We start from the raw sequence: 121,896 nt of genomic DNA, 5'->3' as shown, positions 1-121,896 counted from the left end.
TTACCTCTATATAGGCTTTTTTGAGACATTCAAAATAAAATGTTTATTAATTTATTTCTGTTATATTACCTCTTTATTTTTTATATATCCTTTTATAATGAATAAAACTTTTTTTATAATAAATAAAAAAATCAAAAAAAATAAGAGATATCCAAAACAACACTTAAAAACCATGGTCAAAATCCTTCACTCCCTACAAATACCCATTACTTCTCAACTCTCACTCTATATATCTCAACCCTCTCTCTCTCTCTCTCTCAAATCTTCTTCTACTAAGATGGTGCAACTAATAGAACTGAAGAAGAAGAACAACCAGTCAAATGTAGCAGACGATAAAGAGAAGAGACCCAAGTTTTGCATCAACGACCACTTAGACATCCTCATCGAGATCCTCAAGCGCCTCGACGGCCGCTCCCTCGGCTCCGCCGCCTGCGTCTGCCGCTTGTGGCGCTCCATTGCCCGCAACGACTGGCTCTGGGAGCACCTCTGCTTCCGCCACGTGTCTCCGCCGCCTGCCGGAGTGAGGCCGGTGGTGGCCGCCCTGGGCGGCTACCGGAGGCTCTACATGGTGTGTCTGCGTCCGGTTCTCAGCCGCCTCTCCAGGATGAAGAAACTCCGCCTCGGCGGCGGATTTGGTGGCGGTGACTGGGAGGTGGTGAGGAGGGTGTGGACTCGGCACGAGGTGGAGCTGTCGCTGTCACTGTTTTGCATTGACTATTACGAGCGGTTGGGCGGTGGTGGTGGGAGGCACGGCGGTGACTCGTCAGCATCGTCGCTCATGTTCCTATGCAAGCCCGTGAACGTCTGATTGTTTGACTCTTTTGTGTTTTGACCGATCGTAAGGCATTGAATGGGTTGTTTTTGTTCTGGTCTACTCTATATACTTTAAACTAAACGTAGCAGAAAAATTCTTTCTTCTTCTTCTTCTTCTTCTTCTTTTTTTTTTTTTTTTAATTTATGTTTTTATTTCTATTATTATTATTTGGTCAGTGGATGTATTAATTAAGAAAAAGAAATGCTAATGGGTATTGCTTTTTGTTGTTTTATAATAACATTAATTTGAAATATATAGTTCATTTTTTTTTTTTTGGTAAAATATATATTTGATTTACTCTTAACAAAAGTTGCATACCATTTGGTATGAAATCTATATATCAACTAAAACCATGAAAAATAAATAAAAATTTAAATCAATCAAAAATTTATAAGGTAGGCATATTCATTTTAGATATGAGTGCTTCAGGGGTATGTGTTAAAGAAATGTAAAATAGTTGTAGGTGTTTTTATAAAGAGAAATATTTAGCATGTTTGATTTGAATTTTTAAGATTTATTTTTTAGAAAATTAATTTTTTTTATTTTTCATATTTTTTTTTTGTTTTTACTGAGTTTTTTAAATATTCTTAGCAAAAAAATTTAAAAATAACTTTTAGATACACCTAATATAAATACACTTTAAAAATATAATATTTGTGAAAAAAATCTATAGAAAATTCATTAAATATCAAAAATATTTTTTTAAAAAATAAAAATTTAATATATTTTTCGTATTCTTGTATATTTATTGATTTTTAATATTTTTTTATAAATATTTTGCTTTTCATATACATCTAATTAATGTACATCTAAAAAAGTAAAAAAATTACTTGAATTTTAAAAATATTTACTTTTTAGACTCCCAATTTTGAACTCCCAATTTTGAACCCTCAATGACATGGCAAGCACTCATTAGAGAATTTTTATATTTTAGTGAGATTTCTCAATGATGTAGCTTATGAGACATCACTTAAGATTGATTTGAGGGTCTAAAATTAGAGTTCTAGAACATTTTCTAATTTTAAGAAAGTTTTGATGGTTTCAAATATTTTTCTTTTGTAAGCGCATGTCATAAAAACTTACAATAATTTACAGCATTATTCTTAAAACACTCATTAATAATATTTTAATTCATATTATAGATATTTGTTTGGGTAAATTACACTAACACCTCCTGAAGTTTCTATTTAATAAAAATCCTCTCTCATATTTGAAAAATTACGCTTACCCCATGTCAGAATAAAATGACATATTTGCCCCTTACCCTTTATATATATAAAATAATAAAATAATATAGATATTTTGTTTATGTTATTTCAAAGAAAATAATAGTCATCTTCTTTAATTTAACTCACACAAAAAATTGAATTTTTTTATTTTTCATTTTTTTATAATTTTTACTGAATTTTTTAAATATTTTAACCAATTTTTTTTAGTTTTTAGATACACTTAATCTAGATATACTTAAGAAGTATAATATTTTGTTATTTTTTTTAATTCACCAAATTCAAAAAAACATGCAAAAACACAAAAATTCAATACATTATCTTATTTTGTTGTATTCAATGAATTTTTTTAGAATTTTTTGTACAAATTTCATACTTTTTAAATATATCTAGATTAAATTGATCTAATCTAGATATAATGGTGGAAACAAAAATGAAAAATTATATTAATATATAAAAATTTATACAAAACTATCATAAGATGTTATGATAGTGATATTGTTGTAAATATAAATCATGTTTATCGATATTTTGTTTTAAAGTGAAAGATTATCATTAAACTATAGAGTGGTGCTATTAGCACACCATATATTATTTTGGATCCCTCATTTTTTTGGACCCTTATTTATAAATTTTGAAACTTTTAAATTTTTTTCTCCTCCCAAATAATATCAAAATTATCTTTGTGAAAACATTCCACTCATTCAATTAAATGCACACCCCCCACACCCCAAGAAAACTTCTCTTCCAAAAACCCTAACAAAACCCATGAAAAAGAAGAAGAGCTAAGTGTGATTGTTGTCCCTACTCTCTCTTTTTCTCTCTTTGTTGCCTTATCATTTGCTTCAGTGCTTAATGTTTGGTTACTGATTCCCAAACAAATAAACAATATTCGAGCCTGTATTCCCGAATTTTGGTCATATGTTCGGGAGTACAATCCTAAAAAAATGACGAATAGATTTTATTTTTTTTGCCATTTTTTTTAAGAAACTTACCCTTAGAAGGCGAATCTCCTCTAAGCTAAGAACATCATTGAAGCTATGAATTTCCTCTGAACTTTTATTGTTGTACTCATCTCGTCTCATGGAGTTGTGGTTGTCGAAAAAACTTTCACTCATTATCATTGCCGGAGAAATATAGGTAATTAAATGGTTGTTATCGTTATCGCCGGAACATTACTGCCAAAGAGTTTTGAAGGTTTTGAGGGTGGGTAAGTTTTGAAGGTGAGATTTGGGAAAGATGGATGGGTTGTGATGGAGGTGAGTACTTTCATAAATCCTAATTCATGAAGTAGTGGTGTGTGGGTTTAATTGTGAGATGAGATGTCCCAAAATTAATGATGTCCTTTTTAATAATTTTATTTGAGGTTATTATTGTAATAAAAAAAAGGGCTAAAAATTGAGGAGTCCAAAATAATTCATAGGGTGCTGATAGCAGCACTCTAAACTATATCATTGTATTTGAAAATTTTATATAAAATTTATGTTTGTATATCATCACTCAATAAGAATATATGTAGGCGGACTTTAATGATGGAAAATTATTGAATGTAGTTATGATGATAGGACTAATAAATGGTTAAAAAAAAAGTAAGATACTCATTTAAAAAATTTTATGGTATGACATCAACAATTCAGTGGATAAATTGTTATGAGATTACAAATCTAAGGGAGGATAATGTAATTTTTCAAATATGAAGAAAAAAATATGTATTAAATAGAAATATCAAGGGGTGTTAGTGTAATTTACCCTTTTTATTTTTTTATTATATAATATTTTTTGTAAATCAATTAATAAACCAGTGATACATATCAAATTTTGGAAATTCGCCAAACCTTTTTATTTATTTATTATATTATTGGAATATATAGAGTAAATTGAAAAGCTTAAAAAGGGATGAATTATTGAAGAAAAAGAAAGAAAGAATATGGAAATGAAAAGATATGTAGTTGAGGAAGGGGACAAGTAGAGTAGAGTCAACAAGTGATTCTGAAGCTATAGCTAAAATGGAACGTTGGAGCAAGCAAGCTGGCTGAACCCTGGCTATGATAGCGAAGTTTCATAGCTGAATTCATATCTTTTTTCTCTTTTCTTTTCTTTTGTTTGTTATAGTAGTGGCAAATCCTTCTTGTCTTTACATAAGGCAAAATGGGTTCTACCAAAAAAAAAAAATTGTTTAGTTATTATTTGGGATTCTTGATTATGTTGTTTTATGCCACACCAATCGTAAAAAATTGCTGTTTCTATTACTAATAATTGAAATTGAATCTTTTGTTCCACTTCCTTGTTCAAACTCACTGTTTATCACTTGATCAATATCGTTTAAGACAAGAATATAAGAGGATAAAACAGAAAATCTTTTGCCTTAAAAACTGACCTTACTAAAATAGGGTGTGAAATTGTGTGAATGGCAATAGAGCAAAGACAAGTGTTGTACTTAGAACAAAACATTTCTTTCTAAAGGGTACTTCCCATACTTTATTATGCTTTTACCCAAATAAAATAAAATAAAATCTTAATTCAATTTTTTTATTTACTTTTTGAACTTTATTTGGGAGGATGCAGGGTTAGTTTAAATAAAAAATAAAAGATGAGCAAACTTTGAAACTAATGAATGCAATTAGGCAAATTCTCCAGAATTGTGTTTTGAATCATGAATTTATATAAAATTTTGAAAAGAAAAATAAAAAAGGTGTGTGAAATATAAGTAATATGTAATTATATTTCTTTTATTTTTTTCTTTTTTTGTGCTCAAAAACACAAAGCAGAGTTTTTTTGTTGAGAAAAAATAATTGTATCATTGTCCCAATTTTTAATGTCATCTTCTAACTTTTAATTTTTTTAAAATTTTTTTAACACAAAAAAAGGGCTCTGTGGTGTCATCATGACCCTGTTGGGCTCTAGTCCCGGGATAACCGGTTGCCAGTTAGGAATTAACCACTACCAAGTGAGGGATCCACCACCAGGGCACCAATGGAGGGCAACCACACGCCGCAGCAGAGGACAGGGTTCGAGGGAAGTATGAGCGTGTTCTCAAAAGAGATTTCAAACTCCCCTCTCAAGAATCGACCCTGGCTCTCAGCTAGGGAATGTGCCGCATCCTCCACCAGGCCACCAACCCTGGTGGTTAATTCTTTTTTATTTGATCCCTCCAACTTTTATAATTAAATTGGTGCAATCCATCCCACAAATCAAGGTGAGGAAAATTATGTTATTACGATATGTTTCTTCCTTGGGTTTACACAAAAGATATGTTAATTTTATAGTTTATGCAAATAAGATTATTAATATATATATATATATATATATATATTTATACACAAGTTCTAATTTATTAACTTATATGCCATTAAGTCCTAACTAAGATTTTTTAAACCTTATAGTCCCATTAAATTTTTAATAGTCAAAATTGCCCTTCAAATAATGATTGTTCATCATTTATGATTATCTATAAAGGAACATGATGATTTGACATTTATTTTTATTTTCAAAACTTTAAAACAATTTTCAAATAAAAAAAAATTATGTGCAAAATATATATATATATATATATATATATTGTGTTTTGAAAAAATTGAATTATTTTTTTTGTGCAAAAGTGAAAAATTTTGTGTGTATAAAGGAGTACGGTGATGAAATATTGATATGCAAAATTGAAAAAAAAAATTAAAAATGAAAAATTGATAATGTTTTCAGTTTTAAAATTAAAAAAAATTGATAATATCCTCGGTTTTATTGGATAGTTGAATTAAACCAATAAGTAAAAGAGCAAAAACGTTTAATCTCTTATTCTTTGTTTTTTTTTCATCAGTTAGTGAAAAAATTATTTTGAATATTACTATGCAAAATTGATAATGTTCTTAATTTTAAAAATTGAAAAAAATCAATAATATTATCAATTTTACTAAATATAACTTATTAATTAAAAAAATCTTAAATAAAATCTAAATTATCATAATATTTATAAATAGAACTTTTAAATAATTAACTATAAAAACAAATTGTAAACAAAAGAAACATAGATGTAGAGAGGAATCTATATATACATTAAAAAATGTATACTTTCTCGTTTCGTAGCACAAAGGAAAGGAATGAACCATTTTTCAAATTTCCTTGACAATAATCATGTATTTCTTTCCAAACAACCCAAGTTACTTTAATGGGATATTTGGCAATTGGTTAAGTCATAATTAAAAAGTTAAAAAATCAATACAAAAAATTAATTCATCCTCTTTATTGTTTTAACAGTTTTTATGGGTGAAAAGTCAAAAAAAATTACTAAAAAATTCAATTCTTAAACAAACCTTAAGGGTGTGTTTGGTAACGTTTACGTTTTCAGTTTATATTTACAAAAATTTTATAAACTAGTTTTTGTTTATTTTTTGTTTATTTTTAGAAAAACAAAAACTACAAATGCGTTTGGTAATTGACAAAATGTTTTAAAATTTTAAAAATATAAAAAAGAGTAAGAAATGACAAATGGTGGCAAGTGACGGTGGAAGACGGTGGTAGAAAATGGTGACGGTGGATGGTGGGTAGCTGGTGGCGGTGGGTGGTGGCGGGCGGGTGGATGGGTGGGTGACGGTGGCGGGTGGTGAGTGGTAGCGAGTGGGTGGTGGTGGTGGTGGTGGTGGTGGTGGTGGCGGGTGGTAGTGGCAAGTGGGTGGCGGATTGCGGGTGGTGATGGGTGGATGGGTAACGGTAGCTGGTGGTGGATGGTGGCGGGTGGTAGATGATGGGTGGTGGGTGGTGGTGGTAGGTGGGTGGCGAATGGCGGGCGGTGGTGGGAGGTGGCGAGTAGGTGGTGATGGTGGATGGGTGGGTGATGGTGATGGTGGCAGTGCCGGTGGCGGGTGGTGGTAGTGGTGGCGGGTAGTGGGCGGGTGGTGGCAGGTGGGTGACGGATGGCGGGTGGTGGCGGGTGGTGGTGGTGATGGGTGGATGGTGACAGTGACGAGTGATAGGTGGTAACGAGTGGGCGGTGGTCGGTGGTGGTGATCGGTGGTGGTGGTAGGTGGATGGTGAGTGGGTGGTGGGTGATGGTAGTGGTGGTGGTGGTGGTGGTGGTGGTATTGGTGGGTAGTGGGTGGTGAATGGTGGTGGCGGGTGGGTGGCAAGTGGTTGGTGGTGGCAGGTGGTGGCAGGTGGTGGATGGTGGTGACAGGTGGGTGGTAAGTGATGGTGGCAAGTAGGTAGCGGGTGGTGGTGGCGGGCGGTAGATGGTAGTGGCGGGTGGTGGGTGGTGGCGGTCGTGGTGGTGGCGATGGATGGATGGTGATGACGAGTGAGTGGTGGTGGTGAGGGGTGAGTGGTGATGGCGAGTGGGTAGCGGGTAGGTGGTGGCAGGTGGGTGGTTGGTGGTGGCAGGTGGGTGGTGAGTGGTGGTGGCAGGTGGTAGTGGCAGGTGGGTTGTGGTGGCGGAAAACGGTGGTGGAAAATGATGGCTAGTGTTGGGTGGTAAAAAAAAAAAAAAAAAAAACTCAAAATTCAAAACGAAAACACATTTTTTGGCCAAATTTATAAACTGAGACCACTAATTTATAAATCAAAAATTTTACCAAATAAATTTTTATTTAAATTTTTAAAATTTTTATAAATATAAGTAGAAAATTAAAAACGTAAGTGTTATCCAACGACACCTAACTAATATCACAGTATTCAGCTTAATGAGACTTCCTTTGGCAACTTCATTGTTAGGTTAAAAATTGAAAGAAAAAAAAAAGGTTCAAAAAAATAATTAAAAAATAAGTCGAACACACTAGTTATTTACATTTTTCATACAATTAAAAAAGTTATTTACAAACACTAATTTTTTTTAATCTCATAAAAATGTAAGGAAAAAAAAAACTATAAAAAAAAAAGCTAAATACCAAATGACCCCTCCTCACCAAACCAATAACTAAAATTTCTCAAAATTAATTCATCAAATAAATTTTATATTTCAAAAAAAAAAAAAAAATACATCTAACAATTGTAGTATTATATGAAAATGACATGAATTTAGAAATAATTTAACAAGGTCTATCTTTCTCCACAACCAAACACAGCCATTGAGGTGGGAGAAAAAACATAATAAAGAAAAAAGAAAATAAATTATAAAAACATTTTTTAAAATTTGATTAAAATACGAATCATTTCTTATAATTCTAGAAATTACATTCCACCTCTTGAAATTTTTAATTTCATAAGAAATCGTTCATTTTATTAATAAATTATCAAGTCAATTAACAGTTTTTAGCCTCTGTTTGGCAAGATGGTTTTCAGGCTTTTTTGGCTATTTTAGCCACAAAAAACAAAATAGGCTATTTTAGCCATAACAAACAAAACATCACATCCAACCCATAATCATTACATTCTTCTCTCACAAAAAAAGCCAAAAAAGCCAAAAAGCCAAAAAGCCCTTCCCAAACCAAGCTTTTTAGCCCAGGCTAAAATAGCCAAAAAAAGTCAAAAAGCCAAAAAGCCAACCCACTTCCCAAACGGAGGCTGATGTTAGAAATATGTTTCAACTAATAATTTAGGTAATTTTATTATTATATAGGAAAGTAATTATAAATTTTATTTTTTAAGTTAATTTTGTTAAATAAAAAATTTTAATAAAAAGTATTTGTAATTTTTTAAATTATAAGAATAATTTATATTTTAAATAAACTTCATAGGTGTATTTGTAATTAATTTTTTTTTTTTTTTTAAAAGGAGTATGCGCATCGCGCACAGCTGCGTACCGTTAGATTCCTCCGTATTGAATACTATTATTAACTGCACTTACTTTCACTCGCTAATCATTACATTATCCCTATTTATTTATTTTTTTAACTATTCCTCTCTCTCGTCGGCGCTCGTCGGACTCCTCCGCCTCCCGCCGCCGTGAGCCGCCGGAATCTGACCCACACGCAACCCCCACCCCCAATTCAGTGACTTTCCATAACAACCCTAATCTATCCCCCTTTTTTGGTACTCTTGTTTAATTTTCTATAAAAGTTTCCGTATTCACGAGTGTGTCTGTCTTTTGTGTACTTTCACTTCAGATGTATACCTAACGGGTCGTGTTGATTTTCTTGAGATCTGGAGCGATCGACGAGGTTTTTGGAGATCTGGGTCGTGTTCAATCGTCTCTTTGGTTTCAATCTCGGTAAGTTTCAGTTGAGTTCTTTGTTTTTTTTTTTGGTGCTTGGGATTATTGAGAAATGAAATGAGATAATTTTGAGTTTTAGGGTTTGGGATTCAACGATGGGTTTTAGTTGGTTGCGATCTTTCTAATTATCACTCTTTTAGTTGAGTTTTGCTGTTTTTGGGGTAATTTAATCAACTGGGTTGTTGATTTTAGTTTCGAATTTGGAATTGGGTCTCAATTTTTTGATCCGAAATTGAAATTTCACATCTTTCTTTCTTTATGATTTTTTTTTGGTTGAATTGTTCTGAAATTGGGTGTGTTTATGAACTGAGTTATCACAGGTTTAGCTCTAGATTCAAAGGTTAGGTTTTGGATAGTTTTTGGCTTAAATTCAGGTGTTTATTTTTTTATTTACTTTGTAGTTGAATATTCGTAATCTGCATACTGTTATGAACTGTTGCACCAATTTCAAAACTATATTTAAAGTTGTAAGATTGAAATTATATGGTTGGAAATGAATTCATTAAAAATGGTTGATGCATTTGTCATTTTTTAGTTGGTTTGATCTTGTTGAGAAACAGTTGATTTGTCTATTGCCCTTTTACTTAGCATTGAGTTGGAGTACATTGAAATTTGATTTTGATTAATTAATATTTTTCTGAAACTTGAAATCCATACCAACTTAAATATTCTGGACAAATGTTTGCAGAAATGTGGCATGGTTATGCATTGCAGTTTGATTTCAATGATTAAGAACTTTGGGCGTACCACGGTTTTCCTTTTGAGAGTTGGGCTTTGAATTTTTTGGAGTTTCGGATTTCTTCATGGAACCAAACAAAGTGGAGGCTCTTAGAGCTAAACAGAATGCCGAGAAGCGATTTGCTGAGAAAGACTTTACGGGTGCAAAGAATTATGCTTTAAAGGCTCAAGCCCTTTTCCCAGAACTTGAGGGTATAACTCAAATGGTGGCTACATTTGAAGTGTACATAGCTTCTCGGGTTAATGTTAATGGAGAAATTGATTTCTATGCAATTCTTGGATCAGATCCGTCAGCAGACAAGGCTAAGTTGAAGAAACAGTATAAGAATATGGCTGTGTTGCTCCACCCTGATAAGAACAAAACTGTGGGAGCTGATGGGGCATTCAGACTTGTATCTGAAGCGTGGACTCTGTTGTCTGATAATAAAAAGCGAAGCTCTTATGATCTCAGGCGAAATAGGCCAGTGCCCTCTGGGGATGTCCAGACAAATTCATCTTCGCTCTCTCATGGACTCGACACTTTCTGGACTGTGTGCACCTCCTGTCAAGTTCAGTACGAGTATCTGCGCAAATACTTGAACAAGAGACTTTCCTGTAAGAATTGCCGTGGAGTTTTCATCGCTGTGGAAACAGGAACAGCCCCGATAAATGGTTCGTTTCCTTATTGTCCTTGGTCATATATGCCTGATAATGGGTATGGAAGTCATGGTTATAATGGTGTTGCATATGTCCCAACCACTGCTGTATATTTTACAGGAAATGGGGTCTCGGGATTTCATTCTGGGCATGGGTCTGAGTATGTTTCTAATGTGTCATTTCAGTGGAGTTCGTCGCCTGGAGCTTCGGTTGGGGTTGTGGGTCCTAATGGATTAAATACTAAATCAGCCAATGTTATTCATCAAGCCAATGGAATCAGTAATGGTGCAAGATCCAATGGAAAGCCCTATATAAAAAATCATGCTGCTGATATGAGTTCCAAGGCCTGCAGACCCCATAAGATAAGGAAGGTCGACATTGGAAGTGTTTCTAGAAATGGGAATGAAGAATTGGCTTCAAAGACTACTTCAGAAGTGAGAGCGGTTAATGGAAATGGAAATACCAAACATAATTCTAAAATTATCACTCCAAATGAGATTCCAACTAGACGTTGCTCTGCTGCCCCTGCGTTTGATGCGAGAAAGTTATTGATGGACAAAGCAAGAGCAGAAATCTGTAAAAAACTGGAAGAACTAAGGGTGGCTTCAGCTGCAGCTGCTGAGAAGAATGCAAAGACGTGTGATGAAGTTGGTAAATCTGGAGAGACTTCTAACAAAACAGACTTGGCCCTTTCTGTTCATCAACCAGAGCTGAAGAAAACTGTGTCAATGCCAATAACAGTCCCCGACTCAGACTTCCATGATTTTGACGAGGATAGATCAGAGGAATGCTTCAAGCCAAAGCAAATATGGGCTATATATGATGAAGAAGATGGAATGCCTCGATTGTACTGTCTGATCCGCGAGATCATTTCGGTGAAACCATTTAAAATTCACATAAGTTACTTGAACTCAAAATCTGATGATGAGTTTGGGTCTGCAAACTGGGTGGATTCTGGGTTTTCCAAATCCTGTGGAGATTTCAGGGCAGGAAACTATGAAGTTGTTGACCAAGTCAATATATTTTCTCATCTTCTGAGCAGGGAAAAGGCTGGCCGGGGCGGTTGTGTTAGAATCTACCCTAAAAGTGGAGACATTTGGGCCGTATATCGAAATTGGTCACCGGATTGGGACAGAACAACCCCGGACAAGGTGAGGCACCAGTATGATATGGTGGAAGTTCTTGACGATTACTCTGAAGAGCTTGGAGTCTGCGTTACACCCCTGATTAAATTAGATGGATTCAAGACGGTTTATCAGAGGAACAAGAACAAGAATGCCATTCGGCTGATTCCAAGGAAAGAGATGTTACGGTTTTCACACCAAGTGCCTTCTTGGATACTTCAAGTAGAAGGCGTCAAATTACCTGATGGGTGTTGGGATCTGGACCCAGCTGCTACTCCAGATGAGCTTCTCGTGGCTGCAAGCGAAGGGAAGACTGAAGACAAGCCTTGATTGATTTTTTTATCTGTTCTTGACAGTCTTGAGATTTAAAATGTACAGATTTAAACACAGTCTGAGGGGTTAATTCTCATAGAATTAGATAGATTGGAGGATCACAAGGTGAGCCACGGCATTAGACCCTGGATTGTTTTAGAGGTTTCCACTTTTTATTCAGCTAAACTTGTAACTGGAATCCCACATCTATTAACTTCTTGTTTACTGAAATTGATATTGGCTTCTTTCATTAGTCTTATGGTGGAGGCTGCATCAACTGCTTATTCGGATCAAGAATAGTTTTATGTTTGAATCCCCAAACTCTCGTACGAAAGTTTTGGAAAGGTGCCATTGAGCTAGAAACTCTAGACGTTAAAGAAAGAGATGACGGCTAGGTTTGGTTTGTTTTTTAGAAAAAATTTTGAGAAAAATTCTCTACAAACAAATTTTCAAGAGTAATCAAACCAAACAAATTTTTTCAAAAAAAAATTTAAAATTTTGTTTGGTTACTTGCTTTTCAAAATGACTCTCTCTCATACATATCAAATCAATTATTTTTTTTAAAACTCTCTTTTCAAAATAATTTTTCAAAATCATTTTTAAAAAAAGACAAACCAAACAAATTTTCATACTTTTTATCTTAAAAATTACTCTACAAATATAAACCAAACACACCTCTTAAAAAAAACAAACAAAAGATAATGAGTAAAAATACAGTAACGGGTTAGATTTAAAAAAATGAATGAGATGTTGGTAATGATTTATCATGGTCACTTTAGCCTCTCATAATCAATACTCTTTCCAAAATCACCACTTGATAACTAATACCATTTTATATTGTTACCAACAACATCATCTATCCTCGTGACCAGAACCGCTTCGAATTGTTAGAACACATCACTCTAGAATTGACCTGCAAGTATATATTGTAACAATTTCATCTCACACCAAAAAAATTGATAAATAATCTTGAATATATGAATAGGAACAATCAATTCAAATGTTGACTAGTTTTTTTTTTTTTGATGAGTTCTAATGGTTTACTTGTTATCAGACTCAACCTGCCCTTAATCACACTTTGCCTTTGAACTTAATTTATTTATATCTTGTCCACTTTTTAGGTTAGTCACACTTTGCCCATGAACCATTAATATCTAAAAATTATTATTTACGTTTTCATAATTTTGCCCCCAATTAATGACAGTCAGTAGTGTCAGGGTGATAGTTGAGAGGGCAAAATAGTACAGATATAATGGAAAATTTTATTTATACAATAATTTTGTATCTTTATATTTATTTTCTCATTTTAACATTGAGAAGTAATTGAAATTCTCTTTACACATTTTATAATACAAAAACTAATCTTAAATTAAATTCTTTTAAAATGTGTACAGATTTTTCTTTATACTTTTTATAATACCAAAACTAATCATAAATTAAATCATTTTAAATCTCTACAGATTTTTCTCATTACACATATTTTTTTTGAATCATTCCAGTGCTATTTTATCAAATAAATTATATTTGTCCAATCATCTGTTACCGCACATTTACAGATTTACTTTCTTTAAAATATCATTTTTTTCCCCTAAATTTATAATGGGCTTGTTTGGTTATATATTGTCAAACAATTTGGATTATTCCAGTGTCATGTTGCGAAACAAATTAGATTTGTCCACCCATCTGTTACTGCATGTTTACAAATTCATTTTCTTTAAAACATCAAGCATCCATAAAAATATGAAGTGTAAAAACATTCATAAAAATATTCATAAAATGTGTCAAAAACAAATATTTTCAAATTTGTTAATACAAGTATGTGTAAAACACATACTAAGATGTTATTACAATACATCTATGTTGATAGTTTTGGTAGTTACTATATTAGTATATGTTTTCTCTCATCCATTAACACATGAGTGATGAAAACGAATCAAATTACTTGCTTTCGGAAGTACTGGATGACCATGAAGCAGATAAATTTAACAAACTATTAAAAATACACTACAAGCCTTACTGCAATGAATAGAAGCATAATCCCTTAAAGATTAAAAAAAAAAATGTCAAAAAAAAAAAATTGAAAATGTTTCGCAATGATTAGTTACCGAGCATGTATTTTTTGTCCGGTAGTAAGTTACTGAATAAGTATTTTTTGTTCGGTAGTGGATTACTGGATATGTATTTTTTTATTCGGTAGTGTGATTTTGAACTATTTGATTTTATTCGGTTCTGAAACACTGAACAAAAGTTGAACAATCCTTTTCAAAAAACAAACGAAAAAAAAAAACTCACAATTTCACTTTTTTACTGGTCTTTCATCACTATTGATTCGTCCATTGCTTTCTTTTATAATCAAAACACATAATTTTCACTTTTTGAAAGTAGATATATAGTAGAGAAGAATAAGAAAGAAAAAAAAAAAGAAAGTAGAAATTGAAGTAGAATGGGTTTAAAGTGGTAATCAAATCTATTTTAATTTTTATTTTTTATCCTTAAAAGATAATTTAACACATAGGTAAAATTGAAAAAACAAAATATATCTCAAATGAAAAGTCTGAAAAGGTAAATATGTTCCGTAAGTAGAATTTTCCCAAATAACATAAGCATGATAATTAAGGGGCCAAAATATAAATTTACCATCGGCTTGGTAGCCATTATGATTTATTTTGACAACATGATTAAAAACCAACTTCTCATTATTATTATTATTTTTTTTTATAGTGTCATACTTTTATTTTTCTTATAAATTTTGAAAATAATAATAATAATAATAATAATAATAGATACCCTAAAGTTTTATTAAAATCAACATTTGGTAGAACTTGGAAATGTCTAAGCAATTTTTATCACAAAAAAAAAAAAAGCAAGAAAACAACAACTTTTTAACATACTTCCAAAATACGCTCTGGGTTCTGGTCTCCACTTCAGAAAACTTCGAAATCGAGAAGGCGAAGAAAAATGAATCCTCCTCTCTGGCACAAAATTGCTGGTCTTTCTGGTATGCTAGCCCTCTCTCTCTCTCACTCTCTCTTTCTCTCTATATATATAGATATATAAATATATACACACACACTCACATATACTCATATAATTGTAAGCATGTATTTATGTATAGATATACACATATATACACATATCTGCTTTTGAGGTTTGTGTTGATGACGAAGTCCCTTTTGGAAACAGGGGTAGTAGCACTTGGGTTGGGGACATATGGTGCCCATGGCTTCAAACCCCAAAACCCCACTTATAAAGAGGTATATTTTTTTTTTTTAAGTTCTATTCTTGTTTAATTTCTTCATCCACCACCTGTTTGTTGTTAATCCCAAGAGAAACCCAACTTGATATTGTACCACTTTTTGGTGGTAATGTAATTGAAGGTTTGGCACACTGCATCTCTCTACCATTTGGTTCACACAGCTGCCCTGGTGGCTGCTCCTGTCACCAGACACCCCAACATTGTGAGTCCCCCTCTACTTAATTTATTATTCCCAAGAAACTCAATATTTTCATAATGTATATGTAAAATCATATCATATGCTATAAATTTAGTTTATTTATTTGTTTGTTCTTGTATTTGGTTGTAGTTTGGAGGCCTCTTGACTACTGGAATTTTGGCATTCTCTGGAACGTAAGTGTTGCTTTGCTTTCATAAATGTAATTGTAATGTTAAATATGTTTTCTAAGATGTTGCATAGATCAAATTGATACTTCTTTGTTTGTATATCTAGTGAGAGTATACTTCTTGTTAACCTTTGTTGTTATTAAAGTTTCTTGTATGTGTAGTAAGGTATCTTTCATTTAGTGAGGAGGCTGCTCACTTTAAAGTTTCTTGTATGTGTAGTAAGGTATCTTTCATGCACCCTAGACAAGGGTTTACTATGCCATCCTTTGTGTGATAGTTCCGCGGTTAATAAACAATATTTAAGTATTAAAAAACTTGTTTTAAACAGAGAGGTAAAGCTAAAAAAACTTTTAACACCTAGTTTGGTTCACTAGAATAATTTTAGGTAGGAATGGAATGGAATGTGATAGGAATAGTCATTCCCATTTCAATGTTTGGTGACAAAATGGGAATCAATCTAAGAATTGAATTGTTATTCTGATTCCTATGTTTGCTATGCTACAATGATGATTGGAATGAAATGAAATTTACTTGAAACTGGATTTTTTTTTTTGTGTGTGTGTGTGTGTGTGTGTGTACAAGCTGGAGCTTTGTTTTCCCTCTTTAGTCTGATTTAGTAGATACAATAGGTTGTATATCCTGCTGAGATTTTAATGGAAACCAACAGAGAACTAGGTTCTTCTTCGTGGGACTTCCATATCAACAATAGCTGCAGTTGAACTTTGATAGTCTGTTTACGACAGTAACTAATAGAGCTTATACTAGGGGGGCATAATGGAGTTCTGCATTAGTGAAAACTGAGTGCTTAACTATTTATATAGTCAAACAACATTTCTAGGCAACCACCTTAGTGTCAACGAACTTTTCACCAGAGGCATTCGAGCAACATTCAGAAATTGAATTTTGGAAGACCTCATCTTCTAATGCAAACTGCTAAATTCTTCTTGCCTTACATTTGTTATCTGAGTATCCTAAATGCAAGACATTTGTTGTACTATGTTGTGGTACTGGTACCCATCCTCCATTTAGTTAGAATGCTGGAATTTTTTATGTTGTGTTTGGTTGGGGGATTTGGAGAGGGATTTGGAAAGGGAAATGGAAAACGTAGGTGAAATGTGAATAAATCATGCCTATATTTCACATAGTTTCACACACCTTTTCCCTTTCTCTTTCCAAATCCCTCTCCAAATCCCCCAACCAAACACACCATTAAGCTTTGCTCTAAATTACAATGTTTTTTGAGCTATGAAACTGTGGCTGGAAGAAAATGGGGACCACTATGATGCACTGAAATTTAAGCAGAAGATCTAATTGCACATGTATACCTTATATTCAGTTGTCCTTATTATCCCAATGGCTTGGATTGTTGGAGTTACCTTCAAGGTAGCCTTTAATGTGTAGAAACCTTATTGGGTCTGTTTCTTGGGTTTTATTGATTTTTGTGTGAAATCATTCATAATAGATATTTTTACTTGTGGCTGAGAGCAAATGTGATATTGCCTATAGTGTGAAATGCTGTCTCTTTGCAATTACAATGCCCTGATTGAATGCACTTTTGTCATTTTCTATGTTGTTTGTCTAGCTTTGTTGAAATTACCATCCAACAATTTGTTAATATTGAAGACACTTGTCATTTTTTTTTTTATTATATGATAATGTCAAAGTTGAAAGCAATTATGGGATTTTGCAGGTGTTATGCTGTGGCATTTCTTGAAGACAGAAAGTACTCTACCTTAGCTCCATTTGGTGGCTTTGCATTTATTGCTGCTTGGGCAAGCTTACTTTTCTGATACTTCAAATTGGAGAGTTGAGTAAGTTCTATTTGCTACACTCGTGAAGTCGTATTGTTGAGATTTTGGACAATGGAACCCAGATATTACCCTTTTTATCTTTGAGTTTGGCCAGTTACTAATATAATTTCTTAGTTTAGAATTATTCCAATATGTTCGTTTAATGGTTTTTGCTGTAAATCTAAAAAATGCTTATGGATGTTGGAATTTTATAAATTGCTAATTACGAATAAATCAAACTTTATAAACTGATGGGATCAACACACCATATCAGTCTCATTTTGGTCATCCTCAAATGTTATTCCCATCTATTAATAGAAGGCGAAGATGAGGAATTAGCAACCCCTCTACTCATCCAAGTAATTTCCTCATAAAAAATAAGAGGGTGACCTTATTCTCGAAATTCATGATATGCATCAGTTATGGTTTCTATCCAATTCACCAAATTGAGCAAAAAAATGAGAACATCTTTTAAAAATACAATCAAATTGTTCTCGTTCATCACATTGCATGCTTGAAATCAGCAATGCAAGGTCCAACAATGCTTTGTCATAATGATAAGTCTCACCCAAAACCATTAATTCATAGGTAAGTTTTGCATCCCTGCATTTCTCTTTTTGAAGAAACATAACATAGTACGATTTTGCTTCGTTTTTGTTGGATTTTATGTTCGATTCCAACAAGAATTCAATCTCATTGCAATAAAAATTACACAAGAAACCTGGGAAGAAACTCAAAGTGGCAACTGACAACCATTGTGACCTGTAGGCAGATATTTTAGATTTTAGAAGAAGGTTTCTTCATATGGACAGGAAATAGTAAACAAGGAAAAGAAAAGAAAAGAAAAATTATGGCAAAAAGTAAAAAAAGGTGGATTGTAAACAAAGTCTGATTCAAAGTGGTGACTCGTGTTGTTGAATAAGAAATTCCTATAAATTAGTAAAATTTGAAATCAAAACCGAACATGGTTTTGTGGATCTCAAAAACTAGAGGTAACAATATCTAGTTTGTACTTGTATGAATGTGGGTATCAGTCCAATTAAGGCTGCCAACGTGAACAACTGTTTGAAACAAATCAGGCATCCCTTGAAACATAAGTTTCTTGTATGCTCCACTGTTTGGATCATAAGAAACTAAAACTCCACCTTCGTACTCCATCAAAATATTGCCATTTTCAAAGAGGCATAGAGCTTGAGCAAATCTCTGATTCAAAGCAGTCTTCCAAATCCTATATGATTGCCGCGATTCTGGAACTGTGAAGCACAATCTTCAATGTTGATTTTTTTCATCCATGACTCTTTCAAATTGTATTCTTTCATCACGCAAATCTCGAATGTTACATATTCGTAGCAAACAACTGTAGAAAGACACCCTCCTAAACTGTCAGATGATAATTAGTCCTATTAAGGTCACCGCATTCTGGTCTCGGGACCTCTTGAAACTGCTCATCTGCTAGGTCAAAAGAAACAATGCTTCTGCTATGATGATTCTGAGTCCCTAGACATTGAGTCAACCAATGCAGTCTTCCATTCACCAAAGCTTCCGATGCTCACCGTTCAAGCTTGTGAGGACTTTTCCTACACTTCTCCAATTGTTGCTGCCAAGACTATATACGTGAACCTCTGATCTTGGTGTACAAGAACGCGGGAACACAGTATATTGATTCCAGTAAAGGGTTATCTTAACTACCTTGTACTTATTAGTCACTGGATGGAACCCAAATCCAAACACCGCCTCTTGATCATCAAACTGCCTTGATTTGGGCAGCTCTTTGTATACCCTAGGAAAAGGATTGTATATACAGACTGGATCATCATATAAAGAGTCAGATAAGCATAACAAGCCATTACATGAGGCTATTACATTAAACTCATGCATCGCATCATGAAAAGGTGTTTGAATTCTTCTCACAATCTCATTGTCCATCTGATCAGACAATTTGACAAAACAAAGCTGATTTCTGATAGGATAGTCGCAATGAAAAATTAGGCATGTATTGTTCTCGGCTGTCCGGGAGAAGTGCAGGGCGGCAAGATGTGGGTCATATGATAACATATACCAGAATCGGCTTACAAAACAGAATTGTAGAAGAGATGCTATGGGAAGCCTTGAAAATATGTCGAGGGTGATGTCAGGTTGTATACTTTCCATCCCACTTCTTGGTTGATCATCTTCTAGCTTGCACTTTCTTTTCTTACTATGTTTCTTACTGGCCAAATCCATGATTCAGTAGAAAATTAGAAGTCACAATGACAAATTAAGAAGGTTTTGAGATGAAGAAAGAACAACTTTGGAGCAGATGAAAATGGGTAACTTTGACGACATCAGAGTAATTAATATCATTAGAGATAAAGAAAACACGAAAACAATGTCTTGTGGGATCCACTATTGAGTGTGATTTCTTGGAAAATGTTGTAAAAAAAGCCTTCTCTTTCATTTGAGGGAAAAAAAGCATGAGGGACACGACAAATCTAGACTGTCCGACCACAAAGTAGGCACGGAATGAAGAGTCTGTCAATCTATTTTGATGCCCCTAGTGATGGTGACCAAGGAACACTATTACTAATAAGAACAAAACTGTCCCTCTTGAACTATTTTCACCTGAAGGTAGCTGCCTTGGATGCATTCTACAAAGGTTGATTCAGTCAGTCAGGTGTTAGAGAAAATTCTGATGAACATTTTCTAGGAGAAACTCATAAATTTTTAATCCCAGGACGACGAAATTTTAGAAAACCTATAACATTTCAAAGTAAAAAACAAAAGAAAAAGAACTTCATATCATGACCACATAAAAAGTTTGAAATTATTATTTCTAGCTATTGATAAAAGAATCACATCTGTATCCAGAAATCCCATGTGTTTCAAGATCTCAACAATCCAGTTTCCTTCGGTCTCCTGTCAGTACCTCAAATTAGATTATGGGTTTGTCAAAATTTCGTATAAGTCTTGAGAAAGTTGTTGCAAATGTAAGTCAATTTTGCAAACATGGAGTTTTAGTTGGTGAACTGAGAGGTAATATGGTGATGCAAATGCAGTTTGCACATGTAAACATGGTTGTTAAAATTGTACTATTCATGATTTGATACGAATTTCATCTAAACGATTCAAGTTGAGTTGTTGAATCTTAAATTGTGTCGTACAATTCAATTTCAGAAAATTGAGGGGGGCATGTGACCCCCGGTCCCATTGTGCCTCATCCCAAACCAACCCCATGAATCTGTAGGTAAGTTTTGCACCCTTGCATTTACTTTTTGGAGAAACATAACATCGTATGATTTTGGCCTTGTTTTTGTTTGATTTTAGGTTTGATTCCAAGAAGAATTCAATCTCATTATAGTAAAAATTACATGAGAAACCTGGTAAGAAACTGAAAGTGGCAACTGGCAATCACTGTGATATGCAGGCAGACATTTTACATTTTAGAAGGTTTCTTCATATGGACAGGAAATAGTAAACAAGGAAAATAAAAGAAATATTATGGCAAAAAGACACAACTGGTGGACTGTAAACAAAAGTTTGATTCAAAGTGGTGACTCCTATTGTCGAATAAGAAATTCCTATATATTAATAAAATTTGAAATTTAAAACCAAAGATGGTTTAGAGGATCTCATAAACTAGAGGTAACAATATCTAGTTTGTACTTGTATGAATGGGGGTATCAATCCAATTAAGGCTGCCGACATGAACAACTGTTTGAAACAAATCAGGCATCCCTTGAAACATTAGTTTCTTGTATGTTCCACTGTTTGGATCACGAGAAACTAAATTTCCACATTCGTACTCTATCAAAATATTGCCATTTTCAAGAAGGCATAGAACTCGAGGAATTATCTGATTCAAAGCAATCTTCCAAATCCTATATGGTTGAGGCAATTCTTGTTTCAAGAACTGTGAGGAGCAATATTCAATGTTGAATTTTTTCACCCATGATTCTTTCGAATTGTATTCTTTCATCACCCAAATCTCAAATCTTTTATAACGGTGGAAAACAACAGCAGAAAGACACCCTCCTTAAACTGCCAGATTATAAAAAAAAATTATTCAGGCCGCCACATTCCGGTCTCGGGACACCTCGAAACTGCTCGTCCGCTAGGTCAAAAGAAACAATGCTTCTGCTACTATACTGACTTCGACATGGAGTCAACCAATGTAGTCTTCCATTCACCAAAACTTCCGATTCTTGTCATTCAAGCCGGCTGGATACTTTTCCTATAGTCCTCCAATTAGTGCTGCCAAGAGTAAATACTTGAACCTCTGGTCTCCCTCTTTGATTCTGGAAAAGGGTTATCTTAACTATCTTGTATTCATTAGTCACTGGATGGAACCCAAATCCAAACACCAGTTCTTGATCATCAAACTGCCCAGATTTGGGCAGCTCTTTTTATACCCTAGTAAAAGGGTTGTATATATAGACTGGATCATCGTAAAAAGAGTTAGATAAGCATAACAAGCCATTACATGAGGCTATTACTTTAAACTAAGGCATCGTATCACAAAAAGGTGTTTGAATTCTTCTCACAATCTCATTGTCCATCTGATCAGACAATTTGACAAAACAAAGTTGATTTCTGATAGGATAGTCGCAATGAAAAATTAGGCATGGATTATTCTTGGTTGTTTGGGAGAAGTGCTGTGCAGCAAGATGTGGGTCATATGATAACATGTGGCAGGCTCGGCTTACAAACCTGAATTGCAGAAGAGATGTTATGGGAAGCCTTGAAAGTACATCTAGGGCAATGTCAGGTGGTAGACTCTCCATCCCAATTCTTCATTGATCATCTTCTAGCTTGCCCTTTCTTTTCTTGCTATGTTTCTCACTAGCCAAATCCATTACTCAGTAGAGAATCAGAAGTCACAATGACAAAGTAAGAAGGCTTTGAGATGAAGAAAGAACAACTTTGGAGTAGATGAACATGGAGAACTTTGAAAACATCGGATTAATTAATGTCATTAGAGACAAAAGAAAAACACAAAAACAATGTCTTGTTGTGCGGTTTACTATTGAGTGTGATTTCTTGGAAAAAAATAATGTAAAAAATTCTTTCTCTTTCATTTGAGGGAAAAGCATGAGGGGCACGACAAATCTAGACCATCCAACCACAAAGAAAAATAAAGAAGTATGTCATTCTATTTTCATGTATTGGATTGATGCCCTAGTGATGGTGACCAAACAACACTATTACTAATAAGAGCAAAACTGTCTCCCTCTTGAACCATTCCCACCTAAAAATAGGCGCCTCGGATGTATGCATTCATATAAGGGTTGATTCAATTAGTAAGGTGTAAGAGACAATTCTGATGAAAATTTTCTAGGAGAAACACGCATAATTAAAAAACAGCTTAGGAATATGAAATTTTAGAAAACCTATAACATTTCAAAGTAAATAACATAATCAAAACAACATCATAACATGACTACATAAGAAGTTTGAAATGATTATTTCTAGCTATTGATACGGAAATGCTACAGACCCCCAGTGGGGTGACCCCCACTAACAACCCCCAGTGACGTGTCGCACTGGGGTTGGCCGAAAATCAAAAAAAAAAAAAAAAAAAAACAGTTTTTTTGTCCAATAGGAGCCGACCCCCAGCACCCCCAGCTGGGGGTCTAAGTCATTTTTCCTATTGATAATAGAATCACATTTGCATCCAGAAATCCTAGATATTGCCACAGAATTTTATGTCCCACGTGTTTGAAGAACCCATGGTGTGTTCCAAGATCTCAACTATCCATCCAGTCTTCAGTCTTCTGTCAGTACCTCAAATTTGATCACAGGTTTATCAAAATTCATACCAGTCTCGAGAAAGTTGTTGCAAATATAAGTCACTTTTGCAAACATGGAGTTTTTAGTTGGTGAGCTGAGAGGCAATATGGTGATGCAAGTGCAATGCATACATGTAAACATGATTGTTAACGCTATTCATGATTTGATACAATTTTGTGCTAAAACGATTCAAGTCGTGTTGTTGAATCTTAAATTGTGTGAAGCCTACAATTCAATTTCGATTCTCTATGATTCATTGTAATTTAGTTATGCGTATAATGCATGAAATTGATGTCGTTTTGCAAAATAAGAAAAGAGATCAAATATTGATAACTATGGATTTAGATGTATTTATACATATATACCAAAGTTTGAAGTTGTGTTCAAGTTTGGCTAAGAAATAGAGCAATCCGTTCTCTTCGATAGTACACAGGTTTATTTATATTTCCATAGTTTCCAAGCAACGAGGATTGCATACTATGGAGCACAGATAGGGAATATGGATACGATACAAATACAGCCATGTGATAAAACCATAAAAAATATAATATGGGTATGGTCGGGATACATTCGTAAAAAAATATTTATAATTTGTAGTATTGTATTAAAAATAAAATCAACGAATGGTGAGAAATCAATTCTTAGTAATTAAGTATTAATAGCTAGTTTATTCTTTCTATAGGTCCTATAAGAATTTCATTTTAATCTTACAAGTGTTGTATGCAAAAGTATCGTATGTAAATTTAGTTCTTTAATTGTTGAAATCTGATTTTAGAATCATTATATATATTTTTTGTTTATCCTTACTTTCCATAAAGTATATGGGCAACATGTATGACACAAGAAGGATACACCTATTCAATAAATTATGAAAAAAAAAATTGTACTATTGTAATTATTTTCTTCTTCTCTAAGAAGTAAACAAAATATTAGAAAACTATTCTTGTATTCATTCTAACAATTAAGCTCTAGTGCTATGCAAAAATTATTATAATCTTAATTTCATAATAGTTTGGATACGTGACCTAAAATATCTTAAAAGTATCCGATACTTTTCAAAAGTAAAGAAAAATAATTTCAAATATGAACACATTCAAGAAGTATCAAACATGTGTCCACTAGTATCCAAGGAGTATTGTATCTGATATGGATACAACTTTCTTTTTAAAAACATCAGTGTTTTAAAGATTACATACAACTTATACAAAGCAATGCAGATTGTCTATTTTATTGAAGAGCAAGGTAGAGGTGAGAATATCTAGTTTGTACTTGAATGAATGGGTTTACCAATCCAGTTAAGGCTGCCAACATGAACAACCGTTTGAAACAAGTCACGCATCCCCTCAAACATTAGTTTCTTATATGTTCCACTGTTTGGATTACGAGAAACTAAAACTCCACCTCCGTACTACATCAAAATATTGCCATTTTCAAAAATGCACAGAACTCGAGCAATTCTTTGATTCAATACATTCTTCCAAATCCCATATGGTCGCTGGAATTCTGGTTTCATAAACTGCCGGATGCAATCTTTAATGTTGTATTTTTTCAGCCACGACTCTTTCACACTGTATTCTTCCATCACCCAAATCTCATATCTATCATAAAGGTAGCAAGCAACTGCAGAAAGACACCCTCCTAAAACTGTTAGTTGATAATTAGCCATAATCAGGTTGCCACAATCCGGTCTCGGGACCTCTTGAAACTGCTCATCCGCTAGGTCAAAAGAAACTATGGCTACATCACGATGAATCCGAGTCCCTCGACATATTCGCAGTTGAGCCAACCAATGAAGTCTTCCACACACCAAAGCTTCTGATGCTCGCTGTTCAAGTCGGTAAGGTACTTTTCCTATACTTCTCCAATTGGTGTTGCCAAGACTACATACTTGCACTTCTGATCGTGTATGATCATGAATTCTATGCCCACGAGGACGCTGACGTGGAAACACGTTATACTGATTCCAGTATAGGACTATCTTAACTACCTTGTACTCATTAGTCACCGGATGGAACCCAAATCCAAACACCACTTCTTGATCATCAAACTGCCTGGATTTGGGCAGCTCTTTGTGTTTCCTAGTAAAAGGATTGTATATATATAGTGGATCACTGTATAGAGAGTCAGATAAGCATAATAAGCCCTTACATGAGGCTATTACATTAAACTCAGGCATCGTATCACTAAAAGGTGTTTGAATTCTTCTCGCAATCTCATTGTCCATCTCATCAGACAATTCAACAAAAAAAAGTTGATTTCTGATAGGATAGTCGCAATGAAAAATTAGGCATGGATTATTCTTCGCTGTCCGGGAGAAGTGCAGGGAAGCAAGATGTGGGTCATATTGCAACATCTGCCAGGATCGGTTTACAGAACTGAACTGCAGAAGAGATGTTATGGGAAGCCTTGAACATATGTCGAGGGCAATGTCAGGTTGTAGACTCTCCATCCCGTTTCTTGGTTCATCATCATCTAGCTTGCACTTTATTTTCTTGATATGTTTATCACTAGCCAAATCCATGACTCAGTAGAGAATCATAAGAGACATTGAGAAAGTAAGTAGGCTTAGAGATGTAGAAAGAAGAACTTTGGAGCAGATGCGCATGGAGAGAACCTTGACAACAACATATTAGTTAATATCATTACTTGTGGGATCCACTATTGAGTGTGATTTCTGGGGAAAATAATGTAAAAAAGTCTCTATCTTTCATTTAAGGGAAAATTCGTGAGGGACACGACATGAAAAATCTAGAACGTCCGACCACAAAGTTATGCACGAAATGAAGAACATTATAAAAGTCCTCTTTCATGTAATGGATTGATGCCTCTAGTGATGGTCACCAAGCAACACTATTACTAATAAGAACAGAACTGTCTCCCTCTTGAACCATTCCCATCTGCCTTGGAAGTATGCATTCATACAAGGGTTGGTTCAATGTTGGTTCAATCAGTCAGGTGTTAGAGATAATTCTGACGAAAATTTTCTGGGAGAAACTCATAATGGAAAAGAAAAAAAAAAAAAAACAAAAAAAACAAAAGACAGCCTAGGACAACAAAATTTTAGAAAACCTATAACATTTCAAAATAAATAACATGAGCAAAATAACATCATGACATGGCTACATAAGATGTTTGAAATGATTATTTGTAGCTGTTGATAATAGAATCACATATGTATCCTGAAATCCTAGGTTGCACCTCAGAATTTGTTGTCCTTCATGTTGATGTTTGTATCTCAAATTAGATCCCAAGTTTATCGAAATTTGAACAAGGCTCGAGAAAGTTGTCACAAATGCAAGTCAATTTTGCAAACATGGGGTTTTTAGTTGGTGGGCTGAGAGTCAATATGGTGGTGCAAATGCAATGCATACATGTAAACTTGGTTGTTTGAATCGTGCTATTCATTTAGGATTTGATTCGTACAATTTGATATGGTTTTATGCATACAACACTTTTACTTGTTTAAAGTGTTATATGCCCAAGTGTTGTGCATAAATTTACTTGTTTAATTGGTGAAATCCAATTTTAGCATCATTATATTTTCTTATCTGTCCTTACTTTTGATAAATAAAGTATAGACATGAATATGGGATACATCTATGACAGATTATAAATTCTGAAAATTATGGTACTACTGTAACTATTTTCTTCTTCTCTAAGAAGTAACCAAAGTATTGAAAAACTATTCTTATATTTATCCTAATAATTATACTCTAACGCTATGCAAAAATTATTACAATATTAAACTCCTAGTAGTTCGGATACATGACATAAAATATCCGAAAAGTATTATAAAGTATCTAACACTTCTAAAAATTAAAGAAAATTAAATTGTACTATCGAATACATTTAAGAAGTACCAAATATGGTATCCATGGATATCCGTAGACTGTTAGTATCAGACTCTTTTCCAGAGAACAAGTGTTTCATAAATTACATACAACTTGTACAAAGCAATTCAAAACCAATTTTATTGAAGAGCAATGTAGAGATAACATTATCTAGTTTGTACTTGTATGAATAGGGGTATCAATCCAATTAAGACTTCCAAAATGAACAAATGTTTGGAACAAATCAGGCATCCCCTGAAACACTAGTTTCTTGTATGTTCCACTGTTCGGATCATGAGAAACTAAAACTCCACCTTTGTACTCCATCAAAATATTGCCATTTTCAAAAAGGCATAGAACTCGAGCAAATCTCTGATTCAAAACATTCTTCCAAATTCCATAAGGTCGTCGCCGGAATCCTGGTTTCAAGAACTGCCGGGACCAATCTTCAATGTTGAATTTTTTCGTCCACGACTCCTTCACACTGTATTCTTCCATCACCCAAATCTCAAATCTTTGATACCAAACAACTGCTGAAAGACACCCTCCTAGAACTGCCAGATGATAATTAGTCCTATTCAGGCTGCCACATTCCGGTCTCGGGACCTCTCGAAACTGCTCATCCGCTAGGTCAAAAGAAACTATGCTTCTGCTACGATGAATCCGAGCTCCTAGATATAACCGCGGGTGAGTCAACCAGTGTAGTCTTCCATCTACCAAGGCTTCTGATGCTCGCTGTTCAAGCAGGTAAGGTACTTTTCCTATACTCCTCCAATTGGTGCTTCCAAGACTATATACTTGAACTTCTGATCCTGTGTGATCATCAATTCTGAGTCTACGATGACGAGGATGAGGACGTGGACGTGGATGCGGCAACATATTATACTGATTCCAGAATAGGACCGTCTTAACTACCTTGTACTCATTAGTCACTGGATGGAACCCAAATCCAAACACCACTTCTTGATCATCATACTGCCTGGATTTGGGCAGCTCTTTGTATTCCCTAGTAAAAGGATTGTACATATATAGTGGATCGCCATATAGAGAGTCAGATAAGCATAACAAGCCGTTACATGAAGCTATTACTTTAAACTCAGGCATCGTATCATGAAAAGGCGTTTGAATTCTTCTCACAATCTCATTGTCCGTTTGATCAGACAATTCGGCAAAACAAAGTTGATTTCTGATCGGATAGTCGCAATGAAAAATTAGGTATGGATTAGTCTTGGCTGTCCGGGAGAAGTGCAGGGCAGCAAGATGTGGGTCATATGATAACATCTGCCAGAATCGGCTTACAAAACTGAATTGTAGAAGAGATGTTATGGGAAGCCTTGAAAATATGTCGAGGGCGAGATCGTGTTGTATACTCTCCATCCCACTTCTTGGTTGATCATCTTCCATCTTGCACTTGCTTTTCTTGCTTAGTTTCTCGCTAGCCAAACTCATGACTAGAAAATTAGAAGATAGAGTGGTGAGTCAGAAGGCTTAGAGATGAAGAAAGAACTTTGGAGCAGATTAACATGGGGAACTTTGGTAACAACGGTTTAATTAATGTCATCAGAGACAATGACCATAAAAACAATGTCTTGTGGGATCCACTATTGAGTGTAATTTCTTGGAAATTAGTGTAAAAAGTCTTCTCTTTCGTTTGAGAGAAAAACACGAGGGACACGACAAATCTAGACCGCCCACAGTTCAGCATATACAAGCACAAAGTTATGCAGGAAATTATTCAATACTCTTGGAGTAGCACATAGTCATATTTCAAGGCAATCACTAATTATTTAGCCTCATGTTGTTCCTTATCCCAACATAAATTGTGGGTCTTTACGCCTCTCCATCAATCAAAACCTTATGGAGTACCATGTGTCCATATTCCAGGTGTACCGAATAATCACCCAAGTTATGCCCGAAGTGAAGAGTATGTGATTCTAGATTCGTGTAATGGATTGATGCCCCTCGTGACGTGATGAAGCAACATTCTAACACTTAAGAATAGGCTAAATTACAAATACATTCCCTAAGGTTTGATTAAAATACAAATCACCCTCTATGATTTTGAAAATTACATTCCACCCCTGAGGATTCTAATTTCATAACAAATCGTCCATTTTATTAATAAAGAATTAAGTCAATTAACAATTTTTAATAATGTTATAAATATGTTTCGATTAATAATTTAGGTAATTTTATTATTATTTAGGAGAGCAATTATGAATTTTTTTTTTAGTTAATTATGTTAAATAAAAAAATTTAACAATGGAGTATTTATAATTTTTCAAACTACAGGGACAATCTGTATTTTAAGTAAATTTCAGGGGGTATATTTGTAATTTACCCTTAAGAATAAAATTCCGTTTTTGTACTCTTCTCCTAGTCTTCAGAGAATTCAAATCAACCTCCAACCTTGAGCATTCTGCCTAATGCCGATCGATCAATACCCATCTAGATTTGCTCTAATGTTGAATTCCCTAATCCAATTGATTCCATATCGGAATGTACAATCATCTGCAAACTATTTTCTAAACTAATCTACAGCCCTATTGCTGCAGTCTGGTTTTTCTTGAATTCAAACTAGGAGTACGATTTTGAGTTCTTTAATAAAATTTAAGATCTGATTGTCTACCAGAACAGAACAAAGTTAAGATTTGGAGCTCGAGTGACCACATCCAAAGTATAACATATGAAAGCAATCCATATCAAGTATTTTAAAAACATGACAACGTTCCAGAGTTTGAATTTCTCTGTTAATATTCAACAACAAAACCAAAAAAAAAAAACACACAACAAAAAACGACTTCCTAGCAACAGATCATGTTCAAAGAGTTAAAATTTACAAACATGGATGCCTATATATGTAGTTGTACACAATCAATTCAACACTAATCGTACAAAAGAATACAGAACTGTGCCTATATCAGTAAGAGTGAAGGTACAGGTAAAAAGTATCTAGTTTGTGGTTGTAATGAGGTGGGTATCGATCCAATTAAGGCTGCCAACATGAACAACAGTATGAAACAAACCGGGCATTCCCTGAAACACTAGCTTCTTAAAGGTTCCACTGATTGGATCATGAGAGACTAAAATTCCACCTTTGTATTCAATCAAAATATTTCCATTCTCCAAAATACACAGAACTTGCGCAATCCTTCGCCTGAAACTATGCTTCCAAATCCCATATGGTCGCCTTAACTGTGGTTTCATGAACTGCAGTGAATAATCTTTGATCTTAAACTCTTTGATCCAAGACTCTTTCACATCGTAATCTTTCATAACCCAAATCTCAAATTTCTCATAATGACAACACACGATTGCAGAGAGACACCCTCCTAGAACTGCCAGATGATAATTAGTCCTATTCAGGCTTCCACAATCCGGCCTCGGGATCTCCCTAAACTGCTCGTCCGCTAGATCAAAAGAAACTATACCGCGGCTATGACGAACACCTGGGCATCTCCGCGGCTGAGTCAACCAATGAAGCCTTCCATTCACCAGAGCCTCTGCTGATCTTGGGTCAAGCGGGTATGGCACTTTCCCAATACTTCTCCAATTGTTTGTGTTGAGACTCAACACTTGAACCTCTGATTGTGTATGATCACGAAATCTGAATCTCCGGTACCCATTCCAGTAATGGATAATCTTAACCACCTTATACTCATTGGTGACTGGATGAAACCCAAATCCAAACACCACCTCTTGATCATCAAATTGCCTGGACTTGGGGAGCTCTCTGTTTTCCCTCGTAAAAGGGTTGTACACATATATTGGGTCAATATATAATGAATCAGATAAGCATAACAACCCATTACATGAAGCTATTACATTGAACTCTGGCATCACAGAACAAAAGGGTGTTTGGATTTTCCTCACAATCCCATTTTCCTGATCTTGATCAGAAAATTCCACAAAGTGAAGCTGGTTTCTGAGAGGATACTCACAGTGGAAAATTAGACATGGGTTTTTCTTAGCTGTCCGAGAAAATTGGAGTTGAGGAAGATGTGGGTCTTGTGATAAGATCTGCCATGATCGACACGAAAATCTTATTTGGAGGAGAGAGCTTATGGGTAGCCTTGAAAGTATGTCGAAAGCAATCTCGCGGGGAAGAAGATCCAACCCTGTTGTGGGTTGATCATCATTTTCTTGCTTGCACTTTGTTTTCTTGCTGGGTATCTCGGTATCCAAACGCATGATTTGATCAGAAGAGTATTGTGGGAAGATAGAAATGAAGAAGGGTTGGAGAGGAAGAAAGAGTTTTGGAGAAGATGGACATGGAGAAAGGTTGATAAAGACAATTAAATACAACATTAGAAAGAGTTTTGGAGAAGATGGACATGGAGAAAGGAAGGAAAAGAGATGTGTAGTAGTGTGGGGTACATGAAAAAGAGAATATATTGAATAATATCTAGGAAGATCATGCAAATGTCTTTAAAAGTAAATAAATACAACATTAGATAAACGACAAATCTAGACCGTCCAGTTAATATGAGCCAATTTTTTTTGAACGTTAAAAAAAAAAGGACTGGACCAAAACCACTGCAAAAAAAAAAAAAAAAAAAAAAAAAAGAAAAAGAAAAAGGGGGGGGGGGGACCTTCAAAAAATCTGATAAAAGAGTAGGAGAAATTCCATTGGAGTTCTGATATATATATAATTGGAGTATAAAATACATATAATTTTTATTAAAATAATATTACGTGTCATAAAATAAATATTATAAAAAAATTTAAGAAATGAATTCAATAGTGATTGCATAACAACAATAAAATATTAAAAATTAATTCAAAGGTATAGAATTTTTATAAAAACTTTTCATGATACCTAAAATTATTTTTTTTTCTATATAAATATATAAATAGTAATTCTCTTTCCATTCCCATCAACAAAAAGGGTAATTTATTAGGTACTCTCAAAGTGATATGTGATATTATTTTTATGATGTTTTGATGAAAAATCACAACATGTTAGGCTTGTTTGGGGTTTGATTTTTTGATTAAAATAGTCAAAAGGTTAAAATATTTAATCATATCACTCTCTATTATTTTATTTTTCTTTTTGTATAAAATTAAAAATTAATTAAAATAATCTATTTTCAAACGAACTCTTAAGAAATCATTTATCGTAACCTGAAAAATTAGAAAAATTATTTAAAGGCATGTAGTTTTTTTTTTTTTTTAAGACTAGGTTGTTTTTCCTCGCAATTCGTAAGAGTTTAAGGATTCGTTTGGTAATGATTTTTTAGTTGATTTTTTAACTTTTTTAATTGTTTGGTTTTCTTATTTAGCTTCCGTTTGGGAAGTGGGTTGGCTTTTTGACTTTTTGGTTTTTTTGGCTATTTTAGCCTGGACTTAAAAGCTTGGTTTGGGAATGACTTTTTGGCTTTTTTGAGTTTTTTTGTGAGAAGAGAATGTAATGATTATGGGTTTGATGTGATGTTTTGTTTGTTATGACTAAAATAGCCTATTTTATTTTTTGTGACTAAAATAGCCAAAAAAACCCAAACCATGGCTTCCCAAACGAAGCCTTAGGCTTTTTTAGCTTTTTGCCCTGTGAATTACAAATTTTTTTGTTAATTTTTTTAATTTTTTGACTTTTTAACTTTTTTGAATTTTTCTATTTATATGTGATTATTTAGCCCAAAAAAAAAACTAAACCGGGGCTAATAACTGGATAATTATATCAAATTAAATAATCATAATCCAATAATAAATGTCTGCAAGCCGAACTACCATCGGGTCCAACAAGCAGGCAGTACAACCCTTACAGAAATATAGTCGGTATCAAATCTCACCTCATAAAATTTAAACTCGTAATCTCACCACATAAAATAAATAGTTTAAATACTATGTGAGTGGATAAAATTTTTAAAATTGGCTATTTTAATAAATTATTTTAGTTTTTAACTATTTGGTAGGTTAAAATTTTTGTGTATGAAAAGATTATTGAATTTTTTTATAATTAGATATGATATTTGTAAGAGAAAAAGTAAAATGATTATGAATTTGATGTGATATTTTGTCTTATTAACTATTTTAACCTATTTTATTTTTTCATAAATTTTAATCCAAAAAGTAAAAAATAATTTTTACCAAACAAGAACTATAATTCATCACTTTTATATCTTACGGTGAATGTTGTTTTGAATATTATTTAAATTTCGTTTGAGAATAAATTAGTTTAATAATTTTTTAAATTTTTATAAAAGATATATAAAAAATAATATGATTTATAATAATTTTTTAATTAAAATAATTACTCCCCGAGACATTAATATTCTTAAAATATTAGGTCATAATCTGATGGCAGGGTGGTGCTCCAGACCACAATTGCACCTTTTTCGGTGGCTTGTCCTGTCTTTGTCATCCAACCCAACTGACCCGTCACTTCAATAACTGAATTAACGTAACAAAAATGTTAAGACCACATGGGACTATTTTAAAAAGTGTTTTTTTTCCCTTATTTATTTTTTTTTAAGAAAATGTATAAAGAAAAAAAAATGTAACTTAAATAAGTTAATAATTTATTTTTTTTATAATTGTCAAAATAGGCCTAAATTAGAATTAAAAAAATACATTATGTAACTAAAATTTATTTTAATATGTTGGCAAAGCCAATTGAGGCTAAAATAATTACTAAAATGAAAAGTCAATTCAAATCGTTCATATTTTAGAATTTGTTAATTACATTATTATTATAAAAAATCATGTCGATCGGATAATGGATACTATGTAGCCGAATCACTCTTTATTAATCGTTAATTTTCTGACTGTCACTTTTTTTTCAAACAAAAGTGATCCAAATATATATTATCTATTATACAATCGACATTATTTTTTACAAGAATAATGTACTGAACAAATTCTAAAATATGAACGGTTCTGATTATCGAAAATGACCTAAAATGGACCTAATGGGCCGAACTGAACCGAACTATTCCATATCTGAATTAGAGACAGTCTGGACCCACCAAAATTTATTATCAAAATGATATTGAAAGGACATGTTTTAAATCATTCTACATTTAGGGCTTGTTTGGTTTGATTTTGGGAGATGAGTTTGGGAGATAAAAAGTACGAAAAGTTGTTTGGTTTGGTTTTTTTGGAAAGATGTTTTGGAAAATTATTTTGAGAGAGAGTTTTGAAAAAAGTGATTGATTTGATGTGTATGAGAGAGAGATTTGTTTGAAAAACTTGTTTGGTTTACAAGTTTTGGGAAATTTGTTTAGAAAAATTTGTTTGGTTTGAGTTTTTTTGAAAACTCATTTGTAGAGAAATTTTCCCAAAAATTTTTGGGAAATTCAAACCAAACGAACCCTTAGATTTTGTATAAATATATTTTTTTCTTGGAAAATCGGGAAAAGTTTCCAGGTTATAGTCTCCTCGCTCGGAACGGTTAACAGGACACCTTGGTGATCTCTACAAAGGGGCGCTACCTTGTATTTGTGGGAGAGTAAGAAAGATTTTCCTGTAAAAAAAAAAAAAACTGGAACTTTTTGTCAAATTCTATCTTTTTTTTTTATATATACACATAATAGGATGTTAGTAAATTGATAAAATCAAGATTTCATTTGGAATGTAAAATAATTTTTTTTAATTTTTTTTTGACTATTTTAATCTAAAAATAAAAACTCATATGAAATAAATTTTTTATTTTTTTTTACTTTTATAAATATATATATATATATATATAATTTAAACATAATAATTTTTAGCATAAAATTAAAAAAATACATTTTACCTTTTTATAACTATTTTATCCTTTACTCATCCTGACCCAATTTCCCAAAACCAATGCTATATCACAGCATGTCACACCACTGACTCAATATTTCACCCCACTGGGCTTGTTTGAGAAGTTAGGTTTAGGGTTTTTTTTTTATTATTAAAATAATCAAAATAAAATAAAATAAATTTTTTAATTTAATAAGATAAAATATTATATTCAATTCATAATCATTACATTCTTTTTCTCACAAAAATTAAAAAAATCAAAAAACTCATCCTAAATTATTTAACCCTAGACTAAAAAAATCAAGATGCCACCCCACTTTCCAGACCAACCCACTGTCACCTCAGCAAAAGCAATCAAATTCATGAAGGCTATGACCAAAAAGGCCAGTGAGAAAATTACCTAATTAACGCCAGATTTAGCTAAAGCTCCGTTTGGGAAGAGTTATTTGGGGCTTTGTTTGATTATTTAGTCACAAAAGACAAAATAGGTTATTTTAGTCACAAAAAATAAAACATCACATCTAATTCATAATCATTACACTCTTCTCTCACAAAAAAAGTCAAAAAAATTAAAAAACCAAAAAGTCGTTCACAAAGCTTTTTAACCTAGGCTAAAATAGCAAAAAAAATTAAAAAGTCAACCCACTTCCCAAACGACACCTTAGCTAAATTAACACCAGATTTAGATGCACAAATTACCTACACAGATCTAGCTAAATTATAAACTTTTTTCTGAAATTTCAAAAATTACATCTTGTTCTACCATAATTAACGCTATCAATAGAGATAGTAAATTAACTAAAATGTCTTTACGAAAATTACACGGACACCCCCTAGAGTTTCTATTTAATAAAGATCCCCTCACATTTAAAAAATTGCATTCCTCTTCCCGAGATTTGTAATCTCATTACAAATTACTCTCTAAATTACTGATGTCATGCCTTAAAATTTCTAAGTAACCATCTTATCATTTTTCTTACCATTTCTTTTTCCTATCATCATGACTACATTTTACAACTTTCTATCATTAAATTATATTTGAACATATTGTTATTGAGTGATGATATATAAACATAAATTTTATATAGAATTTTCAAAAACAATAATATAGTTTAATGGTAACCTTTCACTTTAAAGCAAAACATCTATAAACATAATGTTGGTGATAATTACAAATAAAACACCAGAAAATACAAATAATAAAAATTACAATAATTATTGTAAGGGCTGAGGCGCGGAAATTTCGCTCTTTTTAAGGAGATTCAAGTCCTCTGCGGTTAGGCAAAGCCTCACATCGGTGCAGCAAAAAAAACCTTCACTTGTCCCCCCAAGATACAACAGCCCGACTAAGTCGTATGGTTAATCAATACTGTACAATTGGTTGAACCCAAAGCTTCACCCTTTTTTTATTTGCCTGATAATCTCATACAAAGCATAACAAAGCAACAAAAACTTCTTCTCTCCTCCAAGATAAGAAGTTAGATAAATTTATAGGAGATGAAAGCTTGGTGGACAAGTTTCTTGGAGGAGGATTCTTGGAAATTGCTTGGAAGCTCCTTGGAAGTAGTTTAGAGGATAAGACTTGACTCTTAGAAGACTTAGAAGAAGACTTGACTAGGCAAAGACTTAGAAGACTTGGTGGATAAGAATAGGAAAGGAAAATAGTGGACAATTTCCTTGGAAGACTTGAGAAGAAGACTTGAAAGATCCTTGGTCACCAAGAAAAGGATTAACTTTGAGGAAAAGAAAACAAATCAAACCAATAACACATTATAATATTAAAATATCTGCTAATACATGATTTATATATTTACAACAATATCACTATCACAACATTTTTATGATATTTTTTGTATAAATTTTTATATATAAATATAATTTTTCATTTTTATTTCCACCATTATATCTAAATTAGATCAATTTAATTTAGATATATTTAAAACGTATAAAATTTGTGTAAATTTTTTTTTTAAAATTCATTGAATACAAAAAAATAAGATCATGTATTGAATTTTTCTAAGCTAATATTTCAATTTCAAACTACTTGAGTGCTCTTTTTTCATTCCTTCCATGTTGAGGAGGATTCCACGGTACTAATTTATTACCCAAAAAATAACTATTCACCCAAAAAAAAAAAAAACTCAAAAAATAATAAATTAACTGAATAAGTTGTGAATACAAAATTAATTAATTGAATAAGTTATGAAACGCAAAATTAAAATGGAAAAATGCTTATCAGATGGTGAAAATATCATAAAATAAATAATTAAATAAGTTACAAACGCAATAAATGGCTTATCAAAATATTCTTCGGTTATGCTTGGTTTATTTTTAGAAATTTTTTTTAAAAATTAAAATTTAATTTGGTTAAAAAATAAAATATAATTATCATTTTTTATATAATTTTATCTTTTGATTGGTTAGATTTAATTTTTACAAATTAAATTTCATATTTATTTTTATCAAATTAGTGTTCATTTTTTCATTAAAAAAAAAATTGAAAGTTTTTTCTAAACAACAAACCAAATATGATTCCAAAAACTTTTTTTTTTTTTTTCATCTAACGTGATTCTTTTGTAAATTTTGTTGACTTATTAAAGGGATTTCAGGTTAAAGCAGGTTGTTTGGTGCTTTGGAAAGATACCAAGGGCAATATCGTCCATCAGTATATATTTTGGTGGTATCAACATGCTTTTGTAATCATTCTTAACGTTTAGTTCACAACATGAGTTAAATTGTTATGCTAATATAAACTTCTGAGAATTGGATGTAATTTTTGAAATCTTGGGAGAATTTATAATTTAAGGAGTTGTTTGGGGTGTCCTAAATAAGTATACATTTGTCTTTTTAGACTAAAAAGTTGATATTGAAAATATGAATGTTTCGGTTAACTTTTTGACTTTTTATGAAAAAATGTGTATTAAAAACTTGTATAAATTAATGTGTAAGAGAAAATTAGTATTGTGAGTTGTGCAGCCGTAATTGTTGACTTTTGGTGAATAGTGATAAATTTTTAACTTTTTAAATAATTTTTTGACTTTTTGACTTTTTTGAGACTTCCCAAACTTAGCCTAACTAAACCCCAAAGGAGATGTAGGTGGAAGCGGGGTCATTGCTGTGACCCCCACTGCCGTGCCTAAAATAGCACAGTTTTAGCCTCCTTTTTTCTTTTTTCTTTTTCATGCTCTCACTTTGTGTTTTGGCTTGATAAATTACACTTTTTTTAATTTTAGGGTTTAAGGTTTATGATTTAATTCTTAAAATTTATTTATTTTTATTTTAGGGTTTAGGGCTTAATTCTTAATTTTTTATTTTTATTTTAGGATTTAGGGTTTAATTCTTAATTTTTTTTTTATTTTTATTTTAAGATTTAGGATTTATGATTTATGATTTAATTCTTAAAATTCATTTTAGGGTTTAAGGTTTAATTCTTAAATTTTTTATTTTTTATTTTAGGGTTTAGGGTTTAATTCTTAAAATTTATTTAATTTATTTTTTTATTTTAGGGTTTAGAGATTTAAAGTTTAAAGTTTAATATTAAAAAATTATTTTTTTATTTTAGAGTTTACGGTTTAATTCTTAAAATGTATTTATTTTTATTTTATTTTAGAATTTAAGATTTAGAGCAAAGTGTAATTTATTACGCTGTTGAGAACATGAAAACGAAAAAAAATAATAATAATAAAGGGGCTGAAATTGTGTCATTTTAGGCGCAGCAAAAAAAATACAAGGGCCACACAGTGACCCGTGTCCGATGTAGGTAGGTAATTTGCCCAATGAAAAAACATGTTAGAAGATCAACAAAAGATGCTTTAATGCAGAGCATCAAACAAAGGCAAAAGTTTCCAAATAATTAATTAAAAGAAGAATAAAAAAAGGAACATATTAAAATAGTTCTGTTCTCTCGTCTTCTTTCTGCTTTGTCTTGGATCCTTCATCATTTTCTAGTGCTTCTTCCTGTCCCAACCCAAAAAAAAAAACAAAACAGTAAAAACCACATCAGATCTCCTAAAATCAAATCACCAAGTATAACACTGAAGTGAGAAAAAAAAAAATTAAAAAAAAAAAAAAAAAAACTTTACTCTAAATGGGTAGGAAATTACAGAATTACAACAACCAAAAATCACAAAATTTGGCAACTTTGCATCAATGAGAAAATGTTTTTTTTTTTTTTTTCTTCTCTATTTTCTTCACAAAGAAGGCCAAAAAAAAAATAGTATTTGTGGACTCCGTCAAGAGAGAGTAGGGATAAGACTCCTGTCAAAATTTGAGGGATAGCAATGCCAAATATTAAGCTACTTAAATGGCAGCTGTATTGAAGAAGTTTTTGAAGAGACATTCTAAAGCGTTGAGTTCTTTCTAGTCATTTAACACCAAAAAAATCCCATGTGCCCAAGTTGAAAAGATATAGAATAAAGAGGAAAAATTTTGTTGGAATTATGGTTTTTTATAGGCTTAATTGGGGCCAACTTTAAACCCAAATTTGAGTGGAATCCACACGTCTTTTGGGGTTGATCCAAAGCGATGACGTGTTTCTTACTGCGGGAAAAGTCACACGGTGCAAACAGTTCGTCAAAACCATTTACGAGTGAATGGGAACTTAACGTCGTTTTTAGGTTCGTGGAATAGACTATTAAAGAATAAAATGTGGGCTGCTTTGTAATGGTAGTCCCACATTGGAAACTGAAGAGAACTTATGTGTATATATAAGTTCTAGGTGGCAACACTTGGGTTGGGTCTCAAGGGGCACTCCAAGTTTGTAAAGGGACGAGTTATGGATAAAGTGAACCTTGGTTCAAACCACCACATATACGGGCTGTCACCAGCCGTGCTGTGCGCAGATGTGGGTCCGGTTGGTTCTAATATTAACTTTTTAGATAAAATTTATTTGAATTTTTTCAAATTCTTACGAGAAAATTATTTGAATTTCTTAACGAAATTAATTTAAATTTTATGCCAATTTTTTTTGTCCAAATAGAGTCCTTCTCCAGTCCAATTTTCAGCAGGTTCAAACAGTTCAAGTTCCGGACAATTTTAATCTGTTCCCAGACATTCAAATCTGTTTCATACCTATTTAAATTTGAACGATATCTATCCAGTTTGATTTTGCACTTGTTCAGTTCAAAATCATATCTGTTCGGCCCTATAAATACCAGGACCTTTCCAGCAATTGTTTAATTCCGAAATTTTCTTGTTTCTTTCAATTTTGCTCTCTTGCACGCATATATTCTTCATACTAGTTTTAGAGAAAATTCTGAGAGTATAGAACACATGTTCTAGTTCGCCGTACAGATTGTTTGGAGTGCTACTACAATCTGTGTAGACTATTGTATCCCGGAAGATAGACTCCATTAATCCATAAGTACCGAAGCGGGGCGAATTTGTCTTAAAGATAGAGTGTCACACACTCGACTTGATCTCTTTTTGTACTTATTCATTTCGGTAAAATAAATTCTGTAAGTAATTTATTTTTATTTGTTTAATTTGTTTCAAGTTATTTATTTTACACAAAAAGATTGTTCTAACAATTTTAGAATAAAATAAAATAATTCAACATGCCTGTTATCTTCAATTTCTGCAACACTAGTTCTCTCTGCTTGTACTTCCTCTCCAAATCCCTCCACGTCTAGGCAATAGACTCCCAAGATACAATGGCATGACCCAAGATTTCCTCATCTGCTTCCTTGAGCAAAACTAGACTCTCCCTGTAATTATCCACATAAACTGAGTTTTTACGAGCCCAATCTCTCACATGCTTAATTACTTGTTGATTCGTATCCTTGATTGATACCAACCCTCCGTCTCCTACCACAAGCACCAATATCTTCCTTTGCGAAGCCTACGATCCTTGAAAATACTCCCGACATTCGATTAATAGTATGTTTCTTGACCCAAGAATTTACCTGTCCGTACTCTGTCATCACCCATGCACAACAATTGCAACGCCACGGGCTTAAACCACCATATTTTATAAAGGGAAAAGTTAGGGATCATGAAAATGATCATGAAAAATTTATGATTCTTGAATTACCTTGATTAGTGTGTGGTGCTTTATTCTAAGTGTAATCCAAGAGTCACAAAACTTTCACGATTATTTTCATGAAAGGTTTTTCATGATACCTAGCATTGCTGTTTTATAAAAGCAAGTGACTCACCCGAAGCCATCACACAATTTTTTCTCAAAAAACTATGGCCAGTAACTACATAGTGTGGCACAATAATCTCCCTCAACACCTCATCACCCATGTCAAACAACACTATGGTGTTGCGAAACCGTTATTCCGAAGCCAATGAACAGCCCCGTTCACGAACGCAAGCGATGAATCACCATTGTCAAATGAATACGGAGGAGCAGGAGCAGAAGCTGCTTCAATGCTCCTCCAAGATCACATGTTGAGTGAGTAAACATCAACCAACACGGGTGGGGTGCATAAATTCACAATCCTCACCACTTTGTAGTCATTGGTGTTTCGATTATGGCCGAAACCCAATGAGGATATCGGAGGTAAGCAAGGGTTCAATGTTGGGTTTGGAGGAGTGAGGTTGGTTCCATGGAATTAATAGAGAATCCTGAATCAAACACACCAACCCATTACAAGATCCCAATATTGCTGCAGAGCTCTTGAATGGAAATTCTAGAGATTTGATGGGGTAATCTTCTCAAGACATCAATCAGGATTTGTTTTAGTTTCTTCTTCGGAGACTCAGAGAGAGAGAAATTGATTAAACGAAAATTGGTGAAGTAATCGTCCGATGATTGATTAAACGAAAATTGATGGATGAGAAGTATATATAGATACAAAACTCAACTTACATATTCGATGTGGGAATTTCTATTGAGATTAAGGGATTGTTTAGGATGATCTAAATAAGTGTATTTTTTGACTTTTTATGAAATATGAGTTGGATTTAAAGTGATGTGACTTAAATAAGATGACGTGACTTAAATAGGATAGTAATTTTTTAACTTTTTGACTTTTTTAGGTTATGACAAACAATGCCTAATAATACCAAGGTCATAACCAATTAGACCTAACCTAATTGGGCACCATGTTTTTCTTAAGACTTAGTCCCAATGAGGTCATGGGTTCAATTCCCCTTAGGAGAGTTGAATTAAGGGTATGCAAGCACTTTGGTGCTTTGCTAAGGGTGGAGTGATTTTCTCTCATAAATGCTAATCTAACAACTAACAACTAACATTTACCAATCAAAAAAAAAAATACCAAGGCCATGTTGCCTTAAGTATTGGGATTATATGTAGTATAAGCTCACTTGTATGTATTATTATGTTTGATTAACTAGGTTAGAATAAGATATAACACCTCGAGTTCAAATCACTTTAATAGATCATTTGAGTTTTGCCCAGTTGCTAAGTTGACTCGAACGAAATTTTGACACATTTAGACCATTATATCATTTTAAAATTTAAAATATTAAATTAATCACTAATAATATTTTAATAATAGTATTATATGTTAAATTTTTCAAGATTTTTTTTTTTTGTACTTATCATTAATTCATTAGAGTTTTATTATAAGAAGATTTTGACCAAATTTCTTTTTTTTATTAGGTCAATAAGATTACACTCACCATACTTTTACGAGTGGCGCTAATAACCCCTACCTTTTTTCTAGGGACTCTCCATTTCTTTGAACCCCCACATAATACCAAAACTATCATTCCTCTAAAATATCACACCTACCTAGCCAGACACCCCACAACAATTTGGACACTCACTAAAACATAATTTAACAAATTCTTCCCTCTTATAATCTTTCATCACCTGAGTTTTGGTGTATTATCTGTACGGGGAGCAAATATTCCAGCGTGCCCGTATTCCTTTCTTCCGAGCTCCGTCGATGTCCGATCACCTGCGAGCAAGTAATGGTGAGCTACCCGGCGGTGTGTGGCCGGAAAAACCCTCCGACGGTCAAGTTAGCACACACCTTAGGATGGATAATGAGAAGGGAGAGAGTGTTTGAGTGTAAGAAATCCTTACAGATGTGTTCGTCCATCGCGTATGGGGGGCGCAGGCATGCTTTTATACCTTCTGAACCCCATATCCACTCCCAGTCATCTCCTGACACGTGGCTCTGCTATCCCATCTGTCAGCATAAACCATGCCATTCACCACCTAACCTCAACTGCTTGACTTCACAGCTGGAGCTCGGCAGCCGAGCTGTTCTACCTCGGCCATGTCATGCTTCAAACCCATGCGCCTAGCCGGACAAACACATGAAGGACCGGGCTAGGCGGCATCTCGGCAAAGCCTAGCTCGGGCTCCTCCTTTGGTGTTTTTGTGTTGGTTTTGAAGCGCGTAACAAACGCTTCGGCCAACTGATGCCACCGTTGTAGAATCAGATTGAATTGAAAATCATAAGATTCTATTTTCTATTAAGAATAAGGTTAAAAATACAAATTTGAATGATACATAATAAAAATAAAGTAAAAAATCATAAATCTAACGATCCTTCCTACGACCCCACACGATCCTACTTGCGATCCTCCTATAACACCGATCCTACAACGATTTGGATCATTTTGACAAAGTAGGATTGTTCGATGTAGATCGCGATTTTGATAACTATGATTGCATGTGCTTTAAAAGGGTTTGTCATTATCCAAGCAAAACATCTTGCCAGAAATTAATCAAAAAAGAAGGATGCATCATTACACAAGGCAACATACAAGAACTAATTAGATTACTTCACACAAAAGGTAACCTATCCACAAACAGATCTCAACAAGGATGGAAAAATAAATCTAAAAAATGGCTTGCTCTTAAACTCAAGTTATTCACTTATGCTACGGGTAAAATTCCAATTGCATGCACTCTAGAAGGATGCATCATTATCCAAGCTAAAGCATCTTGACACAATTTCTTCTCAAGAAAAAAGAAAGAAGGAAAGAAATAGTTATCTAGAAATTTGATTTTTTTTTTTTTTTTTATATAATAAGTTTCTAGAAATTGATTATATAATGTGAAAATGATGTCATTGATTACAAATTCAGTTGTCATCTAAACATCAAGTTAACCCCAATCCTAAAAAGTCATAAACCGATGTAAGATACAAAAATATAGCAAGAGAAAGTAAAGTGACTAAACTTACACTTCTGTATGCATTTGACCCAGAAAGAGGGTCATTTCTTAGCTGCTTACAAAGGCAACAAGTTTGCATTCAGAAAAATTTTTGGCTTAGGCATCCACTTGTATCAACCAAAGCAAGTTCTTTGCATCTAAGACAAATATGGAAATTACAAATACAAGCTGCAGAACTTGAATGATAATTCGCCCATTCTATACTTCAAAATAGACATTGCCTCCATTAGTGTTTTCAGTTATTGTTGCTTCTCAGTTCCATCCTCCTCTGCATGTACACAAGATTCTCCTTCACCATCATCACAAGAATTTGCAGCATACAAGGCTCTATTTCCCTTGAGTAAAACTAAGCTCTCCACATAATTATCAACATAAAATGAGCGATTAGTGCCGTGAATTCCTAGATACACAGTACGTTGGGTGTTAGGAGCATACGAAATGAGACCTCTTACTCTAGCTGACAGTAGAACTTCATTGTTCCTCTGAAAACCCACAACCTTTCTTATTCCTTCTCTCATATCAACAGTGAACAGCTATGAAGCACGGGTACTCCAAAAATAGTGCCGTACACGCACCGGGTACTTACCGGGTGCGGGTACGCGTACCGGTACGGCTGCACGCGTACCGGGTACGGGAAAAACTAGTCGGGTACTTCTGCCTCAGTTGGGTACGGCTCGGGTACGGCAGGGGTACGCGTTTGGTGCGTTTTGGGTACGGCGGGGGCAGAAACCAAATTTTTTGAAAAATTGAGGGATACCGAAGCAATATTAAGAAAAATTAAAAAAAAAAAAAAAGGAAAAAATGTCATCACTTTTGTTGCCCTAATCTCATCGAAGCAAAGAGAGAGGCGACTTCGACCATCTCCATCTCCCTCTTCTGTGACCCTCGAAACAGAGATCGACCCTCACCCTCATCTTCGACCCTCACCCTCGTCTGCGACTTCGACACAGCAGAGATCGATTTCGACCCTCACTCACCCTCGTCTGCGACTTCGAAACAGCAGAGATCGATCGACTTCGAAACACCAGAGATCGACTTCGAAACAGCAGAGATCGTCTTCGACTTCGACCCAGAGATTCGACCCTTGTCTTCGACTTCGACTTCGACCCAGTTATCGACTTCGACCCTCGACCCTCGACTTCGACGCAGGTATATCACTTCATCTGTATTTATTTATTTATTTTTCTTGTTTCTTCTTTAGTTATTAATACTGAAAATGCTAATAAATAATCATAAATGGTAATAATCATAAATATTATTATTAGTTATTAATAATAAAAAATTACATCATCTTTATTTATTTTATTTTTTTTCTTGTTTCTTCTTTAGTTATTAATACTGAAAATGCTAATAAATATTAGAGATGAAAATGCTAATAATCATAAATGGTAATAATCATAAATATTATTATTAGTTATTAATAATAAAAAATTAGAGATGAAAATGCAGGTTTGTAGGTTATTAATATTATTATTAGTTATTTTTTTATTTAACTTCAATTTGTAGGTTAGATCTTTTAACCATAATTATAAAAAAAATAAAAAAATAAAAAAATATCGGCGTACCGCAGCCGTACCCTACTTTTTTGGGATTTTGCCGTATCGCCGTACCCGTACTCGTACCGTACTCGTACCCGCACCCGTGCTTCATAGGTGAACAGTCTAGTCCAAGACTCCGCTACACCATACTCTTCCATCATCCACACCCAACAATACTCACTCTGCCAAATTTTTTCATACTGGACAAGGGCAAGTGAAGTACCCAATACGGAAACAGACAATTTCAACACCTCAGTTTTGGCTACACCATCTGGCATCATTATATCCCTAAACACCTCATCTTTCATATCAAATGCGGCTACCAAATTGTGAAAACTACCCTTGTCTCCCCGATCAGATGCCACCCAATGGACAGCCCCATTGACAAAAGCCGGCAAGGCAAAGAAATTATAGACAATATACGTTGGAGCAGCGACACCTAGGTTTCTCCAAGTCCCCGTACTAAGCGAGTAAACCTCCACATTAGGAGGAACTCTGTAATTATGATCATCAGGGCTATTATATTGATACACAATCCTCACCACCTCGTAATCATTATTGAAGGCATCACACCCAAAACCCATAAGGCACGCACCTTGAGACGTATAAGGGAATTGGGGTTTCGGAAGGGTAACAGATCTCCTCACAGATGGGTTCCAAATAATTATAGTATCCGTAAAAGTATCATAATCATCAGACAAGCAAATCAACCCATCACAAGAACCCACTACCCTGAAATACTCTTTCACACTCCTAAAGGGGCATTCAAGCTCTACATGCTTATCAAACAACTCGTTGTCCAAATACAAAGCAAATAGCTCAGTTTCGTCAAACATATTGTAGTGCCTAACGAGTAATAGTTGATCATCGTTGTTGTTGTTGGACTTTAAAAGGGTCTTTTTGAGGTGTGTGGATACAAAATTAGGGTTTATGATCAGAGAGTACCATTGTTTGCATATGCAAGTGAATCGAACCAGGGACTTGACGGGGAGTCTTGAGAGGATCTAAATCAACGCGTCGATCGGTAGGTTATCGGACATCGTTTCTTTCTACTTTCTTCGTCTGATAGTAGTGAATCCGATATTGAAGAGTTCAGAGAAATTTTTGAGAGACAATTTGAGAAATCGAGCAGAAGCAGAGTTAATAAAAATGTATAAATAAAAGGTTACAGTGTGCTTCACGCTAGCTAGTGCTGTGTACCTTTTGCCGGAACCGCCTACTGTCGGTTGCCAAGTCATCCAAGATTTTTGTGCGACTGTACAATGGATTTTAAATTTATATAAAAAATGCTTAGATACTTAAAAAATTTATTAAAAATTTAATCGAATGTCTCATATAGGTATGAGATTCACATAGAATTCACATTATGTAGATTTTACACTCATGTGAGATATTTATTAAAAATTTTAGTAGAATTTTTGAAGTCTCTAATAGGACCAAATGGGACCATTTTGGGACCCTATTTTGATAATCTGAACTGTTCATATTTTAGAATATATAAAGTAGAACATGTCTGTAAAAAATCAAGTTAATCGGATATCATTTACCAATTAATCTACTTATATTTATATTTACAAAAATAAATAATAATTATAATTTAAAATATTAAAATGAATATAAATGTGACTAGCCTAAAGTCTTATTTAATTTTATATTCTTAAATGCAGTTTCTACTTATTACAATAAAATTACATAAGAACACCCAATAATGAGGCTACCCAATAATGAGGCTAGCCTAATTAGTCAAAGAATTAAGTTTGTCTCTATTTAAGTACTCGTTTAGAAAGTTGAATTGGGGTAGGGTGGGGTTAAAATAATTATAAAAGATCAAATAAGTTTTTTAGTCTCAAACTAAAAAATGTCATATTTAAATTATATTCATTTCATTTTTTTTTTATAAAAGGCAAAAAAGTAAAAAAATCTATTCAAAACAAGACTTTTTAGCATTAAACTAAAATAGTCAAAAAATTAAAAAGTCAACTTACATCCCAAACGAATCCAAAATTTTGGACGTTTTCTTCATCATATGGACCTATTTAGAGTCGATCTCGTAATATGTAGAATAAATTTAAATCATAAAATAATAATAATTACTAGAGTTGAACAAGGAATATGTGAAATTCGTAATCCAATCCAGTCCAGTCCAATTCGATAGGTTTGGATTGGTTTTTTGAATCCGTGGTTCGATTCCGGATTGAAGAATTAAAAATTCGTAATCCACGGATTGGTTCTGGATTGAACCCCACGGTTCCTGATTGGAACCGATTCGAACCGTATACAAATAGTCTATATTTTTATTATACATTTCCCCCATAATATCTTCTCTTATTCTATATAAAATCTAAACTCAAACATAAAACCGTATAATATCTTCTTTTATTACTTTTATTTGTTAGTTTTTAGTTTTAATTTATAATAGTCTAAATACTTATAGTGAAACCAGTTTTCTTATGATTGTTTAAATTCTAGAATAGTATGTCGCTATTATAGAAAAACATGTTGCTGTTGTAAAACTAACATAGCGCTATGTTTATATTTTTATTAAATTAAAGTGTTATATATGTATATATATATATATTGTACGGAAAATAAATAAACCTTCTCGTATAATCTTGTTGATCAAGTCTGCGCTCCTCCGTACGACGTCGCTTTATTTCCTGAAAACGTGAGCTAGCCGGCGGGTGTGTGCCGGATACCTCTCCGATGCCTAAGTCAGCAAAATAGACAAATAGACAAAAGTTCTGTGTATTCGAGAATCAAAGTTGCGTTACCTCTCCATAGGTGATGTTGTGAGCTTTTATAGGTTCCGTGCGGCACAATCCTAGTAGGACTCTTACTCCTCCCTGTAGAGTCCCCCTAGGAATCACATTCCTGAAAGATAATGCTTATCCTTCAACACCCCCTCACTACTTAAACCAAGTGAGATGGTTTTACCATGGTCGGATCCCAATATAACTGAGGTAAGCATGGTTATGCTAAGCCGCAGAGTAGACCGAACTAAAGCCAGTTTGGTTTCTTCCATTCACTACTCTTACCTCAGCTTCTCCTTTACAAACCATGGTGTGTTTAGACCGAGCTAAAAAATAGCAAGGTTTTGACCGAGCTAACCGTAACATGCCACGACCGGGCTAACTTTGAGTGTGGTGACCGGGCTGTCTGTAACACTCTCTTGGACCGGGATAACAACAAGGCCCTTTGGGGACCGGGCTAACGCCAAGGCCCTTTTTACTGTGGCTCACAACGGCCCATTACCCAGCTCGACCCAATTTATATATATATAAATTACCCTCTCATATATATATATATATATATATATTTTATTTAATTATGTGAATCCGTGGTCCTAAACCGATTCAATCCTTGTTTAAATGGATTAGTTCGGATTAGTTCCATGATTTAAATGGATTGAATTGTTTTCAATTTTTCAAGAACCGTAAATAACAAATTAGTTCTGATTTTATCCCAATCTAATCTAATTCGAACCATACTCACCCCTAATAATTACCACAATAAAATTAAATAAGAGCTCAATAATGGGACTAGCCTAAGTAGTCAAAAAGTTTGTTTCCATTTGAGTTTTGGAAGTTTCCTTAAGATTCATCAAATGAATTGTCAATGCATAAAAGCAAATCAATCAAATATTAGAAATCACGTGATTGAATTATACTTATCTAACCACCAGGGTTGGTGGCGTGGTGGAGAATACAGTACATTCCCTAGTATTGTGCCAGGGTCGATTCCTGTGAAGGGTTGTTTGAAATCTCTTCGGAGAACACGCCCTAAACTTCCCTCGGCACCTGTCCTCTGTTAGAGCGTGTGATTGCGCTCCATTGGTGCCCTAGTAGTAGGTCCCTTACTTGATGAGGGTTAATTCCTGACTGGCAACCGGTTACCCCGAGGTCAGGGCCCACGGGGCCGTGATGACATATCAGAGCCCTTTTTTTTGTGTTCAAAAAAAAAAAAAAGAATTATACTTATCTAAAAAATAATATATTTTTAAAATCATACATGCCACACCTATTTTATAAAATAAATATGCTTCAATCAATTTAATTTTTTACATTCACACAACCAATAAGTCACAAAAAAGGGCCTAGGGTGAGCCACAACCATGAAAATGAGCCTTCCAATCCAATACTTGAACAAGAAGTTGAGCCAACCAACTGAAAAACATGAAAGGAAAGAAATATGTAGAAGAGTAATATCATATATAAATAGATTTTTTTTCTTTTTTTCTTTGTTAATCACTAAACATAAAAGTTATGAAATCCATATTTATAAATAAACATGAAACTTATGTTTATGTCTAATGGTTAAAAAAAATTAAGTACAAAATTTGTTTATATATAATACTTTTCCGCCTAAAAAGTTAATCTGATATATGTAAAGTTCAGTCAACAAAGCTTATGCCTTGTGACAACAGAGAAGAATCCTCAATTCTTGTGGCTCACCCCAGAAAAGAAAAAATACTACATTTAAAGGGTGTTTACTTAAAATTGAATTGATTAAGTAATAATCAATTAAGTCCGTTTGATAATTATAATTGATATTACTTAAAAATTTAAATGTATTTTAAAATGTAAGTCAAAATTTAAGAAAATTTTAAATCATATAAAACTTACTTAATTCTAACTGAATTTATAAATATTAAACATAAATATCAATATACACTATTATAAACTCACTACCACCACCATGCCACCGTCACTACTGCCACCGCTACCGCTACCGCTACCGCTACTGTCATCACTACCACTACCATCACCACAACCACCACCATGTCACCACCACTACTACCATTACCACCATCATCACTATCGCTATCACTATCACTACCATTGCCACCCCTACCATTACCACCCCTACCATTACCACCACCGTCACCACTACTATTACCATCAGCTTCATCATCATTGTCATTATTGCCATAAACATCACCATCATTTTACTACTACTACCATCACTACCACCACCACCATGCCAACACTACCGCTACCACTACCACCACTATGCCACTCCACCACTATCATCATCACAATATAAAAATTAAAATATGTAATTTAAAATTAATAAATTTCAAATTTTATCTTACACATCATACAACTTATTTTTAATTTAGTACTTAAATTTTTATCAAACAACTTTTTCAACTTAAAAAATTCAACAGTTAATTTTCAATTTTCAACTTTATCAAATACCACCTTAATGTACGAATTAAATTTTCAATAGTAGCTAACAACCACCACAACTACCACCATCGTGTCACCACCACTACTACTACCACCACCACCACCATCACTACCACTATGCCACCCCTACCACCACCGCCACCACCACTACTACTATCACCTTCATCACCATTATCATTATTGTCATGAACATTACCATCATTTTACTACTACTATCATCACTACCACCACCACCATGCCAACGCCACCACTACCACTACCACTACCACCATTATGCAACTCCACTACCACCACTACCACCATCACAATATAAAATTTAAAATATACAATTTAAAAATAATAAATTTCAAATTTTATCTTACACATATCATACAACTTATTTTTAATTCAGTAGTTAAATTTTTATCAAACAATTTTTCAACTTGAAAAATTCAACATTCAATTTTCAATTTTCAGCTTTATCAAACACCACCTTAATGTATAAATAAAATTTTCAATAGTAGCTAACAATCATTTGAAATGGCAATTTGCTTGAAAAAAATAAATAAATAAAAGCTAGTTCTTTTTTATCAGAAGAGCATAATAATATTTTATAATTTACATATAACACAAAAAAAATTTTGTTACAATGACATTTACAACTAAGCTAGGAAGCACGGATACGGATACAGATACAGGATACGAGTACAATACGATACGGATACAACGATACGACAAAATTTGAAAAACTAGGATAAGGGTACGGCGGGGATACGCTCGTAAAAATATTATTTTTACAATTTTTAGTAATATAGCATGCATAAAAATAAAACATAAAGCAAAAGACAACTTGATAAAAAAAAAAAAAAAAGATTCCTATAAAGCTAAGAGTCTTCAAGGTCAATAGCTTCAACTTGTTCCTCTTCATCAGTGAATATCACAACTTCCATATCTGGTTTATCAAGAGAAAAACTTGCAATTTCAAGTAAGCTTGCATCCTCCAATGAATCGAAAGCATCTCCACCAACATCCCATGACTTGGTTTCTCTTTCAATGTACTGTCGATTTCTCCTTGATAAGAGACGAAGATTGTTGTGCACAAAAACCAAATCTCCAGTACGTTGTGGTGTCATTTTGTTTCTTTTCATGGGGTGAATAAAGGTGTAGGTGCTCCAATTTGTTTCACAGCATGATGAGGAACATAGCTGGCCAAGCAATTTTAATGCTAAAGATTGAAGTATAGGAGCAGGAGACCCATGTGTAAACCACCAAATAAGTGGATCCAATATTCCTCTATCAATCTTTGAGTCAAAATCTCCAAACATATCCAAACCTCCTGAAAACTTGGCATATTCCACATTTACAACCATTCTCTCCTCTAAATTTGGAAAGTATTTCTTACAGCACTTGTTTCTCGTACTTGAAATTTCTTCATCCCTATGAGGAGGGACACGATTGAGATTTTCATTGAGCCACGTTGAACTATAATAGCTAGATTAGAACATTAGAAAGTTTCAAAATTAAATTATGTTATTCATATTAAATTACGAATGTGAACAAAAAAATTCTAATTAGTAAGAGTATGAATTAAGTTATTATCTTGGATTCAAAGAATGTGCAAGGCAATGAAGAAGAGTGTTACTTTTGGCTCACCTCTCAACTAGTATATTGTGCACAACAGAATAAAAGATTGATTCCACATGATCTAGCTTTCCTTCATGCCTAAAGATGCTTGCCTTCACTTTTTCAATCATGGTGTCCCACATTTCATAGACTAAGTGAAGGCATGGTTTGTTAGTGTCACAAAACCAAAGCATCTCATAGATAGGCAATGTAAAAGACAAAATGTAATCAATCTTATCCCATCACACATCATTCAATAATTTTTCCTTTACAGATGTTGCTTACCCAACATCGTCTTCTTTGTAAGAAACCCACTGGTCACTAATAACCATTGATTGAAGGTCATACTTTATAAGTTTAAACCTTTTGAGCATGACAATTGCAAATGCAAAACGTGTGTTCGCAACAGCAAGTAACTTCAAGGGTACAAATTCATTGAAAATAGCTAGCCGCATGGAATGGTTCATGATGAAGTTTTTGATAAACATTACATCATTAGAACAAAGTGTGATCTAGTGACATTCATCATAAGCAAAAGCAGTACCTCCTGTTTCCTTTGGAGAACAAATAATCTTAAGAGCAAGATTTAGTGTGTGAACTACACATGGTGTCCAAAAGATATTCAGGTGCTTACTTTCAATGAGTAAACCAGCTACACTACATACCAGAGCATTTCTGTAATGACTTGAATGACATTCTGATGTCCAACTTCTTCAATTGCTTGACTAATTAAGTTGGAAATAAAAAAACTTGTCTTTGTGCTCACCTTCACAATTAACAACTTTCAAGAACACTGCCCCAGCTTTTGATGCTCCCATAAAATTAATAAGGGGCCTTCTTTGCGAATCAGTCCATCCATCTGAAACAATACTCAACCCATTTTTCCTTCCATAATGCTTTAGTTGGCTCCAACCACCTCTCTACATTAACCCTTTCCTTTTAAAGCAATATAGTCCTTAACAAGTTATAACCATGTGGTACATAATCAGGAATTGGTTTGTTGGTAGCAAATTGAAAAGCACTAACATAATATAGGTTCCTTTATAAATGAAAAGGTAATCCCGCTGAATAAAACATGCGAGCAATCTCAGAATGCAATTGTTCCTGAATGACTGGGTTGAATGCCTTTTCTAGAGCAGAAGTTCCAGTAGCCTTTCTTTTTCTTGGCTCATACCCCTCTATCCTAAATCCTCCAGTATCTAAAGGCCCTGAACTCGTTGAAGTAGATTGGCAAGTGGAAGGTGGTAAATGAACTTTTTTAGGCATTGCCATCTGTAGCTCGACTTTTCGTGCTCCTTTCAGATACGACTAGCCCTACAGTTCGGACTCCCAAGGTTCTAAATCTGATCTCACAACTGCAATGTGAAATAGATAAATACAAAAGAGTCCAAATCCAGCAAATTTTTTGGAAAATCAATTTTGAATCAAAATGCCAAAAATGGACTGCTTTGCCAGATATAGAGTCGCCACCTAAATGTTTTTAAAAAATTTAAGGAACCCATGACTCATGCCAAAGGTCACATGCCCGTTATCACCAAGATTGTCTTGGCTCGAGAACTTGGGTACGAGAGAGGAAGGTCATGAATTGAGCACCCTACTCGCCCGATCAAAGATCGGTCTCTAGTAATTATGATGTGATTCTTATTTACATTATATGCTCTTGTTCTGTTTATTAGACTAACATTACTATGTGTTACACACAAGTATAGATTAATTTGCAGAGATTGGAACACTTTGATTCATGTCTGTTTTGAAAATTATTTCGAATATGTACCACTTGAAAAAGTGATCCCATATATACATTACTCAAAATATTCTAATTCAAGCAATTAGCCTTCATCTACAAGCATTCAAGCAATTTATCAATTAAGCACTTAGTCTCATGGCAAGCATGCTAGACATGGCAACAATCACACTCATGCAATATGCCAAAGCACAAAAATGCTCACCTCGTACTCCAAGGCAAGCCAAAAGAAACAAAAGAGTTAGAAAACATGCATGCTCCTAACTAATACAACACATGCAATAGTGTAACTAATAGGCTCGGCTACTAATTATGTCATGTGAGTCAATTTGATAGCATGTGGTTTAAGCACCTTTTCAAAGAAGTATTTAAATGACAATGCATTGTTAGAATGATGAACCGAGCCTCGATGCATGCAAGACAAGTGGATGCAAACATGGAGTATGCTAAAAGAAACATGATGTTTTAAATTATCCATCATAAACAAGTAAATAAAATGGAGAAAGACGTTGGGTTAAAAGATATACACATTATTACATATTTGGCCCTCACACAAGAGGATCCGAATGGACTAGCTAATTAATTACCTAATTAACTAACTATTACAAACCCAAATGAAATAAGTTAGCTACACTAGCTAATTAACTAATTATTACAACAACAAATTTAACTAACTATTTTAGCTAATTAATTAAGTACAACACTAACTAACTAGCTATTCTAACTAATTAATTACAAACTCGCTACTTTTACAACATCACTAATATTACAACAACACTTCACGGATCCCGAGGATCGAGGGATGGCTCATACATGGATGTAGATTTTCACCCAGTAATACTCTCCGTTTTGCTCCTGAAATGCCTATGTTGCACAGTTGGAAAATTGCACTGTTTTTCCACCGTAGCTTCTACTCTACTCTGCTGGAAAAAAGACACTGCATGCCTAGAAAAAGTGGCCGGCAACCCAGAAGTAATAGACGGCTACCCACTAAAAGTGGGTTGTCATCCAGTACTGATGTTGGTTCTTTCATGCAACAACAGAAGACAAACAGAGCACAAACCAGAGTATTTTCAGGGGATGTTTGTCCACCCTCTTGAAGAGGAATGAAACCTTGAGTTACAAACCACCAATTTCACACTCTCAAGTGCCTCAAGAGCTAAAATTCAAGCCCAAATCACCTCAGCAAGAAACTCTCTAGGTTTGGTTTAGAGTGTTTGAGCAAAGGCTTTGTAAGTTACAAGAAAGAGAAAGAATTGTAGAGAGAGAGAATTTTGCTCTTCCAAAAATATTTTCTCACTTCTCAAATTTTCCAACCTTGAAACCAAGAGAGGAGGTCATCTATATATAGAAAACCATGTGCCTATCTCGAAAATATCTGTATACATAAAGCTGGAATGGTGTATGCACATAGGGGGATAGCTGGCAAAAAATATCTATTTTTTTGCACTAATAATGGGTAGCCGGTTACAAGCCACATTAGTAGGCAGCAAGCCACACTAGTGGACGACAGGTCCCTGGAGGCAAAAGCCTAAAAAACCACTGTTTTGGTCCTAAATAAGGCACAAGGTTTGAAGGTTCAAAATTGAGGTTTCCTGCTGAGGAAGTCAAGCATTCGACCAGAGTACACATTCATCATTGAGTGATCAATCAGTGGCACCCAAGTCTTAAGGGCCGTCAAAAATGGGGTCTCTACAGTTGCCCCCTCTTTGACATAGCTCAAAGTCATAACATGACGTGAGTGAATGTCAAAGCCCGAAGACAACCCATTTTGACAAGGTCGTAAGGCTTGGGCAAACAATCAAGACATAAATAAAATTGGTTGAGCTCGCAAGCTGCCTATGTATCCCTTTGTAGGGAATCAAACTAGCGTAGTTCTAGGGCAGGATGAAAATGATATGCACGAAGAATATACTTTGAAAGCTGGACTCACAAGCTCCGCAAAGACAGCTATTTTGAAAACTCATGATCATGCAAGATGATGCAATAAGCAATAACAAGATAACAACATATGAATGAATGAGCTTCAAGCTTAAATCGAAATAGGTTCCACGCGGGAAAAACTTTAAACACACACTCTAACCATGCCGAAGGCATCAGAAGATGAGAGAAAAATAGCTCAAGGTCGCATTTCCCACATCTTAAGATACTATAATCAGGCTGAAATCATAAGAAGAGGAGAAAAACCGCTCAGGGGCGCATTTCATGTGTCCCGAGATAAAATCGCTCAAGACTGCATTTCACGTGTCCTGAGATAAAAGCCACTTAGGGTCGCGTTTCACGCGTCCTAAGATACTTTAATCACGCTGAAATTGTAAGTAGAGGAGAAAAACCACTCAGGGTCGTGTTTCTTGCGTCCTGAGATAAAACCGCTCAGGACCGCGTTTCACGCGTCTTGAGATACTCTAACCACGTTGAAATCGTGAGAAGATGAAGAAAACCTCTTAGGGTTACATTTCACGCATCCTGAGATAAAGACTGCTCAGGGTCGCGTTTCACGCGTCCTAAGATAAAAATCGCTCAGGGTCGTGTTCCACGCGTCCTGAGATACTCTAATCATGCTAAAATCGTGAGAAGAAGAGAAAAATCGCTTGGGGTCGCATTTCATGAGTCCTGAGATAAAAACCGCTCAGGGTCGTATTTTATGCGTCCTGAGATGCTCTAACCACACTGAAATCATGAGAAGAGGAGAAAAACTACTCGGGGTCGTGTTTCACATGTCCCGAGATAAAAGCCATTCAGGGTTGTGTTTCAAAAGCAAAAGGTACAAGACTGTGCCACAAATACACAATGTAGTGAAAGTGTGCGATAGATGCATGAGGTGAATAAGTGCAATAGATGCACAAAGTGAGCAAGTGCGATAGATGTACAAAATGAGCAAATACGATAGATGCACAAAGTGAACAAGTGTGATAGATGCACAAAGTGAGCAAGTGCGATAGATACACAAAGTTAGCAAGTGCGGCAGATGCACAAAGTGAACAAGATTACAAATCAATACAGTGACAACGCATGTTCCATGCAACATAAGTATATGTGGAAACGCACATTCTAACAGAAGAGAACAAATATGTAATTTGACAAAACAAACAAAAGTGATGTTTGGCGACAATTTCCGACCCTTGAAGACCTTGCAACATACTCAAAAAGAATACACCTTATTCATATTGGCAAGTGGAGAACGTTCACGCGCTAGAACACAACGAGTATTGGGAACGGCGCAATCGGAACACAGTTTCGAGTCCCTCAAGAACTAATCTGAACCTAAAAGAGAATCACCCATACACTGCTAGGGCAAAGGAGGAACCAAATAACACTAGGCCACAAATGAGGCCTACCGGCCACTATTAGTGGGTTATTTTGCTGCCACCAATGAAGAAAATGGGGCAGAAAAGACATTTTAGCACTGGTCTTTATGTACGCATCACCACACCTTATTTCCTTACTCACCCAAGTCCAAAATCCTTCCCCCTCTCTCTCTAGGTGCTTTCTCTCTCTAGATTTGTGCTTTATACATGTTTTCCAACGCCCCACGCAAACTTTTTTCGTAAACCCTCTTTGATTCTCTACATTTTGAGCCGATCAGATTTTGTTTTTGTTGATTTTTTTGCATTTTCAACACTTCGGACTTGTTTCCCTCGAGTTTCTCTCAAGTTTTGTGAACTTTCCCAGACTTTGACTTTTTCTCTCATTTTCTCTCTCCTAGGGTTGACTTTCCAAGTTTTCCCTATTTTTTTTCATTTTTCTTCAATTTTCACCCACTTTTCAGATGGCGGATGATGTTCCACATGATGGTGCTCCTCCTGAGGTTCCACCTCCACTATCACCCCTTGTCAAGGTAGAGGAGCCGGCGGTTGCCGAGGCCGGCGAGGTGGCGGAGGGCATTACGGCTAACTTTGAGGCAGAGTTTGCTCCAGGACTCGAGCCTAAGCCATTACCACTGAGGATACAGTCCTTTGATCCGGTGACTTATCATCCTCACACGCACATGCTAGCGACTGGAGGCATAACGCGTTTTAATGATTTCGCTGGTGGCATGCCAGAGGACGTCTTGCTGAGAGAGCCTCGATCCCACCTTTCCTACGGCACTTCTGAGTTACAAATTTTATTTTCATGATTTCTTGCCTTTTATTTGACTGTATTTCTTATACTATGTTGCATCTGAATGCTCTTTATCACTATCTTTCATCTGATTCCACTCTTTCCTTGCCACAGGGAGACTCTCGTTCTTACAAAGGTTATGGGGCAGTGACAGCAAGAGACTGGTATTATGAGCTCCCTCCCGAGGTTCGCAATCTTGTTGACGAGACTAGTTTTGGCCTATTCTGCACTGGGCTCTCACGACACATGGCGAGCCGGGCTCTACTCGAGGCATTGGTGGAGAGGTGGTGGGACACCACCAACTCTTTCCACTTCTCTTCTGCTGGGGAGATGACGATGACTCCCTATGACTTCTCCACGCTCATAAGCTTAGAAGTAGGGGGTGATCCGATCCCATTCGACATGGACATGGGCGAATGGGAGGCAGCTTGGATCTACCTGCTTGAAGCCCACCCACCTCTGTACAGACCAGCGATGGTAAGAGACAACTGGTTCTCCGAGTGCTTCCACGAAAGTGAGTCCGAGACACCGAAAGAGGTAGAGCAGTATGTCCGGGGCTTCTTGATGTTCTTCCTTGGTACTACCTTGTTTACGAACAGGTGGAACACAATAGATTTGTACTGACTGAGCACCCTCGTGACCTTGCCTCGAGTCCGATTCTACGACTGGAAGAGAGCTAGCCTCGCCACACTCTTCGGCTATATGAGTTTCACTTACCGCATGAAGGGAGAACGGGTCGGAGGCTACTAGAGAGCGTGGAAGGTATGCACCACACCTTTCTGTTTTTGCACTTTCTGCTGACACATTGTGCTTTCTGCTTTGCACTTTCTGTTTTATATCTGTTCATAGCTTGTGCTTTCTACTTTGCACTTTATGTTTTATATCTGTTCATAACTTTTGTTTTCTGCTTTGCACTTTCTGTTTTATATCTGTTCACAACTTGTACATAACAATGCTGCCATTTTCTTACAGTTATGGGTTTATACCTATTTCCCGGCTCTGGCCCCAGAGCCAGTAGATGAGATCCCTCACGTCGTGCCTTACTCACGGCGATATGACAGCCGGTGCCGGCGTCGGTGCCAGAGCCAGAGCCAGAGTCGCAATGACATGACATTCGCCTACTATCGCCGATACTTCGATACAGTGGTTTCCAATGAGGTAATCCGAAACTCACAGTCATTTTTGCTTTATTATTATTCTAATTCATATTTCGACAACTGACGGCAACTAACAATCTGTACATTCTCTGTTCGTAGATCATGTGGCAGCCTTAGATGACAAGCCAGCTGGAGCAAGGGACCAGTATGCCGGGGCTTGGGCCACATCTTGTTTTCGAATTTTGCTAGAGGGCCTAGTTTGCCGGGCCTGCTTCTTGAGCGAGCGCTTCGTACGCCAGACTCTAGGCTCACCCGTCCCAGTTGTTCCTATGTCACCTCCAGCATCCATGAGGACAGCTGATGGCCTCCCGACTGGGGCTATTATTCTATTTATGGTGGGACTGGATGCTGACTACTTCAGAGTGGAGGGCGATTATACGACATTTATCCAGACTCATCTCATGCCCCCTCTGATGGGCGTTCAAGCGAGCGATGCAGCAGGTGCTCCCTTGGCAGGTGAGGCTACCCAGGAGATCGAGGCTGATATCGGGAGGGGCTCCTCCCATTATGCAGGTTGCTGGTTAGCCAGTGATTCCCACCATGCTTACAAGTTGGCGGCCGACCGAGTCAGCCTATTAGATTCCAATAGAGCCACCCGATGCGGGGCATGGGTATGTTAGAGCCCGTGGCGCACCTCAGGTATGAACTACACTTTACAGCTTGTAACTGAACTATCCATTTTCCAGATATTAATTATTCCAAATACTGATCATTCAAATGCACTTGCAGGCACCGACGGAGTATAGAGAGGGCCTGCTCCAGCTGGTTGTTTCTCTGATTGGCATGGTACAGAGGAGGGAGACATTGCTTGATCTCCACGGTATCTAGGTATCTTTTTTATTTTCCACATACATTCCACTACTACCCCACACTGTTGTGCACCACACTATCACATTCTCACTAGTACACTGATATGCATACTGTAACATTTACACCACTCCACACTGGACTGATTTACCGCACTGACACACTGTACTCATACTATACCTTTTGCACTCATTTCGCATGCATACACTATATTTGATATATTGACACTTGTTTTTTAGATCCCATTTGTAACGAAGACACTAGCAGCAGTGGCACCTCCTCCAGTAGCAGGGAGGAAAGGTAGACAGGCCCCAGCACGTGGCCGAGATGAGCGCCGAGGTTGAGGCAGAAGTAGGGGTGCTTGAAGCCAGAGTAGCGAGTCCAAGCCCATATTAAGCAAGGATGATACCGAGACCCGCAACTCTAAAGAGGCAGTGAGCCGACATTCTGAGTCATCTGAGAGTGGGGGTGATGATGCTGGCTCGAGATCAAAGAACAAAGATGACGCCGAGGCTGGCTTTGAGGTAAGGAGTGAAGATGATAAGACCGACTCGGGCTTAGAGTCTGATTCTAATAGGGGTGTTGACGGAGACAGTGCCTCTAAGTCCTCTCCGAGGAAGATGACGAAGAGGGCCTCTCAAGACTAAGATGACTGGCGCTGATTTTTGTACCTTTTGCTTAGGTTCTTTTATTTTGGTAGTTTAGCACATGTATAGCTTTAGATAGGCTTTTACTTTTGCTTTTAAAAACTTGTACTCTCTTTTGTAAAAACTATGATCAGGGGAAAACCCTGCAGTTTTATGAAAAGAATTATTGTTTTTGCATCATGAGCACCACATTTGCAGAAATAAAAATGGAGTTGAATTTGAAACCAAAAATAAAAACTTTGTATTGGCACAATGTTCTTAATCGGGTAATGAGTCGACCAACAACCAAAAGATAAAATACGACTCGATAAACAAAGCAAAAACAACTCAAACACAAATACACACACTTGCTAAAACCAAAAGACTCAAAACAAAACCTCAAAACACAAAGACCAAGACAAAACCAGACTGCCGAAACTGCCAGACCCAGAAATGAATGGCAGGCCAGAAAAAGTGGGTTGCTGGCCACTTGTGATGAATCCACTAGACAGCTAACAGCTGGCATCCACTCACAGCCGTATCTTCTACAACAGGTTTTTCTTAGTGATTTCTTCACTAGAATCTCATTTTTGCTGCTATTTCTTTCACAAATGGAGATATTTCTTGCCGAGAAGCTCACGGATTGGATAGCCACTTTAGACGGCACAAAAAAGGTAAATTTTCGAGGTTTCGGCATAAACGCGCTTTTTTCGTTAAGCCATACTCTACTTTTCTTTCCGTTCCTCTATGCTGCGGCCCGATGCTGGGACCCAATTACGTATGTATTTCACTTTGAAACACAGGAAATATGCCCGACTCTTGAAGAATTTCGCGCATTGATGGAAACCTAGCGCGATGAGAAAATCATGTCTCAGCCCTGTTTTGGCCGCGCCCAGGCTTTGGGACGGATATGTGGGCTCACTTTGCATGAAGCTCGGTCGTTGGCCCATGATGGAGAGCTAGATATACCCAACTTGGTTCATCGGTTTTCTGACATCGGTGACAGAAGAGACCTTCTCTAGTGAGATTTTTGGCAGCATGCCCTCTGTTTATGTATGCTTGCGCATTTGCTTCTTACCCTTAGTTACGGCAGAACCAGCATTCGGTTGATCGAAGTGGCCCAATATTTGAAAAAAGGTCAGAGTTGTATCGGTTTGACGCTGGCCGAGACCCTAATGGGCTTAAATACTTTTCATCGGCGAAAGACCACCAGATTTGCGAGGAGTCCACTACTTCTTCAAGTATTATTTCCCACCCTTTCTGATATATGCCTCGCACATCACTCAGCACTCATGCTCTATTTTCTCTCAAAGCCCTTTCTTTACTTTTCTCTTCAGACACATCTCTCTATTCTTTAATCTCTTTTCATCCATTCCCAAGTATGGCTCATAGATAAACTGAAGGTGGTGGACCCTTGCCCCGAGTGTTCAGCTCGAGCTTATTTCTTCTGCCAACGACTAGTGGACTTTCCCAATGAGGGATGGTGGTGCAACTGGATGTGCAACATGCCTGCAGCTGACATAGCTTGGCGTTGTCCCTGGCTCAATCTGACTGCGATGAGTTATAACATGACTTGGCAGCCTGGCATACAGTTGATTGGCCTCACACACTGCGTGTTTTACTTTCCCTTACGGTTTAGATGCCAGTTTGGATATGATTAGACCTGTCCAGAGGAGATGGTAGAATATCCGGCTTCATACTCAATTTGTGCTTCACACCTGGCTAGGTACCTCACTGCCTGGAGGACAAGAGAGCTTCTTGCCCCTGCCTCTAGTTTTAGTTATGCCCTTTTCTGGTGAGTGTTTGGCTTGGCTCGAGGATGAGGCACAAGCCAGGCCCACTTTGGCTACAAAAGCTTCCGCAAGCACGAGCAGAGGACGCAGAAGCACCTGACTTGCCTATACCCCTAGTTTATTGCTTTGACCTTTCTTTTCAAGTTTTATGATGTAAAAGCAACTTTGATTTGTATCAGAGAGTTGGAGAACGTATCTGTGTTGAAATCAATGGAATTAAAATTGTGAGCACTAAAATTTTTTCCTTTTGGTCTAAAAATGGTCTAAGTTGTAAAAGGTAAATATTGAACAAAATAAACTTTTATTAAAACTTTCCAAAACCATTTTCGAAAATGATCACTGCCTGACACGCACAGAATCGATCCTCAAGATGGACAACCCTAAATCGACAAATCATAACTGCCCCGGATTGCATACCACTACTGCTCCACATTATCATAATGAAGATCATAACCAAACTAACAGATGAAGAACAAAGATGACCCGATCAAACAAACGGACAGGATAGTTGAGTTGGAGATAGTTACAACTGAACTTCAAGATGAAGTTGCCTACGTATCCCAAAGATGGAAATCAAGCCTTACGTAGTTCGGTTCAAGTTCACTCAAGTATTAACTCTCTCCTTTTGCGCTCTAACTTTTGCCAAAGTCGCCCTTTAGGGTTTTCAACCTTGCGAGCTCAGTTTTTTTTTTTTTTTATTTCTAATTTTTCATACTCTAATTTTTGCCTACGTCACCCTTTCGGGTTTTCAGCCTAACGAGTCTCTCAGGGGTACTATTTCTTGAACTTGTCCATGTTGATCGGCTATGAAAATTTCAGGCCATCTAAGTCCATAAGAATAACCGCCCCTCTTGACCAAATAGCTTTGATGATGTAAGGACTAATCCAATTGGGTCTGGACTTGCCCCTAGAGTTCGATTGTCTTTCAGTACCATATCTCCCTCCTTGAGATTCTTGGATTTAACTTTATTATTAAAAGCCCTGGCAATCCTGTGTTGGTAGCCTTGAACATGATACAATGCCTTCAGCCTTCTCTTATCAAATAGCATTAACTTCTCAAATCTGCTCTGTTGCCAATCTGCCTCTGCTATCTAGCATTCAGCCATAACTCGCAACGACGGAACTTCAATTTCAATTGGCAGAACAGTCTTCTATATCCCTGCAGATGTTCGGATCGAGGCTCTATAACCCCAGAGTGTGAATGGCAGTTTATCCGACTAGTCCCTGTAGATCTCAACCATCTTCTGCAAGATGTTCTTGATATTCTTATTAGCGGCTTCAACAGCTCCATTGGTTTGTGGCCTGTATGTGGATGACTTATGAAAAGTCACATTGTATTTCTCCAACAAGTCTATTACCTCTTTCTTGAAGTGGGAGCCGTTATCTGATATGATCTCGTTTGGGACTTCGTACCGACAGATAATATTGTTTCTAATAAATTTGGCCACATGCGATGCCTTCAACACTACATAGGACTGAGTTTCCACACACTTTGTAAAATAATCAATTGCCACTAGGATATACTCGTGCCCATTCGACGACCCTTTTGGCGAGACAGCACCGATAACATCGATTCCCCAGACTGAGAAAGGCCGTGGCAAAGTCATGTTGTAAAGCTTTGATGGCGGAATATCCATGTGATTGACATGAATTTGACATTTGTGGCATCGTCGCACAAAACCAATACAATCCTCCTCCATGGTGGACTAGTAATAACCTTGCCTGAGAATCTTCCGAGCTAACATCACACCATTCATATACGTCCCGCATTCTCAGCCGTAGATAGCCTTCATGAAGCGCTTCGATTCCTCTTCCTCCACACACAGTTTATGCATTCTCAGATGACCTCTTTTATACAGCTTACCCCTGCAGATGATAAATTGGACGGCCATCCGCTTATTCCCCGTTTGTCCTTGGCATTTGCCCCTGGTGGATACATTTCTTTTTCCAAGAAGTTCCAAATATCGTAATGCTAGGGATTTTTGTCTTGCACTTCATCTATCGCGGCAATAGTTTCATAAACCGGTGGGTATTTCTGTTCGATGGTAATCGGACGCATCCGGACTCCAAGTGAGATGTCTACCATAGAAGATAGGGTTGCTAAAGTATCAGCGAACCTATTTTTCTCTCTTAATAGATCCATGAATGTCAACTTTTCAAACCTTAGGATCAAAATATCCAAGGTCTAATAGTAAACCTTCATCTTCTCTTCTTTGACTTTCTAGTCTCCATTTGCTTGAGAAACAACTAAGTTTGAGTCCCTAATGACATCCAAGCTGATTGCCCTTAGTTCTAGGGCGGCTTCTAAACCAACAATACACGCTTCATATTCTGCTTCATTGTTGGACACCTTGAACAGGAGTTTGAAGGCTAAAGATATATGGGAGTCGTCAAGTGCTATCAACACCACACCTATTCCATAACCGTACTGATTGGACGCTCTGTCAAAGTACGTCGTCCAAGTTTCCTCTTCAACTTGCAGAATGTCTTCATTTGGGAACAAGTATTCCACTACCCCATCTCCTTCTACCAGGTGGTCTACCAGGAACTCCGCTACAACTCTTCCTTTAACTGACTTGCGGATGACATATTTGAGATCAAATTCGGAGAGAAGAAGTAACCAACAAGCCAGCCTACCCGTAAGCGTTGGTTTCTCAAAGAAATATTTGATGGGATCTAATCTCGAAACCAATATTACAAAGTCAACTGACAAGTAGTGCCTCAACTTCCTGGTTACCCATACCAAGGCTACGCAAGTTTTCTCCAAAAGAGTGTATCGGGTCTCATAGTCTAACATTTTCTTGCTCAAGTAATAGATGGTTTTCTCCACCCTATCTTCAGATTCCTTTGCGAGGATACATTCCATGGTCGTGTCTGTTACTGACAAGTACAGAATTAATGGTTTCCCCAGCTCTAGCGGTGACAACATAGGTGGATTTTGGAGGTACTGCTTAACTTGTTCAAAGGCAAACTGGCATCGATCATCCCATCGAAATTTCTTTCCTTTCTTTAAGAGACAAAATAGTGGTTCACAAGTTAAGGTTAATTTGGAAATAAACCGTCTTATAAATTGCACTTTACCCAGAAAGCCACGCACCTCCTTTTTTGGTCTTTGGTGGTGACATTTCTAAGATGGCCTTGATTTTGGAAGGATCTACTTCAATTCCCCTCTGTGTGATCAGAAAACCTAGCATTTTTCCTGTTGTTACCCCAAAGGTGCATTTCTGCGAGTTTAATCTCAATCTGTATTCCCTGATCCCTTGAAAGAATTTCTTCAGCGCAGTGTAGTGGCCCTTTCATTCTTTGGACTTGATAACCATGTCATCCACGTACACCTCAACCTCTTTATGGATCATGTCATGCAGAATAATGGTCGCAGTCCTCTGATAGGTAGCTCCAACATTTTTCAAAGCAAACGGCATAACCCAGTAGCAGTAGGTACCCCACGGGGTGGTAAATACGGTATTCTCTCTGTCTTCGAGTGCCATCAGAATTTGATTGTACCCGGAAAACCCATCCATAAACAATAGCAATGCATGACCCGCAATGAAATCCACTAATTCATCAATATGCGACAGAGGAAAGTCATCCTTCGGACTGGCTCTGTTTAAGTCCCGAAAGTCTACACACACCCGGGTTCTATCATTCTTCTTCGGCACTGGGACGATGTTGGCCAACCAAGTAGGGTACTCAGATACTTACAAGAAACCAACCTCAATTTGCTTGGTGACCTCTTCCTTGATTTTCAACGCCCAATCCAAACGAATTCTACGCAGTTTTTGCTTGACTGGTCGGGCCTCGGAGTCAAAAGGGATCTGGTGCTGTACAATCTCAGGATCGATTCCAAGCATGTCTTCGTAGGACTATGCGAAAACATCTTTGAATTCTTTTAACAAAGTGATTAAACACTCGCGCTCCTCCAAAGATAACGTGGACCCAATCTGGACCAGGCGCAAATCCTTCTCAGTACCCATATTAATGGTAATGACTTCATCAGCACAGAGTTTAGCAAATCTCTCATCTTCTCAATTAATCAAGTTTTTCAAAGCTAGGGGAATTTCTTCTCCTTCGTTTTCATTAAAATTTTGAAAATCTTGGTCAATACAATAAACCAACGGCACAGAAAAGTACAGAGAATCTGTGGAGTTTTCATTCAAAAGGTCTAAATCTTCGATTATAGACTCAAAAGAAAAGTTGAATGAAGACCTAAACAAGACTTTGGTATTCGGGTTACTACTCCCAGAAATACCAAACTCCGACTCAAACTCAAAAGAACTTGAATCGGATCCCGACCCCACAGACTCAGTGAAATCAAATTCTAGCTCATCAACTGATTCAGAAATGGACAAATAGACTTCCTCCAACTGTCCCCTAGATTGGCCTGTGGATGAGTTCATAACGTTTCCCAGCTTGCTTGGCCATGGCTCTGCCTCTCATTTCTTCCTTCTTTCTGATCCATTCCTCTGTGGTGGGTAAATAGCCCAGTCCAAAGGCATATGGGTTGTGTGGCACATCTGTCAGTACTACAACACCTTTCCAACCACTCATTCCAAGCCCCGTTCCTGGAACTTGCTGCAGTTTGTTTATGAAATAGATGAACTAGGCGTTGACGTATATGCCTTCATCTGCGGCCAGAATGGTTTGCACTACCCGAGCTTCAACCAGAGTGAATCCTGAAAAAAATACATCATCATCGCCATGGTTGATCTCTAGCACTGGCGTAGTTACCTCTGGCGGCAAATGAATAGATGAATTCCCAAAAACAATTGTCACTCCTCCTCCATGAGGGTACTTCAACATCTGATAGAAAGTGGAAGAGACAACCTTCACATGGTGCAACCAGGGCCTCCCTAATAGCAAATTGAAGGTAGCCAGCACATCTAAGACATGAAACTCGACCTCTTGCTCAGCTGGGCCCACCTGGACTCTGACTTGCACTCTATCCATGACTTCTCAACTTGTGTTATCATACGTCTGTATTACTTGGGCTGTGGGAACAAAGTCTGCTGGCTTGAGGCCAATTGTGTAAGCGGTACGGGGAATGACAGACATTAATGGCCGAACTGGTATCGACCAACACCACCGACACCCATTTCTCCCTGCATTTCACAAATATGTACAACGGTTTATTGTGAGCCGAGCCCTCCGACGGCAGCTCTTTGTCAGAAAAAGTAAGCGTTGGCCTAGCACCACTTGGAAAGACCAAACCCACAAGCTGCTCAGGCGTGGTGTCAATGGACAATTTAGCCTTGTCCATTGCCGACAACACTGCTTGCCGATGCACTCGTGAGGCTATGAGAAGACCTTAGATGGAGATGTTAGCTTGAATTTTCTTGAGTTGTTTCAATACTGCCTCTTCTTCTAGTTGTTTCTCTTTCTGTATCTCAGCCTCTTTGTCTTTTCCAGACGCCTCTACTTAATCCAGGTGCGGCGACTTAAAATACTACCCACTTCTTATCAAATGGTCTATTTCCTTGGCATACCACGTATTGTCTGGAAGGCAATCGCCCCAGTCTGCATCAGTATGGGCCAAATGTAGATCATCATCGTCCTACCATTTACCCTTAGCGGCCGACAAACAGTTATCTGGCTCTACTTGTATCACCTTCACACCATAGGTATCCCTTACAAGGTGTTATGAATTTACAGTTTCCCGACTGTCTTCAATTCTTTCTCGTTCAAACTGCCTCAACGCAGCTTCCTATTCAGTATCTACAGTGTTCACAGCGTCCACTTCCTGGGCTGGATTTTCCACACCAGTGCTCTCTAGTAACTTTCCTTTCTCATCAACCTTTTCGGCTACTACAGCTATCTTTGTTTCTTTTCCCTCTTGTTTCATTCTAGTTTCTTCTTCCTTGTCTGACTCATCACTTAGCCATCCAGTGTTGTCAGTTGATCCATTCAGGTTGAACCACCAGATCTGCACATCTCCCTAATCTTGCTCATCAAAGAACTACAGGTTGTCCAAATCCTCTTCGAGGTCTACCAAATCATCCAATCCATGGCTCAGGCCATCTTTCCTGACCACATTGATGTCTACCAAGGTTGGCAACACCAATTCAGACTTGATTTGACCAGTTGACACAATATAGCAACTTAGGTCATACATCTTATCAGATAAGCTCTCAAGACACTCTGGCAACAAATTAGTACTTTCCTCTAAGGTCGACTCCCCTTCCATTGTAAGTCTCATCACCACAGGCTTAGGTTGAGGTTTAGATGTGTCCACCATGCACAGATCTGCGCCTTCCGAAATGAACAACATCGGTTTTGATAGGTGTGAGGGAGTAATATATACGTTAAAGTCATAAGAGGTGGCCAACATATGGATCAGGTTAAGATTTCAAGATGGGAGACTTGATTATGGGCTGGGAGTGGATTTGTGGTTACATTTGGTTTTTAAAGTGGAGCGATCACCTTGTTGTCAATGAGATTCTGAATCTTATAACGCAATCGAAAGCACTGGTCGATATCATGACCATGCTATTGGTAAAACGCACAGTATTTTACGGGGTTGTGCTTGGGTGGCAGAGGATCAGGAAGTAGGCAAGGTTCTAAGGGTTTGAGGTCTCATTTCTTGACTATCACCTTTATGGCTTAAGAGAGAGTCATGTACAGTTGGTTAAAATTCCTTTGGGATCGAGTAGGGTTGGACGGTGTTTGTGAGCTTGTGTTGGCAAAGGGGTCAGTAGTCTTGGTTGTGGTGACAACACTTACGTCTAACGGCCTCACAGCTATGCTACCACTGGTAGCATTGGAACTGCGAACAAACGACCTTTTTACTGGCTCCTTCTCATCTGTAATAAGCCCCTGCTTCATGGTGTCTTCGATTTGCACTCACATCTCATGAAGTTCTGTAAATGTGAACAGAGGTAAGACAATCATCTTTTGCAGCAACTTGCCGTGTAGATTCTGGACAACCATCCTGATCTAATCCTTCTCGGAAGGCCTTGTGGTCATCATCGAGGCTTTAGCTCTCCATCTTGTCACAAATTCAAAGAAACCCTCTTTTGGCTCTTGGGGTGTTATAGCTCGACTTTTTCGCGCGTCCCCTTTTGGAGAGGCTCGAATTGGTCCTACAGTTCGGACTCCTGTCACGATTCTGTATCTAATTTTACAAAGTGCAATGTAAGATTGATAAATCACCAAAAAGTCCAAATCCGACAAATCGTTTTGAAAAATCAATTTTAATCAAAAAACACCAAACATGGATTGTTTTGCCAGATTACAGAGTCGTCACCTAAATGTTTCGTTTTGGAAAATTTAAGAAACCCTGACTCGCGCCAAAGGCCACGTGTCTGTCATCACCAAAGTTGCCTCGACTCAGGAACTTGGATATGAAGAGGGAAGGTCATGAAATGAGCACCTCCGCTCGCCCAATCAAAGGATCGGCCTCTACTAAGTATGATATATTGTTTTAAAAACACATGTGTTCTTATTCCCATTATTAGCTAACTTACTATGTGATGCGCACAACATATAAGTATAGACTCAATCACGAGACTTGGAACAAAACAATTCATGTTTACTTTTCGAAAATGGTTTGAAAGTGCTACTCGCAAGTAGGCTAAAGCGCGGATTTGCCACCCTCAAGTAGGCTTTAAAACATGATGATTTTGCCACCCTCAAGTGGGCTTAAACATCATATTTCGATGAATTATTCCAATTCAAGTAATGAAGCCTTCATCAAAAGGTGGGCTTAAACCACTATTTTTAACACTTAAAAACAGAGGTTTTTATAGTTGAAACTTAGGCCAAAAATAGCATGCAAAGGTGGCCAAATACTTAAGCAAAACAAAGCTTAAAGAGGGTAACTACTCACCTTTGAAGAACCATAGCAAAACAGGCACTTCTGAGCCAAAAACCAAGCTTTGAGAGCTCAAATAAAACCTCCAAAAGCCTCAACAACAAGATAGAAGTGTATGATTAAGAGTCCCTTTGCAAAAGTGTAGAAAAATCCCACTTTCAAGCACTACAATAGAGAGAGAGAGAGGGAGAATTTTCAGCCCTAAAATTTCAGAACCCCTCTCAAAGGAGAGGGACCTCCCCTTATATAGAACAAGCAATCCAAAGCTTTCTTAACAAGCTAGAAGCTTGTTTTAATCCATCCATACACGTGTATGGAGGATACACCCAGTGTGCAACAACTGGCTCAAAAATATCTAAAATATAACTGTTGAAACATGGTGTCCTGCCGGCCATCAGTGGTGGCCAGCAGTGCCTTATTGATGGCCGCCAGGCATAAATTGATGGCCGGCAGTGGCATTCCATGGCCGGCAGTGCTCCAAAAGCAACATGAGGAAAGGACCAACACATGGTCCAAGTATGGGACATGATGGACACAAGGTTTGGAAAGCTCAAACCTGTGACATTCCGCCACGAAATTCGAGTACTCGACGAGCAATCAAACTTTCCATTGGATGTACCTGCAAGCATATCCAAGTCTTGAGGACGGTCAAAAATGGGGTGTCTACAGGTGTTACCTCGAGATCACGAGTTGTGACCTCAATTTGAGTATTGTACGTGTAACGCCCCGACCCTTTACACGTCATCGATATTGTCCGCTTTGGGCCACACCCGCACGGATTTGTTCTTCCCAGTGGGTCACCCATCTTAGAACTACTCCAGCCTAAGCACGCTTAACTGGGGAGTTCTAATAGGGATTTCACCACTTAGGAAAAGGCCTCGATGCTATATAAGGGTCCAAGTTTTTACTTTTATAGCCCAGGAACTCCCCCTCCATTCCCGATGTGGGATACCGGGGCCTTACAATCCACCCCCCATAAGGCTGCACGTCCCCGTGCAGTAGCCTGCCAGCTCGCAAGCCCGCCCACATGCACCGAGAGACGCCAGGGGCCCACACCCGGTACTCCGGAGAGTCGGCCTTACAATCCACCCCCCTCTCCATTCCCGATTCCTGGGCTATAAAAGTAAAAGCCTAGACCCTTATATAGCATCGAGGCCTTTTCCCAAGTGGTGAAATCTCTATTAGAACTCCCCAGTTAAGCGTGCTTAGGCTGGAGTAGTTCTAGGATGGGTGACCCACTGGGAAGAACAAATCCGTGCGGGTGTGGCCCAAAGCGGACAATATCGATGACGTGTAAAGGGTCGGGGCGTTACAGTACGAATACTGCGCAATGAAAGCCTCAACCATCTCCTCTCAATTCTGTTTGACAGAGTCTTCCAACTTAGCATACCAAATGGCTGCTATACCAAACATGGTGCGACCAAAGAGAGACAGCTTTTGTAGTCTAGTCAAGCCCATCGGTCGTAAGATATCAGAAAACAAACGCAAGTGGACCATCGAATCCGTGGACCATAGAATATCCGGAGCCATCGAATCAATCAATGTGCGACATTTTAAACCGATCCGACAATGTGACTGTAGAATCAGTATACCCGTTCTCTATGTTCGGGATGGAGTTAACCCCTTGTGCTCTCTTGAATAACTTTTCCAATTTATTGACCTTGAGTATAGTTGGGTCAACCTCGAACTCGAATGGAGCCTCGGTCTGATAAACAGAGGTTTTGGAGGCTTGTGCTAGGATTGGCTCTGCTGAATTGCCTTGGTTTTCTTGAACATTAGTAGTATGAACGGTGGCTCCGGGTCCTGACGGGCCGTGACCTCGGCCTGGCGGGCCGCATCCTACTGTAGGGTCTCAACTGTCTATTGCAAATGGTATATCAGTTCTTCCACACTGACTGGGGGATACTGTGCCATTGGAATAGGTGATTGATCTCGTACTGGGCTAGAAGTAGATGAACGTTCCCGAACCTGATTGGACACAGGTGAGTTAAGGGGTGACTGCTGTAAAAATTGAACTGGTGAATTCTGCATGATTCTCCTCCGTCTTGTAACCGGTGGGAGTGTGGTAAACACGGGTGCTCTTTTGCTTTCTTTCTTTTGTTAGGTAGTTTAAAACCATACTTCAGAAAGTTTGGATATCCCCTAAGTACTCTGGACCCAAGTCAGAAGACTTTGTAAAGCCGGGGATCTTGTTCAGGGACATTAATCAGAAATTGCACATCACCTCAGCTAAAATGTTATCAACACAGACATGATCAAAGCTGTAGGACTACTCCACATTGAATTTTGGCCCCAAAACAGATACCAAATTTGCAACTGCTATGCACATTCTTGTACAGTTTCACTATAAAGCACATACCGGTTAAGAGAGAGTCAAAATACCCCTATGAGGGAGTAGGGTTACCCTGTCCAAGTTTTGTCATGAACTAGGTTTCACTATTTCAATCAAGCTGTTTCACGCAATTCTATATTTTGGGTGAGCATCATGTCCTAGTTTGGAAAAGTCATTATGGCTTTTTTATATGCAACTAGGCCAAATGGTCAAAAAAGGATACCTCAGCAAGACTACCTAATATACCTCTCACACCTAACACTGAGAAGTGAAAGAATGATCAAACAGTACAACGGTAGTCCAGATCCAAGGTTTGTGTTCCCAACATGGCAAAGCCCCAGGACCGACCAGCCTTTTGGCAAACTTTTGGGCAAGCCTCCGGTAAACCGTCCAAGAATATCAGATGGCAAACACAATTACTTAAGCGTACCGATGCAAATGCAATGCAAAGAACATATAAGTGTAAATAAAATTTCATATCATGAAGTTCGAGTTACGTTCTCGAATTTCCCCAGTAGAGTCGCCAGAAACTGTAGCTTGACTTTTCGTGCTCCTTTCAGATACGACTAACCCTACAATTCGGACTTTCGCGGTTCTGAATCTAATCTCATAAGTGCAATGTGAAATAGATAAACACAAAAGAGTCCAAATCTAGCAAATTTTTTGGAAAATCAATTTTGAATCAAAATGCCAAAAATTGACTGTTTTGCTAGATATAGAGTCATTCCTAAATATTTTTAAAAATTTTAAAAAACCCATAAATCGTGCCAAAAACCACATGTCCGTCATCACCAACCGCCCACCCCATTATTAGTGGCCTGTCGGCAGGTCCCTGAAGGCACAGGCCTGAAAAACCACTATTTTGGTCCAAAACAAGACACAAGGTTTGAAGGTTCAAAACTGAGGTTTTCTGTTGAGGAAGTCAAGCATTCGACAAGCGGACACATTCATCATTGAGTGATCAATCAATGGCACCCAAGTCTTAAGGGCCGTCAAAATGGGGTGTCTACACCATCTTTAACCTCTTCTCGACTTCTTTAATTTTCCTTTGCATTTCAGCAAGGGGTTACGGAGTCACTTTGAGACACACTCTAATCCCATGGCCAAAGAGTTTTAACAAATGTGCCTTGACCCTAAAGTATGACCCATTGTGCTCATTTTGATAGTAATTGCATTTAAACTTGGTATTACCACCTCCTTCTCCCATTTTTTTTAGTTTTGTAACATAACACCAAAGAGGAGCATGATCATCTTCTTCCATTGGTGTACCACTCGTTGAACCTAAACTTCTCGTACCCGAACTCATTTTCTAAAATTTATAAATTTGGTAAAGAAATAAAACAAAACATTAATGTAGTTATCTTTTGGCATGAACATCGAAAAAAAATTTATCAATTCAATTAAATTTCAGTAATTCCAACAATATAGCATCACCCATAACAACCATAATGCAATTCAAATTAGGAGGGAAATTTACAAAGTTTATTTATTTATTAATAAGTTTATTTATTTATTTATTTGCTTATAAGAATTTAATTTATGGTGTTTAGTTACAATTGTAAATTATAATTTATTTGATTTTTCAGGTAATTTGGCCCAAAACAGACAATGTATTTTTTTGAACTACATTATGTGGGTTTTTTTTAGCATAATTGAAATTCTTAAATATGTATGAACAAATAAAGTGACATATATTTGTTTTAATTATAACTTTTGAAGATATTTTTTATATTTTTTTTTTTTAAAAAAAAATATGACAATTTGTTTAGCCAAATAAGTTCAACTTTTTTCATAACCAAAACACATTTACAACTTATTTTAATTCTTTTAAACTAATAATCTAAAATTTTATAAGTATAAAGCCTAACATATAAATGATATCAAATGGGGCTAAAACACAAGTATATACTTTAAAAAAACAAAACAAAACAAAACAAAATAAATATGTATTATACAAACAGGAGATCGAAATGGAGAGCGAGACGATAAAGGGAGAGGGAAAGATCGAACGAGAGAGAGAGAGAGAGGGCGAGATAAGTCCAAACCAGAGAGAGAGAGACAGCGAGATCTGTCCAGACCAGAGAGATCGAGCGAAAGAAGAAGAAAGGGAGAAGAGAGAGAGAGAGCGAGAGAAAGAGATCGAGCGAGCGAAATCTGTCCAGACCAGAGAGATCGAGCGAAAGGGAGAGGGAGAAAGAGAGAGAGAGAGAGAGGGACGAACCTGATCGACAACGACGACCCTGATCGACGAACCTAGGGCTTGGTTAGTTGATAGAGACGACGACGACGACTCCTCCTTTGCTGCGTTGTTCGCAACCTAGGGCTTGGTTCGTTGATTTTTTTGTTTTATTTTACATTACTTTTGTTATTTTATAATTTGACCCCCATTATAAGTTTTTAAAATTATTTTTTTGCCCCGCCGTATCCCGAAAGTATCCTCGCGTATCCCAAATGTATCTGAAATTCAAAAAATTAAAAAAAAAAATAAGATACTTCTTTGTCCTATCTTATACGTATCCCGCCGTATCGGACACGTATCCGTATTCAATACGTATCCGATATATATCCGACACACGTACGGAGGCCATTTCGGAGTATCCGTGCTTCATAGCAACTAAGTCACAACTAGGGTTTCAGCAACAACACAAATGTTCTTCTATACAACTTTACTTCTCTTCTGAATATCATCCCATCATCGGTATTATGTTATACCACCCCCCAGATGCAGCTAGAAATGAACTCAGAGACGATTTACTGTCAAAAATGAATATTTGATCTATCACACTGCTCACACACTTCCCACATAAATCTCAAGAAGATGGTAGATAAATCTTTCATTTCACCGGGATATTCAATAACCATTACACTTTGTTATGCCTAAACCTAAATGAAAGAATATAGAGCTATAAGATACATCAAATAGAAGGGGTTATGTACAAAAAGTTTTCACCGTCTCTATTATTGAGTCGTCAACAAATGATCGTGTAATGTAGAATGGATGACAAACTGTGTAAACGTTGTTAATTTCTCCCCCTACCGGTCTTTGCATAATAATCCAATTGTCATGATCGTAAGCGCATTCCTGGAAAAAACCAAAAAATCAAAAAACAAAAAAATGTCATTAACATCCACGACTAAATTGAAAGTTCCTCCAAATAAAAAAATTTGAAGTTTGTTACCATTCTCCCAAAAAATGGAGAGGTTCAGAAAGAAGGAAAGCACTTCAAGAGACTAAGAAGCTGAAGCAAGAACACATACACGCTAACAAGAAATTTTTTGAAAAATTTAAGACGCAACATGTGAAAATATGTGCAAAATGTATAATTATATACATTTATTATATGTCATATATATGAATATTCAAGTCAAAGAGAATAATTTTGAAAGTCTAAACAAGGCTAATAGGTATAAATTCACATTGTTTTTGTTTTGTCGTTGGTTTGTAAATTATTTTATTCAAAATTGTAATGTGTTATGACTTGGGAAGTATCCGATGAGTATCATATCGTGTTTCAGACACAAGAAGCTATCTTCTTAGAAGTGTTCGTGCCTCTTACAGAACATGGAATCAAAAAGAAGAAAAGGCAAAAAGAATGCAGACAAGAACGATAAGCAATTACCACATAAGGAAAGGCGAAAAGAATGCAGACGGGAAGCATCTGTCATGATGCCTCACAGCAGCGGAGGATGTCAGTAGCAGGATGTCCAAGTTGCTTTGGTCTTTAATCCGAAAATGGTTCGGATTAAACACTTGGGTGGGTCACCAACAAACAATTGTTGCTGCATTAATCACCTTCCGGTTCAATCAACCAGACTCCAAGAATTTTGCTACTGCTGAATACAGCTGCTCTTCTTCGAAGGGCTTGGCCACGTAACCATCCATACCACACTTCATGCAGCGCTCATTAGTAGCTTGAATCACATCAGCCGTCATTGCTAATATTGGTGTGTGCCAGTGGGCCACATTTCCAAACATATCAATTGATGCTTCACCAGATTCGATTCTTTCATTAACCTTGCACTCTATACTACGAATTTTCTTTGTAGCTTCAAACCTACACGATTAAAGGTGAAGATTATTATTGCCATAAAAAAAAGTGAAGATATGGTGCAGATGCTTGCAAGCTGAAAACTAAAAACACACGTTTCCCTGCATTCTAATAATCAGCTTTTTTGCAACTTATACAAGCTATTTCTACCTCAAAAGTTATAAGCAGAAGTTACACCAAATATTTTCAAAATAAAAAAAGCTATAAGCAGCTCCATAAGCTGCAACAAACAGGACTTACAATGGCATCATTTGCAATGATAACCAAGGGAAATCACAAATTTTAAAACAAAGACAAGTTAATTACCCATCCATTTCTGGCATTTGGAGATCCATGAAACAGGCATCAAAGTTGTGGGGTGGCTTAAGCATCGCTAAAGCAGCTTTCCCGCTATCTACACAGGTAACAATTGCACCGTACTTCTTTAGAGCACCTTCTCCGACTCTTCTGTTCACACTGTTGTCGTCTACCACCAAGATTCGCTTGTTCCTAAGTAGGTTTCCAAGAGTAGGCGGTTTCCCTCTATTTAGTTGCCTCTTCTTGCCAATCCCAAGCACTTCTTGGAAGCACGAACTCAAAATGCTTACTCGAAGAGGTTTCGTTAGCACATTATCTACTAAACCATCCGATTTGAGTTCACTGCGCTCTGTATGGCTTACAGAGGTTGTCAATAGAAATACTTTCACCTGGCTTTCAGGGACTTCTGTTCTGCCACTTGACCTGAGCTCTTTGAGGAGACAATGGAATGAATGACTAGTCTCCTTCCCCCAAACATCTTTGTCAACAAGAACCATGGCAAAATGTGATGATACGCTGCAAGATTATAACCAACACAATTATCAGCAGGATAGAAAACTAACTCCATGATTACCATTGAAAACTATCCATAATTCCAAAATTTTAGACATCAACTACATAGTCAACATTTTATTATCATCATTTTTGTGATAATACAACAATACTTTCATTAATCAAAGTGATAAAGATAATTGGTAATTGGAAGAAAGACAATAAGATCCTAAATCTTCAATTAGTCTGTTTATCACTTGAAGCCACTGTAACCTTTTCAACAAATATGCTCAGTAAATCACTAAAAAGGACCTTACCTTGAATTAGAGTTACTAGATAGATAAGCATATGCCGAATCCAGACTGAGAGCTATATCTGTGGATATCCCCAATATTTTAAGATGATATCTTGTAACCTCAGCTCTGATGCTTTTATCATCAACCACCAACGCTCTCAGTCCCCGGAACTCTGAGACAGCAGGATCATAATGCTGCCGTTTTGAATCCAAAGAACTTGTTTCTCCTTCGGTAAATGTTGCTGTAAATGAAAAAGTACTGCCTATGCCCGGTTCACTCACAAACCCAATATCTCCGCCCATAAGATCCACCAAGCGCTTGCTAATGCTCAACCCTATACCAGTCCCACCATACGTTCGTGAAGTGGAACTGTCAGCCTGCATAAAGGGCGTGAAAATACGGTCTTGAGCATCTCCAGGAATTCCCACCCCAGTATCCTCAACTGTTACTAACAATTTGATCCTTCCAGTTTCCTCCAACTCCGTGCCACTGGCACTTTTAAAATTCTTCCAACTTTTCCATCTGTCAACCACGGGGAATCCACTCAATGTGTTATAAACGTTCTTCGACCAGTCTTGAACTAAGGTTAAGCTCTGTCTCAGTACTTCATCCCTAACATCAAGTGGGGCCCTCACTTCATCCGCCAGATGTACTGAGACAAATATATGGCCTTTGTCGCTAGTGAACTGCAATTCAAAATAAAATAAAATAAAAAGGTCATAAATTAGAGAACTGAAGATATGCACACAAAAAAGTACTTTTCCCGCACCTTCATTTCCCAAAAAAACATAAGCATAGAAACTTTGGAAGATGACCAACCTTGACTGAATTTCCAACAAGGTTAGTAATTATCTGCCGGAACCGTCCAGGATCACCATTAACAACTTCAGGCACTTGATCGGAGACATAAATGGCCAACTTCTCTCACCCATAGGAACACAAATGACCAAGTTCACATAAGAAAGCATTTCAAGTTCCAGCAACACCAATAAAAATTAACCTAGACCAAATATATATACACATATACGTATGAATGCCATTACCTCAATCCCTTTTTCATGCGATCTGCCTGAGAAAAGTGATAAAACATTATCAAGTTCAGAACGCACAACAAAAGGTACAGCTTCAAGCTCAAGCCTGCCCGATTCTATCTTAGCTTGATCAAGAACCTCATTTATCAAAGATATCAGATCTTTCCCGCTAGCATGAGCAGTCTGGGCATAATCCAGTTGGGTTGCATCAAGATCTGTGTCCATTAGCATTTGCAGCATACCTGTATTTGAGTTTGAATCTGTATTCAGTTAAATGTTTTTTTGAAGATAAGTAATATAGTGCATGTGAATCTGAAGGACTTTTTAATCACCTAAAACACCATTCATTGGAGTCCTGATTTCATGGGAAACCGTTGCAAGAAACTACAAGACAAAGAAAACTGTGGTTAAAGGATATAGCAAGAATCTAATGATGGAAACAACAAAGGAAAAGAAAAGATGTGATTCTGGTATAATTGATGATAGTATGGAATTGTCTATCGACCCTATCATTTCTACCAAAAATGAAATGCACCTGAGATTTTGCAACATCTGCAGCTTCAGCACGGTGTTTGAGCTTCATCATTTCATGATAATCATGCTCCACTTTTTCAATTCTGGTTATGGCTGCAAAAAAAATATGACCGAGAAGCAAAGTGATAACAAGAACTCCCACTGATGCCGTTATTGCAGTCCAAGGAGGACATGGTTTCTGCTTGAACCTGCAGTGAAAAGCAAACAATCTGAACTTGGAATATGGGTTGGAGAATTTTAATAAAAACAAAATATTGTTTAATGTTTTAATATTTGACTGTTAACAATTTATTGGTTTTAAAATTATTACGTGCAAAGTAATATTGAGAGAGTTTTTCAACTATTAAATATAGCTTCTTGATTTTATGGGCAACTTTGGTTTGTGACTAATTAATATCCTCCTAGTGGGCGTCAACACTGGACAAGGAAGGTAGTGAACACTTGGGCTCCGTTTGTTTGGGGTTATGGGGAGGGGATTGAGTTTGATAGTAAGGAGGGGATTGAGAGTGGAGTGTTTGTTTTGAGAGATATGGAAGGGATTAGTAATTCCTTGATATTAGTAAGGAGGAGGAAGGGGGATTGGTAAGGAAGAGGTAGAGATGGTATTAGAAAAATAGTGTGGGGATTAGAAATTTTTTTATTTTTTTTATTTTTTATATATTGAGAATTTTTTTTTAAATATAATGTTTATTTTTTTATATTTTTTTATTTATTTTATTATTTTATATAAAAATAAATTAACAATTCTTCATTATTAATCCCCTCACTATCAATCCCGTCCATTCTATCTCCCAAAACAAACGGGGCCTTGGATTGTATCTTGGAGCTTTGCACTTCATTAGTATCTTCACATGGAGAGAAACAATGACTACACATCCCTCAATCCTGTAAGTCAGATATTTCCTCCTTTCTGTTGTTTTCCTATGCCCTTCTATTTTACACGCTAATTTTAATTTCTCATAATTTTATTGTTCACTACACACTGTTTAGCATTGTTTAAAAATTCTTTTTTATTGCATTATTTTTCTGACCATGAGTGACAGCTGACCTGCAATGCATCTCATGCTTCCGAGCTGGATCACCAAAATCAAGGCTGCTAATGTGCAATAGACCCGTGTCAACAACATCAGTACCATACATATTGATTGGTGCAATTTTGCTGGTTGTGTCATAAACATTAACAACAATAGTCTGCTTACTAGCAAGCTGGAGTAGAAGCTTCTCCACCAGTGATGGGACATCATAAGATGCACCTAGATACCTTTCAAGAAGCAAAGCCACAGAATAAAAAAAAAAGTAAAAAATCTAATCAAATAGGGCAACAAAATACAGATAATTCCAATTCTATGAAATACTTCATTCATGGGTTTTATGCAAGAAACCAAAAAATTTCAAGGAGATTAATTTACCCCACAGTAGCATTAATACGTTGCTCTGGTGTAGCATCCGGATGGAGGTGAATGTTGTATACAGCAAAAGTAAGTACAACACCCAGGTGATTGGATTTCAGTAACTTGAAAGGAGATGTCAGGACTCCCTTTCCCGATGCCCTTGCTCGCAAAATGTTTTCACGATCTTCCTATATAACAAAGAAAAAACATTTTGATTGCTTACAGTTAAGCACAGGTTTACTAGAAGTAAAATTGAAATCATTAGATTACTGAGGAAGAAATGCGATCAACAAAAATAACAGAAATGACAAAGCCCATAAGATAAATAAAACGCACCTTTCCAGACATCATATCAATGGATACAATATGCGAAACAGTTTCTTGAGAGAAAATTACAGGTGCATATTCATCTTGAGGGGGTGAAGGATCTAAATTTTCGGGGATACAGTCTTGGACTAGAGTTTGATCCTCTGTTTCCATTTTCTTTATTGTCCATCCATGCTGCTTCTCAAATTGATCCCTTTCTGAGTGAATAACTCTCAAAGCATAGGCAACTCCACTTGTAAGTGGTCTCTCAAAAGCGGTTCTCTCAGTATATTCTCCAAATGTTTTCTGTGGATTAAAAGAGAATTATCAAGGTCAAAATCATTGCCACAATTATAGATGGTTTATAGACTCTTGGACTATTAAGTCACCAATTGTCTCAAAATCTCAAGTTGTTAGGAAATAGGACCAACAATGTATATCAAGTTATCAGACAGGACATGCTTGAAAAGTAAAAAGGTAATAGACAGTGATGAGAACATTACCTGATCAATAGCGGAAGGTTGTTTTCCATGGTGAAATGTGGAGACAAGGATAGCCAGTGCATGAACATGATTCATGCTCACATTGAACTGATCCTGAAGCATCCGGGCTCGCTCGTCACACATGTTGGCAAGTGTTTCTTTCCTCCTCAAAACTATATCCTTGTTTAAGTGCGAAAATAAGCAATAGGATCCAGCCACCCCAAAGGCGACAAACAAACCAAGGAGAGTTGTCCTCCACTTCCCAGCACTTCTTGAAGAACACTGTGCATGCTGTTGCTGGTGATGAAACAGTTTTTGCTTTTGATTTACCCGCCATTTTTCATGTAAATGAGAGATTAAGCAGCCAACAACCACTACAAAAAGAGCCCACCAACATCCTTTCACCAAACAGGAAAAAGAACTTTCACAGTTCTTTGAAATGTCCCACAGGGCCCTTGTCTTCTGATCAAACCAAAACAAAAACCAAAACCAAAACCAAACCATAAAAGAAACCAATAAGAAATTTGTCAATCACTCATGGCTTTTGTAAATTTCTTTGGTCAAACCATCAAAGAAACCAAATAGCCAAACAATGGAGATTTATCTAGTTCTATGAGAATGATCTGACTTTGTGTATTCCACTCTCAAAATTGATAACCAGGATAAATTTCTACAGTCTAAGTCATCCTATGGCACTCCATATACAACATGCTTAATAGTATAAATGGTCTATTAGTTAAATCAACAATTGTCCTGAAAACTTAATCGATTAAGAGATAGGCCCAACAATATATGTCAAGCAATTGGTCCCCCGGAATATTCAGTCCAGTGGGCCGGATACCGACCAAAATAAATAAATAAACACCCTTCATCATGTGCAGCCCCATCTTGCACATGGACAGACAAACAAACAAGCAAATGACATTCAAACAATCAAGCATGCGAACCATGGAAAAAAAATTGCAAATTGAGAGGCTTGAAGCCAATGCCTCTTAGAACTAAAGTTTTGACACCAATGCTGTGTACCAATTATCCCACAAAGTTTAAAACTATTACAAAATGCACCTAATGGTGTATTTCAAGCCACCTAATCCCGCAAACCCGTCTCCCATTTGGAGAGGCCAAAAAATGAACAAACAAATCAAACTGAACATCGTACACAAACATGAATGAGGAATAAATACAGATTACAAGACTTGACTTAAACCTAGGACCCAATGGGACTTCAATACCACGTTAGAACACCAATTGTGCCAAAAACTTAAACTGTTATAAAATATGCCCAACAATGTATATTAAGTTAGCTTAACACTATTTGCGCTTAGTAACCTTAAACATCACTCTCCTTATTTCTGGTAGGTATAATCTACATATTTTATTCAGTAGGCATCCAAAGAAATTTCGCAAGAAACAAGCATAATAATTTGAAATTGGAAGATTCTAAGCTTGTAAAGCCAAAATTAAACATATCCAACTAAAACAAAACACAAAAAGGCGCATTGCAGAGTCCCATGACACATCTTTACCTCTTCAATGTTCTGATGATATGATGAAAATGATGAAGACATAGAATGTGAAGCAAATGATAGAAACTGAGTCTCCTGCAAGGACAGGCCCAGCTTCCTGGGAATGTTCTCATCTTGAACCGGGCATTGGTCGAAAAATTCTACATTTTCAGCAACTATGCCATGCTGGTTTCCAAATTCCGCCTTTTCTGAGCACAGCACCTTCAGATCATAGGCTACATTACTTGGCAACATTTTATACCCCAGTGTTTTGGTACATTTCAAGGACATAACCTGCAAGACTAAGAAGAAAAATTAGGTCATATACAAGAATTTCAAAAATAAATAAATAAATAATAATAAAATAAGATGTAAACTTTACTGAATGTCAATCTTTTATTTTTCTAACAGTTGCAACTTTTTCTGCAATCTGTCTCTGTATAAGGAAATTAAGGATCAGGAAATTTTTGCATAAGCCACCTCTTCAATAAAAATCAGAAACCAGAAGAAAGTACATGACCCACTTCCTAGAAAACACAGACACTCCAAAATGCATGTTTTTTTTTTTTTTTTTTTTTTTTGGGGGGGGGGGGGGGGGGGGACACATTGGGGACCTAATTTTTGGACATTTTTGGACACATTGGGGGGTTGCATGACACATTGGGAAGATTTCAAGGACACAAGTGTCCTATTTTTGGACATGCCCTGGGGCACCTTTTGTGGGTTTTAATAAATTTAGAAAGTTGATTTGGGATCAAAGTAAAATATATGGAAACAAAGAGGAGGAGGGGGGATGTAAAGTGGAAAAAAACAAAAATATACCCACATACACATTGGTGCCTCTTATATCTCTATGCTCTAAATTTATATCCATATACATAGAAAATAAAATTTTTTTTTTTTTTTTTTTGGCCTAACCCCAGCATGTCCCTATCCTAATTTTTTTTTAATCGTTGTGTCCCATATTTGTGCTTCCTAGCTCATTTTACTGGACATCAGAGTCAGTTCCACAGCTTCTGAATGGATTTATCACTGGAAGTGCAACCATGGAATTAGAGGGAAAAAGGGTAAAGACTTGGCTTTTTCCTTTCCTATATCTCTGAGAAGGCGGCATTTAGTAAGAAATATATTTTATCAGGTTCTACTTGTGAATATTGTATTCCATTGATAAAGCCCATTTCATTAGCAGGGGTTCAGGAATGGGGTAGTCTAACCCACATGGTCCAGAGTGGCTCATACTTAGTGCCCAGAGAATCCAGTTTTGTTACAGGGGGGTCTGTTTTAAGAAAGTTTTATAACATATATAGAGTACGAAGACATTTTTTCTAAATTGCTTGACACAAAGGACTTTTGAGTATGTACAATGTGTTCAAATTAGAGCTTCTAATCTGCTAAGACCTACTTCAGCACCCAGTTTTCATAACTTTATGCATTCTACTTCTACATTAATATTGCTTGAATATCCAGCCATTGAATTCTCAAAAAGGAAAAAATATTGCCACTTCCATCAACTGGAATATAAAGTTTTGCACTTAATTACTAATTATTGAAGAATAATAACAAGAAATACTATTCACTTTTGTGGAACAGATTTGACTTTGAGTCCACCTCAAAGGTTTGAGCTACTCAGAAATGGCATATGGTTGGTAATGTAGCGTCAAAAATCCAAGAATTGTGAAAAGCATAACCAAAGGAAAACAAACATGAAAAATAAATGTTTATGAATCAGTTTAATTATTTTGGCAGCAAGAACAAACACACTGTTAGTGTTACAAACTGAAATTTCATTAGCAAGTCATTAAATCATGTTATGTATATTATTCTGATGCCTCCAAATCCCAAAGAATTTACAACAGACTGGGAACTTCAAAGATAATGAGGAAAAACCCACACTATTGACTTAGATTCATATTATTCAATCAAACACTTGATTTAGATCATAGACAATCATATTCAGTTGAACCAACCAAGCTTTAGTAAGGAAGATTTCATTTCAAGAGCTAGACGTGGGAAAAATCCCCTGTTTCAATTATCTATCATTGAAATTTCAAACAAGAAAAAATGGCGGAGAAAATAAAAAGAACATTAACTTTATAGGAAACCAATTCATAGCTTCACTTAACAACTTCCATACATTAGCAGCCTTATTTCAATTTCTTATTATTTCTCAACGTGGTCCAAATTGAAAATGGTCAAGAGTCATTTTTTTTGCTAGAAGATCTAGCAGGAAACAAGTGAAATCCTGTTCTGCACCAATTTTCTTGTTCAGTCAACTTCCTAACCAAAACAAGTATATTAATTACCATAAAACAGTTATCAAGAGCAACTACTTCAGGGTACAAACCAAGCAACCAAAACTAAAAAAATAAATTTTGAGCTATTAAGATGCAAATCCAAGATATATGGGAACAAGTTTAAGGGGTATAAAGACAGCACCTGATCTGATTCAGAGAACAAAGAAGCCAAAGCATGAAGTTGGTCCTTGCTGACATTGAACTGCTCTAGCAAAACCCTAGCTTTGGATTGACAAACTAGACTCTCCTCCCTCCTCCTCAATGCCCCATCATTCAAACCAGAAAAGAACCAAATGGACCCAATGATGACACCCAAAAGGCACACAAACAGAAACAGCCCATTCCACTTCCAGACACAATTAGATCCATGCAAGGGTTCCTTTGCCTTCTTCACCTTGAAATTGGTTGACAATTTGCCATTGGAGCCAGAGAGCTTGCAATTCAAAGACATCTTAACAAGAACCCACCTACATATCCTTAAAAAGAGCCTGGAAAGGTTGAGAGAAACCCCAGACACAACAGAAAAAGTCATTAAATATAGACCTCAGTGATACCAGTCGGTTTGTCAGCCAGTCCAGCTCTCAAAATTCAACAAAATCAAACCAGTATGAGACATCTACCGGGAAGAATGAACAAGAAGATCAGAACAGTTTGCTACCCTGTTGATTCCTTGAGAAACCCAGCTCACAAGACTAACCAAAGGCGCAATTTAAGAGAACCCAACTAGGAATGTTGAACAAAAATGAGAAGTTGCAAGAAACCCAGTTGATTCCTCAGCAAACTAAGCTTCAATTACTCACCAAACGATGAATACAGTGCTCCCACCTCTTCAATCTCTTTGATCTCTGTATACAGATTCAATGCCTATATTGCTATGTCCCTTTCCTCTTTCACTCTGGCAAAGCACAGAAACCCATCAAAGTCACCTCTTTTGGCTTGGAGGTCACAAGGGAAAGCAAATCATGCCAAAAGAGACAAGCTGGTTCATACCCAGTTGCCATTTTGGCAAACTCTGATGGAATCATTAATGAGACAGAAAAAAATGGTCCTATTTTCCCACATCTGGTTCTCTCTATCTCGCACACACCTCTGTAGAGCCGAAAGGAGAATCAAGACCAAAACTTTTCTGATAAAAAAAAGTTCATCATGGAGAGAGGTGTCTCACAGCCAGCCCAACCCAACTGGAATCAATGATCAGAATGTGAGAGAAAAAGAGGTTCCTTTCTCTCTCTCTCCCTCCCTCCCCTTTTTCTCTCTCTAGTTTGGTGTTAAGCATATGTTGTTGAGGTTGGGTACATTATTACCTCATCATCAAGTAGGGAAGGTTGAGAAAAAGCAAACAAAAACAAAAAGATCAGAAAGAATCACCCAAATAAATAAAAATAATAATAACAACCACAATTCTTTATTTTTATTTTTATTTTTTCTCATTCTCTGTTTCTCTTCCTAGTTTCTTTTTGCTTTTCGAAGCCCTTGAAAGAGACCGAACCATCCAGAGATTAAAGATGGGTATTTGTTTTCTGCTGGTTTGCAGATATACGGATATATATATATGAAAAATGCTTAGGAGCACTAATTAGTGCTCCCACTAATTAGGTGGCAGTGGGTCTCGCCATTTTTGATGTGATGTTTTGGTCTTGGAGTTGTGCTTTTTTTTTTTTTTTTTACTTTTTTAATGCATTAGTGCTATTAGTGGTGATGTTTTTAGTGGGATGAATCATTGTTGATATATATATATATATATATATATTGAGAGAGAGAGAGAGAGAGAGAGAGAGAGAGAAATGGGTTGTCGTGGGACGGCAGTGCGTGCAGTTCAGAGATGAGTGTGATGAAAAGAAAGGGGCATCCATGCCTCTTTAAATAATCGGCGATTTAATCGGGAATATGCCCTGTTTTGCAATCGTAAGCGTAAAAAAAATATTTGAAACATCTCAATTTACCATTCATACAAATTATTTAATGATGTATTTTATTAGTATTAAATTTTATTTTGTTAAATATTTTATTATGTAGAATTTAATCTCAATGCGACATCATTAGAGATTATTTAATAATGATAAATTAAGAATCCAGCATTATTGTCGCTTATAATGGTTTTTTTATAATTATTTTTAGTCAAATCAAAACAAAAATTATTTATAAACAATTTATGACCTTGTTTGAGAAGTTAACTATTTTAGTTAATTATTTAGTTTTTTTAATTTTATTTTAGCTTGGTTTAAATAGTTGTATTTGAGAAGACAGTTGATTTTGTTTATAGTATAGTTGATTTGATGATTGTGAGAGAAAAAATAAAATAATTATTGATTAAATGTGACATTTTATTTTATTAATTATTTTAACTTATTTTATTTTTACTATCTATTTTAGTCCCCCCCCAAAAAAAAAAAAACTAAAAAAACAACCTGCTAAACAGGGCCAAGCTATTCCTAATATTTATTTTAATGACAGAATTTATAACATAATCTATTTTTAATTAAATATATTTTTTAAATTATTATTATGAAGTAAGGAAAGAGTTATGCCTATTTTGGTAATTAGTAAAAAAGTTAATTTATTAGCTTATTTAGGTCACATCACCTCTTTATTTATTTTTATTTTTATTTTTTGTACATTTTTTTTAAAAAAAGTCAAAAAAAAACCAAAAATTTGATTTTTTTTCTTACTTCCCAAAATAAACCTTATTTTAACTTTTGCTTTTTTGTTATCAATTTTTAATTTACAATAAATTATACTAAATCATTTCATTAATTTATTTAGTTGACAAAATGGAAAAAAAAATTTAAAAAAAAATAAACACATTTTTATTTGCTAAATATATCAACTTTTTCAATAATTAAATTTTTTTATAAATAAACCAGGGAATAAAATTACTTGTGAAACCCTACCTTCATTTATATTCTTGAAAGATGTTGATTATGCGGCCAACTATGCCCATGTCTGTCGGCTACGATTAAAAATGACAAGAACCAACTAAGCCTATGTTTGGAAAGAAGATTTTGTGGTTTTTTTTGGGTTAAAATAATTATAAAAAATAAAATAGATTTTTTAATTTAATAAGATAAAATATCATATTTAATTCATAATCATTACATTCTTTCTCTCATAAAAAAATTAAAAAAATCAAAAGCCAAAAGCCCTTCTCAAACTAAGTTTTTTAGCCCCAAGCTAAAATAGCTAAAAAAATTAAAATGCCAAAAAGTCAACCCACTTTCCAAATGAAGCCTAAGCTAATCACTCAAATCAAAAGTTACGATTAGTTTGACCATTATTTTAAACTTATTTTATTCACTAATACATGCTAATTAATTATCAATTGACATTTGATATGTTTTTTTCATAATTTATACAAATTTAATTGATAGTTAGATAATAATGTTAAAATTATCATTATTTTTATCATATTTTATCAACTACATGATATGACATGTTTCAATTTAAAATTTAATTTATTATTATCAAAATCAAAACTTAAAAATTTCGAGCTTAACACTTAATGATCTTATGTTTTTGACTTCTAATAAATGACCAAATGTCATAAAACTTTTTGTAAAAGAAAAATATAGATGAATTAAGGACTTCTCTTTTCAAATAAAACACATATAACATTGAATAAATTTTTTTTAAAAAAATACTATCATCATATTATTCTAAATGAATTTATTTTTATTTTTTAGTTTTTATATTAAGGGGTCAATGCAAGTTGATCCACTTGACAACCATCAACAACATTACACATCACTTTCAAATGTCAAATTAATGCCAAAGGTGATGCTAACAATTAGACACAATTGTGTAAATGGTTGCTTAATCATGTCGGTTGTTTATTGTTTGTGCTATGTATATGTTCCACTTACCAAAACCAGACAATTGACTCATTTTAAGCATTGATTAAAATTGTTGAATGTGATAATTCATCAAACCCCTCATTGGTGGGTCATATGTTGTTGTTTTAGTTTTTTTTTGTTTTTTTTTCCCCCCTAAGATAAGGTTTAAGGGTTTTTATTTAAGGAAAACTATAAGAATCATGGCAATCAAGAAAGTTCCATTATGATAAGCTATTTATATCACAACAATGAAATTTGGGTTACATCATTTGTGCCCAATTTTCATTATCTACTAACAACTTGTGTTTAGATTTCTAGAGAGAGAGAGAGAGAGAGAGAGTTGGCTTTTACTTTATTTCTCTTCTCTGTTTCATTTGTTTGGTATAAATTCAAGATTTAAAAATATAATCAGTATATTTGGTTTTAGTTTTCAAAATTCAGTTTTTTAAAAATTATATTTTTTATTTTTCATATTTTTTTATTTTTAGTGAATATTTTTAAAATTTTAAGCAAATTTTTTACTTTTTTTAGATACACCTTATTTAGATATATCTAAGTAGTAAAATATTTGTGAACAAATATTTTTAAAAATTAATAAATACATAAAGATATGAAAAATATACTGAATTTTTGTATTTTTTTTGTATTTAGTATATTTTTTATAAAAAAAAATTAAAAATATTATACTTTTTAAGTGTATTTATGTTATGTGTGTCTAAAAAAAATTTTAAAAAAAAATTATTTAAAATATTAAAAAAAATTCATAAAAAAACATTAAAATACAAAAAATAAAAAAATATAATTTTTTGAAAATATTTTCTAAAAATTAGAACCTAGCAAACTGAATAATTTTATTGAATTTTGTCAAAAAGAAAAAGTCACTTTTTAGCTATTTGCTTAGCAGACATTTGTTAAAAAAGTAATCTTTTAAACAAGATCCATCATGTTTGGTAAGGGGTTGTAAGTGACATAAATAAATGTATTTTTTAATTTTTTAGATTAACAATATAAGGAAAAAAATAATTATTTGGGATAATTTTTTGACTTCTTATAAAAAATTTATAAAATAGATGGTGTTATAATTAACAGTTGAAAGCTAAATGAGACTCGTGGTAACTATATGATCAAATCAGTTAAAATTTATAAAATAGATGGTGTTATAGTTAACAGTTGAAAAAAAAACTAATCCGATCAGATAGCTATCGATATCCGATCAACATGATTTTTTACAAACATATAGTATTCGACGAGTTCTACACATCAAATAGTTTTGATTAGCAAAATGAGACTCGTGGTAAGCCCCACAAACCGAACAACACCTTCAATTCACTGCCTAAAAAGCAGGGTACCATCTCCCCCCTATTCTGCACACGCTGTCCCTCTCCGTACAGCCTATTCCATCACAATCTTTTCCTATACACTAATTTATATAATTTTTTAATACACATTTTTTTGTAAAAAGTCAAAAAATTATCCTAAACAATCATACTTTTTTCTCAACTTTTTAATTCAAAAAATGTACTTATTTAGGATACCCTAAACGACCCTTACGATTTAAAAAATTAAAGATATTTGAATAAATTCCAAAAAAGAAAACCCAGACTCCGCCGAAATTTCTCCTATAGCAAAACATATATTTTACCATTTGTTAAACGCATCAATTTTATTGACTAAGGTTATTCTTTATATATATATATATATATATATTAAAAAAATATAAAAATAAAATTACAAAAATTGCTAAAAAAAAACATTTATCAAACCAGCCCTACAAGTCTCCCAGGAAGGACAATTTGAAAGGGTCCAATGAAGTTAATGTTGAGGTTTGATATCTAGTAGGGGTGAATAGCGGATATATCGATTTATCTAAATGAATTGAATTGAATCGATCCGTCATATTTTGGACGGATGCGTGACAACGTGTGAACGGTTGCAGATTGATTTTTCCCAATCCGCCTAGTTTTGAATAGATGGCGGATTTGAGGTTCCTTTGACCGTAACCGAATCGCCAAACATCGAGTACCTCTAGTAATTTGTAAAACTTTATTTTTTGATTTGTTAAAATATTCAGTTTGTATTTTCAATTGAAAAAGAGTTTAAATATTCTGTTGAATATGATCTGTTAAAAAAGAGTTTTTAACTTGAATATATTTTTTGAATTGAAAAAAATAAATGTATTATTTATCTATATTTTTTTATTTTAAATTCTAACTCTAAAAATAATAAATAAAAAATATGATATATGCTGATTAGTTTTTGTTTTCAAAAACAGATATAGATGTAACAATACAGATGCATACAATCTCTACTACTACTTTATTCATGGTTTTGGTGGTTTGAATTATTTTTATATTTTAATAACTACAGATTTTAATATTTTATGTGGATGAGACATGTTGTGATTGTAATATGTGGATGAGGCATGTAATGATTATAATATTCTAAAATTTTAAACTTTTTTTCTTTAGATGAGGTATGTAGTGATTGCAATACTTTTTTCTAAGTCATTGACTGTAATACTTTTTTTTTTTTAAAAGGAAGTGCACAAGTTGAATTATGTTGAAAATTTATAAAATTTTAAACCGCCAAACCGATTCGCATCCATCTGTCAATCTGACAATCTGTTCAATCTATATCTACCGAATTGACAGACGAATGCAGATTAATTTTCTCCTATCGCTGTAACCTACCCGCGCTCACCCCTAGTCTTTAGTGTATATTAATTGTATATATAGTCCAAATTGTGGCCCCATGCGTACATGTTTTCTAAGATTATTTTTTAATTAATATCATTTAGTGTGTTTGGTTTGAGTTTTTTGAATTAAATTTTTTGAAAATTGATTTTTTTGGTTTTCGTATTTTTTTGTTTTTAGTGAATATTTTTAAAATTTTAAACATTTTTTTTACTTATTTAGATGCACCTTACTTAGATGTATCTAAAAAGTAAAAAATTTGTGAAATTTTTTTTAAAAAATTAATAAATACATAAAATATACTGAATTATTGTATTTTTTTATATTTTTGATATTTAGTGAATTTTTAAAAGTTTTTTTTTACAATTTTTTTACTTTTTAAGTGTATTTATGTTAGGTGTGTCTAAAAAGTAAAAAAATTATTTAAAATATTAAAAAAATTCAATAAAAACAAAAAATACGAAAAATAAGAAAGTAAAATTTTCTAAAAATATATTTTTTAAAAAATAAAAACAAGCAAGTGCCATTTGGGAGCTATATATGACTTCCAAAAGCCGCTCTTTTTAAATTGTGGACTTAGGAACTAATAACAAGTACATTTGATAACTAAGGATCTTAAAATTTGATAACTGCCTAGTGGTTATGATTGAGTAAAGTTATACAAATTAATAAAATTTTAAATTTTTTAATTACTGATGCTGTTCTTATTTATAATTAAATTGAATTTTATTTTAAATTTTAAAATTTTATTATTACATGTGACGTTAATTAGTAAAAAATAAATATACATAAGATTTGTTAATTTATATAAATATTTTTTCAATAATTACAAGATCTGTATAGACTTAGACCCAAGGAAGATTTGTTATGGTGGAACCACACCTTTAATAGCATGTTTATTAGTACTTTATTGTGAGAATTAGTGAAAAGCTATGGTTATGCAATTATCCCTCTTTGTTTCACAATTTATGCCTTGTTTGGTTTGTATCTTTTTTATTTTTATTTTTATTTTCAAAATTTTTTTAAATTGAAAACAAAATATTATTTTAATTTATTTTGAAAACTATTTTTTAGCCCATCCTCCCTTCCAATAATTCATCAAACATTGTTTTTATTTTACATATATGTATATTAAATATTTTTTTTAAATAAAAAAAAGGACAAAAACAAAAACAAAACAATGTTTCCAAAGCTTTCCAAACGCTACCTTAACTTTAACTTTACTCTAAAATCCATATGAAAAAAAAATAACATCCCCTCCAAAACTCAAGCCCTTGCCACTCAATAAATCATCACCCAAAAAAAATACTAATAAAGTCCACTAGTTGTGTAAGGAAAATGTTAAAAGTTGGGACACTTTAACAACATTTTAATCTTAAAACATCATTAAGTGGGCATACCATATGATAAAGGTGGCTATATGATCATTGTATTTTAATGATGAATCTCCACTTACCATGTTTCACTTTTTTGTTAGCAGCCCTTTTATCTAAATTCCTTTAAAATTAACTTTAAGTAAAACTTTTACAACTATATATTTACACTTACTAATGATTTCTTTTCTTACACCTTCCAATTTGCAAATGATTATAATTAATAGCATCCACACCTTGTAATCAGTAAACTTGCTTTAACACAATAATATTTGCCCCGTTTTAATTGGCCCCTAGCGATCGACAGTGGGGTTGATTTTCCAAATTAATCAATATAATGAGTTGAATATCAAGTTAAAAAAAATTAATTAAAAAAAAAAAACTTGTTACATTGTTATTATCCAATAAAATAAATAGATCAAACTAATTTTATTGCATGGGAAATGATAATCACCGTCTAATGGGTGAAGATAATCTTGATATACACATAAAAAGTATATTGAAAATATATATAAAAAAAATGTACAAAATGAATAAAAGAATTAGTGTTATACAAACAAATTTATCCTGTAAACTTCTTTTTTAAAAAAAACAATTGACGTGTCATCTATCAAATTAGTAAATTGAGTCTTATTTCACATTCTAAGATTTTAGCTTTCCATCACATTAGTTTGTAAGTAAAATTTGAAAAAATAAATATAAAATTAAAAACTCTACATATATTGTTTGTATGTAGCACTTTTTTCATAGAAAAATGTATGAAATTATGTAAATTATGTGTGGGGCCAAATTTTGTGGAGGCCAAATCTGATCAATAGAATTGAAGGCCCAAAAGCAGGCCCATCAAGGGGTAGGGCCGTATACGAATCGGCCATATCCAGAAGCCCACATAGCGAGGACGTAGCTGATGAAGCAAAGCAGTATACAAGTCAGCCTCGATCAAAAGATCAAGAGCCGATACAGAGGAACCAAATACATACAAGCCAAATAACCAAGTTGAAGAGCCGACTAGTCAGATATCCCATTGGTCATGTGGGGGCCCAACCATAGGGTCAGAAAAACAATATAAAAGGAGGAGTCTTGATCAAAGGAAGGTATGTAAAAAATAATAGATAACTTGTAAGGAAAGTAAAAATTAAGTAAAAGCTGGTTTGCTCGTCGGAGTGTTAATTTCGACACTCCCGACTAGAACATTTATTCCTCTTTTAGGTATCATCTCAAAGATCAGGAAAGTCTGTCTGGATCAGATAGTATTTCCAAATTCTTTTCACCACAATATGTATTGAATTTTATTTTTTATATTTAAATATGTATTCATTCATGATGTGTCGAATGAGACAATAGATAGAGAAAATAGAAGAGATGATCCAACTCTTCTGGTTGTCCTCATCTCATTTGGCTTTACTTAATTTGTTTTTTTATGTATTTATCATACATTACAATTTTATCAAATTCAATTTTTTTAATGAAATAAATAAATCTACGTTGTTACATTTATTTGGTTTTTCAGGTATTTAATATTGAGAGGTCATTATAATCGTATCTACGCCAGGGATTCACTTTTAACTCAGACGTGTACATGTGATTTTTACCCGTAAAATATGTTTTTATCATCTTGTTGTGTTGTAATTAATTTATTATTATATATAGTAACTAATGAACAACTGTATTTAAATTTAAATGGTCCAAGTAATCCTATAAGTGGATCGGATTCGGATCCGATCTGTCAAAATCCGAATCCAATCCGATTAAGACAAACCCGAATCCGATCCGAATCCATTTAGTCCATATCTGATTATAGATATCCGAATCCAATGATTTCGGATATCCGATCCGATAATCCGATCCGATCCATTTATTTATTTATTGAGCCATAATTTTATATAATTTGATTTTATTTTTTTTTTCATTTTGTGTTTTTTTCATTCAAATTGAGAATAATCGGATTGGATTATCGGATTATCGGATTGCATCGGATCGGATTTTTTCTTATTCAATCCGTTTAATAAACGGATTAAACGGATTCGGATTATCGGATCGGATTTTTTATAAACGGATTCGGATTATCAAATCGAATTCGGTTCGAATTCGGATTAAATCCAATCCATTGGCAGCCCTAGGTCCAAGTTGTTTTTTCTTATTTGAAAATTCATCCACTTACACAACAATGCCCTTAATTTACTAATAAATAATCTAATAGTTTGGTTTTGTTTTTTTTGTTTTTTTGAATTACGGGAAAAGGACTCTCCTTGGGCAATTATAGAATCCATAAGTTTTAGTTCTAAAATAACCGATTGATAATCAGATTTAACTTAATTCAAAGGAAAATACGTACCACCGAGTTAAACATGAGCTCCACTCATACTCCACAGACTGCACCCCAATTTGTTTGGTAAGCTAATAAAAGATAAAAATATAATTTCTCACCAATTTGAGGGGAAGAAACTTATTATAGTTTTCTCATTATTGTATTTGAATGAACAATAAATTAAAGATGATACATGAAACATTTTATTTTCAATATTTTGTATTTAGTTGGTCAATTTAGGTAATATGAAGAAAATATTAATCATCATTTTTCTCTTTTTATTTCTCACATCTTCAGTCATTCAAATAAATGGTGAGCATTTTTCCTCTCCATTTCTCTTCTTCTTTTTTTCACTTCAATTTTTTTAATTTTAACGGATTGTACATCTTTTTAAATAAATTACATAGCAATTCATAAATTTAAATTTGTAATAAATTTTAAAAAGATAAATTAATAATTGAATAAAATATGCTTAGAATCAAACTCCAAAAGCTAAACTCAGTACAAAAATTACACCAGTTTTTGATAGGTTTTGAGATGAACTATATATGATGGTTCCAACTTGCACATTTTCCACATTGCCCGAAATTTTTACTTTCACACATGATTTTTTCTTAAAGCACACATTTTTTTTGTTCAAAAATTAACTTTCAAATAAAATTATTTGATTCAAAAATTAATCTTCAAATAAAAGTATTTGATTGAACTACATTTTGAATCTAGTTCCCAAAAAAAAAATGTATTTTAAATCAAAGATTCAAAAATTAAGTGTGTAAAAATGAATAATATAAAGAGTACTGCTATTACTACTTTTCTTCTTTGGTCTCCCCATTTCTTTTTTTTTTTTAATTCCAATTTTATCTAAACATGAAGTTATATTTTTACCCTCATTCCTATCATTCTAACCGTAATTTCTCAAACCTTAACCCTAGTCATTCCCATCACCTTCGGACGCCGCCATTGCCCACCGTTTCCGTCATTGTTTGCCACGGCCAAAACCCGAGCCTACTGTATGTAGTACAAGTAATTGAATTGGAGAAACCAAAGCCAATCGACCACGGCAATGAGGGAAGTCCTTCTTGGCTCGAACGAGATCCTGAGCGTCACTACAACATTTTCTTAGTTTAGTGACATTTGAAAGTGCCACAAAACTATTGGTTTAATGACATTTTTTAGTCTTGTGACATTTTGAACAAGTGCCATTTGTATCCGTGCCACGCTAGATACTTGCAAGTGCCACTACACCATCATGGCTAAAAACTTTCAATGACATTTTGATATCATGGTAGATATTATTTGTGGCACTATCAAGCGCCATTAAAAAAAGAGTTAGTGAAACTTATAAGTGTCATTACACCATCAAGACTAAAACCTTTCAATGACACTTTAATGTTATGGTAGGCACTATTCGTGACGCTATCAAGTGCCATTCGTGACGATGATTTGTTGTAGAACAATTTGATTCGCTCTTGCGGAGACTCGAACCACCAACCTCCCGCACCATAAACCTTATACACCACACTCTTCTCACTACACCTCTATAGCACCACATGATTATATATGCAACATATATTATTTATATAGTACATACATCCATATTAATATAAAAGTATATGTATAAACATAATTATTTTATTGAACATAATTTATGTAAAATAAACTATTTACTAGCAAAATAAAAAAATACGACTTTTGGCGACTAAAAATATTTTTTAGTCGTCAATTCTATATTTTTGGCTACTAATTATTTTTTAGTTGCGAAAAAACTTAACTTTTGTCGACCAAAATCGGATTTGGTCGCCGAATATGCACTTTCAGCTACCAAAATTTTAGTCGCCAAAAAATTTAATTCCCGCCTTAGGATTTTAGTTCTCCCGCGCTAAAAATGACCACTTTTGGCGACTAAACTTATTTTTTAGTCGCCAATTGTAGACTTTGGGCTACTAAAATCTTTTTAGTCACCAAAAAGCTTTACTTTTGGCTACTAAAATTTTTTTAGTCAGTAAAACCCATATAATCAGCGACCAAACTTATTTTTAGTTGCTAATTGTAGACTTTTGGCTACTAAATTTTTTTAGTCGCCAAAAAGCTTTACTGTGGGCTACTGAAAATTTTTTAGTCACTAAAACCCATATAATCAGCGACCAAACTTAGTTTTAGTCGGCAATTATAGACTTTTGGCTACTAAAATTGTTTAATCGCCAAAAAGCTTTACTTTTGGCTACTAATGCTGTTTTGGTCGCCGAAAGTCAGGAAATTTAGTCGCCGAATGTGCTTTTTCCTATAGTGTATATTGAGTTTAATTTATTTATTTTTAATCATTTACTGCATTTTAAAAATTTAGAAAATATATTGGCATTTTTTGTTTTTTTAAAAATGTCATTATAAACTTGGAAAGTTTTTTGCTTAGGGGCATTTCTCAAAATGCTAGAAAATATTTGTTTATGACACTTTTCACCTAAGTGCCATAAAAAGTAATTTGCACCTACCTAGTGTCCTGACATTTTTTAAAAAATGTCATTGCTACTAAAGTTTAGTGGCATCTGTTGGTAAATGTCATGAACATAATTTTTTGTGTCATTATTTTATAAAATGCCATAAAATTGATGTGACATTTCTTTATTGAAATGCCACTAGAGCCTTATATGTTTGTGGTTCTGTGACATTTTTCTAAAACATTTTTCTAAAACATTTAATGCCAATTTTTATTTTTGTGACATTTTCTAAAAACATTCTACTAGTGTAGTGTCACTAAAGTGTAAATTTGTTGTAGTGACATTTTTGTTGCAGTGAAGTGACACTTTTTTTAATTGAAATGCCACTAGAGCCTTGTTTGTTTGTGGCTCTATGACATTTTTCTAAAAAATGCCACCAAATATTCTTTATGTGACATTTTTTAAGAACATGCCATTAGTATGGTGTCACTAAAATGTGTTTTTGTTGTAGTGCGCCCTTCGCATCGAGCTTGTTCTCGACGACGTAGCGAGCCGTGGCAACACGTTGGGGGGCACTGAGGAGGCAAATCTCATAGAAGAGCTCAGTGTCACCGTTATTGAAGAAGGGAATGGTATGGGGGTCGGTGGAGGATTAAATGAGGGAGTTGCAAACTTGAGCAACGACGACGACGACGACAAGGTGATTCTAGTTGACGTTGGAGATGCATATGAGTTCTTAGAAGGAGGATGGAGAGAAGTCCTCTCTTTCTCTCTCATCTTCTGCTAAGTTGTTACCAGTTTTTTTTTGCTTTTTTTCCTAGGCACTATTAGCTCTTCTTTTATCTTTCACTATGGATGGTTTACTGTATGCAGCTCTTATCTTAGCCTTGGTTGGCTACCGGTGGCAGTGACAGTGGTATCAGAGGTAGCGGTCAGGAGTGGGGTTTGGATTTGGAGTTAGGGGTATAGTTGATGCTAAGGTGAAGATTCAAAGAAAAAATAGAAGGAATTCATTTTGCTAGGTGGGGTTCAAAGAAATGAAGAGGCCAAAGTAAAGAGGTAAATACTGATAGAAATCCTCTAAAAAGAATAGAAATTGAGAAATTCAAAAAAATTAGATAGGTATTAATAACAACCTTCTAATATAAATATAAAAAAATAATTTTAAAAAAAAAAACTCGCGCAAAAAAATCAAAAGACTAAAAAACCCTTGTACGATTGGTTAACTAACCAAAATGCCACGCACTCGACTCCAAACCCAAATCACAGCTGCGATATTTTTCCCGTTATGGGCGAGGAATCCTCGGGATGCGTGATCATAGAGTGGGCCCCATTACAGCTACATCTCTCTGCCGAATCATATTCCTTCTCTCCATATGTATGGAAGAAAATTATATAAGAGCAATTACCACCTATTCAGAATTTATCTAATAATAGGAATTAATACTTTAAATTCATTTTATTTATGGGTCTCATTTCATCAATTTAGATATTATTTGGTATAAATTAAATAAGTGCACTTATTTAGATGAGTATATTTATTTAAGTCACATCATTCTCTATTGTTCTGTATATCTTTTCATAAAAATAAAAAAATATAATTATTTAGATCATCTCAAATAATCTACCACATAAACTGATTCTAGATACATTATGGGCATGTTTGATTGACATGATTAGAGTATGGGATTGAGATTATTAATCCATGAGCCCAATAATTCTGTGTTTAATTTGAAATTTTGTTTCAGAATTATTAATCCAATGGATAATTGATCCAACAAATTTGTAGGATTATTAATAATGAGGTAGGGGTGGAATTATATATTTTGAGTTGGAAAATAAAATAAAAAAACTCTTTTACCTTCATATATTTTCTTATCCCATGCAAATTAAACAATAAGGAATAGGATAATTTATCTTACTAATCCAATTGGATAGTGAATATCACACTAATTTGATGGGATTATTAATACCTTCACTATTAGTCTTGTGAATCAAACATGGCCTGCAAGTCTAATTCTGAATTCCTAGTCATTTCATATTAATAAATCCTATTTAATTTTGAGTTTATAGTTTTTTTTTAAATTGTTTTTTTTTTCTTTTAATAAATTATTTTTTATATCTTAGTTTAGGGAAAATTATTTATAAGTCCCATTAGGAGAGCTTATTTAATGTGAAATCCTGTGTAATTTCTTATAGAGTTTCAAGTCTTATTTAGATAGGAACATACTCCACAAGGTCCTATGAGTTGTGAATAAATGGTATTTTAATATACTATTATATCCTATAATGGCAAAATCATATATAAGAAATTGAATGTTACCATATATCATATCTATATGAATGTGAATTTGAATTCAAATTCACAAACAAGCAACATTTTCACATTTAATTTAAAAAATAAAAAACCTAGTAAGTTTGCGAAACGTAACGTGACACGTACATAAATACTAAATACAACAACGTCACAATACAAATTCAAAGAAAAAATACAACCAAACGTAACACGCACAAAACACGACAACATTACAGATGTGGGTTAACATTACAACCTAAATGTAACACCATTGAAGGCTAATGAAAGTGTGTCAATGTATGGATGTACCATTTTACAATGCGAATGTGTTTTTTTGCATCTGAATGTCGCATCTGATATGGTCATGTTATGTTATGTTACATTACGTTACGTTTATGTAGGTGTCACGTTACGTTTCGCAAATTTAATGGGCTTTTAATTTTTTTAATTGAATGTGAAAATGTTGCTGGTTTATGAATAATGGTACATCCATACATTGGCACACTTTCATTAGCCTCCAATGACGTTACATTGAGGTTGTAATATTAACCCACATCTGCAATGTTGTCATGTTTTGTACGTGTTACATTCTGTTGTATTTGTCTTTGAATTTGTATTGTGATGTTGTTGTATTAAGTGTTTATGTATGTATCGTGTTACGTTTCGCAAACTTAATGGGTTTTTAATTTGTTTAATTCAATGTGAAAATGTTGCTGGTTTATGAAAAATGGTACATCCATACATTGACACACTTTTATTAGCCTCCAATGATGTTACATTTAGGTTGTAATGTTAACCCACATCTATAATGTTGTCATATTTTGTGCGTGTTACGTTCAGTTGTATTTTTCTTTGAATTTGTATTGTGACGTTGTTGTATTCAATGTTTACATACGTGTCACGTTATGTTTCGCAAGCTTATTAGGTTTTTGATTTTTTAAATTGAATGTGAAAATGTTGCTTGTTCGTATATTTTGAAATTCAAATTCACATTCATATAAATATGATTTATGGTAACATTCAATTTCATATATATGGTTTTGCCATTATTTAAGATATTAACAACTAATATTGAGGGTAAATGTGTATTTTGAAATTCAAATTCACATTCATATAGATATGATTTATGGTAACATTCAATTTTCTATATATGGTTTGCCATTATTTATGATGTTAACAACTAATATTAAGGGTAAATGTGTCAACAAACTTCCCACAAGACTTACGGGAACATAAGTTTTTTAGTAGGACCATATGTAGCATAAGTCTCTCTAATAGGACTTATAAATAATTCTCCCTTTAGTTTATTATTTTCTATTTTTAGATGCATCTAATATAAATATAATTATAAAATATAATATTTGTAAAAAAATCTAAAATGAATTTAATAAACATAAAAAATATAAAAATGCATACATTAAATCTGTATTTTTTTTTTGAAAAAATTATTTATATGTCCTATTTGAAATACTTATACTACATAAAGTCATATAAAAAAACTTGTGTTCCTATAGGTCCTGTGGGTTTATTATTACATTTACCCCCAATATTATTTGATTTAATTAATGGCAATATCATATATGAAAAATCTAATTTTATCATAAATTGTAACCATATACATATGGTTGGAAATTTGAATTTCAAAATTGACATTCCATATATGGAAAATCCAATATTTTCATAGATTATGATCATATCTATATAGTTAGGAATTTGAATTTCAAAATTGATGTTTTGTTTGGTGATCGACCTTTGATGACACTACATTTTAGGAAACAAAATATAGGCAATATCTTAGGGAAATTATTCAATCATCCCGAAACACCACGTGGCCATACTCTAAATCAATCACCAATTACTTAACCCCATGTTGTTCCCACATCTCCAACATAAATCGTGGGCCCCTACCCTCTCTACCAATCAAAACCTTATGAAGCACCACATGTCTATACTCCAGGAATACTGAATAATCACCCAATATCTTATGTCTCGCATAAACCTGATTTATTGTGAAACATAAATAGAATGTGATGGATTTACATGTTACCAGTTGTTGCGTCAAGTTTAGTGATATAGTTTGAAAGAGATACGGATCCATTTTTCATATCAAATATAAATAGCCCTAACATAAATGTGAGCTCACATTGAATGTGAAAGTTACATTCTCATGTACGTAGCCCAGTTGGACAATGAGACAATTATGCAGTCGAAACGTCCACCAATCGTTGGTTCTAGACTACAAAGAGCAATGTAAAAGTGTACACAATTATGAAGTCAATGTGACGTGATGTGAATATTGAATCCAATGTGGAAAAATGAAATGTGACAATGGGAATCCTTAAATGTATACCTTCAAATCTCGATGACAATGTGTACGTGACTTTTGAAAATGAAATGTCACATAGTCACATTGTCACGACCCGCTCCCTGTATTCAAGGGTTAAGCGTCGTAACGGCCAATACTGAAGTTACCTCTGGCCAAATCTTAAACAAATAAATAAATGCGAGCGGAAATAATATTTAAGTGAGAGTACCAAAATAATCATTGGAGCTTCTATTAATTAAATTGTCAGAACTGAACTATGTCTAACAAGTGCTTTGTGCCTATCCCAGGCGCGAGCCCTAACATGACACCTGAAAGTGGTAAACAACTATAAACACATGGCAGAGTGAGAAATATTATACTAAGATCATAAGGGCATAAAATTCACCATGGATAATTATGGGGCTAAACAAAGCTTGATATTAAAATACAAAATATATAATACGAAAATTATTTAACATATAATACAAAATAATTATAACCACGGTACAAAACGGAACAGAATAGATGTATGAACTTAAGAGGTGACTCGTACGAATTCTAGAGGTGGCTCCCGCAATAGTGTAGCGCTTAGCTCCATACAGCACTTTGCTCTACACCAGAAATCAGAGTGTCAGTGGATCCATGACAGACAGAGGGTCACAAAGTGACTAATCAGAGGGCCAATGGTTATTTAAGTCCCAAAGGCATGGGACCTCCGTGGTAGTACTTATAAAATAATTACTTAAAACACATTTTAATAAACAGTTAAATCCATGGGTTTTCCTTAATATATCAAATAAGGTTCATAAATAAATAATATAATTAAAAATGCTAATATAATATATAAAACACAATTTACGTAAAATAAATTATGGTAGCTCAAAACATATGTAATATATATAAGGGTAACTCAAGGTATAATATAACTCACGTTAAGATTAATACCTTACTCTTTCTTTCCACTATCAAAAACCTTCTTCACTTCCAGTATTTCCTTCCTCTTTCTTAGTTTGTTTTCCTTCTTTTTCCCTTCACCCCAGCAAATCCTCCATTTTATAGAGAGATAGCCGTCGCCACCAAGCCACCAGGTTGCCACGTGTTATTCTTTACACCAAGCCACAAGGCTACGTGTCACAAACCATTAATTCATACTTATCTAACATATTTAACTTTAGGTTTAATTCTACTTTGGCCCAAATCTTAAATTAATTATATGCCCTTTTTTCTGATAATATATAATCCCTAATTTAATTACACTTTATCTCATATACCCATAACATTTAATATTTTATTTTACTCGTACGAAATATTTAATTAAACATTTAGGGTTTTTCTCATTTACTAAAATAAAATTTAAGGGACAACTTAAATTTTTGGATTGTTACACACATAAATTGAGTCCATTGTGAAATTGAACTCCAAGGGGGGTGCGACACATTAGGGACCATATTAGGATCCAAAATAAGTAGCCCTACTGTTGGCACCATAAATCTGCATTTTATTATTATTTATTATTTATATAATTGCAGAACATGTGGCATCCTCCTACTCATTTGGAGGTTATAAGAAGTTATGAAATGTGGAAAGATAATGGAGAACGAAGTGGAGAACATGGAGCATGAAATGGAGGTTAAATGAAGTTACGGAAGATCATGGAATATGAAATAGAGGAGATGGAAGAATGGGTAGTTTTAGGTAATTTTTTCTCTACAAATGTTTGCCTATAAATAGCCATTCATGGCTACATTGTAACAAGATCAAAAACTCAAATCAAAGACAATTGATTTCTATTTTTCTTCTCATTTATATTTTTTGCATTTTATTTTACGTTCTTCCTTTTCAAAGCATTTATTTTTAGCATTTCCTTTTCAAAGCATAGGAGTAGGGGTAAGTAATTGTTTCTTTAATTGTTCACTCAATCATCTTTCTCCATCCTCCACTTTCTTCTTTTAATTTTTCTTTTTTCTACACTTGGCAATTTTGAAGTCCTTTTTGTTGAGGCAAAAGAACCGTCAACGCAATCGCTTGATAATTAGCTTGAATTTAATCTGTAAGGATTTTTCAATCCTTACTGGCACGCTCACATTTATGATATTTTCCTTCATAGGAAAAATAAGCCAACACCAACGTTAATGTGAGCTGGGATTTAGACCAATCGTTGGTGGTAGACTACAAAGCGCAATGTACATTTGAGTACACTTTGGCATGCGTGTGTGACATGTTAGTAACGTGATGTCAACTAATGTGGGTTCATAATGGTTGGCAATGTGTACGTGACATTTAAAAATGGAATGTGACAGAGTCATATAAACCGATGTATTTTTTGTATCAACACTAAACAACCCAACGTAAATGTGAGCTCACATTGAGTACGGGTGTGACTTGGTTGTACCGTGAGGTCACGATGTATTGGCATGCGACATATGTGTTTTACAATCAAATGTGAGCATAGTATTGACATGGATATACTGTTGTAAGGGAATAATGTGACATCGTGAATGTCCACATTCAATCCACATCGAGCAACAAGATTCAATCCATATTCAATTACAAATCCAATTCCCCAATAATTTTACGCAACGCACTATGACATGTATATAAACATTGATTACAACAAAGACACGATAAACATTTAAACACATATACAACGGAACAAACACACAAATGTCATATATTACATGGTGTGTGTGGATTAACATTACACACTAAATGTGACATGTATCGTAACACGATTATCCAGGTCCCAAAGTACAATTGCCATCCTATGACGTGGTTCACATTCGACATCCAATTAACAACCAAACCCAATTACCCCCAACCCAACCCTTGAACCCATATACACCACCCCACACATCGAACATATCAAAACACATTAACTATCACAATGTCAACTACACACATTCAATCAAAACATTGACCAAAGTGTGCCTATCAAAGAGTGTAATAGATCGTGAATACCCTATTAAAGATGAACAATCCATATTTCAACAAATAGAAACACACTTTAAAAAAAAAAAAAAAAAGCATACCTCTTCCCCTTAACTGATTGGAGTCGAAATCTATCAAAGAAATCAACACACAACCCTCAAACTTTATCATATCATCGACCATACCCATATCCATTCAAGTAACATTTAGAAAATGCACTAGAATCTCACAATCAAGGCGAAAACAACTCGCACAGTTGTTGCATTTAGACTTGTTTTTCCTAAAAACCTTCTCAAATATGATATGATGAATGAAATGTTAGGAAAAATATGTGATTCCCCACAAGTAAATCAACTAATGGGAATAACAATTAATGCAGAAAAATTAAATCAAAAGCAACATAAGAATTTTTACGTGGTTCCCTCAATATGAGGTACGTCCACGGGATCAAAATCCGATTCCACTATCAACCAAATAAGTTTCCAAACGATTACAAACGAGACACGAATGGTCTCACAAAACCACCCTTAGGTGAATTCTAAATAATCACAAATAAACAAGATGAAAGACCTCACCAAATAGATGAACAAAAGTCTTCAAAACTAGAGTTGTAGAAGACCCAAAATAATAACCTAAATCAACACCGAACACCGAACCAAAAGTTTCAAAACAGAGCAGCAACCAAGGCACCAATCTTGAATTTGACCAAGCCAAATACCCAACAAAACTTCTCACCAATTGAATCAATTTGCACCGAGTACTATGCTACCTTCTTTGGATTACACAAAACAAAGCCACATATATATATATATATATATATGGTTGAGTATTGAGTTTTTTGTTTTATCAAACTCTAGTTGTATCCAAATTGAATTAGGTCTCTATAACTAGAGTTTGATAAAACAAAAAACTCAAGACTCAACCATATATAGATGTATATATATATATATATGTGGCTTTGTTTTGTGTAATCCGAAAAAGGCAGCATAGTGCTTGGTGCAAATTGATTCAATTGGTGAGAAGTTTTGCTGGGTATTTGGCTTGGTCAAATTCAAGATTGGTGCCTTGGTTGCTGCTCTGTTTTGAAACTTTTGGTTCGGTGTTGATTTAGGCTATTATTTTGGGTCTTCTACAACTCTAGTTTTGAAGACTTTTGTTCATCTATTTGGTGAGGTCTTTCCTCTTGTTTATTTGCGATTATTTGGAATTCACCTAAGAGTGGTTTTGTGAGACCATTCATGTCTCGTTTGTAATCGTTTGGAAACTTATTTGGTTGATAGTGGAATCAGATTTTAATCCCGTGAACGTACCTCACATTGAGGGAACCACGTAAAAATTCTTGTATTACTTTTGATTTAATTTTTTCGCATTAATTTTTATTCCCATTAATTGATTTACTTGTGGGAAATCACATATTTTTCCTAACAACTAGAATCAGAGCTTACGGTTTATTTGGATATATTTATTTGCGTAAATCAATGGAGAGGAATGTGGGTTGTATGTTTAGCTTTAATGGAAGCAATTGGGTAACTTGGAAAATTAAAATGGAGGACCTATTATTTTGTAAAAATTTGTATGGGCCTATTAAGGGTGATAGCAGTAAACCCGAAGGTATGAAAGATGATGAATGGAATAGGCTTAATCGAAAAGTCGTTGGTGTTATCCGTCAATGGATTGATGACAGTGTGTTTCATCATTTTGCTACTGAAACCTCGGTACATGATTTATGAAAAAAATTAGAGAGTCTTTATGATAGAAATGTGCAGCCATCTATTGAAGATGTAGAAGATGATGCCAATCTTAATGAAGTTGATCAAGAAATTGAGGAAGAGCATCCAATTCAAGAACCGCCACCACAACTTGAGTTGAGAAAATCTACAAGGGACCGGCAACCTTCGAGAAAGTATCCTCTCAATGAGTTTGTGTTGATTTCTGATCAAAGGGAGTTTTGGCATGGCAATCTAAATTACAAAAATGTGTTACTCTCGCAACTACCGAAACTGAATTTATTGCTATTACGGAAGCTTGCAAAGAAGAGTTATGGTTGAAGAAATTTTTACAAGAGTTGGGTTTGAAGCAAGAAAAAGTATGTGTGCTTTATTATGATAGTCAAAGTGCTATTCATTTGAGTAAAAGTTCTACCTTTCATCCGAGATCGAAACACATTGATGTGAGATACCATTGGATTCGTGATGTGTTAGATTCGAAACTGTTACAACTCGAAAAGGTTCACACAGATGATAATATTTTGGATATGTTGACGAAGACTTTGTCGAGGGACAAACATTTAAAGTGTCGAACTTTGGCAGGTATGATTGATGTCTCCAAAAATAAGATACAATATGGAAATAAATTGGGAGTATAATAGTACACTAATGTCATTCATTTATAACTCATAGGACCTTATGGAACACATTCCTTTTTAAATAGGATTTCAAACTCTAAAAGAATATTCATAGGACTTCACATTGAATAAGTCTTCCAAATATGACTTATAAATAATTTTTCCTATTTTTTGTGTTTAGTGAATGTTTTTTTAAATTCATAAATTTTATATTTTTAAATATATTTAGATTAAGTAGATTAAAATATTTAAAATATTAACTAAAAAAATAGTGATTGAAAACTAAAAAAAAAACTTTTAAAAAAATTAAAACCAAATAGAGTGAATGTTATTTGTACCATTTTTTATAGCACATTTGCTACATTATATATATTTTTTTAAAAAAAAAGAAAAAAGAAAAAAGCCAAAGGCAACCATGTCAGATGAAGTAAGTCTTACTTTCCGTCGTCTCACACTCATGTTAAAGAAGTATGTTCTGTAATTAATTGATGTACAAGTAGAAAGTGGCACAATCATAACCATTACATAGAGCTCATAAGAGATACATTACATTAACAATTACTATTTTTTCATATGAATGATATATCAAATTTAATATAAAAATCTAAAAAATGCAATAGTATTGGTAGAAAAATGTCACAGTGGAATTTTTATTGTTTTCATTTTGTAGAAGCTCGATCCCTTATTTCATTCAACTTTGTGAATATTAAAAATGTAACTCATGACATTATGATAACATACTTGTTTGGTGAAATTTTTATAAATTAGAAGTTGATAAATCAGAGACAAAAGTTAAAGTTTTTTTTTTTTTTCAATTTTTTCAATTTTTTTTTATAAGCTTTATACAAAAATTACCTCAAATATTCTAGCACTGAATTTCAAAATAAAAAAAGATAATATCATAAAATGGATCAACCAAGCCTTGAAACCAACGAAGGATTAAAACAAAAAAGCGCTACACATAAACTAGATGACGTAGTAAAGTAGGTCCCATATTAAGACACAACCCAACACACAGAGGTAGGGGTGTAAATTTGGTCCAATCTGGCTCATCCGGGTCCGGACTCAGTTCGACCCATGTCGGGCTGTCCAGGCTCTCACCAAAATTCGGGTCGGTCTTTGCCAGTCCACGAGCTAGAAAATTAGACCCCAGCCCAGACCTAAGGGTAGGGATGTAAACGAAATGGACCGAGCCGAGCCGAGTTTTGCTGAGCTCAAGCTCGGCTCATTTACTTATCAAGCTCGTTTATTGAGCTCGAATTCAGCTCGATAAGAAACTCGACTCGACTCGACTCGATAATTTTTTTTTAATATTATTTATATTATTTAAATAAAAAATATTATTTATATTATTCAATATATAACATTATATATATATATATATTATTTAATATATAAATAATATATTTATTATATAATTTAAATAAAGATAAACGAGTCAAACTTATGCGAGCTCGAGCTTAACTCATTTACTAAACAAGCCGAGCTGAGCCAGCCCTTAACGAGCCGAGCCAAACTTGTTCATGAATAGCTCGGTTCATTTGCAGCGCTACCTAAAGGGTATTCGGGCCTTGGGCGAGCCGGCGAGTCAGGCCTGGGCCTGTGCTCGGGCTTGGGCCGAGCCTGGGCGGGTTTGAACATTTTTTTTATTTTTTTTTATTTTTTCCACTAAAAATGACACTAAGCCTTGGACAGCCCAAATGGGTCAAGCATCGGGCCAGGCTTTGAGTGGACCTTGAGTGAGCCGATGGGCCGGGCCAAGCTTCAAAATAACGGCCCAATCCCAGGGTCTTGGACTAGGCTCAAGCCTAGGCCTACCCTTGATTGTGGACGGACTTCGGACCGCCCACGGGTTGCGAGTCATTTTTACATCCCTACACAGAAGGAGAAATACTCTGCCTGAAGCCAACCGTAACTGTAGTCGTGTTTACAGGAGCCTTGTTTGAGATGATCTAAACAAGAATATTTTTTGATTTTTTATAAAAAGATATATAACAAAATAAAGATGTGATATGACTCAAATAAATATACTTATTTAATTTATGCCAGATACATAACCCTAAAATTAAAAAATTAGAAATGATTAAAAACCAATGTAACTGATAGGGTAATTTGTAAGTAAATTGGGCCGAGCTAGGAAAGTCTTCTTTGGAAGTTGGGCCACGCAATGGGCCGAGATAAGGGCTGGTGTAGCTCGGTCTTAGGCCAAGAAGACATCTCATATTACGGATTTGGGCCGAACTATGGGCCGAGGTGTTTGGGCTTCGCAAGTTGGACCTCGTCCTTGTTAGTTTGGTCGGAGACTGCTGCAGTTAGCTTGGTCTAAACAGACAAAACCGAGGTATCAATAGGGGGAGAACCGAGCTAAAGGATAGCTCCGCAGGGCGTCATCTCAGAGTCAAGACTGACAGTGGTGCTTAAAGTATCACCGAGCCGAAATAACCTGGTTGACTGCAATGTCAGCCGAGGTAAAGATGTCAGCCAAGGTAAATGAGGTAACATCAATAGCGAGGGTCGAGCTGTGTATAGCTCGGCAGGGTGACATTTGATAGATTGGCTTTCGATCACACGGTCCGAATGGCAGGGGACCGAGATAAGGTAGTTCGGTCAGAAATGTATAACCAAGGTAAAGGGTTCAGCCATCTTACTTGGCTTGCAGTGATGAGACTCCTAATAAGACTTTGCTAAGGAGAGTTAAAGTCCTACTGGGATTGTGCAAATCATCTCACTTGGTTGGTAGTGAGTAGGAGTATGACTCCCAGGAGAACTCTGCTAAGGAGAGTAGAGTCCTACTAGGAATGTGCAAAATCATCTCTCTTGGTTGGTAGTGAGTAGGGTGTGTGATTCCTAAGAGGACTCTCATAGGGAGAGTTGGAATCCTACTAGGATTGTGCCAAAGTAAAGTCTATAACAGCTCATGACCAGACCTATGGACAGGTATCCCAATTCTTACTCTAGAATACACAGAGCTTATTGTTTATTGTCTAGTTGCTGACTTAGGCATCGGAGGGGTTTCCGGCACACACCCGCCGGTTAGCTCACGTTTGTGTTTTCAGGTGGCAAAGCAACGTTGTTTGGAGGAGTGCAAAACTTAATCAACAGGATCATACAAGAAGAATTATTTCGTGCCCGTACAATTGGCGCCGTCTGTGGGAATTTCAGAAAGAACAAAACCTCTTGATCAAGTTCTCCTCTCTAGTTGAAAGCAATAGCGCACAATGAAGACTTGCCACAATCTGCTATTTATGGGCAAACACCGGAAGTGGGTTGGAGGCGCGAAGGTTTACCTTCTATCCCATCCATGGCGGAATTAGATCCCCAGTGAAGGAATCCGCGAAGAGAAGCAAGACAAAGACAGGGCTTAAGTCCACACCGTTCTCAGAGCCCTGATAAATAGAGGCGGAAGATGAATCCTCAGGTTCTCGAAGATCACGTAAGGGAGCAAGACGAAGTAATAAGAAGAATGACGGCTGACATAGAGACGATGAAGCGCCAGATAAAAGGCAAAGGGGTGGCAACAAAAGAGGGGCGTAAAGGCAACACACACTCTTGCTACTCAGAAGGTCGTGACAGGCAAGTCACACTATCACAAACTGAAAGAATAAGTCTCAAGTCGGGCGATACACAATCAAAGACTTCCAGGACACGCTACTCTAGGTCTGAGAGAATGAGGACTGAAAGGGCTCGAAGGAGAGAAGACACTCAGGCTCGCGACCCCCGTAGAGTTTCCGTACTACAATGATTGGTTCCTAGAACACATAGGAGTGCCGAGGTAGAAATACCAGAGTCGCGCCTTGCCTATGAACCAGCAGACAAAGTGTTAGCAAGGCTGCAGAGCTCGCACGTTCTTTTCGGCAATTGAGGACGCACCATTACCCTCAGGCTTCCACCAGCCCAAATTCACTACTTATGAGAGGAAGTCGGACCCCTACATACACTTTCGCCACTTTCGCCAAGTAATGGCCGTGTATCGGTGAAATGAGGCTCTGATGTGTATCTTGTTTCCTTCTAGCCTTGGCGACATAGGTTTAACATGGTTTGAAAGGTTGCCAGAAGGCAGCATAGCTTCGTGGGCGCAACTAGCGGAGGCATTTGTGACCAGATTCAGAACGAACACTAAGACACCATTGGAGATTGACCAGCTTCTCTCCATAGACATGGGCGAGAAAGAAACATTGAGGTCTTACAATAACCGGAATTGGGAGACTTTTAATCAGATTGGAGATTGCCCTACAAACCTAGCTATCGCACAGTACAAACGAGGTTTGTCGGCTGGTAATAAGTTGAGGGATTCAATGACAATGACACTGCCCCTTACTATGGAAGCCCTAATGGAGAGAGTGCACCAACACATCCGGGCAGAGGAAGTTGGGGCGCGCACCAAGGCAGAGTCCGGCGCAACAGTGATACCAGACAAAAAGCTTTTTGGCCAGAGTTAACACGATTGACAAGTAGGATTGATCGCGCAAAAGTCTTTGCCCGAGTGGGGGGCAATTGGGAAGGTTGGCAGGATTGGCCAACTCTTTCTAAATAAGTCTTTGCTCGACTGGGGGACAACAAAAAAGGTTGGCAGGTTTGACCAACACTTTTTTTTCCTAAGCCGAGGATAAGGATCTAGGCTGCGGGACGTTTGGCAGGAATAACCAAACACTTCGCTCTAAGTTGACAGGAATAACCAACTTTGAGCTCTCTTCAGCTAAGATCAGGATCTAGGCTGAAGAGGTTGGCTGGAAAAACCAACATTTACTTTTCCTAAGCCGAGGATAAGAATCTAGGCTGCAGGAGATTTGGCCGGAATAACCAAACACTTTACTCCAAGTTGGTAGGAATAACCAACTTTGAGCTATCTTTAACCAAGATTAGGATCTAGGCTGGAGAGGGTTGGCTGGAAAAACCAACACTTTGTTCTCTTCAGCCGAGATCAAGATCTAGGCTGGAGAGGGTTGGCTAGAAAAATCAATATTTTGTTCTCTTCAACCGAGATCAGGATCTAGGCTGGAGAGGGTTGGCTGGAAAAACCAACACTTTGTTCTCTTCAGTCGAGATCAGGATCTAAACTGGAGAGGGTCGGCTGGAAAAACCAACATTTTGTTCTCTTCAGCCGAGATCAGGATCTAGGCTAGAGAGGGTTGGCCAGAATAACCAACACTTCGTTCTCTTCAGCCGAGATCAGGATCTAGGCTGAAGAAGGTTGGCAGGTTTGACCAACAAATTTCTGAACTCTTTGGCTGGGATGATGGTTACCTCGGCCAAAGCAGGTTGGTAGGGTAATTGTAAACCAAGTTAGTCTACTCGGCGAGACACAGAAAGAACGACTCGCCGTACGATTACAAACTCGAAGAATATATACGTTGAAGGCAAAAAAGCAGGGCTATTCAAATTTTTGGCATGATGGCTGTAATAGAAGAACGGGGCTAATAGGGGCACGCCACATTTCCTTGGGATAACGTCGTATCAAACATGCCAGATTAGTGGAATGATGTGCTGAGCAACTAACCAGACTTGTTGGGACTGAACGAGTTGTGAGACCGAACAAAACTTCTCTAGTTCGGTAGAGTTGAGCATTTTTAGCTCGGCTAGAGGAGAGTAATACCAATCATGCTGCGCAGATGGAATTAAGGGGCAATTGAGAGGGTAATTTGTAAGCAAATTGGGCCGAGCTAGGAAAGTCTTCTTTGGAAGTTGGGCCGCGCAATGGGCCGAGATAAGGGCTGGTGTAGCTCGGTCTTAGGCCAAGAAGACATCTCATATTACGGATTTGGGCCGAACTATGGGCCGAGGTGTTTGGGCTTCGCAAGTTAGACCTCGTCCTTGTTAGTTTGGTCGGAGACTGCTACAGTTAGCTCAGTCTAAACAGACAAAATTGAGATATCAGTGGCGGGAGAACCGAGCTAAAGGATAGCTCTGCAGGGCGTCATCTCAGAGTCAAGACTGACAGTGGTGCTTAAAGTATCTCCGAGCCAAAATAACCTGGTTGACTGCAATGTCAGCCGAGGTAAAGATGTCAGCCGAGGTAAAGGAGGTAACATCAATAGCAAGGGCCGAGTTGTGTATAGCTCGGTAGGATGGCATTCGATAGATTGGTTTTCGATCACACGGTCCGAATGGCAGGGGACCGAGATAAGGCAATTCGGTCAGAAATGTATAACCGAGGTAGAGGGTTCAGCCATCTCACTTGGCTTGCAGTGATGAGACTCCTAGTAGGACTCTGCTAAGGAGAGTTAGAGTCCTACTGGGATTGTGCAAACCATCTCACTTGGTTGGTAGTTGTAGACATCCCCGAACGTCCCGGGAGGAAATTCTCGTTCTGTTCATATTGGGCTCACTACAGTTCGGACTCAAATTGTCACGGTTCTTGATCTGAACCAAAGAGTCCAAATCCGGCAAATTGTTTTGAGAAAACAGATTTTTAGAAATGAAGTGCCAAACATGGACTGCTTTGCCAGATATAGAGTCGCCACCTAAAAATTTATTTTAGAAAATTTAGGAAACCCTGACTCGTTGCCTAAGGCCACGTGTCCATCATCACCAAAGTTGTCTCGGCTTGGGAACTTGGGTACGATTGGGGAAGGTCAGTTATGAGCACTCCCGCTCGCCCGATCAAAGATCGGCCTCTACTAACCGTGATATCGAGTTTTGAAAACGTTATGTGTTCTTATTCCGATTTATTAGCCTAGAATTACTATGTGATGCGCACAGCATACAAGTATAGACTGGATCGCCTGAATTGGAACAAAACATTTCATGTTTGTTTTGAAAATGGTTTGCCACTCGCAAGTAGGCTAAAATGCAGGCTTTGCCACCCTCGAATGGGCTTAGAAAAGATGGTTTTGCCACTATCTAGTGGGCTTAAAACTCACAGTCGATGCATTGTTCCAATTTAGATAATCCAACCTTCACCCACAGGCACTCAAGCAAATATATCACATAAGCACATAGCCTCATGGTAAGAATGCTATCATGGCAGTCACTTACACACATGCAAGGATGCTAAAGCATAAACACTTACCGAGTACTCCAAGCCAAAACAGAAACTAGTTAGTAATCATATGCATAATCCTAGTTCATGTTAAGATGGCTAATGCAACACATGCAAGATGCAACTACAATAGGCTCGGCTATTCTAAGATAGCATATGATGATGCTACAGCTAAAACGTATTCAACTTGGAATTGAAATAAAATGCAGTTAGTATGATGCGCCGAGCCCGGTGCATGCAAGACAAATGTATGGATGCAAACATGCCAGCATAAGTATGCTAATTTAAACATGCCCTGATCTAACCATTATAAGCTAGTAAATAAAAGGGAGAAATAAGTGGGGGTTGGAAGACATACACACACTCACACACACTTATTACACAATTGCCCTCGTTCGGAGGGTCCGAAAGAATAATACAAACCGAATAAGTAATTAGCTACTCTAGCTAATTAAATATTACAAACCCTTAATTAATTAAACAAATTAACTAAGCTACTAAAGCAGTAAAACAACCTTGGGAAGAGGGATGAATGCATGCTCGGATTGGCTTCGCTCGAAAACCCAATGTCATGCCACTGTTGCCTCTGTTTTACACTGTTTTACACCTCTGAAAATTGCATAAGTCTCCAGGATGTTTCTAAACCACCTTCTGAGCACTGTGGAAGGTCACCGGCCAAGAGTAAAGGCCACCGGCCATCCATCGACCATGGATATTGATATCGACCACAAATGTTTGGTCGATCGGCACTGTAGATGGCCGACCGGCTATGTCTTCCTGCAGAAACCTGTTTTGACAGCTGCAGAGGACAAACAAGGCATGGCAATGCATTTCAAAGCAAATGTTTGCACCAACCACACTCCTTATCATGTTTATGACTCAAAGGAGTTTGGGACTCGACTCTCGGACCACCAATCGCACATTTCAATGCGTGATGGCCCAAGGAACCAAGTTGTGCATTTTGATTTCAAATGTAATGCAAACCAAACAAGTAAATGAGGCCTAACCTCTATCATGCTCAATTCAAGAGGCAAGGCATGCATGTCAAATGCAACCTAAGCATGCAATCTAAACATGCGACATGAGCATGCAAATAAACATGCAAAGATGCAACTAACAAGCATGCAAAGTGTAATGTCAACAAGCATACATGCAAGGCATATAACATGTTAGACAACTTAGCAAGAAATGCATGCCAAATGCAACACCATTTAAGCATGCAACAACATGTCATGAACCAAGTATCTAAACATACAATCATGCGTGCAAACATGGTTCAACACTTAAGCACAAAGGGGCACTCTTAAGCACACTTAAAAGGAGATAATCATGGATACATGGCATGCATAATAAGCTCTGAAATCATGTTATAAAAGGTGCCAAACCAAGTAAACAAGACAAGCACGGCATGCAACAATGTCCAAAACTCAAGACAAGCCAAGGGGCTTAAACCGTGGCCATTTCAACCAAGCCTCAAAGGACCATGGGGACTCAAAATCATCCCAAGGCAGACCAAAACAAGGGTAAAGGCACACCTAGATAGCATCTAAATGGCCTAAACATGGAAGCATATACAAGGGGCCAAACATAGAGCATAAGATGACAACCTTATAAAGTATTAAAGGGGCATCAAATGCAAGCATATAAGCATACCATGAGGACTGAAATGACATGATAAGTGGTTCCAAACCACTGAAATGACAAGTAAAGCATGCTAGAGAGGTCAATACTCAAGGCATGCAAGAGAGGTTGCATAGTAGCTATACAAAGCAAGCCATGGATGGCCCAAGAAACCAAAAACAGACCTTAGGCATGCTAAAACAAGCATAAAAGCTTCACAAAGCTAGGCCAAAACAAGTAAGCATAGTGGTCTAAATGCTAGGCTCATATTAAGGCAATTCATGGCATTACAAGACAAGTATGCAAGGCAAGCATGGTGTGTCTAAACCAAGTAAAAATAGTGCTATATCATGGCAAAATAAGCACAAATAACACTTAAGACATGGCCAACATGAACTTAAAAATGGTGCTCACACATGAGGCTAAAATGGCACTTTTTGAAGACAACAAGGAGAGGGGATGACCCTCTCCTTCTTAGGACCTTAAACCACCATCCTCACCACTAGAATCCTTCAAGATTTCAGTGGTGAGGAGGCTCAAACAAGGTGGTCCCGGAGCTTACCAAAAATAGCACAAAATGGGGTCAAACAAGGCCTAAGAGGGGGTAAACAACCCCAAACACAAAAGTGATCTTAAACAAACTTCAAAAGGAGCTCAAAATAAGACTTTTTTCAGTTTATAACAAAGCCCAAATATTCTTTCAAGATAGGCTAAAAGTGTGTGCAAAAACAGGAAATAAAGAGCGAAAAGAGATTACCTTTGAAGCCCACTTCCAAGAACACCAAACCAGCAGCCACTTTGGATCAAAACCAGCTCAAAAACCCCTCAAACAATAGCTTAGCACCTCAATAACCAAAGAGTAGTGTACTCCTAGGTGTTCTAGTGCAAAAACAAGAACAAAAACTCACTTTGGAACACTCTAACCCACACAAATGTAGAGAGAGAGATAGAGATATAGAGAGGGAGTGATATATATTCTATATATCAGATTTTTCAACCCTTGAAATGGGAGGAGAGGCCCTCTATTTATAGAGCAAGGCAAAAGGCCTAAGCTTCTTAGAGAAGCTAAGGCAAAAGGGTCAAAGGGGGCAAGCTTCTAAGGGAAGCTAAGGTAAAGGGGCCAAGCTTCTCTTAGAAGCTTGGAGCAAAAGGGCTAAGCTTCTTTGAGAAGCTAGGCAAAAGGGTCAAGCTTCTCTTAGAAGCTTGGAGCAAAATGGCCAAGCTTCTTGGAGAAGCTAGGCAAAGGGGTCAAGTTTCTTGGAGAAGCTAGACCAGGGTTCAAGCTTCTCTTAGAAGCTTGGAGCAAAGGGTTCAAGCTTCTTGGAGAAGCTAGAATAAAGGTTCAAGCTTCCCCAAGAAGCTAAAACTAAGGATTCAAAAGGTTCAAACTTCTTCAAGAAGCTAAAACTAAGGGTTCAAAAGGTTCAAGCTTCCTCAAGAAGCTAAACCTGAGAGTTCAAATGGTTCAAGCTTCCTCAAGAAGCTAAAACTAAGGGTTCAAAAGGTCCAAGCTTTCTCAAGAAGCTAGAACCAATGGTTCAAAAGGTTCAAGCTTCCTCAAGAAGCTAAAACCAAGGGTTCAAAAGGTTCAAACCCCCTCAAGAAAAGGTCTCGGCTAGAAAAAGTGGCTAATCGGCCAACAAAGTTGGCCGACCGACCACAAAATGTGCCAACCAACCATCACTAATGGCCGATGGCAAAAAAACAGGGCCGGTGGCCTCAAGCCATGGCCGGTGGGGTGTGGGGATGGCCAACAAGCCATTCTCTGCCCTCAGAGGCAAAAAACCCAAGTGCTTGGTCCACAACCAAGCACAAAACAGACAAGTCGAGAGGTCTTGAGGCAAGGCGCGCTGCCAAAACCTCCGAGAACTCAAGACGAACACGAACATGGATGATCACCGAGTGTTCAAACGGTGACGTCCAAGTCTCGAGGACGGTCAAAAATGGGGTGTCTACAGTAGTGAGTAGGAGTATGACTCCTAGGAGGACTCTGCTAAGGAGAGTAGAGTCCTACTAGGATTGTGCAAAACCATCTCACTTGGCTAGTAGTGAGTAGAGTGTGTGATTCCTAGAAGGACTCTCATAGGGAGAGTTGGAATCCTACTAGGATTGTGTCAAAGTATAAAAGCTCATGACCAGACCTATGGGTAGGTATCCCAATTCTTACTCTAGAATACACAGAGCTTATTGTCTATTGTCTAGTTGCTGACTTAGGCATTAAAGGGGTTTCCGGCACACACCCACCGGTTAGCTCACGTTTGTGTTTTCAGGTGATAAAGTAACGTTGTTTGGAGGAGTGCAAACTTGATCAACAGGATCATATGAGAAGAATTATTTCATACTCGTACAGTAACCGATATAAATTTATATATGAATGATGAATTTTGCTTTAAAAAATAACTATATCATCACATATATCGAAAAAGAAATTAGTTAAGGTCAGCGTAAATTTATCCGTAATGGATGACCAAAAGAAATATAAATCTCTTATGTGGCTAAGAGATTAAACATATTTTTTTTAAAATAAAAAATTAATTTTGTATCTTAATATTTTATGTGTAGAAAATTTTAACAATTGAAAGTTAAATATAAACAGATTTATTAATGATTGCTATGAAAAATAGGCTCATAAAAACAATTTCTTTAATTTTTTTTTTTTTTAAAGATGTATTCTCAACTTGAAATCAAATTCTCATTTATATTAATCAAATTTATCAAAAATCATGAATTCCACTTGTATCAATTTTATTTTTTTTTTGAAAAAAAATAAAAACAATGGAAAATTCTATAATATACAAATTATAACTTGGTTATAACTCATTATGTATTATTTTGGTTATTAATTAAAAGGTCTTTACTAATTTCTTATGTTTTTGGTTCTGTCTAAAATGGTGTCTCGAGTCTTTAATTATACTTCAAGTAATAATTGATTATGATTTGTTATAATACTTTTATATGATAATAGTTAAATATTTTATTACACAAAAAAAGTGCTTAAGGTGAATTAACTCAAATGTAGAATTTACACTTAAGATCGTAAAAGTTATTTACATTAATATATAAAAGATTATAAATTCAAATCATAAACAATGTCCTCAAAGTGAATCAGGCACAAAATCTCTATAACTTTAATAATTTCAGTTCTCAAAGAGGTTCTGATTAATTATGTGATGCATTGTAATAATTGCAAAATTTTTATTTCAACCACATTATTTTTACATATCTGTTCTAGCAAAGCTCATGAAAGTGCATTCTCAGTAATACTATAAATTCAAACTTTTTATTTAAAAATTATTCAAGAAACATTAATAGGTGCCTTAAATATATACCTTCATTTTCGATAAATTATTATTCTTTAAAATAATACTCCATACTATTTATCATTTAACATTTGTCAATTTATCTTCTAAAAACTTAACCAAAAAATTGAGTTTCATTAGCTTAATCAATCAATATCAAATTCGATACTACACGTGTATGTGAATCACTTCCAAAATATATGATATATGACATAAAATCACAATGGAGTTAATTTTAATTAATGTAATAATATTTTGTATTATAATATGTGTTACAAAAGAATAATATTAATTTAAATTTAAATTATTTATTTTAATAATCATAACTTTATTGTTCTATAAAAGGGTTAGTTGAATACTTATATATAGTATAATGAATTTAGTTAAATTATTTATTTATTTTGATAATATTACTTCTATTGTACTATAAAAGTGTAATTATCATACAATGATTTTATAATATATATATTAAATTATAAGATAGTAAAAAAAACACTCATTTTGATATTAAAATTAATAATAAAACTAGAAAGATAATTAGAAATATAAAATTAAAAGTGATTCTGATGATTTAATTTTATTTTATTTTATATTTATTTGGAAAATAAAAATATGTAGAAATAGAACTATAAAAAAATTATTTAAAGATTAAATATAAATATGCTGTAATTGGATTAAGAAGATAATACACAAATTAAATATGTACAATATTGATTTTTTCTTTAATATTCTTTTTGAATTATTCATATATATTGTATATAGGTATATATATTTTAAAATAATTTCATGTTAAATAAAAAATTAAATATAAATTAATTAATAAAATTAATTAATAAAGTACTTTTAATATATATATAATTCTATTAGGTCTTGTTTATAAGTAATTTAGATTAACTAGAAGTCTTTCAAATAATATTTTAGAAAGAATTTTGATAAAATGACATATTGATGTGACATTTTAATGGGAAAAAAAAAAAAGTAGATGTGTGCCACATGGGAGAGAGAAAAATTAAGAGCAAATACTACTTTTAATAATATATATATATATATATATATATGTATATATATCAGTTGACATGTGCAATGCATGTACTATTTAAAATAACAACTTTGCTTCATACCCCCAGTGGGGGTCGCGCCCCCAGTGACGTGGCGCGCCCCCACTGGTCGGAAATCAAAAAAAAAAAAAAAAAAAACAAAACAGTTTTTTCGGACCAACCCCCAGCTGACACCTCACTGGGTGTCACCCCCAGCTGGGGGTAGCAAGCATTTTTCTTAAAAAAAATATATTTGATAATACAACGTGTGTTACAAAACAATAATTTTAATTTTAATTTAAAATTGAAATTAAAACTAAAGTACAATTTTAATTATTTATTTTGATAATATTGGCCCTATTATTCTATAAAATTGTTACTTAAATAATTATATATATTAATTTTAGTTAAATTAGTTGTGTATTTTGATAATTTTACTTCTATCATATTATAAAAGTATAATTATCATATAATAATTTTGTATGATATATATTAAATTATGAAATAGTAAAATAAATACTCATTTTAATATTAAAAATGATAGTTAAATTAGAAGAAGAATTAGTAATATAAAATTAAAAGCAATTCTAACTATTTAATTTTCTTTTATATTCATTTAGAAAATAATAATATGTAGAAATATAAATTATCATATAATGATTGTATTGTTAAATATAAATATGTTATAATTGGATTATCATATAATGATTTTATATGATATATATATATATTAAATTATAAGGTCGTAAAATAAACACTCTTAATTAAATTAAAATATAAACTATATAAAATAAATAACAACAACTAACTAAGAAGGAATCACATAACAATATCTAAATCAAAAAAAAAAAAAATCCAAACAATAGATACATCTTAGTATGTGAAGTGATTAATCATCTATAATAAGATGTTAAGACATAAAATAACTTACTATTCAACAATTGAAAAACCAAATCAAGCAGTAAATCCAAACTTTAGAGGTTCCTTAAGAGTATCATTGTTGTGTAGGTTTTTTTTCCTATGAGTTGTGATTAAATAAAATAATGTAGGAAATGAAGTATAATTTCATATATATAATCACTATAAAATTTAAACAACAAATCCATAATATAGAATAATATAAAATTGATGTTAGGTATAGAATAATACACGGAACAATAAGAAGAAAAAAAGGTAATTTAACATTAAAAAAAAAATCCTAATACCATTGAAAGAATTAGGTTAGAGTTTATGTAGAACTCTATATGTAATTAAG

The 121,896-nt window shown here is 35.3% G+C and overlaps 8 protein-coding genes, 1 long non-coding RNA gene and 1 pseudogene across 13 annotated transcripts; 4 read left to right on the top strand and 6 right to left on the bottom strand.

Annotated features, from left to right (window-relative positions):
- Window positions 1-200: 200 nt before the first annotated feature.
- Window positions 201-1,053, top strand: SLY2 (F-box family protein). The gene has a single exon (XM_028200128.2). The coding sequence runs from the start codon at window positions 278-280 to the stop codon at window positions 806-808; it is 531 nt and encodes a 176-aa protein (XP_028055929.2). The 5' UTR covers window positions 201-277; the 3' UTR covers window positions 809-1,053.
- A 7,706-nt stretch (window positions 1,054-8,759) lies between these two features.
- On the top strand, window positions 8,760-12,216 carry LOC114260278 (uncharacterized). Of its 3 annotated transcripts, XM_082884730.1 has the most exons (4): window positions 8,818-8,954; window positions 9,069-9,172; window positions 9,864-10,564; window positions 10,670-12,216. In XM_082884730.1, exons 3-4 carry the CDS (start codon window positions 9,979-9,981, stop codon window positions 12,001-12,003), a joined length of 1,920 nt encoding a protein of 639 aa, XP_082740856.1. In that variant the 5' UTR covers window positions 8,818-8,954; window positions 9,069-9,172; window positions 9,864-9,978; the 3' UTR covers window positions 12,004-12,216. The 3 variants fall into 3 exon arrangements, with proteins under 3 accessions (XP_028056159.2, XP_028056168.2, XP_082740856.1); XM_028200367.2 differs by having other exon boundaries at window positions 8,798-8,954; window positions 9,864-12,216; XM_028200358.2 differs by having other exon boundaries at window positions 8,760-9,172; window positions 9,864-12,216.
- A 2,425-nt stretch (window positions 12,217-14,641) lies between these two features.
- LOC114260308 (uncharacterized) lies at window positions 14,642-17,645 on the top strand. The gene is made up of 5 exons (XM_028200396.2): window positions 14,642-14,983; window positions 15,169-15,239; window positions 15,363-15,443; window positions 15,570-15,613; window positions 17,298-17,645. Exons 1-5 carry the CDS (start codon window positions 14,944-14,946, stop codon window positions 17,395-17,397), a joined length of 336 nt encoding a protein of 111 aa, XP_028056197.1. The 5' UTR covers window positions 14,642-14,943; the 3' UTR covers window positions 17,398-17,645.
- A 754-nt stretch (window positions 17,646-18,399) lies between these two features.
- LOC145798236 (F-box protein At3g07870-like) lies at window positions 18,400-19,620 on the bottom strand. Its single transcript, XM_082885743.1, has 2 exons — window positions 18,951-19,620; window positions 18,400-18,650 (listed from the first exon to the last, which is right to left on the bottom strand). Exons 1-2 carry the CDS (start codon window positions 19,618-19,620, stop codon window positions 18,400-18,402), a joined length of 921 nt encoding a protein of 306 aa, XP_082741869.1.
- Window positions 19,621-24,571: 4,951 nt separating this feature from the next.
- LOC114260300 (F-box protein At3g07870 pseudogene) lies at window positions 24,572-25,684 on the bottom strand (annotated as a pseudogene).
- Window positions 25,685-26,979: 1,295 nt separating this feature from the next.
- Window positions 26,980-28,680, bottom strand: LOC114260294 (F-box protein At3g07870). Its single transcript, XM_028200377.2, has one exon. It carries the CDS (start codon window positions 28,440-28,442, stop codon window positions 27,165-27,167), a length of 1,278 nt encoding a protein of 425 aa, XP_028056178.1. The 5' UTR covers window positions 28,443-28,680; the 3' UTR covers window positions 26,980-27,164.
- A 993-nt stretch (window positions 28,681-29,673) lies between these two features.
- On the bottom strand, window positions 29,674-31,406 carry LOC114260315 (F-box protein At3g07870). Its single transcript, XM_028200410.2, has one exon. The coding sequence runs from the start codon at window positions 31,299-31,301 to the stop codon at window positions 29,946-29,948; it is 1,356 nt and encodes a 451-aa protein (XP_028056211.2). The 5' UTR covers window positions 31,302-31,406; the 3' UTR covers window positions 29,674-29,945.
- Window positions 31,407-38,489: 7,083 nt separating this feature from the next.
- On the bottom strand, window positions 38,490-46,195 carry LOC114260326 (F-box protein CPR1). The gene is made up of 3 exons (XM_082884729.1): window positions 45,474-46,195; window positions 42,505-44,346; window positions 38,490-38,678 (listed from the first exon to the last, which is right to left on the bottom strand). Exons 1-2 carry the CDS (start codon window positions 46,193-46,195, stop codon window positions 44,061-44,063), a joined length of 1,008 nt encoding a protein of 335 aa, XP_082740855.1. The 3' UTR covers window positions 38,490-38,678; window positions 42,505-44,060.
- Window positions 44,213-46,479, top strand: LOC145797499 (uncharacterized). Its single transcript, XR_014339040.1, has 2 exons — window positions 44,213-44,346; window positions 45,474-46,479. It is a non-coding gene; the product is annotated as an uncharacterized LOC145797499 (long non-coding RNA).
- Window positions 46,480-75,321: 28,842 nt separating this feature from the next.
- Window positions 75,322-86,756, bottom strand: LOC114260337 (histidine kinase 2). Of its 3 annotated transcripts, none has more exons than XM_028200426.2 (14): window positions 85,337-86,756; window positions 82,922-83,194; window positions 81,417-81,857; window positions 80,944-81,219; window positions 80,626-80,795; window positions 80,265-80,477; window positions 79,218-79,404; window positions 79,015-79,066; window positions 78,695-78,924; window positions 78,471-78,569; window positions 77,673-78,337; window positions 76,873-77,379; window positions 76,138-76,572; window positions 75,322-75,599 (listed from the first exon to the last, which is right to left on the bottom strand). In XM_028200426.2, the coding sequence occupies exons 1-13, from the start codon at window positions 85,724-85,726 to the stop codon at window positions 76,323-76,325; spliced, it is 3,753 nt and encodes a 1,250-aa protein (XP_028056227.2). In that variant the 5' UTR covers window positions 85,727-86,756; the 3' UTR covers window positions 75,322-75,599; window positions 76,138-76,322. The 3 variants fall into 3 exon arrangements, with proteins under 3 accessions (XP_028056227.2, XP_028056235.2, XP_082740144.1); XM_028200434.2 differs by having other exon boundaries at window positions 81,417-81,854; window positions 85,337-86,748; XM_082884018.1 differs by having other exon boundaries at window positions 81,417-81,854; window positions 82,922-83,202; window positions 85,337-86,435.
- Window positions 86,757-121,896: the final 35,140 nt, after the last annotated feature.

Source organism: Camellia sinensis, chromosome 8, assembly GCF_055761805.1.
Source record: "Camellia sinensis isolate YWXY chromosome 8, ASM5576180v1, whole genome shotgun sequence".
In the NCBI taxonomy this organism is placed as follows: Eukaryota; Viridiplantae; Streptophyta; class Magnoliopsida; order Ericales; family Theaceae; genus Camellia; species Camellia sinensis.
The sequence above is the reverse complement of the archived record's forward strand: the minus strand, read 5'-3'. Positions and strand labels throughout refer to the sequence as shown.

What these genes read in the sequence shown, in the direction of transcription:
- LOC114260294 (XM_028200377.2), bottom strand. Translation starts at nt 28,442, where the DNA reads ATGAGTTTGGCTAGCGAGAAACTAAGCAAGAAAAGCAAGTGCAAGATG.
- LOC114260315 (XM_028200410.2), bottom strand. Translation starts at nt 31,301, where the DNA reads ATGTTGTATTTAATTGTCTTTATCAACCTTTCTCCATGTCCATCTTCT.
- LOC114260308 (XM_028200396.2), top strand. Translation starts at nt 14,944, where the DNA reads ATGAATCCTCCTCTCTGGCACAAAATTGCTGGTCTTTCTG. An exon ending in CAAAATTGCTGGTCTTTCTG is followed by an intron (nt 14,984 to 15,168) that starts GTATGCTAGCCC and finishes TTTTGGAAACAG; the next exon opens with GGGTAGTAGCACTTGGGTTG. An exon ending in TCACCAGACACCCCAACATT is followed by an intron (nt 15,444 to 15,569) that starts GTGAGTCCCCCT and finishes ATTTGGTTGTAG; the next exon opens with TTTGGAGGCCTCTTGACTAC.
- LOC145798236 (XM_082885743.1), bottom strand. Translation starts at nt 19,620, where the DNA reads ATGGATTTGGCCAGTAAGAAACATAGTAAGAAAAGAAAGTGCAAGCTA. An exon ending in AGTCCTCACAAGCTTGAACG is followed by an intron (nt 18,651 to 18,950) that starts GTGAGCATCGGA and finishes TGTGCTTCACAG; the next exon opens with TTCCAGAATCGCGGCAATCA.
- LOC114260337 (XM_028200426.2), bottom strand. Translation starts at nt 85,726, where the DNA reads ATGACTTTTTCTGTTGTGTCTGGGGTTTCTCTCAACCTTTCCAGGCTC. An exon ending in TTGTTGGAAATTCAGTCAAG is followed by an intron (nt 78,338 to 78,470) that starts GTTGGTCATCTT and finishes TTTGAATTGCAG; the next exon opens with TTCACTAGCGACAAAGGCCA. An exon ending in TCTAGTAACTCTAATTCAAG is followed by an intron (nt 77,380 to 77,672) that starts GTAAGGTCCTTT and finishes ATAATCTTGCAG; the next exon opens with CGTATCATCACATTTTGCCA.
- LOC114260278 (XM_028200358.2), top strand. Translation starts at nt 9,979, where the DNA reads ATGGAACCAAACAAAGTGGAGGCTCTTAGAGCTAAACAGAATGCCGAG.
- SLY2 (XM_028200128.2), top strand. Translation starts at nt 278, where the DNA reads ATGGTGCAACTAATAGAACTGAAGAAGAAGAACAACCAGTCAAATGTA.
- LOC114260326 (XM_082884729.1), bottom strand. Translation starts at nt 46,195, where the DNA reads ATGTTTGACGAAACTGAGCTATTTGCTTTGTATTTGGACAACGAGTTG. An exon ending in TCTTGGACTAGACTGTTCAC is followed by an intron (nt 44,347 to 45,473) that starts CTATGAAGCACG and finishes ATAGCTGTTCAC; the next exon opens with TGTTGATATGAGAGAAGGAA.